Below are 144,179 nucleotides of genomic sequence, written 5' to 3'. Positions count from 1 at the left end.
AGCTACAAACCTCCATCACACTCCAGTCTTCAACCTTGCTTTCCTACCTGACTCTGTACACTTGTTCGGTAATTTCCTGGCTCACCACTAAAATTTAAACTGTTTGAAGGCAGGGGCCCAAACTATCTTATTTTTATACCTCCAATGCTCCAAACCGTAAACGTCATATAGTCAGCGCTCAATGAACATACGTCAATTCAGTTCCATGCCATGATGAAGGCAAGGGAAGTGTGCTGTGCTCCTCTGTACAACAGACACACCATTTCTTCCTAGTTGTTTTTTAAGGATTTCCAGTCAATCAATACACTGTGGTAGGCAGTATTCTAAGTGTGGCCCCAATGACACTCATCTATGCATAATCTCCTCCCCTTTGAGAATGGGTGAAATCTCAGAGTACGATGACATATCACTCTGGTGATTATGTCATGTTTTGGCAAAAGGGAGATTATCTGGGTGGGCAGTCCTGCTCTAATCATATGAGACCCTTAAAGCTGAGAGTTTTATCTTGCTGGTGGTAGAGAGGTTCATTGGTGGTTTGAAGTTACAGGGGTCACGGGCATACTGGCAGCCCTAAGGAGCTAAGAGAGCCCCTGGTTGACAGCCGGCAAGGAAATGGGGCCTTCAGCTTTACAATGGCAGGGAATGGAATTCAGTCAACAACTTGAAGGAACTGGAAGTGGATTCTTCCCCAGAATCTCCAGAGAAGAGCCCAGAATGGTGTCAAAGAAATAATTATTCAATGACACTTGTTAAAGCATGGTAAAGAAGACTTTATTCAGGACCCTCGAGATATAGGGAGTGCTGCAATGGGATTTTGCAGTAGGAAAGAGAGATTGGACCCAACTCCAAATACAGCAAGTGGGAATCTACAGCTGTCTTAGTCTGTTTTCTGCTAAAACAGAATACCTGGCCAGGCATGGTGGCTCACACCTATAATCCCAGCACTTTGGGAGGCCAAGGCAGGTGGACCACGAAGTCGGGAGTTCGAGACCAGCCTGGCCAACATGGTGAAACCCTGTCTCTACTAAAAATACAAAAATTAGCCAGGCGTGGTGGTGTGCATCTGTAATCCCAGATACTCAGAAAGCTGAGGTAGGAGAATTGCTTGAACCTGGGAGGCAGAGGTTGCAGTGAGCTGAGATCATGCCACTGTACTCCAGCCTGGGGAACAGAGCAAGATTCCATCTCAGGAAAAAAAAAAAAAAAAAAAAAAAGAATACCACAGCTGGGTGATTCATAAAGAAAAGAGATTTCTTTAGCTCATGATACTGAGGGCTGGGAAGTCCAAGACTGAGGGCACATCTGGTGAGGGCTTTCTTGCTGCAACATAACATAGCCAAAGGCAATCACATGGTAGTGATTGGACATGAAAGACAGAAAGAAGTGGACCAAACTTCATTCTTTTATCAGGAGCCCATACCCACAAGAACTCACTTACTCCTGCAATAATGGCATTAATTCATTCACAACTAATCACCTCTTAAAGTTCCCAGCCTCTTGGCTGGGCACAGTGACTCATGCCTGTAATCCCAGCACTTTGGGAGGTTGAGGTGGGCAGACCACAAGGTGAAGATATCGAGACCATCTTGGCCAGCATGGTGAAACCCCATCTCTACTAAAAATACAAAGAGTAGCTGGGCGTGGTGTCGCACACCTGTGGTCCCAACTACTTGAGAGGCTAAGCAGGAGAATCACTTGAACCCGGGAGGTGGAGGTTGCAGTGAGCCGAGATCGTGCCACTGCGCTCCAGCCTGGAGACAGAGCAAGACTCCGTCTCACAAAAAAAAAAAAAAAAAAAAAATCCCAACCTCTTAATATCCTCAAAATAGCAATTAAATTTCAACATGAGTTTTGGAGGGGACATTCAAATGTTAGCAATAACCAAAAAGCAGGGTGGGGGAGAGTGGATAAAAAATTACTAGGATGAAATGTCAGGAGTAAGGGGGATTCTGGCTAAACGTACCTAACAGGAATTTTGCTGAAGATAGTCTAGGTTATTGGACATCATCTAGAAGATGGGGGAGGATGAGGAACCCGATCAGATAGATCAGCAATCGAGGGTGATCAGATATGGAGAATGAGGGGTTCTTGCCAAACTGACTTAGCAGTTCTTACTAAAACTGGATTTTACAAGGAAATGCACAAATGGGCCTAACAGAAGTTTCAGAAGCCGGACTAAAATTTTAGAATCTTTGTCACAGGCCAGTCTGTTGATTTCAGCCTGTGAGGTCGTAATCAGAAAGCCCAGTTGCATTCATCTGAACTTCTCACCCACAGAACTGAGATAATAGATAGGTGGGTCTTTTTTTTTTAAATATACTTTAAGTTCTGGGGTACATGTGCAAATCGTGCAGGATTGTTACATAGGTATACACAGGTCACGTCACTGGAAGAACCTTTGGAGCTGCATTTCCCCGTCATGCGTCCCACCTCTCAAAGCCCCAGGGAGCTCTGGACCACCCTGATCCGTGGGCCCCACCAGTTCCCCTCCCCAGACACTGGGCACATGTCCTCTCAGTCTCAGACAAGTGCCCCAACCATTTGAAAAGTAAAACTCTGATATGGTTTGGCTGAGATGGTTCCCACCAACTCATATTGAATTGTAGTTCCCATAATCCCTGCATGTTGTGGGAGGGAGCAGGTAGAGATAATTGAAAATCATGGGGGCAGTTCTCGTGATAGTGAGTTAATTCTCATGAGATCTGATTTTTAAAAAAATTCTATTCTTGATCTGATGGTTTTATAAGGGACTTCCCCCTTTGCTGGGTACTCATACTTCTCCTCAATGCTGCCGTATGAAGGACGTGTTTACTTCCCCTTCCGCCACAATCGTAACTTTTCTGAGGCCTCCCCAGCCACACTGAACTGTGAGTCAATTAGACTTCTTTCCTTTATAAATTACCCAGGCTCAAGTATGTCTTTATTAACAGCGTGAGGACAGGCTAATACAAACTCAGATTTGGATTGGCATTGTGCTCTTCTAGGAGCAATCCTGAGGTTGATAATGAGCTCTTTATATTTTGCACAGTATTTGACATTGGAACAGAAACTGCCACCTGCTTATTATAATCTATATTCTCCTCTTCATTTTGGGCACATCACTAATCACATTTCCCAGACTCCCTTGAAGTTGGCTGTGGCCATGTGACTGAGTTCCAACCAATAAAATGTAAGCATCTCAATTCCTGTGAAACCAGGAACCACTTTTAGGCCCAGCCAATAAATACTTCTCACTGTGTTCTTCTACACTCTTTCTCCTAAAATGGCCCTGGAAGCCATGTGTTAAGTTAGCAGAATGTCCTTCAGCCTGAGTCCCTGAATGATTATTTGGAGGACATGTTCACCTACCCAGGGCTATTATGTGAACAAGAAATAAACCAATACTGTGTTTAAGCCACCACATATATATATATATAATAGAAATATAGGCCAAAATATATATATATGGTGGCTTAAACACAATATATATATATTTTGGCCTATATTTCTATTATTGATGGAGATTTGGGTTGTTTCCAGGTTTGGAGTAATACAGATGGGACTATGAGAGTGAGAGAGAGAGAGAGAGAGAGAGAGAGAGAGAGAGAGAGATTGAGTTTCACTCTTGCTGCTCAGGCTAGAGGACAGTGGTGCAATCTCAGCTCACTGCAACCTTCGCCTTCTGGGCTCAAGTAATTCCCCTGCCTCAGCCTCCCAAGTAGCTGGTATTATAGGCGCCCGCCCCCACGTCTGGCTAATTTTTTGTGTTTTTAGTAGAAATGGGGTTTCACCATATTGGCCAGGCTGGTCTCGAACTCCTGACCTTAGGTGATCTGCCCTCCTTGGCCTCCCAAAATCCTGGGATTCCAGGTACGAGCTACCGCACCTGGCCTATATTTCTATTATTGATGGAGATTTGGGTTGTTTCCAGGTTTGGAGTAATACAGATGGGACTATGATTATTCATGTGTCCTGAGGCACATATGCATGAGTTTTCTTGGGTAAATGCCTAGAAATATGATCGCCCCATCTCAAGAAGAGTGCATTTTCGACTTGTCTTTGTAACGCAAAACCAGTTTCCAAATGGGTTGTCCCACTTTACCTTCCCACCAACATGTCTGCAGGTTGCACTTGCTCCATAACCTCGCCACAACTGCTACTGTCAGACTTTTTACTTTTTGCCAATCTGGTAGGTTTATGGTAGGCATCTTGTTTGGGGTCTTTAATCCACCTGAAATTGATTTTTTTGTTCATTGAATGAGGTATTTCCTCACTTCGTTCAGTCTCTGCTCAAATGTCATTTTCTCAGAGAGACTTCCCTGGATATTCTGTAAAATAAATTCCCCAGAGCCCTTATCTCTCACTCTCTATTCCCTTACCTGGTTTTATTTTTCATTAACTTCTGACATTGTATCTATATTTACTTCTCTTATGTCATGATATTTGTGTAGTTATTTTTATTTTCTTGACAGATAGCAGCTGAGGTCTAAAGGCTTTGCACATATTCATTCTTTCAACTCACATTATAACCCTATGAGGAACAGTCCTATGTGGTAGATCCTATTATTAGCTTGATATTATCGATGAAGAAACCAAAGCCAGAGAGATTAAGTAACATGCTCAAGGTCACATAGCTGTTAAGTGGCAGAGCCAGGCAATGGCACAGGGTCCACTATTTATTTATTAGCTTGTTCTCCATTAGAATATGAGCTCCAGAAGGATGAAAGCTTTGTCTGTTTTGCTTACCTCGGTGCCCAGAGCAGTGCCTGGCACACTGGAGGTGTTCAGTATGTACTTGTTGAATAACCTGGGAAAAGCCCAAGTCTTGGTTGTCTCTTAGAGCTGAATGCTGTGTCTGACACTGATCTGCAGAGTTGTAATAGGAGATTATTAAACCTAGTTGCTTATCCTTCCCTTGCAAATCATATTGCCTGAGAGTGCTTCCTCAATGAAGGCTAAGCCCAGGTCACCCAACCTCACATGATTAACATTTTAGGCAGCATAATTCTTGGCTATGGGACACTGTCTTAGTTGTGCACTGGAGGATGTTTAGTAGCATCCATGACCGCTACCCACCAGACACCAGTAACAAAACCCTTTGCTGTGACAGGCAAAAATGTCTCCAGACATTGCCAGGTGACCCCTGGGGGACAACATCACCCCCAGCTGAGGACCACTGAGCTAAACCTTGAAGTTTGTCCTGGAGGTGGAGTGTAGGGGTGCCCTATGCTCCAAAATGCCACAGAGAGGCCAGGTGTGGTGGCTCATGCCTATAATCCCAGCACTTTGGGAGGCCGAGGCAGGCAGATCACCTGAGGTCAGGAGTTCTAGACCAGCCTGGCCAACATGGTGAAACCCTGTCCCTACTAAAAATATAAAAATTAGCTGGGTGTGGCAGCATGCACCTATAATTCCTGCTACTCTGGAGACTGAGGCAGGAGAATTGCTTGAACCCAGGAGGCAGAGGTTGCAGTGAGCTGAGATCATGCCACTGTCCTCCAGCTAGACTCCGTCTCAAAAAAAAAAAAAAAAATTGCCACAGAGGAGGGAAAGAGGAGAACATGATCTGGGTATGCTGGCATTCAGCAAGAGAAAGCTTCTTCATCTCTCTGTGTCGAGATAGTGGGTGGGAAGGAGAGGTCAAACTGCAAGGTCCTCCTTTCCTCCTCTCTACCCCAAGGTTCAGCTGTGAAAGGAGGGGTTCCTAGGCTGTGGATAGGTTCTTAGAGAAGTCCTAATACATAGGATTTTCTCTCCACTTCTCAGCACATGGGCCAGGAATCTGCAAGTCCCCCACAGCACAGGCCCACATTCAGGGTGTAGTTAAGAAATGGCTGAGGAATGTGCCTAGGCAGGTGTGCAGGTGTGCTGGCGGGCAGCCGAGAGACATCTACACACACCAGAGTAGTTTGGAGAAGGAGCTGAGGGTTTCTGGACCCTTGCAAAGCCCAAAAGTTCAGAACAAATCTGCCACAGCAGCATGGTGCCAGCAGCAAGTCCCAGTTTAGCACCTTGAAAACCTAAGTGGGACCAGCTAAGCAAGCACCAGGGCCCAGGAACTAGCAGGCAAGTCTCAAGACATCAGAGACCAGTAAACCTTGAAGGAGAGCATGTAAGAAAGGGTCTCCTTCCACTGCCATGAGGCTACAAAAGCCCACCTTGCCTCCAGATGCCATCTTGGAAAAGAGAAGCAGGAACAGTAAGTGTATTAGTCAGAATGCAGAGTCAGCTACCATGACAGAGACTAAAGTGACAGTGACATAAACAAGACAGAAGGTTTCTCTCTTGTGAAGTATCCAAGTTTTAGCCATTCAGAGCTAACAGAGAAGCTCTTTGATGTTGGAGACCCAGGTTCCCTCTCCTTGGAGCTCTTCCATTCCTAGTCTAAGATGGCTCCACACCATGTCACTTTCCAGGCAGCAACATATTATCCTGTTGGCCAGAACTGAGTCACATGGCTGTACCTGGCTTCAAGTGAGGCTGGGAAATGGAGTCTTCAATTGGGCAGCCGTGGGCCTGGCTAAAGCTCAGGAGTTCTATCACTAAAGAAAGAAAGGGGACTGCCAGGAAGACAGCCTAAAAGACGAATCCACTTTTCCAAAGAAATCTGAAGGAAAGTGATTTTAAACCAGTGGACTCTGAGATTCCTCTAAGTGACAGCTTCAAGTCGTCTCCTCCCCATGCCCTGCTCTTTCTCCCTACAACATGGGGGCTCCAGATACAGATAGAAATTAAAGGAAATAGTGAAACACAAAATCTTTTGCACACTGAGGGTTGCTGCATATATATTTAACCCTTTAAAGAGAAAACAAAACCAGAGAACTGGATAAAGTTTGAATTCTAGCTCCTCTGTTTCAGAGCACACAGGCAGGCTGGTGGCTTATTCTTGGAAGAAAGGGAGGGGACAAGCCTCTGTCGCCAGCATTAATGGTCATCCCAAAGTGGGTCTAAGGAGAGGCATATCAGCCTTCTAAGGAAGTCTTATGAGTATTCAACAAATATCACATGATGATAGAATAAGAGGAAGTTTAGGGTAAGTAGGAGACAGACCTGAAGCCAAAGACCCTATGAGTCCAATATTAAAATTACTTTCCCCCTTTGGTATTACAGGAATAATAGGTGCTCTTGCTCTTGTTTCATTCTCCTTCTCTTGTCCAGGCTGGAGTGCAGACACAATCTCAGCTCACGGCAACCTCCAACTCCCGGGTTCATGTGATTCTCCTGCCTCAGCCTCATAAGTAACTGGGACTACAGGCACGTGCCATCAAGCCCAGCTAATTTTTGTATTTTTAGTAGAGACAGGGTTTCATCATATTGGCCAGGCTGCTTTTGAACTCCTGACCTCACGATCTGCCCACCTCAGCCTCCCAAATTGCTGGGATTACAGGCATGAGCCACCGCGCCTGGCCCTTGTTTCGTTCTTAATACTAGCTCAGAACCTACTAGCAAAGTGTTATTTTATCAGTTAATCTTCTTGAAAAATCTGTGAAGTAGGGACTATTATTCTTATTTTACAGATGAGAAAACAGAATCTCAGAAAAATTAAACCAGTGGCCCAACATCTATAAGGGAGGTGAGCCTGAGAGCAGAGGAATTGAGCTAGGCTGAGGCTTTTCTCCCCTAAGGATCCTATCGAACATGTTGCACCACCATCAAACATGGTGGAGTATGTTTTTTAGGAGGAGGGGGGAAGAAATTCCTGGCAGGCCATGGTGGCTCACGGCTGTAATCCCAGCACTTTGAGAAGCCAAGGCAGGAGGATTGCTTGAGCCAGGAGTTTGAGACCACCTGAGCAACACAGCGAGACCCTGTCTGTATAAAAATACAAAAAAATTAGTAGGGTATGGTGGCACATGCCTGTGGTCCCAGCTACTTGGGAGGCTGAGGCCAGGGGATCATTTGAGCCCAGGAGGTCAAAGCTGCTGTGAGCCACAATTGAGCCACTGCACTCCAGCCTAAACAGCACAGCAAGGTCCTGTCTCAAGAAAAAAGAAAAAGAAAAGAGGAAGACATTTCTGACTGGTCTGAATACAATTATTTCCCAGATGGGAGGCAATGAATTTATAAATGATCGTGTGTTTGTGTGTGTGTGTGTGAGTGTGTGCGCGCGCGTGTGTGTGTGGTGATAAATAGAAGGCTTATTGCAAATTCTGTGACCCACCCAAGGGAAATGCACAGTTTTCAGACTCACTTCTGGCCACATGGTATGTCACCAACTCCGTTCCATCTTCTACTCCCACTTTCCCTCCCTAAATCACTCTTAATACAAAAACTTGTTCTTGGGAGGAAAAGACTTGACCGTGGAGTCAGGATCAAGTGCGATGAGGTGTGTGCAGCTTTTAGCTGCACAAATGGAGACAAAAATTAACTTTGTTTGTTTGTTTGTGTCAAGCAACACTGTGGACACTGAATTGCATATCTTTGCTAAGCTGAACTTCCATAGAAGATCTCGCAAGACAAATCAGGATATATTTGTCTAGGAAGACAGCAACAGGCCATTGGAACTGTCAGAGGCCACTTCCCTAGAGACACAGCCTGAGACGTGTCACTAGTGAGTTACAGAGAGCATGGTCTCAGGAGAAACCTAGAGGGGAGGGAGGGAAATAGGAGAGGGCAAAGGAAGATGCTCTGCAAGACAAAGCTTCAGGAGATGGTGGGCCTCAGCCTGATCTTATGGGGAGCTCTCGATCATGAATGGTACCATAGAGATAGATCCTTCCACCCAGACGCAAGAAAGCTGAGCTGTTACAACCCCCGTATCAGTCAGTCATTGGCCTATAAGGCAGGTGTAACTTCCCAATCATATCCTGTGGAGGGTTGAAGGACAGCTTCCCACAACCAAGGGCAGAATGGGAATCAACCTGAGAGGGGTGTGGAGTGAGCTCATAGCAGCCAGCACCACAGCAGGGAAGATGCAGTGCTTGGGCCCGGTACGGGGAGCCTGGGCAGGGCACCAAGAGCATCCTCTACTCTTGGAGCCATCACAACAGATGCATGATACTAAAGTCACGGATCTATGAGAGTTTTTGGTTGCACTAACTGTGCTATGTATTCATTTTGTAATGGACTTTATTTTCTAAAGCTGTTTGAGGTTCACAGCAAAACTGAGTGGAAAGTTCCATTTTTCTTAAACTCTGTGTTTAACACAGAGTTCCCATATTCCTCCCCCGGGCCCAGCATGTTCACAGTCAACATCTCACATCTGAGTGGTACATTTACTGCAGTCAATGAACCCACACTGACACTTCATTATCCAACGTCAGCAGTATATACGAAGGTTCACTCTTGGCGATGTATGTTTTATGGTTTTTGACAAACGCCTCATGACATGTACCCACCATTGCAGTATCATACAGAATAGTTTCACTGCCCCAGAATCCTCTGTGGTCTGCCTTTTCATCTCTCCAAACTCCTGGCAACGGCTGATTTTTTTAGTTTTGCCTTTTCCAGAATGTCACATAGTTAGAGTCTTGCAGTTCGTAGCCTTTCAGATTGGCTTCTTTCATTTATAACATGCATTTAAGGTTTCCCCATGACTGTTCTTGGCTTGATAGCTCATGTCTTTTTAGCACTAAATAATATAATATTCCATTGTCTGGGTGTACTATATCTAATAAAGAACATCTGGTTTTTGTTTTGTTTTGTTTTGTTTTTGAGATGGAGTGTTGCTCTGTTGCCCAGGCTGGAGTGCAGTGGCACAATCTCAGCTCTCTGCAAACTCCACCTCTCGGGTCCAAACAATTCTCCTGCCTCAGCCTCCCAAGTAGCTGGCATTACAGGTGCCCGCCACCAGGCCTGGCTAATTTTTGTATTTTTAATAGAGATGAGGTTTCACCATGTTGGCCAGGCTGGTCTCAAACTCTTGACTTCAAGTAATCCGCCCACTTGGCGTCCCCATGTGCTGGGATGATAGGCATGAGCCACAGCACATGGCCTCAATAAGAGTTGTTATATATATAAACAATTTTGGACCATACAGCTAACAGATATAAAAATTTTAGTTGAATATTCTCTATAGACATTTTTAACAAAAACTTGGGCTTCAAGTCAGGAACATGTCTTCCATTTCTACAAATTTAGTATCACATTCTCTTTTAATTTATACTTTTTATTGTATGCATCCTTGAAGCTGCCTTCAATCCTTTCTGGAAGAAGACTGGGTGTAAATAAATAGATAAAGACACAAACACCTGATTCTTCCTTGTATTCCCCAAGTGCCTTCAGCCTTGAGAGTCTGGGCAGTTCCATTAGGGCCTTTGTGGTGTGTTTACAGCAGCAAGCGTGAAACTGAGATTGTGGTACCAGGATGCAGCCCCAGAGGTTACAAGTCACGTGTTTCACTCTGCTGAGCCTTGGGGAAGTACCCGTAGATACCAAGATAAATAAATAATCAACATCTTTTCCTTTGGGCCTGTAAGCACTTTTTGGTCACATGGTAAGTGTATTTCATGGACTTTGGCTGACACATGATGGCGTAGGCTGGTCTAGGCCAAGTGATTTATCCCGATTAGTTCAGTTCAGCTGAGTCAAGCATTTCCCTGAGATCTGTGACTTGGCACAGGGTTTCTTAACATTCTGAACTCTCCAGAATGTCATTCCCTATAGTGTGCTCATAGGCAGGTTACTAAAGAGTTCTTAGATTCCCGAACTCAGAAGGCACCTTGGGGACAACAGTGACAGTGGAAACAACATGAACTCCCCAGAGACTGGCTGGGTAACCTTGGACAGGTGGCAACAGTATGGTTGGCCTCGGCCGCTTTCTCATCTTGAAGGTGAAAAGGTTGAACTCAAGGATTTGTAGGATCTCATTCAGTTTTTGCTGATCAGCTGGTCAGGCACTTCCCAAACTCTTGGAATTTACAGATCGATATAGTTTCATGAATCTTTAATGTTTGAAATAGATGCTTGGTGCTGCAAAGAAAAATTATCCACCCAAGTAGTGGTAATTTGTTTCAGCAGTCACAGGAAACTATTCGCCTGGGTCATGCAGTAACCTCAGCTTTATTTTTACGTCACTAACAGACTCATTTAGGAAAGCATCATTGGTTGAGATTAAGGGCACAGTCTGTCAGTATATAGATTCAAATTCCAGCTCCAGTACCTACTGTATGGAAGTACTTGAGTAAGTTACTTAACTTTTCTGTGCCTCAGTTTCCCCATATGTAAAATGGGGCTAATAATACCTCCCTCACACCCTTGTGAGGATTCGTGAGTTGGTATGTGCTGAGTGGGACTTAGAATAGTATCTGGCATAAGGGCAGCCCTATACAGAGTCATGTGTGTGATCACTATTCACACAGTCTTCCAAGAGTGAAGGGACAGCAACAGCCTCCCCACAGATGAAACCAAAACTCTGCTTCAACCTTTCCAAAGAGGTTTTCTTCCATCAACTCCATTCAAATCTCTAAGATATTAAAACCAGATTTCCCCTAGTGCTTAAGCTACAGGTTTCAAGAAAGTCCCCTCCCTGAAAAATTATCTGTGAGAGCACTTTGCCCGGGCTCCTAGCTGAGGAAGACTCAGCTCTGTCCAAATCTTTTTTCTTCCTTTCTTTTTTTTAATAGAGACTGTTGCTTAGGCTGGTCTTGAACTCCTGGTTTTAAGAGATCCTCCTGTGTAGCTGGGATCACAGGCACACACCACCATACCTGGCTAATTTGTTTTTCTTGTTTGTTTTTTTTGTTTGTTTGTTTTGTAGAGACAGGCTCTCACTATGCTGCCCCAGGCTGGTCTGCCACTCAAGTGAAGTGATTCTTCTGCCTTGGCCTTTAAAAGTGCTGGGATTACAGGCATGAGCTACCCCACCTGGCCAAAATCCTCTTGACAGACTGTTTTGGTTCCCTCAACCACAACTTGCCCAGAAATCACTGCTTAGCCCACGAGCAAGAATCTGGCATGTGTTTTATCTTGTCCCTCAAATACCGTAAGCCAGCAGTCCCCAACATTTTTGGCACCAGGGACAGGTTTCATGGAAGACAATTTTCTCACAGACCCGTGGTGGGGAGGAGGACAAGCACATTACCTTTATTGTGCACTTTATTTCTATTATTATTACATTGTAACATATAATGAAATAATTATACAACTCACCGTAATGTAGACTCAGTGGGAGTCCTAACCTTGTTTCCCTGCAACTAGACAGACCCATCTGGGGGTGATGGGAAACAGTTACAGATCATCAGGCATTAGATTCTGTTTGTTTTATTTTATTTTTCGAGATGGAGTCTCACTCTGTCATCCATGCTGGAGTGCAGTGGCGCAATCTCGGCTCACTGCAACCTCCACCTCCTGGGTTCAAGCAATTCTCTGCCTCAGCCTCCCAAGTAGCTAGAACCACAGGCGTGTGCCACCACACCCAGCTAATTTTTTGTATCTTTAGTAGAGATGGGGTTTCACCATCCTCGGCCTCCCAAAGTGCTGGGATTACAGGCATGAGCTACTGCACCCAGTCAGGCTTTAGGTTCTCATAAGGAGCGTGCAACCTGGCTCGCTTGCAAGTGCAGTTCAGAACAGGGTTTGCGCTCCTGTGAGTCTATCATGCCCCTGGTGATCTGACAGAAGGTGGAGCTCAGGTGGTGATGCCAGTGATGGAGAGCAGCTGTAAATACAGAGGAAGCTTTGCTTGCTCACACACCAGTCACCTCCTGCTGTATGGCTGGGTTACTAACAGGCCACAGTACTGGTCCATACAGACACTGGTACTAGTCTGTGGCCGGGTGGTGGGAGACCCCTGCTGTAAGCACTTGGTGCATATTGGTCAAATATTCAATGAATAAGTGAGAGTTGGTCAGAAGCGCCATTTTGCTCCAACTTTGCTCTTTGCTCCAACTTCGGGTGACTTTCTAGAAGAAATGAAGTCCCTTTCTAACTTTTGGCTGTAGAATTTTGGAACTGAAAAAACCCTGGAGATGATATATCCAGGACTCTGGTTTTGCAAATGAAGAAACTGAGACACTGAAGGAAGTACAACACCTAACATCACACAGCAAATTAGCCACAAAGCAGGGCTTCTGGTTTCCAGCCCAGCTACCTCTCTAGATGTTGCTTTGGGCAAGAGTCTAAGACTCCGGGATGAATCTGCGCTGACCTTCAGATATGCCCTGAAAGTTACTGGTTATTTGTAGAGACAAGGAATACTCATTTTCCTGTATTTTCTCTCCCAAATAAAACTTGTTTTTTGAATTGAGAGTTCAGCAAACCAAATAAATACTATCAATACTATCTATTGTCTTATCTTCTATCTTCAGGCCCTAATAAGCACAAAAAGACATTGGTAAAAGTCACTATTGTTTGTGCCTCGTTTCTGGAACCCATGACTTCCCAAACCAGGGCTGACTTGCATAAAGAGTGAGACTAATTTGTCATGTTCAGCAAAACACTTACACAAGAATTCATATTAAATCAAAAATAAAAATAGTTATACATAACAGCGTTCCTCTTTTTTCTTCTCTCTCTACAGTAAGTCATTTGGTTAAAAGTGAGATTGCTGACTGAGGAAATTAAAAAAGTCAAAACAGGAAGCAGTAAATGACTAGCAACCTGAATCAACAAAAAAGTTCTGTAGGGTGGATGAATGGATTCAACAGCCATCCTCTTAGGGATGCTTTATGCCAACAAACTGCCAGAGTCCCTTATCTTCCCTTATATCCTTCAGGGAAGGAGCTCCTGTCTTCATCCTATTCTTACTGCTGAACAAATGCTCTCATGATACCAAAAAAAGAAAAAAATTCTCTTTACCCAAGTCCCCTAAAAGGTCTCTTGTTTCAAGTACTGCAGCAGTATGCAGACAATTTCCCACATTTAAAATGTTTTATTTCTTTTTTGTTTGTTTATTACATTGGCTGAGATTTCTAGTATACTGCTGCATGGCAATGGGTGTCCTGGCTTTTTTAGAAAAAAATTACCTTGTTATCATAAAATATTTCAAACATAAGATAAAACTATAGGGCTGGGCATGGCTCATGCCCTAATCCCAGCACTTTGGGACACAAGGCAGGTGGATCACTTGAGGTCAAGAGTTCAAGACCAGCCTGGCCAACATGGTGAAACCCTGTGTCTACTAAAACTACAAGAAATTAGCTGGGTATGGTGGCTGGAGCCTGTAATCCCAGCTACTCAGGAGGCTGAGGCATGAGAATCGCTAGAACCTGGGAGGCAAAGGTTGCAGGGAGCAGAGATCATGCCACTGCACTTCAGCCTGGGCAACAGAGTGAGACTCCATCTCAAAAAAAAAGAGACAAAGCTGTAAAATAACACCCACTTACCTACCACCAACTTTATCAAGTGATGACATTATGCCATATTTGTTTCTGACCCTTAAAAAATTATAAACATATTTCTAAAGGCCTCTGTCCCTGCTTTCTCCATCCAGAAGTAACTACTATCATTAATTAATGTTTATTATTCCTGCAAATTTTTATATCCTTAATATGCATTTCCATAGGTATAAAAATTATATAGTATTATTTTATAGATTTGAAAGTTTTAAATAAATGCTATTATTTAAAGATATGTATTATCATACATATCTTTCTGCAACTTATTTTTTTTTATTTTATTTTTTTATTTTTTATTTTTTTTGAGACGGAGTTTCACTCTTGTTACCCAGGCTGGAGTGCAATGGCGCGATCTCGGCTCACCGCAACCTCCGCCTCCTGGGTTCAGGCAATTCTCCTGCCTCAGCCTCCTGAGTAGCTGGGATTACAGGCACACGCCACCATGCCCAGCTAATTTTTTGTATTTTTAGTAGAGACGGGGTTTCACCATGTTGACCAGGATGGTCTTGATTTCTTGACCTCGTGATCCACCCGCCTCGGCCTCCCAAAGTGCTGGGATTACAGGCGTGAGCCACCGCGCCCGGCAACTTATCTTTTTTAATAGTTATGTTCACTTCCAGCTAATTCTGACCAACTAGACAAGTGTGTATCAGGTACTCTATAAGGTCTGGTGAAAAGGTGAACTTGGGTTTGGGAATAGCAGTTGCCCCACTCTGGCTGAGCAGGTGAACTCCCACCCTATATACGTTGTCTTTTCTGTTTTTAACTTTTTATTATAAAAAAAATCTCAAATATGGCTGGGTACGGTGGCTCACGCCTGTAATCCCAGCACTTTGGCAGGCCAAGGTGAGTGGATCACCTGAAGTCGGGAGTTTGAAACCAGCCTGACCAACATGGAGAAACCTCATCTCTACTAAAAATACAAAAATTAGCCAGGCGTGGTGGTGTGTACCTGTAATCCCAGCTACTTGGAAGTCTGAGGCAGGAGAATCACTTGAACCTGAGAGGCGGAGGTTGTGGTGAGCCAAGATCGCACCATTGCACTCCAGCCTGGGCAACAAGAGCGAAACTCCACCTCAAAAATAAATAAATAAATCTCAAATATGTAGTAGCATAGGCAGCACAGTGTAAAGGACTGTATGTAATGATCAGCCGGACTCAATGTTGATCAATGATGATCAGTCTTGTCTGATCTGTGCCCCTTGCCAAGCTCCCCCAGTCCAGATCATCTTCCAGCAAATCGCAGGCATTACTTGTTTCTTATCCATAATAGTGGGCCCCAAGATGGCCCCTACAGATCCTGGCCTCCTGGTATACATGCCCTCCTGTATTCTCCTCCCCCACTGAATTGGGGATGGTCTATGAAACTAGCACAATATGGTGGAAACATTGGTTTCTGACTTCCAAGCCTGAATTATAAAAGATATTGTGGTTTCCTTATGGGTCCCTTGGATTGCTCCCTGTGGGAGATAAGACTGGGGTTGGGATACGAGGTAAGTGAGGGACCAAGGGTGCAAAATTTAGGGCGGCATTTACTCTCAGGTGCTGACCCTGCACTTGGATGACCCTGAGCATGAAGAGGCCAGGGTGTCCTAGTGCCATTCTGTGAGGAAACTAAGATGTTCCTGTAGAGAGATCCAGGTGGCAAGGAACAGAGGCCATTCGCCAACAAACAGCACCAAATTGCTAGTCACGTAAGACAGCCACCTTCAAGGCAGATCTTCCAGTCTTGTCACAAGATTGAGATGTCTGTTCTCTCCCCATTTTGTCCTCCAGGAACAGGGATTTCCCACTCTCCATTCCTCCTTCCCAATACTCTCAGCTCCTTTAGGCTCCTGGCTTCTGAGGAAGGGAAGCTGGTCTGGCCCTGCAGCCTGGCCACCCCTCTTGTCCACCAAGGTTTCATAAACTGCGAAGATGACACCTCTACTGAGGGGTGATGAAGGTCCTTCCTTTCAGAGATTAGCAACTCCACCAGGCTTTATTATGCTTGCTTGCTGGGCGTGCCTCCAGCATTTCAGCAGAATATTCCCGGGGTCCTTGAAGGCTAAGCAGGGAGCTACTCAAGATGAGTTTTGGAGGAAAGAGGCAGATTGGCCTTGTGAGATGGACTGGTGGATGGGAGGGGCCAGGGAGGCCAATGGTAAATCCCAAGCATTCGTTTAGGATGGACTTTGGCTAGAGAAGAACAAGCAAAAGGATATGCAGGGGAAAACTCAGAGGGCCAAAAAAAAAATCATACCTAGATTTACCAAGCATCTGCTGTGTGCCAGGCCTCGTGCTGGATGCTCACATATGCAATAGATTCTTTTTGAGGTGTCTACCAATTTCATGGACTAGCACTAAAACAGGTCAGGGTCACTGGTCTTGTTGTCTAAGGTGTTATCCAAGCTCATTGTCTCATGACCAAAAGAATTAAGGAGTACGGACACAATGGGTGAGGTTAGAGGGGAAGTTTAATAAGTAAAAAGAGAGCCCTCCGCAATGGAGAGGGGAGCCCGAGTGGGTTGCCGTTTTTACAGTTGAATCCAAAAGCTTTTATAAGAAACTCCCCAGGGAGCATCACACACTGGGGTCTGTTGGGGGGGAATAGGGGGAGGGACAGCAGGGGGTAGGGAGTTTGGGGAGGGATAACAGGGGGAGAAATGCCAGATATAGGTGACAGGGGGATGGAGGCAGCAAACCACATTGCCGCGTATTTACCTATGCAACAATCCTGCATGTTTTGCACACGAACTCCAGAACCTAAAGTGCAATAAATAAATAAATATAGATAGCTAAAGAAAGAAACTCCTCTCATTTCAGTAGCTGTCTGAGTAACTCCTCTTATCTGAAAGGCTGTCTGCACAACTCCCCGTTATCTATGTAGTTGTGAGTGTGTCTCCAGGCAAGCACAAAATGCTGCTTCTCTTGCTTGTACAACTGTAGGTTTGTTTTAGGTAAACCCCCCTCCACCCTGCGCAAGTTCCCATAAAGCCCACTGTGTATATGCCTGAAAAAGGAGAAAACTTTTTCCTGGGAGCTTGCTCATCACACAAAGAACAAAAGGCTTCTGTGCTGCACCCTGCCTGCTTATCTGCGCATGTGCAGCCTGCGCTTTTCCCAGGCAGCTCTAGTTTTGCCTGTAGCTGCAATTTTTCAAGCAGGCTGTTTCCTCCAAGGACCATCCTTAACTGTTTACCTAACTGATTTTGCACCTCTAATCCTCAGAGTTGGTCCATTGCATTTACTCACAAATGTAAGCACCCATCATGCGGCGGGCTCTGTCTTAGGTGCTAGGAACACAGCCCCTGACAAAGACAGACAAGGTCTATGCTCTCATGGAGGGAAAATGGACGCTAAATAAATACACAATTAAAATGTATACACATACTACAAATTATAAGCTTGCATAATTATAATTGTGCTAATTACAATTATACAAAATAAAATTGTATTGTTATAACTATTACGAAGGAAAATGAGGTGCTGTACAGAGAACAGGGTTGGAGGTTTACTGAAGGTGGCCTGGGAAGGTTTCCAGAGTGGGAGAGCTTTACAGACCTCAGGATGGGAAAGGATCACCCATAAGCAGTGGGGGAGAAGGAGAAAGCAGGTGAAGGGGTGCAGAGAGTAAATTTCCAGGCAGTGAGAATAGCAAGGCCAATGTTCCCGAGGGCTGCATGGCTGGTGCATGTGGGTAAGGAGAGCAGTTTAAGATGGAGCTGGAGAGAGAGGCCTTATTTGGACACGGTCTGATCAGTTGTGCACCTGTAACTGACTGAAGCTCTGCTGCTATGATTGGCTGAGACTTTGATTACAAAAGTATACTCCTAAGTTAGGCTTTCAATTAGTTTATGTGCCAAGTTAGGTTGCAGTAGGTTGCAGTTCCTCGTGTAAGAACTCAAGTATAGAGGCATCCTCAGGCCAAATTTAGCTCAATTTAGCACTTTAAAGAAATAATTCTGGCCAGGCGCGGTGGCTCATGCCTGTAATCCCAGCACTTTGGGAGGCTGAGGCAGATGGATCACCTGAGGTTGGGAGTTCGAGACCAGCGTGGCCAATATGGTGAAACCCGTCTCTACCAAAAGTAAAAAATTAGCCAGGCGTGGTGGTGGGCGCCTGTAGTCCCAGCTACTTGGGGGCGCTGAGGCAGGAGAATTGCTTGAACCCAGGAGATGGAGGTTGCAATGAGTTGAGATCATGCCACTGCACTCCAGCCTGGGCAACAGAGTGAGACTCCATCTCAAAAAAAAAAAAAAAAAGAAACAATTTTCTGGCATAAGAGGCAGTTACTCACATACACCTTATAAACCACCAACTGGAGCCCTGAGAGAGTTGTCCATGACACCACAGCAAGGCACAACATAGTTTTTTTACTCCCAGGTTTGTGCTGTTTCCAGGACAACATAAAGCCCTTTCTCCACCTAGCCTCACTACCAACATGGGGTCATGTGGTTGGAGAGCTCTTGACAAAGGCATAGACGGCTGAGGATAGGGAGAGGGGGGTCTAAGAGGTTCATCAGGGGCTCAGGAGTCAAGGAATTCATCCCTGGAAGCAGTTTAGCAGTCTAGAAAACATGGAAAACACCAGAACTGGCCTGTCACATCTGGGGAACTTCCAAAAAGGTGTGGGAAAATGAAATCCCCTTGGGTCATCCAAGGTCAATTCATGAAAATACCACACTCTGCACTCTATAAAAGAAAGGATACAGTAATACTCATGTTACTTGTCAATCTAGATATACAACATACATGCAAACATAAGGTACACATTTTTAAGTACTAAGTGCCCTCTGCTGCTGAAAGATAAAAATGCACAAAAAGGCTCACGATTTCATTCTCCAGATCTGTGCAAAGTAGCATGACAGCACCAAGGAGCTGAAAGACACAGGAATCTTCTAGTGAGAGTCACAGAGTCCCTAGGGGAAGCCTGCAGGGGCTGGACAGATACTTTAAATGTGGAGTATAGGGATTCAGAGAGCCAGGGCTGTGAAGATATAAAGAGTGCATTCTATCTCCTGGGATATTCAAAGTTTAAATTAATTTTGAATGTTATTTACTTTCAAAAAGAAGATTCTCATGGTACAGAGTTCAAAGGGTACATGCAAAAAATGATACATTAAAAAAACCCTCCTCTCACCCCTGTTACCTAGCTAAGTTCTCCTCTCTGGATGCAAACAAGGTGTCCTTCAAGACACAGACTCTACCCATAAAAAGTATGTTTACACAAATAGTAGTGAAACCACCTTTGCAAAATTATGACAGTAAGAGAAATCTGACATAGCTGATTCCATCCTGCTTCTAACTTCCAAGCCATCCTTGTTCATTCTTGAGCATAGGCCAAGCTGACTCTGAGATAAATTTAGTTTATAGTTTAACCTTAAAGCAAGGATGATAGTGTCCCTTCCGTAAACTACTCCCTCCTCGTCTGAGGACTAAAACCACCTTTTAAAAAACAACAAAAGGCTGGCCAAGTGCAGTGGCTCACATCTATAATCCCAGCACTTTGGGAGGCCAAAGTGGGTATATCACTTGAGGCAAGAGTTCAAGACCACCCTGGGCCACATGGCGAGAACCCATCTCTATTAAAAATACAATAATTAGCTAGGTGTGGCAGCGGGCACCTGTAGTCCCAGGTATTCAGGAGGCTGATGCAGGAGAATTGCTTAAACCCAGGAGGCAGAGGTTGCAGTGAGCCGAGATCACACCACTGCACTCACCTGAGCAACAGAGTGAGACCCTGTCTCAAACAAGCAAAACGAAACAAAAATAATTTTTTTAAAAAGCAAAAAATCCCCAAAACAACAAAAACTAATGAAAGGCCATAAGATTAGTATTATGGGAGGGGTCTACATCTGCTAAAATGTAAGTGTAATTAAACTGTAACAGCCATCATCTGGAAGTCACAAGATTCATAACCTCCCCATTTGCTCATATAAACACCACCACTATTGTTAAAACCTAAGATTGGTGTTGATGGTATTTTTCAGACCCTGTATTCTGATGGACCAGTTGGTGGTGGTGTAGTCTTGCCAAAGCATCACAGTGTAGCAATCTCTCTTGTGAGGTATCACCAGAGTGCTTTATCTCACATCCAAGATGATTAAGGAGCCCCGACACAAGGGTAGGTGGGAGTGAAAGTTTATTAAGCGAAAGACGAAAGCTCTCCAGCAGCAGAGAGGGAGGCCCAAATGAATTGCCCACTGTGAGGCTGGGGTCCAGGGTTTTTACAGACTGGGAAGTGAAGGAATGTGCTTAGTCTGTGGGCTGTGTTGGAGAAAGTGATTCAGCTTGGCCCTAGGACCTTGGCCTGGGACCAATCAGGGGCTGAAGTGATGATTCATAGAGGCCAGCCTCACAATCCAAAAATGAAAGGAATGTGCCCACCAGAACCCACTGGAGCCCACTGTGTTCAAGTCCAAATAAAGAAGAAACTTTTTCCTAGGAGCCCGCTGATTATAAAAAGGACAAAGCCATTTCTATGTAAGTCCTTGTTCCCTTCTCTGAGTGAGCCAGGGGTTTGTGCAAGTTTGTATCTGAATGGGCTGGAGGTTCTCCTATCTGTGCAGCCGCGGGCATGTCTCCAGGTACAAACCCTGTGCTAGTTCCCTTACTGGTGCTTACAGTTTGATTTTTTTCCCCAGGCTGCTTTTTATGTTATGTGGGGATGAGGCAATGACCTGTGGGTTGGGGGCTCTTTGGGGACCCTTCCCTTGCTGCCTACCTAAGGCAAGCTAGCTAACTCCTCTCAGTGCCACCTGGACCTGTAACCCATACCAAGAAACTGGCTCAACTGGTCTTATGATCTCACCCAGGAGATGACTCAGCACAAAGACAGCTTTGACCCTCTATGATTTCATCCCCAACCCAACCAATCAACATCCTCCATTCCCTAGTCCCCAGCTCACCAAGCTATTCTTAAGAAACCCTTGCCTCCAAATTTTCAGGGACACTGATTTTGAATAATAAACTCCCATCTTCCACTTGGCTAGCCTTGTGTTAATTAAACTCTTTCTCTACTGCAATACTGCTGTCTCAGCAAATCTGTGCAGTAGGCAAAAAGAATCCATCACACAATTACAAAATCACACTATATATGCCATTATTTTCATGTTTTTCTAATTTAACATACATTCTTAAGAATATATGCTTTTCTCATGTCCCTGCATAAGAGATTCTGTTTCTTTTTAAAAACAGCCACATAATTATTCCATTGGATGAATGTATCAAGAATTTTAAATCAATGAACATTTAACTTGTTATTTGCTGTTATAAGCAACACTGTAATTAATAAATGTGTGTGTCATTTTGCATAAATATAAGCCTATCTGTAAGATAATTTCCTAAAAGTGGAACTGCCTTCTTATATGTATTTTTTTAATTGTTTTAAGTATAACATGATATATGTAAACAACTGTTAAGTATAGAGTTTGATGGATTTTTCACATGTATCTACACCTATAATCAATACCAATGTTAAGATGAAGAACACTACGAGCACCTCCATCTTGACCACTCCCAGTCAACATCTGCCCTGCCAAAAGATAACTGATACTATAACCTCTTCTTTTCTTTTCTTTTTTAATTTTTTTTGAGAGAGGGTCTCACTCCATCACCCAAGCTGGAATGTAGCGTCACAATCATGGCTCACTGCAACCTCAAACTCCTGGGCTCAAGCAATCCTCCTACTTCAACCTCCTGAGTAGCTGGGACTACAGGCACACAGCAGCATGCTTGGTTAATTTAATTTAATTTAATTTTTTTTTTTGGTAGAGATGGGGTCTTCCTACATTGCCCAGGCTGGTCTCAAACTCCTGAGCTCAAGTGATCCTCCTGCCTCTACCTCCCAAAGTGTTGGGATTACAGGCATGAGCCGCCATGACTGGCCTTATGATAACTTTTATAATCATAGATTGACTTTGCCTGTTCTTGACTTGCATAGAAATAGAATTATAGTCTTTTTAGACTGGCTTTATTTAAGTCAAAATTATGCCTATGAATTCCATCTATGGTGTTGTGGTTTCTTGTTTTGCATTAGTATGAAGTATAGTGTTGTGCAGATATAACAGAATTTTGTAATCCATTCACCAGTTTATTACCATTTGGTTTGTTTCCAGTTTGTGTCATTATGAATAAAGCTGCTTTGAACATCCTTGTAAACAAATGTCTTTGGGCGGATACTTGCATTCATTTCTCCCAAGAAGAACTACTGACTCATGGGGTAAATCTATGGTAGGTCATACAGCAGGCCTCTGTTTAACTTTAGCAGATATAGCCAATAGTTTCCAAAGTGGTCCTATTACTTACACTCCTCTCAGAGATGTAAGCCTGTTCCAGTGGCCCTATGTCCTCATCAGTACCTGGAATTTTCCATCTTTTTATGTTTCAGCCATTCTGGTGGGAAGGCAAATGTCTCTCATTATAATTTTAATTCACATTTCTCTGATGACTAATAATGTTGAACATCTTTTCATGTGCTTTCAGCCAACTGGATATTTTCTCTTGCGAAATGTTTACTTATTACTTCATTCTTATTAGGTGGCTTTTTAAAAAAAATTTTATTTGTAGGCGTGCATTATATTCTAGATGTAAGTCCTTTCTCAGATATATGTACTATAAATGCCTTCTCCCAATCTGTGGCTTTCCTTTCATTCTTTTAATTTTCATGAACAGAAATTCTTGATTTTGGCCAGGCACTGTGGCATACAACTACAGTCCCAGCATTTTGAGAGGCCAAGGTGAGTGGATTGCTTGAGATCAGGAGTTCAAGACCAGCCTGGTTAATATGGTGAAACCCCAACTCTACAAAAAACTATAAAAATTAGCCAGGCATGGTAGCATGTGCCTATAGTCCCAGCTACTTGGGGAGTTAAGATGGGAGGACCACTTGAGCCCAGGAGGTTGAGGCTGTAGTGAGCCAAGATTGTCCTGGTGCACTACAGCCTGAGAAACAGAGTGAAATTAAACATTGTGCTGTGACCAAAACAAAACAAACAAAAGCAATTAATTGAGGCTGCAGACTTATGATTCCTAATTCTAGCTCAACGTCTTCATTTAATAAATGATGCCTGGGAAGAGAAGTAGTTTGTTCAAGTTCACACAGCTAGAAACTAGAGAATCATGATTAGAACCAAGGTTTTCCTACTTTCTAGCCTAGATATATTCTAGCTGAGTACAGTCTTTTTTCCTCATAATAAAATTGAAGGTCAGAAAGATTAAGTTACTTGAGGGTAATTAACAGCCAAATAAGAACCAGTTCATCTGACTTCTGCCTCTTTTTCACACTATTTCAATTTACTGAACATTATTATTCATTATTCAATATGTAGGAGTATCTTCTTGTGCCATGTCCTTTCCTGGGTTCTGTTGAAACAGCCACAGACAAGACAGACACTGTCCCTGCCCTCCCTCATAAAATTACAATTGTATAAATGTTATAAAGAAGTATAGGTTGAAAGAAAGAGTTTAATAGTTGTGATACCAGTTAAGTGGGAGACTCAGAATGGGAGTCACTCCCAAAAAGAAGCTTATGTTTCCACTGCTGGGGAGGAGAACACTCTGAGATATTAGTTTAATCAGCTTATCAGGTAGCCTCAACTCACTGGGGGCACTGACAGGAAATGGTGTAATTTCTTCCAATAATTCTCAAAGATATTTATATCAGTTCCCATTTTTTCCTCTGAGCCATAGTTTCTTTGATAACATCTTGCCTGCCTCCATAATTTTCAGCTACTTTTAGTAATTAGAACAGACTTGTCTCAGTATTTAACACTCTGCTCTGTTTATTTATGCAGATTTGAGATACTACCTGGTGTCATTTCCTTTCAGGTTGAATAATTTTCTTTGTTATTTCTTATAGGGCAAGTCTAATAGGACTAGCCACAACTTCTCTCCATCACCGTATACCTGGGAATGTCTCTATCTAGCCTTCATTTTTGAAGAATAGTTTTGCTGGAAATAGAATTCTTGGTTGACAGTTATTTTTTCTCCTTCAGCATTTTACATGTGTTATCCCACTGCCTTCTTCCTTCAGTGTTTCTGATATGAAGTCAGCTGTTATTCTTGTTCTCCTATTTTTGATGAGTCATTTTTTCTTACAGGTTTTAAGATTTTCTTTGTCTTTCAACAGCTTGACTGTTATGTGCCAGGTTTAATGTTTTTGTGTTTGTCCTATTTGAAGACAAGTGAGCTTCCTAGATGTACATATTAATGTTTTCATCAAACTTGGAAAGTTTTTGGCCTTTTTTTCCTGAAATATACCCCCTCCTCCTGATTCTTCTCTCCTTCTGAAATTACCATTACATACATGTTGGTATATTTGATGATGTCACACAGATCTCTGAGAATCACATCATTTTTTATTCTTTTTTCTTTATATGGATTGGATACATTCTATTGATCTATCTTCAAGTTTTCTGATTCTTTCTTTTGCCCACTCAAATTTGCATTGAGCTCCTCTGGTAAAATTTTTATTTACTTACTGTACTTTTCAACTTTATAATTCCATTGATTTTTAAAATAATCCCTATCTCTTTACTGATATTCCCTATTTTATGAAGAACCGTTGTAATTTTTTTGTTTTTATTTTTGGTTTGTTAGAGCCTGGGTCTGACTATGTTTCCTAGGCTGGTCTTAAACTCCTGAGCTCAAGCAATCCTCCTGCCTCAGCTTCCCAAAGTTCTGGGATTATAGGTGTGAGCTGCCACACCTGGCTGTCATATTTTCACTTAGTTCTTTGAACATTCTTTTTCTTTCTTTTTTTTTAATAGAGTAGATGCGCTGCGTGACTTGATCTCATGTTTGAGTAAGTTTCTTGAAGTCCTTATATGCTAAGTCTAACATCTCACAACATTTATATTGATTTTCACCTCCTCTTCTGTTCATTTGCATGTCTGCTTTTTTTTTAAATTGAAAACTGGACAATTTAGATAATACAGTGTAGCAACACTTGTGTTTTAATGTGCCCCTCAGAGGGTGTTTTTGTTGTTTTTCTTAGTTTATACATTCGTTTTGTGACTTGCCTGGACTAATTCTGCAGGTTCTCTCCCATAGTGTGTTGACATTGATGTTTCTGCTCAGTTTTTTTTCCCCTCTTTTATGTTTATTTCTAAGGCTGGTTTTCTAAGGTTTTCACCAAGGTCAATGATGCTTAGCATTTAATCAATGATTGATCAAAGGTGGTAATTAGACACTTCAAGTCAGTAAGACTTCTACCCTTTCTTGATGGACCTGTGTCATCTAAATTGGTTGAAGAACATTCAAAATTCAGGCAATTTACAAGACTGCTCTGGCTTTTGTTTTCCTGAGTTTTCTTGTGTCTCCTCTGCATCTCTACAAGGCTTCCCTGGCTTTTGTTTTCCTGTGTCTCCTCTGCCTCTGTGCAAAGTGCCAGGGTTGAGTAGATGCCTGGGCTTTTGTCAGACTCCTGAACTGACACAGCCTTCCAGACCACAAGTGCATCCCAAAGCCCTATCTGATTCCCTAGATCTCACTGCTAAACTTCTAGCAGGCTTTCTAATCAGTTGTTTGCTCATCCAATCTTGCAGCCCAGGTAACTGTGATGTTGGCATTCCCAATCAATCTTTCTCCTTGGCCACGGGGTTTTTTCTGGCACCATTCCTCAAAAAGTCAGCCTCCTCTGGCAGCAAAGCCACTGGTTTTTACATACACTCAACCCTGCCAGAACTATTCCCACGGAACTGGAGGAGAGGGACTGGGCATTTCCCCATGCTAACGTGTCAGACTCTCACTGCTGTTACCTGAGGTTTAACGGTTTTTCTTGCAAAAAAAAATGCTTTTTAATTTGTGTTATATCAATGGTAGATTTCCAGGAATTTGCAATGGTTATTTTCCACAATTTTGTCCAATTTCATCATTTTTTGGAGGGGAGAGAATTTGTTGAACTCCTGACTCTGCCATTCCAGAAGTCACAATATAGGCTCATTTGTTTAAAACTTCATCCTTAAGCTCTATTCAAAGTTCTTCTCCCTGATCTCTAGAGCAGACTAGCTTGGCTGCACTAGAGCACTAGAGGATTCCTTCTCCCCATTTGTTCTCTATGTGTTAGCTCCTCTGGTGGCATCAGGGCAGGGAGAAGGTGGGAAGAAAAGGGAAAAATTTCTGCCCCACTGGGCAAGGTTGTAGCCTCTCTCTGTTGTGCTGTTTCTGTGGTTAATTCACCCCAGCCCCAATAATGTATGCATGACAGGCATCTATATGCTGACCCTCTTAGGGGTATATGTGGGGATTCTTGAAACACTCTTTTTGGGGACCTGCCCATTGCCATTTTATGGAATATCTGAAATAAGTCTAAAGTCCAAATTCAATAATTCAAAAACTTAGGACCCACTGTGTGCACAGGATCAGGCCCTAATAACAAGCCTACAACATGGTCCCTAGTCTTCATCTTCAAGTTGAGGAAAGTAAGCCTTGAACAGGTTAAGGGCTGGGCACAGCCTGTAATCTCAGCACTTTGGGAGGCTGTGGCAGGCAGATCGCCTGAGGTCAGGAGTTCAAGACCAGCCTAGTCAACATGGTGAAACCCCATCTCTACTAAAAATACAAAAAATTAGCCGGGTGTGGTGGTGGGCGCCTGTAGTTCCAGCTATGGGGAGGCTGAGGCAGGAGAAACACTTGAACCTGGAAGGCAGAGGTTGCAGTCAGCCAAGATTGCGCCACTGCACTCCAGGCTAGGCAACAGAGCAAGACTGTTTCAAAAAAAAACAAAACAAAAAATCAGGTTAAGTAATTTGTCTAAGATCATCAGTCCTAATAAGGAGTCCACATTACTCCAAAGCCTATGCCCCTTAGACTCAGTTTTATTGTCTGTAAATTAAATATTTGGAGTAATTTCAGCTCCTGCTTTTCTTTCTCTCAGGTCAGGTTTAGTCCAATACAGTGGAAGACTGGTTACCACTCAACTTCTTTCATTCTCATCCCCCTTCAACAGTTAAAACATTGTTTCTGGATTCACACTGACCTAAGTCTGAATCCCAGTTGTTCTATTTTTGCTTCTATGTGACCATGGGCAAGTAACTAAACCTCACTGAATCTCAGTGTCTTCATCTGTAAAACGGGATAATATATTAATATTAGTCTGATTTCATTAGGTAGGACTGTGTAAGAAACAATCCTAATCTCAGTGGCTTATAAACACAAAAGTTTATATTTCACTCATGTCAGCTCAAATGTGGGCTGCTTCACATCCCTTTCCCTCCAGGACCAAGGCTGAAAGAGCAGCCCCATCTGAGATAGACCATTTTCATGAAAGGAAAAATTTCTCTCGATGAAATACATAACAGCTCTTAAAGCTTCTGCTCAGATGTGGTGAGAGACATTTCTGCTTAAATTTCATTGGCTAAAAAAAAGATCATAGGATCAAGCCTGACATCAGTGAGGCTGGAAAGAATGCTACTTCTACAGGGCGCACTGCAGTTGCATGGCAACAGATGATGATGTATACTCCTTAACTGGAAGAGCAACTTAAGAGGAGTAACAATACTGCCTACCAGAGAATAATAGTACCTTCCTTACTGATGTGAGATTTAAATGAGGTGAGGCACATGCAATGTTTAACACAGTATTCTACACTTAATAAAAGGTTTGATAAATGTTAGATGCCATTATGATTATTACCTCCTAGTGCTGCTGAAAATTTTTCTCTTCACTGTACTGAGCTGAACCTGATCTGAGAGGAAGAAAAGCAGGAGTTGTAATTATTCCCAATATTTAATTTGGAGACAAAAACTTTGAGTCTAAGGGGCACAGGTTTTGGAGTAATGTGGACTTCTTATGAGAACCGATGATCTTAGACAAATTAAACTGTTGAGCCTTACTTTCCTCAACTCAAAGACTGAGACTTGGAACTGTGTTGTAGGCTTGTCATCAGGGCCAAATTAGCCCAATCCTGGGCACGTAGTAGGTGCTGAGTATTTGAATTATTGAATATGGATTTTTGACTTATTTCAGATAGTCAATGAACTGTATGCATAACATAACCACATACCGCCTTTTCCATACTTTTGAGTCTCAGCTCAAATATCACTTCCTCAGAGATACTTCCCTGACCACCTGATTAAAAGTACCTCCCCTGCCTCCAGTCACTTTTCCCTGTTTCTTGGCGTTACAGCTCTTGCAACGCTCTGAAATTGTCTTGTCCACTCACTGTTATGCAATATCTGTCTCTGCCACTAGAAAGTAAGTGCAACGCAATCAGGATCATGTTTTCTTATTTCCACCTTCTGCCGTGGGCCTCTGGCATTCTCATCCGTAAAACTAGGGGGAGATGGTGAGGGAAAGCGAGAAACATGAAGTCTAGCCATTTCACCGGAGTCTGACGCACCTTCCAACTCAGGACTCGCATTCCTTCCAAGCTGGGCACAGCCTTCCGTCTCCCACTCGGCCAGCAGTGAGGCCCCGCCCTTTGTGGGTGTGGCCTTCAATGTTGTGCCGGCCGCCTGCGGGCCGCCCAACGCGGAAGGTGAGTCACGTCACACGCACGCAGGCCCAGCGCAGCGCCAGATCTCGCTACGGGCGGAAAAGGGGCGTGGCCATGCGCGAGGACCCCGTAGTCGCCGGCGCCACCGCCTGAGTTGCCTGCAGGTGGCTGTTCTCGGCTCCCTGCCATTCAGGCAGCTCGAAAGCCACTCTGTTTTGGGGGCCTCGCGCCCCTTCCACGTCTCCCGGAAGCGGTAGCAGGGCCCGGGCAGGTAGGGTAGGTTTACTTAGTTTGGGCCCCTTCTGGGCCCGCTATTGAGGGGGCGCGGCCCAGGACGGCGATTAAGCCGTGGGTACAGCTTCTCCGGAGTCCTCAGGTGAGGCGGAGGTGGGGGCCCACTGAACGAGACGGGGGTGTTAACGATCCTAGGAGAGGGGGCGCCGTCCCTTTAGCGGAGACCCAGGTCTGTCCGCCTTCTTTCGGGTCGCGCTCGTCTTCGCTCTGTTGGGGGCTGAGGAGGGTAGCTGGAGAGACCCATTGGGCTTCAGCCGACGTTGTTTACTACCCTCCCCTGTCTTCCTTCCACCCGACCCCTGCCTGGCCTCGCCGTGCTCGCACGGAACGAGATGGGTGGGGAGCGTAGTGGGGGTCCCTACTCTCTTAACTGAGATCCACAGACTGACAGACCCCAGGGCTCTGCCGACTAAGCCTGACCGACCGACCTCCAGTCTCCTTCCCTCTGTGCTGACCCCTGGCCTTTGAAGCAGGCCCTGCCACCGCCCTCTGCACACCCATCCCCATCCCAAGCACTCTCTTTGCCCCTGGGCAGTGCCGGGGGAATTGACGGCTTTGTGCCTCTGAAGTCCTTTGTGCGTGTGAGATGTTTTTGTCAGAGGGGCAAGTGCCCAGGTCCCATCTAAGTATTTATTTAATTAGGTAATCAACATTCATTGCAACATTAACAGCAATTGCATGCTGTTTTAAAGCCCAATTAATTTTAAAATGGGAGGCAAGATATAAAGAATTAATGAGTGTGTGTTGATTTTTTATTACTATTTTTGTAGAGGCAGGGTCTTGCTACGTTGCCCAGGCTAGTCTCAAACTCCTGGCCTCAAATGGGCCTCCCCACTTGGCCTCCCAATGTGTTGGGATTACAGGCATGAGCCACAGTGCCTGGCCGGTATGGTGTTCTCTATGTTACAGAGATTTCATCTCCATTTTCATTTGATTTTTTATAAACTTTGAAATACATAGGCATGTAATAGTTACATGTGTAAAGAATGAGTTTTTTGAGTGTGAAGGATGAGTTTCTTGAGGTTTTTTAAGATTTTGAGCGGTATGGTATAGGGAGGCAAGGGTTAAAACGTGGGTTTGGCTCTAGGCTGACTTAGACTTGAGTGAGCTGCTATCTAAACTCGGTGATCTTTCTAAACGCTTTCCACATTTGCTTTGAAAAAAGGATGTTGCTGTTTACCACATAATGTGGCTGTGAAAATGACATATGATAAAAGATACATGGGTACCTGTGCACAGCCTCTGTCATATGAAAATTCCATTCAGCAGTATTTATGAGTGCTTACTGTGTGCTAGACTTTGGAATTCATTGGTGAGCAAAATAGACATAGTCACTATATAGCCGCTGCGCCCCTTGCCTGAAGAACAAGAGACATGTTAAAAAAAAATACGTAATTATAAAATATGAAGGGCTGTGAGGCAAAAGAATAGGGTATGTACAGATAATGATTGACCTAACTTAGGTGGAAAGGAGAACTCTGATGCAGATGACATTTGAGTGAAGACCAAGAACAAGAAAGTTAACCATGAAAGAGTTCTTGGCAAAAGGAACAATGTGCATAGTCTAGAAATGGTTGTGGACTTTATTATAGAGCTCTTCTGTATCTGTATGTTCATCATTACATTGATTTATTGCGGCACACAGTAAGTACTCAAATATATGTGTGGAATTAGTGGTTATGCAATGTTGTTTTTTATTCTGAACTTAGCTTAATGTGCACATGGTGTTGAGTATTTGAATTATTGAACATGTGCCTTAGACAAATTATATGCACATCTAAATTATATTTAATAGTGCCACAGTTTAACATTAAGATAGCTTTTGTATTTAATGGAAAAGTTTTTTCAAGTTTTAGCACTTTTAAACAAACTTCAGTGAATTTTACTTTTATTTGGTTGTACTGGAGTTTTGCCATATGAGTTATTTGCTATTTGGATGCTGTATTAATTTTGCTTTAACCAGGTACCACAGACTGACTGGCTGGGCCGACAGAAATTTATTTTCCCTCAATTCTGAAGGCTTCAAGTCCAAGATCAAGGTATTGGCAGAGTTGGTTTCTCCTGAGGCCTACTTCTTTTGCTTGTAGATGTCTGCCTTGTCCCTGTGTCTTTTCTGTATGCCTGTTTATGTTGAAATTTCCTCCTCTTTGGAGGACATGCGAGTTATATTTGATTAGGGCTCACCCTAATGATTCATTTCAGTTATCCCTTTGGAGACCCCATCTTTAAAAACAGTCACATTTTGAGGCCTGGGGGTTAGGACTTAAATAAAGGAATTTGGAGGGATGCAATTCAGCCCATAACAGATGCTTTTGTTACATTAAGATTTGCCTTTCATGAAATAGTAATAATAAAAACAGAAGGGCTAGTTGTAATAATGGTAATAGCAGCCACTAAAATGAGTGCTTATTATGTGCCAAGCATTTTGCAAAGTGTTTTTTATATATTATTTCATCATAAAACCATCCCGTAAGGTACGTACATTCCCTCCCTCCCCCCCCCCCATTTTCTAGATAAGATTTCTCAGCCTCATTAGTTAGCTCAAGGTTACTCAGGTAGGATTAGAAGGGTTAGGATTTCAACCCGGGACTACCTCACTCCAGAGTCTGGTCTTAACATTTATTATACTCTGCCATTATGCCACACTGATCATTTTATGTCCTTTTTACAGGTTTGTCAATAGGATTATTCTGCTGCCATCATGTCTTGGTTTGTTGATCTTGCTGGAAAGGCAGAAGATCTTTTAAACCGAGTCGATCAAGGAGCCGCAACAGCTCTTAGTAGGAAGGACAATACCAGCAACATCATACATAGCAAAAATACTGATTATACTGAACTTCACCAGCAAAATACAGATTTGACATATGAGACTGGACCCAAAGCTACCTACATTTCATCAGCAGCTGATAACATTCGAAATCAAAAAGCCACCATCTTAGCTGGCACTGCAAATGTGAAAGTTGGATCTCGGACACCAGTGGAGGCCTCTCACCCTGTTGAAAATGCATCCGTTCCTAGGCCTTCATCCCAGTTTGTGCGAAGAAAAAAGTCAGAACCTGATGATGAGCTGCTGTTTGATTTTCTTAATAGTTCACAGAAGGAGCCTACCGGGAGGGTGGAAATCAAAAAGGAAAAAGGCAAGACACCTGTCTTTCAGAGTTCTCGGACATCAAGTGTCAGTTCTGTGAACCCCAGTGTAACCACCATCAAAACCGCTGAAGAAAATTCTTTTGGGAGCCAAACCCACGGTAGTTCATCAGTCCTCTGTTTGTTTTAGAGTTAAGCAAATTGAATGTGTCATCATATGATCTTATGGTGTTTCTCATTCACTGTTATGGGATCTGTCTCCACTGCTATAAGGGCAGACAGTGCAAATGTGTGGGGTCAACAAGGGAGACATCATTGAGTACTATTAGTCAGTAGACAGTTGTAGCAGGGACTTTTGAATGTTGTCTGCAGGGTAACTTTACCCATTCAGCATCTAACAAAGTATTTCAAATTTGATTCTCTAAGACATTTTAAGTTTAAAAAAAATAAAATTTTGTAATCTGAAAGAAAGCATGTAAGTTAGGATCGGGGACAATCCCAGTTGATATCTTTTTGTTACTAGGATTATAAATATGACAGCAGACTGTACTTCACATATTTTCTGGGTTGTGTTTTTTTGTGTGTGTGTTTTTCCCCTACATCCTCCACAAATAAAGCTGAGAGACTGAACTTTGATCCAAGTTGAAGAGTGGAAGGCATTGACCTAGTAGTGAAGCAAGAGCTTAGAATTCTTGTTTTCAGTTGTTTAATTCCCTGTGAGATTACCTCTACAGGTACACCTTAGCTGTGAAATGAGATTAACATGGTAAATGTGGCTAATTCAAGTACCTACTAAGTGTTTTAAAATAGCAATAGGCTGGGCATGGTGGCTCACACCTCTAATCCCAGCACTTTGGAACCCCGAGGCAGGCAGATCACTTGTGCCCAGGAGTTTGAGACCAGCCTGGACGACATAGTAAAACCCCATCTCTACAAAAAATACAAAAATTAGCCAGGCGCAGTGGTGCATGCCTGAAGTCTCAGCTACTTGGGAGGCTGAGGCGGGAGAATTGCTTGAGCCCAGGAGGTCAAGGTTGCAGTGAGCCAAGATCATACCACTACACTCCAGCCTGGGCGACAGAATGAGACCCTGTCTCTAAAAATAAAAATTAGAAAAGGCAAGAAACATGATAGTAGGTTCTTGTAGGGCTTCTTTCGTTGTTTTGAAACAGGATCTCACTCTGTTGCCCAGGCTGGAGTGCCGTGGAGCTATCACAGCTCGCAGTAGCCTTGACCTGGGCTCAAGTGATCCTACTGCTTCAGCCTCCCGAGTAGCTGAAACTATAGGTGCACACCACTGTGCCCAGCTAATTTTTAAAACTTATTTTTAATAGAGACAGTGTCTGATTGTATTGCTCTGGCTGGTCTTGAGCTCAAATGATTCTCCCACAGCATTGAGATAACAGGCATGAGCTACCATGGCCCTAACTACAGGGATTCTTTTTTTTTTTTTTGAGACGGTCTTACTGTCACCCAGGCTGAAGTACCCTGGCACAATCTCAGCTCACTGCAACCTCTACCTCCTGGGTTCAGGCTATTCTACCTCAGTCTCCTGAGTAACTGGGACTGTAAGAGTGTACCACCACGCTTTGCTAATTTTTGTATTTTGTCTGGGAAGGCACTCAATTCATTTTTAAATTAATGGCACAAGTGATTCTAAAGCCAGTTGTTCAGGGATCAATCTTTAACAGCGATCTGTAGGAGTGATGGGTTTAATTGCATAAACAGTGTGATACAAGGGCCTTCACAAACAGGTCCCAACTTTGTTTGCTAGCTGCATTTTCTTCATCATCGTCCAATTCACACTCATGTTTCCAAAACTTTCTTACAACATTTTCTGCTCACCCAACCCCTTAAAGAGTTTGTTTTCTCTGCATGGAATGCTGTTTCTAACTTATTTTTTTTACCTGGCAAATTCCTGTTCATTCTTTAAGACCCAGCTAAAAATACAGACCCTCTGTGAATCTTTTCTGAATACCTTATGCATTTAGTTACCTCCTCTTCATGCTTCCACAGCTCTCCGACCATACTTCAACTGCTGCATTTACTAGACCGCATGTAAAATTATCTGTTTACATGTCTACCTCACCCACTTCAGTCTATCTTTCAGTCTGAATCACATTTTCTGGGGATGGAGCCAGGGCATCTGATTTTGTTCTGTAGGTGGTTGTTAGCCAGTAGTTGAAAGTGACTGCCATAGGCAGTGTGATGCTAGTAGAGGTCTTTAAGTCAAGTAGGCATGGCTTATTTTTGCACTTTCAAAGAAAACAACCTGAATTTAACTATAAAGAATGGACCTAAAGGGAACCTAGTTGTCAGGGAAATGAATTAGAACTGGTTATAATACACAGGAGTTATAAAAATTGTTTTTCTTGGGTAGGACCTCTCAACCTTGAGATTATTGGCGTTTTGGGCCAAATAATTCATTAGCGTGGGAAGCTCTCCTGTTCTTTGTAGGATGTTTAGCAGCATCTCTGGCGTCTTAACCCTTTAGATGCTAGTAGCACCCTCAATTGTGACAACCAACAATGTCTCCACAAATTGCCAAATGTCCCTTGCAGGGCAAAATCACCCCAGGTTGAGAACCAATGTCCTGAGATGCCTAGAAATGTGTAGAAATATAATTGCTGCCGGGCGCGGTGGCTCAAGCCTGTAATCCCAGCACTTTGGGAGGCCGAGGCGGGTGGATCACCAGGTCAAGAGATCGAGACCATCCTGGTCAACATGGTGAAACCCCGTCTCTACTAAAAATACAAAAAATTAGCTGGCCATGGTGGTGCATGCCTGTAATCCCAGCTACTCAGGAGGCTGAGGCAGGAGAATTGCCTGAACCCGGGGGGCGGAGGTTGCGGTGAGCCGAGATCGCGCCATTGCACTCCAGCCTGGGTAACATGAGTGAAACTCCATCTCAAAAAAAAAAAAAAAAAAAAAAAAAAGAAATATAATTGCCGAGCTGTAGGGTTTGACAGTGTTCAGCTACACTAGTAATGCTGAAGTGGCTTTCTGCAGAGGTTATACCAATTTATATTCTAACCAGCTGTGGTTAAGAACTTCTTTTGCTCCACATTCTCACCATTTTTTATTTTCAATTTGACTTTTTATTTTTTGCTGATCAGGTTTGTTGTTGATACTCTTTATTTCCTTTATTACTAGTATGGTTGAAGATCTTTTCAGATATTTGACTATTCAGGTTTCATTTTCTGGGAAGCATCTACTCAAGTCTTTTTTAATAAATTTTATTTCTGTTAGATTATTTGTCTTTTTTCTTCTTGATTCATAGACATTGTTTACATATTCTAAATTCCAATTCTTTCTTTTCCTCCTCCAATTTTACCCTGGTTTTCCCTTCCTCCCCTCTCTCTGTAGTATCTCAGTGAATAGAAGTTCTTAATATAGATGACTGATGGCTTGTGTTTGTTGTGTCTTGGAAAATCTTTCCTTACACTGAGGTCATGAAGATATTTTTTGTATTGTTTTCTATAGTGTGAGACAGGCATTCTATTCCATTTTTTTGCCATAGGGAAACTGGCTATTCTAGCATCATTTATTGAAAAGAGTCTCTTGTCCTTACCAATTTGCAGTACCACCTCTCTTATATATCAAGTACTCATTAGTGTGTTTCTGGACACCTAATTCTGTTTCACTGGTTTATTTGTGTATCCTTGTGCCAGTGCCGCCCTGTTTTAATTAATGTAAAATTAATTAATTTTATATGTCTTGATAACTGACAGGGCAGCTTCTTTCACCTCGTGGTCTTTCTTCAGAAATGCTTTGTCTGTTCTTGGACTTTCCACTCCCACATGCATTTTAGGATTTGCTTATCAAGTTTCACAAAATTTCTTTTTTATCGGTAATTCATTGCTTCTATATAGATAGTTTGGTGAGAATCAGCACTTTTGCTCTATTGAATTTTCTTATCCACTAATGGGGTATAATTTCAACATATTTTGTAATGTCTTTCATTAAGATTTTATTTTCTTCTCCGTAAAGATCTTATATACTTTATGTTAGTTTTATCCCTAAGTGGTTTGTATTTTTTGAAACAATTATATGTGGTATTTCTTAAAAATTTTTGCTGTGTTAAAATTTTTGCTGTGTAAAAATTTTTGCTGTATTAAAATTTTTGCTGTGTAAAAATTTTTGTTGTTTTTTTGTGTATACATACACAGCAATCTAGATAGCTCTTAATCTTCATGTTTTTCTGGACATAAATTTAGGTTTTCAACAACACAGTTATCTGTGTATAAGGATAGTTTGTATCTTCCTAGCCCTTTTATCTTTTAAAAAATCTTTTTCTTCATTGGCTAGGACTCAACAACCAAATTTGTATCTTGTTCTTTCTTTGTCTTTGTTTCATTAAGTATGATTTTACATTAGGCTTTTCATAGATATTTTTTATTAGGTTAAGGAAATTTCTATAAATATCTAGTTTGAATTTTTATTATGTTGAATTTTAGCAATGTTTTTTTCTCTACCACTGGAGATAATAATATAGTTTTTCTTCTTTAATATTAATATAGTATACAAATCAATTGATTTTTTGAATTAATTTTTATTTTCATTTATATATTTATTTGAGATGGGAGTCTCACACTGTCACCCAGGCTGGAGTGCAATGGCACGATCTTGGCTCACTATAACGTCTGCCTCCTGGGATCACATGATTCTCCTGCCTCAGCCTCCCTATTAGCTGGGATTACAGGTGCACACCACTGCACACAGCTAATTTTTCATATTTTTAGTAGAGATGGGGTTTCATTATGTTGGCCAGACTGGTCTTGAACCTCTGACTTCGTGATCCACCTGCCTTGGCCTCCCAGAGTGTTGGGATTACAGGCGTGAGCCACCGTGCCTGGCCAACAGTCCCATTTTAAAATCATGGGTTAGGTACCCACCCATTCTCTACCCCACTTGATTATTAGCTTTTTGTGGTTATTTTTTCTTTTAGGTAAAATGTACATATATTAAGATGCACAAAAATCTTATTTATATGACGAATGGCTATGCCTGTGTAACCGACACCTTTACCATGATACAGATTTCCTTTGCCCCAGGAAGTTCCTCATGTTCCTTTTCAGTTAATCTCCCAACCCCATCTCTAGAAGCACTCATTGCTCTGATTTTTCTCTCCTTAGTTTTGCTTGTTCTAAAACTTCATATAAATTGAATTATATAGTATGTATACTTTCTAATGTGCTTCTTTTACTGATCTGTTAGATTCATCCTTGTTACTGTTCTTTTTTTAATTCTGTTTTATTGTTATATAGTACTATATGGCCGTACCACAGTTTATCCATTCTCTTTTATGGACATTGAGTTTGTTTCCAGTTTTGGGTTACTGTGAATAAAACTGTTATACACATTTTTGTACTTGCTTTTTTGTGGCAAATGTTTTCATTTCTCTTGGAGAAATACTTAGGAGTGGAATTGCTGGGTGAAACGATAGCTGCATTATAAAACCTTTTTCCACAGTGGTTGTACCATGTTATAGTCCCACCAACAGTGAGAGGCCTCGTTGCTCTGCAGTCTCACCAGCATTTGGTGTTTTTCATTTTAGCCATTCTAGGGGGTGTCTGTTGGTTCTCATTGTGATTTTAATTTGTGTTTCCTTGATGACTAAAGATGTTCAGAACTTTTTCATTTGATTATTGATATTTGTTTATATAACCTTATAAAGTATCTTTTACCCATGTATTTATTGTTTTAGTCAGTTTTGTTATTTAGATAGTTCATTTTCATCACATAATATTTAGAGTAATTTAAAAGTATACTTGCATTATGTTTAGTAACAAAAACAAGATTAATCTGAATTCATGAGCCTCTGTCTCTTTGGGTAAGACATTTTAGATTCCAGTTTGTTAAAACAAAAGAAAAAAAACATTGCAGTGACCTGTTGCTACTCTTCTTGCCTTGAAACCTGCAGCTGTTCTGTTGTGCCTTCTCAATTTTTCAATGTTTGAGACTTCTCCTGGTTACTTTTCCAAAAACATTTTGGAGACAAAAGGAAATCCAAAACTATTTACCTGAACCCAACCACTCAAGTGATCTCTGGTGTTCTCCCCAGAACTGTGTTGTATTCTCTGTTGCCATTCATTCAGTGTATCCAGACTTGAGGATCCTCAGAGGTCCATATGCTCCATTTATGAGAATGAAATGTCATCAGAGGGAAGCTATTAAGAATTTACTTTTTTTTTGGCACCATGTCTTGCTCTGTCGCCCAAGCTGGAGTGCTGTGGCGCAGTCTTGGCTCACTGCAACAACTTTGGCCTCCCAGGTTCAAGCAATTCTCCTGCCTCAGCCTCCTAAGTAGCTGGCACTACAGGTGCATGCCACCATGCCTGGCTAATTTTTATATTTTTGGTAGAGATGGGGTTTCACCATGTTGCCTAGGCTGGTCTCAAACTCCTGACCTCAGATGATCTGCCTGCCTCGGCTTCCCAAAGTGCTGGGATGACAGGCATGAGCCACCACGCTGAGCTGAGAATTTGTTTACTTTTTATGGTATTTTAGCTATAGCAGTCAACTTGAGCATCCTACCAAAGCAAGTTATTAATGCATATGTGGTGAACATGTCAATGTAACAAAAACATGTTCTTTTTTAACAGAAGCTGCCAATAACTCAGATTCTAGCCATGAAGGTCAAGAGGAACCTTCAAAGGAAAATGCATCATCAAATGCTACCTGCACTGAGCACACCCCAGCACCTAATGATGATGGTGGCAAATCACATGAACTATCTAACCTTCGACTGGAGAATCAGCTGCTGAGGAATGAAGTTCAGTCTTTAAATCAGGAAATGGCCTTGTTACTTCAAAGATCCAAAGAAACTCAAGAAGGTAGAGGCTTATTTAAATTGTGCAGGATTAGGAGTTTAACTTTTAAAAAACTTTAAACTGTTAACAGTATTTACTTTTAAACTGTGAGAAATTAGATGAGACTTGTAAAATGATATTTTCATAGAAATACAGGGCCCAGATTTGGAAATGGGATCAGTCATCCTCCCACCAACCCAAAATGTAAAAAGTATTGGCTTCTTTGGTTATTCTTTAAGAACCATGACGTTTAAGAACTGAGAGGAACAAATAGTAGTAGTAGTCTAGTTGATTCATTTATTCTGAACTTTCAAGGGAAACTGTTCCATTAAACAAAATAGTAGGCACTAATAGGGTTGCAGTATTGCTGCTCTAGGGTGCATAAAACGTAGATGGAATTCAGTACAGTGCTCTTGAGAAATGTGCAGTGAGGTGGCCCTGGAGTAGAAAACCTCAGGTTCCTCAGAAATAGATAATTAAGAAGGAAATAATCTCATGACTGAGGTGGCGACTGAGAAAAGTGTGAATGTTATTGTGACTGTGGCTGAGAAGAAAATCAGAGTGACAGAATTGCTGCTTTGGTTTCTGGGGCTAATTAGAAAGGAGTTGGGGGATGGTGGGAAAAGCTTTGCCAAGCTGTGGATAGAAACTCAGAAGAGAGGAATAGGTAGATAGTTTAAGACTCACTAGTCAGGCTGACTTTAGAAAAAGCTTTGCTTTACCCAGACTAATTTAGACATAGAAATAGAGCTGTTTGGCCAGCCACAGTGTCTCATGCCTGTAATCCCCGCACTTTGGAAGGCTGAGATTGGAAAGCTGGTTGAGGTCAGGAGTTTATTAACAGCATGGGCAACAGAGTGAGACCCCCTTGCTGCAAAAAAAATTTTTTTTTTTTTAATTAGCTGGGTGGTGGTATGCACCTGTAGTCTGAGCTACTTTGGGGACTGTGGTGGGCAGATTGCTTGAACCCAGGAGTTGGAGGTTGTAGTGAGTCATGGGTCATGATCATGCCATTGCACTCCAGCCTAGGCAACAGAGTGAGGCTCACTCTCTCTCTCTCTCTTTTTTCTTTAAAAAAGATCTGTCTCACTGAAGAAAAAAAAAAAAGCTTTGAGATCCTATAAAGTTTGATTCAGTATTTTAAAAAATTTGTTGGTGGCTAATTGCAATTACATATGGTATGTGAAGGTGCGGAAATGCCATTGGATTCTGAAATAGAGTACTACTTTGCTCTTTTTGCATTGATTTCTTAGGTCAAAAGAATAACAACTTTTTGCAACATAATTGAAAGAAATAGATTCTTTTCTGTGTTTATCTTTAGGTTTTGTTTTGTTTGTTTTGTTCTTACTGGGGTATACCGTTGATTTGGATTTGCATTCCTTCCCTTGTTACTAGTGGAACTTTCCAAAATATACTCTGCTATCTATTAATACTAGTTTTGGCTCCCAGATGCTTTATGATATACAAACAGCATTGTAGAAGAGCAGCCAGCTTGATGCCCCTTTATAATCTATTAACTGTAATCTAGGTGGGAATATTGGCCTTGAAAAATGGATGACCCACTGGGGCAAAGAAAATTGAAGATAGTGTAAGCTCCTAATTTTGGCAATAAGGAAAGTACTAATGGCACTCATAGTAGAAACTATATGTGCTTCAAGAAAAATGTGTTTGGTTTTGCTTGTATAGAGAAATTTAAATTTTTTATAGAATTAAACAAAGCAAGAGCAAGAGTTGAAAAGTGGAATGCCGACCATTCAAAGAGTGATCGAATAACTCGAGAACTTCGAGCCCAAGTCGATGACCTGACTGAAGCTGTGGCTGCAAAGGATTCCCAGCTGGCTGTACTGAAAGTGAGACTCCAGGAAGCTGACCAGCTGCTGAGTACTCGCACAGAAGCATTAGAAGCCTTACAGAGTGAAAAATCACGGTACGTGATTCTGTGAATAATGAAAAAAACGAGATAGAATGATTCTCTTTTTCCAGTGCAAGTAATGGTAGGCATTGTAGTGTATCTATTGTCTTATGAAACTTAGCTTTCTTGGAAATTTGCAAGAGGGACTATTTCTTTTGGTAGTGTCAGAAATGTATATGATCAAAATGGATTCATTGTTGAACCTTGAGATGCATTGTTAACAAATTCTGAATTTAAATGCATTTATATTGTCATTAATCTTATTTTATTTTTATTTATTTATTTTTTTTAAATTTTTTTGTTTTAGAGACGGGGTTTCACCATGTTGGCCAGGCTGGTCTTGAGCTCCTGACTTCAGGTGATCTGCCCGTCTTGGCCTCCTAAAGTGCTGGGAATACAGGCATGAGCCACCGTGCCTGGCCATTTTTTATTATACAGTGTGTACTTATATTTGGATGCCTAAAAATATAGATTACGTTCCATTAGAAAGGAAAGATTTGTCTAAGAATGTTTCAGTCACATCATCTTTTTTGTGCTTGACTAACAAGGTGATGCTCCAAAAATTATTCTGCCTTATCACTTGTACACTGTAGACATGAGTTTTTTCACATGATGCATTTTCCTTTAGAATAATACAGGATCAGAGTGAAGGTAATAGCCTGCAGAATCAAGCTCTGCAAACTCTTCAGGAAAGACTGCATGAAGCTGATGCCACTCTGAAGAGAGAGCAGGAGAGTTATAAACAGATGCAGGTTAGAATGGGTGATAATGGATTCCTATTGTTATTTGGACAAGGAAGAAATGACTTTATGCTGTTTCATAGCACATTAACTCTTTCATACAATTCTGTAGTACATTTCAGAAAATTCTGTTTCTGTGACAAAAATCAGATATTTGAAAATTTACCTTGATCCTTACTAAGTTTATTTAATTTTTTGTGTTGAGAGACAAAATAGTTAATATGCATTAGAGATATACACCTTTCACTTAATTTTTGCAACAATCATTGCCATTATTTGATTAAATGCTGATGGTTGGGAGATCATATTTGGTTTTTATTAATTTAAGCTTTTTCTGATTCCAGATTAATCTGGCTCATTTATTTCAAGAGAAAATTATATGTAATTTGTAGAGTTTTACTTTTAGATGAATTTTTGCATCTAGTTGAGTCCCAGCCCTGTCTACACATGGAAATCACCTGTGTGGTACTGCCTGGTCTCCATACGCAGCCACCTTCCATTGTGTGAGGTAGGGCCTAGGTGTTGGCACTTTGGTTTTACAAGATTCACAGGTGTATTTAATGAGCAGTCAGGGTTGCAAACCACTGGTCTGGGCTAGCTTTTCAACAGGTGAAAGTAGTTCAGTCCTGAAAGTAAGTATCAGGTAGTGTGTGTTTCTTAATTTTAATGATATAGTTTATCTAACACAGTATATCCAAATTAGTAATCATTTCAACATATAGTCAAATTAAAAGCTATTAATGAGATATTTTACATTATTGTTTGGATATTGATTATTTAAAATGTGGTATAATTTACACTTATTTATCTGCTTATTAAATTGGAAGCAGTTGATCAGCTAGTATCAGAGCAGACCGAGTATCCAAGTGACCATATTAACCTGGGAAATTTCTTAAAAAACAGATTCCCAAGTCCATCTTGAAAATTCCAATTTAGTAAGCTTGGGAAAGGCCTTGGATGGCTGTATTTTTAACAAACTTCCTAGTTGATTTTGATGCATTGCCATGTTTGGGAGCCACAACCTTAGATTTCCTATTCTTTAGTTCCTAACAAATTAAGAATTTTTTCCCCGCCCTGTTACGTTGTTGGGCTTAGCTAATACATCCCATAAGATATCTGAATGGATGGTTGTGAAAGTGTTTCAAAGCTCAATGAAATAATAATTATGATATAAAAATTTGTCACAGAGTGAGTTTGCTGCACGCCTTAATAAAGTGGAAGTGGAACGTCAGAATTTAGCAGAAGCAATTACTCTGGCAGAAAGAAAATATTCAGATGAGAAGAAGAGAGTTGAAGAACTGCAGCAGCAAGTCAAGCTATATAAGTTGAACTTGGAGTCTTCTAAGCAGGAATTAATTGACTACAAGCAAAAAGCTACTAGAATACTCCAAGTAAGCATAAAATGGACACTTTTGGATGTTAAGATGTGCGAGTTAACTGAAAGACACTTTGAGACCTGTAGATACTGTGTGAGATGCTTTGTGTTTGGCTGGTTGGCTAGCTTTAGGTGTCTTGCTCTACTTGAGAAATTTGATTAAAAGGATACAGTGTCTGTTTTTCCTACCAATTATTTTTTAAAAAATTCCTTCTCCCACTGTCTAGTTCAAGTCTTCAACCTGTCACCTTACTCACCGTGATGATATTAGTGCTTGTTGTTGAGCAGCTGTTTATTCTTTCTTGTTAATCTCCTATTGAATTTTTACAGCAACTGCTTTAGGACCCATCCAGTTCTCAGAATTGCCTCATCCAGCTTTTCTTTCCCTCCTTCAGATCTAAGGCGACCTTACCCTCTACTTAGAAAGACTGCAGTCATCTAATGTCGTTTTCAAGTTCTCTTTCCTTTGCCCCTCATTTCAGAGGGAAAACATGTCCTTTCATTTTGTTTCTAGGATCATTTCCCTACTGTGCACTGACTCCCTCTCCTCCCACCTCATGTAAGCCCTTTCTCTGTGTATCTATTCCCTTGCTTCCTGTGTGTGCCTCTCTCTGCTGCTGCCACCTTCTGGCTCAGCTTATTCAAGAGCACATGGTTACTTAGTGGAAAAATGAAGACTAGATCCCAGACTCCTAAGAGAAAAACAGTCTCTTTTAGCTTTGCACCCACTTTGCACGGACTTACCAGAATTATTGTATATATGCCATCTTCATTTCTGTAGACCTTGTTAACTTTATCTCCTTCTTTTCCTACTACATGTCTGAAATTTCTTCTCAAAAGTATTCAATGACCAAAATAAATATTCTCTGCCCTTTTCTTAGTCTCCATACCTTTTATTTTGGTAAAACATTTGGCCCCGTTAACCCTCCCACTTTCTTGGAACTCCTGCCTTCTATGCTGTTCACATCTTCTTGGCGCTCTTGTCCTCTTCTACTGCTGTTTCTGTCTCTCTTAGGCCCTCTTCCCAATTTCCAAAGAGTCAAGTCCCCCTAAGCTCTGTCGTGAACCCTCTTTCATTGCCTTGTCTTACCTTGCATTGCCATATGCTCACTCTGCTTCCCATAGCCACCTGCATAGGACTTCAAGCATGTTTCCAACCCTGACCTCCTGACTTCAGCATTCTACTGTGGAGGTATGGGGTATTCAGCTCCCAGACCAGCTTCTCCCTCATTCTCCTGTTTTGGTCAGTGTTACTACCATCTGTCAGGAAAGCTTGAAACCTCATTTTTGACTTTACCTTTTTCCTTTAGTCACAAACTCCTAATGGCTATGAATACCTTTTTCTAATGCTGCTTCTGTGAATTATCATATTCATCTCCTCCCCAAACCCTTCTTCCTAAGTACTTTTTATATCACCCTAATTTGTTAATTTGTTGAAAAGTTACTTACTGAGCACCTAACTACTCACTAGGCACTGAGGACACAAAGCTCAAGAGATGTGTCCTCTTCCTTTAAGAAAACATTCATTTTAATGGAAAGAAGCTGAGATAATTGATAAAGTTATTGATGCAGTACAATGGGAGCTGGAGAGAAGAATCTCTTAAAACTTTCCTGGGGCTGTCACTGCACTGAGGAGATGTGGCATAAAGAGAAACTTGAAAGATGAATAGGAAGACTCATGATAGGGAAGAGATTTCCTGTGCCAGAGCAAGGGGGCTGGAGAGAACATGGTGTCTCTAAGGGACTGCAGCTAGTTCTCTGCTGCTGGAGCATAAGTTTTCAGAGATGGGAGGCAAAAGACTCATAAAGCTCAATGACAGGCAGAAGCCATGATCAGGTTTGAGTGTTGGAACTGTGGCAGCCTGATGAAAAGGTTCGGGGAGATTTGGACCTCTGTCTTGTTCATTGTTGTACCCCAGCACAGTGCCTGGTACTCAGTAAATTATTGAATACATGGAAGTGATAAGGGGTGGCATAGTGACATCAGTGGTATGTAGATGGTGAAGAGGTGATTATAAGAAATAATGAGGACCTGATCAAAGTTTGTGGCAGTGAGGATGGCAGGCAGGGGACAGCTAAGAGATATGTCGGAGGTAGAATATATATGATACGTGGAGTTTTAATTGGAAGGATGGGAAAAAGGCAAATGGAATCTAGGATGACTCCAGGTTTTTGGTTTGAGTGTATGAATGATGTTTCCTTGTGTTAATAAAAGGAGAAACAGGAAAGAGCAGGTTAGGGTTAAAAGAGAGTATGAGAAATTATGATGAGTATGCAAAATTGATGCGACATTGAGGTGAAAATGTTAGAAAGGTAATTAGAAGTAAGTTGGGAGAGTAGGTAAGGTTAGCCAAGAGCGATGTGTAGCCTAAGTGGGAGAAAGGCTGAGGTCTAAAAACAGTCTTAAATATCAGCAGTTACAAATTTAGCAAAGGGAGATCACCTGCAAAAGAAAAATACTGAGAAGGTGAGTGGTCAGAAATTGGAGAGAACCAGGAGGAGACTGATGCCATCCACTAAGCCAAGCAGGGGGAGAGTTTCAAGTGGGGCGTGATTGCCAGCCATGGCAGGTGGCTCTGATGTGACGAGTACCAAGCTGAGTTCTCAGATTTGGCAACTAGGGTGGGGGACCTCTCAACGGGGAGTTCCAGGGTGGCTGGGAGCTGGTGACATGAAGGCAGTGTGTTTGACCATGGTCATAAGGACAATAGCTAGGTGGGGGAATGAGGTTGGGAGGTTTCTGGTTTTTTTATTTTAAAAAATCTTAAAATGTTATAAATGATCGTGTTTATCACAGAAAATTTGAAGACTACAAAAAAAGTTTGAAGAAGGATATGGAAATAACCTATAATCCTACTATCCAGAAAAGGAAAAATTATTTTTGATGGAGGAGAATGACCTTATAATATTTGAATTTAAGGTGAAAGCTGTTGGTCCTTATTGTTCCTAGTCTAGAATTAGGACTTTATAAACTGATCTTTGCACATCAAATCTCTTCTTCCATATCCTCTTTTATCCTAGGGGTCAGAAAACGTTTAGAGGGTCAAATAGTAAATATTGTAGGCTATGTGGGCTACCTGTAGTCTCCATCACATAGTCTTTGTTTTTATTTTTTATGATCCTTTTAAAATGTAAAAAAAAATTTTAGCTTACAGGCTGTGCAAAAACAGGCCCATGGACCACCGTTTGTGAGCACCTTCTTCATAGCCCTGCAAGGTTAGCCTCCTAAAACGCTTCTCTGGTTATGTCACTCCTCTATCTACTTTTCTGTAATTTGTTTTAGCTTGTCAAATAATATTAAAACAGTTAGCCTGGGATCTGGAGCCCCTCCAAATTGGTCTTAAAATACTATCTGAGCTGCATCTCACAATATTTTACTATAGACTTTCTCTTTTGCATTTTTATGCTTTGCCCTCTGTTTTTCTCTGCACTTAAAAAAAGCCTACCCATATTTCAAGGCTCTCTTAGAGTTAAAGCCTCCTTTTATCCAGAAGTGGCTTTTCCTCTCAGAACTCTGCAAGTAATCTGACCATATCCCTTTTTCCACTTGTGTTTATTGCCTTCTGCTGAATACTTGTAACTTCTCTTTTAATTTGTAAGGCAGAGGGTACTGTCTGAGAGAGAGACATTATCTTTATTGCACAGAACACCTAGCACCATGCCAAATAAATACTTGTTGAGTAGAATGTGATGGAAAATAAAAAGTATGAGAAGAAAATGTGAGAAAAATCTTGTTTGGCCGGGTGTGGTGGCTCACTCCTATGATCCCAGCACTTTGGGAGGCTGAGATAGGAGGATTGCTGGAGGCCAGGAGTGAAAGACCAGCCTGGGAAATATAGCAAGATCTTGTCTCAAATAAATAAATAAAAATTTAAAAAAATTTTTTTTCTTTTGAGACAGAGTCTCGCTCTGTTGCCCAGGCTGGAGTGCAGTGGCACTATTTCAGTTTACTGCAACCTCTGTCCCCCAGGTTCAGGCAGTTCTCCTGCCTCAGCCTCCCGAATCGCTGGGATTACAGGCATGCGCCACCATGCCCAGCTAGCTTTTGTAATTTTAGTAGAGACGGGGATTCACCATCTTGGGCAGGCTGGTCTCAAACTCATGACCTTAGGTGATCCGCCCGCCTCAGCCTCCCAAAGTGCTGGGATGACAGGTGTGAGTCACCACGACGAACTGGAAAAAAAAAAAAAAAATCTTATTTATAGCAAGTTTTCAACTTTACCATGATTGTGGGGGCTAAAGTCCAAGGACATCATACAACAAGGCTGTATTGTATTTTTTTATCCTTATGAATTTAAGAAAACCTGTGGATTTTTTTGATGGAGATAATGGAATGTTTCTGTAGTAGGTTATTTTCTGAATGGTGGATATTCAGTATACAAACTAATTTCTACTTTGCTTAAGCATATTTCTTTTTTTTATAATAGTCTAAGGAAAAATTGATTAACAGCTTGAAGGAAGGCTCTGGTTTTGAAGGCCTAGATAGCAGCACTGCCAATAACATGGAGCTGGAAGAACTTCGGCATGAGAAAGAGATGCAGAGGGAGGAAATACAGAAGCTGATGGGTCAGATACATCAGCTCAGATCCGAATTACAGGTAAGATTCATCATGGTTCAGCTTAGTAGACAACATTTACCCTCAGATGTTACCAGTTCGAGAGGTGATGGATTCTGTATTTTAGGGAAACAGCATTACTAAAGCAATAGGTTTTGCTTGTTTGTTTGTTTTTGTTTTTTAAGGAGACAGGATCTTGCTCTGTCTCCCAGCCTAGAGTGGTATGATCATAGCTCACTGCAGCCTCAAACTCCTGGGCTCAAGCAATCTTCCCTCCTCAGGCTCCCAAGTATCTGGGACTACAGGCACACTCCATCATGCCCAGCTATTTTTTTTTATTTTTAGAGACAGGGTATCCCTATGTTGTCCAAGCTGGTCCCAAACTTCTGGCCTCAGGTGATCCTCCCTCCTCAGCCTCCCAGAGTGCTGGAATTGTAGGGCTATTGCAGCCCATGCTGGGCTAAAGCAGTAGGTTTTTATTTTTTATTTTTGAGATGGAGTCTCACTTTGTCGCCCAGGCTAGAGTGCAGTGGCACGATCTTGGCTGACTGCAGCCCCTGTTCCACCTCCCAGGTTCTAGCGATTCTCCTGCCTCAGCCTCCTGAGTAGCTGGGATTACAGGCAAGTGCCACCATGCCCAGCTACTTTTTGTATTCTTAGTAGGGACAGGGTTTCACCATGTTGGCCAGACAGGTCTTGAACTCCTGACCTGAAGTGATCCACCCGCCTCAGCCTCCCAAGTGCTAGGATTACAGGCATGAGCCACCATGCCTGACCAGGTTTCTAATCCATAAGTTGACCACAAAATTATGGGGATAAGAAACAGATTCATTCATTCTTGTCTAGAGCACAGGCTTGAATAGCAGACAGGCCTGGATAGGCTCCGTCTTTGGTACTCAGCAGATGCTCTTTGCATAAGACACTTCGTCTTGTGGAGCTTTAGTTTTCTCATCTATAGAATGTAGGTAAACAAAGGTTCTATTGACAATAAAGGAAAATATGTAAAGGACGTAGCATTGTTTCTGACATGTAATAGACCCTCAATAAATAATAGCTACTATTATTTCTGGGTTTATTGTTATTCATTAAGGTAGGATTTTTTTTTTTTTTATCTGTGAATTTGAATTCCAAAGATTTTGGTCCTGTGAACTTAGAAATTGGGTAGATGCCAAACTTACTCATATCTGTTCCATGTCTTTTTGTTGAGATGATGAAAAATATTTGTTTTATTTAATTGCTCAGCATCATTAATAACATTGACCCATTTTCTTACTCTTGTAAAAATTTATGCAATGTATCATAAGTATTAGGTCTAACAAAATGGAAGAATTGTAAATAATTACAGTAGCTATTGTCCATTGAGCACTATAAACAATAATTGTAAATAATTACAGTAATTGTAATTGTAAATAATTACAGTAGCTATTGTTTACTGCAGCAGCTGTAGCCCCCAGTTCATTCCGCTCACTGTTAGCCACAGTAGACAATGAAGGTGTCAGGTTGTATACTCCCTATAGGCTACAAGCATGTCTTACTCATCTTTATTCCTCAGTGCCTCCTGAGCCCACTTCACAGCACATAGTAATTGCTCTGTAGACAGATTGCGGTGGCTCACACCTGTAATCCCAGCACTGTAGGAGGATTGTTTGAGGCCAGGAGTTTGTGACCAGCCTAGGCAATAAAGCAATACCCCATCTCTAAAAACAAAATTAAATAAAATTAAGCCAGGCCTGGTGGCATGTGCTTATAGTCCCACTACTCGGGAGGCTGAGGTGGGAGGATCTCTTGAGCCCAGGAGTTTGAGGCTACCATGAACTATGACTGTGCCACTGCACTCCAGCCTGGGTGATGGTGAGACTCTGACTCTTTAAAAAAATAATAATAATTGCTCAATAAATGTTGAACTGAATGTTAATCATTGCTTTTACATGCAAGCTTTTTCTCTTTAGGATATGGAGGCACAGCAAGTTAATGAAGCAGAGTCAGCAAGAGAACAGTTACGGGAACTGCATGACCAAATAGCTGGGCAGAAAGCATCTAAACAAGAACTAGAGACAGAACTGGAGCGACTGAAGCAGGTCAGGATTTTAGATTGATGGCTACTGAAACTGTGTCCTCTAGTGGTCATATGAGGAGACCTCCCAGGAAAGCAGCTTAGTGAAATCTTAGCGTATAGGCTCAGGGTTACCCCGCAGGTTCCTCCTGCTTTCCCATCCCATCCTCCTTGATTTTTGTTTTTTATTTTTTTTAATCTCATTTTATTTTTTTGTTATATTTTAAGTTCTGGGGTACATGTACATATCATGCAGGATTGTTACATAGGTATACACATGCCATGGTGGTTTGCTGCATCCATCCCCCCGTCATCTACATTAGAATCTATGTTAGATATTTCTCCTAATGTTATCCCTTCCCAATCCCCCCACCCCGTGACAGGCCCTGGTGTGTGATGTTCCCCTCCTTGTGTCCATGTGTTCTCATTGTTCAACACCCACTTATGAGTGAGAACATGTAATGTTGGTTTTCTGTTCTTGTGTCAGTTTGCTGAGAATGATGGTTTCCAGCCTCATCCATTTCCCTGCAAAGGGCATGAACTCATCCTTTTTTATGGTTGCATAGTATTCCATGGTATATATGTGCCACATTTTCTTTTTCCAGTCTATCATTGATGGGCATTTGGGTTGGTTCCAAGTCTTTGCTATTGTAAACTGTGCCACAATGAACATGCGTGTGCTTGTGTCTTTCTTTTTTCTTTTTTTTAAAGACAGGGTTTCACCATGTTGGTCAGGCTGGTCTTGAACTCCCGACCTCAGGTGATCCGCCGCCTTGGCCTCCAAAGTGCTTGGATTACAGGTGTGAGCCACCACGCCCGGCCGTGCATGTGTCTTTATAATAGAATGATTTATAATTCTTTGGGTATATACCCAGTACTATAATGGGATTGCTGGGTCAAATGGAATTTCTGTTCCTAAATCCTTCAGGAATTGCCACACTGTCTTCCACAACAGTTGAACTAATTTACACTCCCACCAACAGTATAAAAGCATTTCTATTTCTCCACATCCTCTCCAACATCTGTTGTCTCCAGATTTTTTAATGACTGCCATTCTAACTGTATGTGTTCTACATTCTAAATGTATGTGTGAGTTGGTATCTCAGTGTGGTTTTGATTTGCATTTCTCCAATGACCATGAGCTTTTTTTCATATGTTTGTTGGCTGCGTGTCTTCTTTTAAAAAGTGTCTATTCATATCCTTTGCCCACTTTTTGATGGGGTTGTTTTTTTCTTGTAAATTTGTTTAAGTTCTTTGTAGACTCTGAATATTAGCCCTTTGTCAGCTGCGTAGATTGCAAAATTTTTTTCCCATTCTGTTGGTTGCCGGTTCACTTTCATGATAGTGTCTTTTGCTGTGCTGAAGCTCTTAAGTGTGATTAGATCTCATTTGTCTATTTTGGCTTTCGTTGCCTTTGCTTTTGGTGTTTTAGTCATGAAGACCTTGCCTATGCCTATGTTCTGAATGGTTTTGCCTGGGTTTTCTTCTAGGGTTTTTATGGTGTTAGGTCTTATGTTTAAATCTTTAATTCATCTGGAGTTAATTTTTGTATAAGGTATAAGGAAGAGGTCCAGTTTCAGCTTTCTGCATATGGCTAGCCAGTTTTCCTAACACCATTTATTAAATAGGGCATCCTTTCCCCATTGCTTGTTTTTGTTAGGTTTGTCAAAGATCACATGGTTGTAGATGTGTGGTATTACTTCTGAGGCCTCTGCTCTGTTCCTTTGGTCCATATCTCTGTTTTGATATCCATACTTGCTGTTTTGATGACTGTAGTCTTGTTTTTTAACAGATGAAAAATGGAGACACAGAATGGTGATTCGACTTGCCTAATATTGTACAACTGATTAAAGGTGGAATAGAACCAAGGTTTCCTGTTTCTGAGCCCAGAATGCTTTCTATTACCTTGTCTGTATTTTACGTCTCCTAGTATAGAAAACTTAAAAACAAATATTCATCAGTTGGTTTTCATAGTTTATTGCATTTTTGCTTTCTAGGAACGACAGTAAATATTAATAAAAATACAGATACAATATTAGTACCATGTTAACGACTCTTCTTGAGAAAAAAGGCTTATTACAGACTCTTCTTACAAATCATGTTTAAAATTAGATTTCATTGTTCAGCTAGCAGTTGTATTCTCCCAAGCCAAATTATTTTGCTTTAATGTACTCATATAATAATTTCAATATTAACACAAACATAGCCACATTTTCAGAATAAGATTCTATATCTAACGTTAATAACATCACCAATTTACTGACAACATTGTTATAGGCATATAGTACATACTATTTCATACTCACAAGTAAATCACTATTATTCTCTTTTATTTTACAAAAGAGAAAACTATTCTTATAATTTACTGTTAGCGTTTCCATCTTTGTGTATTTAAATTCTTTAAATCATTAGGATTTATGATGTCTGAAACTGGTTCTCTTCTCAGAGAAATTTTTTTTTAATTATGAAAGTTGTACTTCCAATTTGTTTCCTGAGTACTCAGAGAAAAACTCACCAAGTAGCCACCTGCAGGATATGTCATGGGCTGTTTTAGATAATTTAGTTATGAGGTTAACTGTCCTTTCAGAAATTGCATTTTAACTTATTCAAGGCACTATTATATATTAAAAGGCAACAATTTAATGTTCTTGATGGTTAATGAGATAATTTTCATTTTATTATGGCAGATGGGTTTACCAAACCTCTTCCCAGTGCCCTTTTCAAAATGAGGGAATTAAGTAGAAGAAAATGGAGCTTAATGTACCTATGGCTATTTATTTAGTAATCAGATGTTCCAGATGGAAAGTATTTAATCTTGCAATTGAAGAGTCCTTTAGTGCTTATTAATTTACGTAATATCAACCTTCAGTTTTGTACTAGCCTAGAGCTTAAAAGAAATCAGACAAACCTTGTAAAGTATGATTCTCCTACCCTAATTGCCTTTCTCATGATCTCTCTTCTCACCTATCTTGATTTTTTTCCATTTGTGAGATGAACAAGTTGAGCTAAATACCTAACAGAGTCTCTAGCAGTGTGCTGCCATGTCACCTTTACTTTTTCAGACAGGTCCGGAACTGCTGCTTTTACTGTCTTACTCTTTTACTGTCTTCACAGTTAAGCATAAAGCTTCTGGAAGCACTTAATCACTCCATCTTCTCTGTTCTACATTGTATTTCAGTGATTTGGACACATTTTTGGATTGGCATGTGCTTTACTCTTAGATTCTAAGCTGATTCTGAGTGATCCATTGCACAAACGAACAATGCATTAGTACAGTTGTTAATCAGTTTGGAAGTATTAACCTTTTTGAGGAGATTAGCCTTTTGTCTGTAATATAAATTACAAATAATTTTTCCCAGTTTGTCATTTATCTTTTAGTTTGAAGGGTTTTCATTTTGTTTTGTTGCTATGCAGAAGTTGATTTTATTTTTTATTTTTTATTTTTTTGAGACGGAGTCTCACTCTGTTGCCCAGACTGGAGTACAGTGGTGTAATCTTGGCCCACTGCAACCTCTGCCTCTTGAATTCAAGTGATTCTCTTGCCTCAGCCTCCCAAGTAGCTAGGATTACAGACGTTCACCACTACGCCCAGCTAATTTTTGTATTTTTAGTGGAGACCAGGTTTCACCATTGTTGGCCAGGCTAGTCTTGAACTCCTGACCTCAGGTGATCTGCCCATCTCAGCCTCCCAAAGTGCTGGGTAATGCGTGAGTGACCTTGCTTGGCCAGAAGTTGATTTTTATGTAGTCAGCTTTATCGTTCTTTTCTGCCAAGGCTTCTGGATTTTCAGTCATAGTGTTCCTCTTTCTGAAATTATAAAGAAATTTGCCCTGTAGTTTTCTTCTAGCACTTTTTTGGATTCATTTTTGTATATAAATCTTTACTTTATTAGGAATTTACTCTGATGTGTAAGGTGAGCTACAGGTCCAATTTAATTTTCTTCCATATGGCTACTTAGTGTCCTAGTATCATTTTTAAAAAATAGTTTATCTTTTCTTTATTGATTTGACATGCCACCTTTGTCATGTCCTAAAATTTTCAAGGTATCTAAATCTGTTTCTGGACTTTTGTTCTCTCCCATTAGTCAGTTTGTCTGTTTATTCGTCAGTACTACATTGCTTTTGATTTCTGAGATTTTATATGTTTTAATGTCTTTATGACCCATTCTCCTTTTCAGAGTTTCTGCATTTTCTTCTTTTTCCTTTTTTTTTTTTTTTTTTTTTTCCGAGCCAAGATCTCACTCTGTCATCCAGGCTGGAATGCAGTGGTGTAATCACAGTTCACTGCAGCTGCCTCGACCTCCTCAGGCTCAGGTAATCCTCCCACCTCAACCTCCTGAGTAGCTGGAATTACAGGCACACACCACCAAGCCTGGATAATTATTTTATATTTTGTAGAGATGAGGTCTCACTATGTTGCTGAGGCTGGTCTTGAACTCCTGGGCTCAAGCAATTCACCTACTTCAGCCTCCCCAAGTTCTAGAATTACAGATGTGAGCTACCGTGCCTAGCCTGGCTTTTCTTTTTTTTTTTTTTTTTTTTTTTTTTTTGAGACTGAGTTTCGCTCTTGTTACCCAGGCTGGAGTGCAATGGCGCAATCTCGGCTCAATGCAACCTCCACCTCCTGGGTTCAGGCAATTCTCCTGCCCTAGCCTCCTGAGTCGCTGGGATTACAGGCACGCACCACCATGCCCAGCTAATTTTTTGTATTTTTAGTAGAGACGGGGTTTTACCATGTTGACCAGGATGGTCTCGATCTCTTGACCTGGTGATCCACCCGCCTCGGCCTCCCACAGTGCTGGGATTACAGGCTTGAGCCACCGCACCCGGCCAAGCCTGGCTTTCCTTTCTTACACTTTTCCATATGAATAGTAGAATAACCTTATGTAATTTTTAAAAACCAGCTTTTGTTTTTATTGAGATCATGTCCAACTTATGAGTTAATTAGAGGAGAATTGACATCTTTATGATGTTGTTTTCGTGTCTAAGAATATGGTATGACATTTTATATGTTCCAGTATTTTTTGTACCCTTTGGAAATGTTTTAAACTATTCTTTATATGTGTTGTACACATCTGTTGTTAAATTTATTTGTTTTTGTTGCTATTATTTATTGGGGCCTTTTTCTCATATCTCTAACTGCTTTATATAAAACTATTGATTTTTGGCTGGGCGCAGTGGCCCATGCCTGTAATCCCTGCACTTTGGGAGGCCGAGGCGGGCGGATCACGAGGTCAGGAGATGGAGACCATCCTGGCCAACATGGTGAAACCCCGTCTCTACTAAAAATACAAAAAAAATTAGTTGGGTGTGGTGGTGCATGCCTGTAGTCCCAGCTACTCAGGAGGCTGAGGCAGGAGAATTGCTTAAACCCAGGAGGTAGACATTGCAGTGAGCTGAGATCATGCCACTGCACTACTGCCTGGGCGACAGTGCAAAACTCCATTTCAAAAATTTATATGTTTATAAAATAATATATAAAAATCAATATGTTGATTTTTATATATTATTTTATATTCTGCCACCTTACTGAATTATTGTCTTTCTTTGTCTCATATGCTTTGCCTATTTTTTAAATGTTCCTGGTTTGTGGTTTTAGTCTATTTTATGAACATTATATTGTTATTAATCTTTATCACATATTTTATGTTTTTTCCAGTTTGTTGTCATTATTATTAATGTTATATATTGGAGATTCTTGAAGAGATGACCCATTCTTCCTCATTACTATAAGATAAACTTTTTTTGTTTTCTGATTATTTACACTGCTAATAATTATTTATTATGTTTATTTACAATATATGCTGAAGTGCTAACTTTTCATCAGACCCATCCAAGTCTGTTCATCTATTCACTCAGTTATATACTCATTATATAATACACTCAGTTAAACACTCAGTTATATACTCAACACATACTGATTGTCTGCTATGTGCCTGGCATGGTTTTTGTTACTGAGGATGGATAGGGGACACTTATTTAGCTTTTGTTTTATTTGTGCCTTACTTTGTAGGAGTTCCACTATATAGAAGAAGATCTTTATCGAACAAAGAATACATTGCAAAGCAGAATTAAAGATCGAGAAGAAGAAATTCAAAAACTCAGGAATCAGGTATGAATCACTATTCACAACTTGTGAGAAGATGCCACTGAAAAGCTACATTTAAAAAAAAAAAAGTTGCAGTAAGACCTTTCCCATGTTTTCACCTGAGTTCTGTTGTAACAGTAGTGACATAAGTTACTTTCAACCTGGTGTAGAAATTTCATCTAATGCCATTTGAGTCTACATTTCCTCTGTTCTATAATTTGCTTCTTATAGAAGTATCTTGTAGCCAAAGTCACCAAGTAGATGAGAATTACCCTGAAATTTCAGACCTTTTGACATCAGTGTGGTTGCACTGATTGCCAGTTTTATAATTGTGATTTCATTTTCCTAAGAAAAATCTTATGACAAGTCTTCCTATTAATGATGAGTCTTTCATAAAGTCACCCAGATCTTTTTTTAACCTTGAAAATGTAAAACATACAGAAAATAATGACACTCATGTGCCTACCGCCCAGATTTACCAAAGCCGTTATCATTAACTGATAGACTCATGCATTCACGTTCCCTGTAATTGTAGTTGTCCTTTCCTCCCGCATACTTAGATGATTGACTTAATAGACTACTAATCATTTAAATAATTTACATAAAGATTTATTCTTTATTTTTTAGTTAATGACTTAGTTTGAACTATGAAAAGTCAAATAATTTTGGTTTTTTAAGTTTCCAGACTTGGAAAGCAGTACAGTAGTCCATAATTTTAAATGTTTTGAAATATTTCGTCTTAACTTTTGTGAAGAATTGAGAACAGCTCACTGATTTGAGCATTCCCTTCCCCTTCCCTTGCCTGTTTGTGAAATACTTACAAATGGTGATGTGATGTGCTAACAGAAAGTCAAAAGAAGGAGCAAAAAACCACCAATTGGTTTAATCCTTAAACATTTCTATACTTACTAATTATTATTGGGTACCTACTGTGTCTGAAGTATTGCACTATTTTTGTTAATCAAAACTTAGGCCAGGTGAGGTAGTTCATGCTTAAAATCCCAGCACTTTGGGAGATTGAGGCAGGAAGACCTCTTGAACTCAGAAGTTTGAGACCAGCCTGGGCAACATAGTGAGACCTTACAAACAATTAGTCCGGCATGGTGGCACACACCTGCAGTCCCAGCTACTCAGAGGCTGATGTGGGAAGGATCACTTGAGCCTGGGAGGTCAAGGCTGCAGTGAGCCATGAGTGCACCACTGTACTCCAGCTTGAGCGACAGAGTAAGACCCTGTCTTAAAAAAAAAAAAAAAAATTAACCATAGGGTGGCTCTTGACTGTAGTCCTAACTACTTGGGAAGCTGAGGCAGGGAGGGAAATCATTTGTGATCAGGAGCTCAAGACCAGACTGGGCAACATAGCGAGACCCTCATCTCTAAAAAAAATTTTTTTAATTAGTTGGACATGGTGGCACGTACCTGTAAGTACCAGCCACTTTGGAGGCTAAGACATGAGAATCACTTGAGCCCAGGAGTTAAGGCTGCAGTGAGCTATAATCACCTCACTGTACTGTAGCCTGGGCAACAGAGAGAGACACTGTTTCTTGAAAAGAAAGAATTAACCATAGGAGGAATTCTCTTCAAGGTTTTTTGTCACGTTAGAAGAGAGCAAAACTTTTGTCCCATAGAATTAAGTTGACTTGTACAATTTGAAAAGAGATCATCATCTTAATAAATTGCCAAAAAAAAAAAAATCACACAATTAGAGTTAAGATTTATTCTGAATGGACAATAAATAATTATGTTTATCTTATTACTTTTGGATTTTCTGCATGTAGGTTAAAAGAAATAGGTTACCAGTTTGAATATTTTTTTATTTTTCACACCTGTAATCCCAGCACTTTGGAAGGCCAAGGTGGGCAGATCACTTGAGGCCAGGAATTCAAGACCAGCCAGGCCAACATAGCAAAACCCTGTTTTTATTGAAAATACAAAAAAATGAGCTGGGCATGGTGGTGCATACCTGTAATCCCAGCTACTTGTGAGGCTGAGGCAGGAGAATCACTTAAACCCAGAAGGCAGAGGTTGCAGTGAGCCAAGATTGTGCCACTGCACTCCAGCCTGGGTCACAGAGCCAAACTCTGTCTCAAAAAAAAAAAAAAAGAAAGAAAATTGTTGCATGGGAGTAGATGAAAACATACAGAGAAAAAAATGAACCTTTATTCTTATCCCCTAATTAGACTTGTAAAGTTAGCAAAAATTAATTTGGGATGAAGCTAAGCCTAAGCTATAAAACTTCTATGAGAAAGTATTGGAGAATCTTTTTGCGATTTTGAGGATGACAGATTTCTTAGAAAAGACACAAAAAGCACTAACTGTACAGGAAAATGATAAATTGCTATTCATCGAAATTAAAATTTCCTTCTCATCAAAAGATATCATTTCAAAAGTGAAAACAGGTAAGCTACAGACTGGGAGATAATATTTACTTGTCTCTCTCTATATATATCTGGTAAAGGGTTTATAACCAGGATAAGAACTCTTAATAATAAGGTGCATAGCCATTTCTTTTAAATAGGTAAAGACTTGAATAGACCTTTCCAAAAGTGAGATAAAAGCACACCTTATTTTATTGCACTTCTTTTTTTTTTTTGAGACGGAGTTTCACTCTTGTTACCCAGGCTGGAGTGCATTGGCGCGATCTCAGCTCACCGCAACCTCCGCCTCCCGGGTTCAGGCAATTCTCCTGCCTCAGCCTCCTGAGTAGTTGGGATTACAGGCATGCGCCACCATGCCCAGCTAATTTTTTGTATTTTTAGTAGAGACGGGGTTTCACCATGTTGACCAGGATGGTCTCGATCTCTTGACCTCGTGATCCACCCGCCTCGGTCTCCCAGAGTGCTGGGATTACAGGCGTGAGCCACCGCGCCCGGCTGCACTTCTCTTTATTGCAGTTCACACATATTGCATTTTTAACAAATTGAAAGTGTGTGGCAACCCTGCATCAGTCAAGTCTATCCACACCATTTTTCCAACAGCATGTGCTCACTTCATGTCTGTGTCACATTTTGGTAATTCTCACAATATTTCAGATTTCTTATTATATCTGTTGTGGTGATCTATGATCAGTGACTTTTTATGTAACTATTGTAATTGTTTTTGGGGCACCATGAACTGCACCATGTAAGACAGTGAACTTAATCCATAAATGTGTGTGTTGTGATAGCTCCATCAACTGGCCATTCCCACATCTCTCTCCCTCTCCTCAGGCCTTCCTATTCTTTGAGACACAGCAATGTTGAATTAGGCAACTAATAAGCCTACAGTGACCTCTAAGTGTTCAAGTAAAAGGAAGAATCACATGGCTCTCACATTAAGTCAAAAGCTAGAAATGATTAAGCTTAGTGAGGAAGGCATGTCTAAAGGCAAGATAGGCTGAAAACTAGGCCCGTTACGCCAGTCAGCCAAGTTTTAAATGCAAAGGAAAAGTTCTTGAAGGAAATTAAAAGTGCTGCTCTAGTGAACACACGAATGATAAGAAAGCCAAACAGCCTTATTGCTGACAAGGAGAAACTTTGTGGTATGGAAAGATCAAACCAGCTACAACATTCCTTTAAGCCAAAGCCTAATCTGGATCAAGGCCCTAACTCTCTTCAATTCTGTGAAGTCTGAGAGAGTTGAGGAAGCTGCAAAAGAGAAGTTTGAAGCTAGCAGAGGTTGGGTTTATGAAGTATAAGGAAAGAAGCCATCTCCCAAATGTAAAAATGCAAAGTGAAGCAGCAGTGAAGAAACTGCTGCAAGTTATCTGGAAGATCTAGCTAAGATCATTAATGAAAATGGCTCCACCAGCCAGGCGTGGTGGCTCATGCCTGTAATCCCAACACTTTGGGAGGACAAGGCAGACAGATCACGAGGTCCAGAGATTGAGACCATCCTAGCCACATGGTGAAACTCTGTCTCTACTAAAAATACAAAAATTAGCTGGGTGTGGTGGCGTGCGCCTGTAATCCCAGCTACTCAGGAGGCTGAGGCAGGAGAATTGCTTGAACCAGGGAAGCAGAGGTTGCAGTGAGCCAAGATCATGCCATTGCATTCTAGCCTGGCAACAGAGTGAGACTTGGTATAAAAAAAAAAAAAAAAAAAAAAAGAAAGAAAGAAAATGGCTGCACTAAGTAACAGGGTTTTTTTTTTTTTTTTTTTTTTTTGAGACGGGGTTTCACTCATGTTACCCAGGCTGGAGTGCAATGGCGCGATCTCGGCTCACCGTAACCTCCGCCTCCTGGGTTCAGGCAGTTCTCCTGCCTCAGCCTCCTGAGTAGCTGGGATTACAGGCACGCACCACCATGCCCAGCTAATTTTTTGTATTTTTAGTAGAGACGGGGTTTCACCATGTTGACCAGGATGGTCTCGATCTCTTGACCTCGTGATCCACCTGCCTCGGCCTCCCAAAGTGCTGGGATTACAGGCTTGAGCCACCGGCTCAAGGTTTTTAATGCCCGGCAGTAACAGGTTTTTAATGTAGATGAAACAGCCTTCTATTAGAAGAAAATGTTATCTAGGACTTTCATACCTGGTGAGGAGAAGTCAGTGCCTGGATTCAAGCTTCAAAGGACAGACTGACTCTCTTGTTAGGGGCTAATGCTGCTGGTGACTTTAAGTTAAAGCCAGTGCTCGTTTACAATTCTGAAAATCCTAAGACCCTTAAGAATGATGCTAAATCTGTGCTGCCTGTGCTCTGTAAAGGGAACAGCAAAGCCTGGATGACAGCACATCTGTTCATAGCGTGGTTTACTGAGTATTTTAAGCTCACTGTTGAGACCTGCTGCTCAAAATAAAAGATTCCTTTTAAAATGTTACTACTTATTGACAATACTCCTGGTCACCCAAGAGCTCTAATAGAGCTATACAAGGAGATTAATATTGTTTTCATACCTGCTAATACAATATCCATTTGACAGCCCAAGGTATAATTTTGACTTTCAAATCTCAATTAAATTAATTATTTTTATTTTTTGAGACAGAGTCTCATTCTGTTGCCCAGGCTGAAGTATAGTGGCCTGATCTCAGCTCACTGCAACTGGGTTGTCTGTCTCCTGGGTTCACGCAATTTAATATCACTAAATGCCATGTGCAACAGGTGCTGTTACCTTCACTTACAGATGAGGAAACAGATTCAGAGAAGTGTAGCAATTTATCTAAAGTCAAATAGCTTGAAAATTACAGAGCAGAGATGAAAACCTCAGGGTGTGATCTTTGCACTGCAGTGTAACTGTTAAATTATGGAGGCTTTTGAATCCTGTTGAAAAGCATGGACTGTGTCCTCTAAATGCATGCTTTGAAATATTTTCACCATGATGCCTCAGTGAGAAATACAGTTTACATCATGTCTCAATACTCACATGTACTTACATGTACAAAACCAAAACAGGAGTTTCAAAAAATTGTACCCTCACATACTATGTGTTATATAAATATCAGAATGTGTCCCATTCTATTCTATCTTTTTCAGTGCTGATTTTGACCTACCAAATTGATTTCGTGACCCCACTGTTTTTAAAAATCACTTCTGTAGACATTGAGTCAGTATATTTTGAGAAATCAATTAATGCCACAATTTACCTATGAAAATATAGTAGTATGATTTCTGTATTATATGACTTTCATTTTACGTAATAATTTTGTGAACACTTTTCTTTCAGCTTACCAATAAAGCTTTAAGCAATAGCAGTCAGTCTGAGTTAGAAAATCGACTTCATCAGCTAACAGAGACTCTCATCCAGAAGCAGACCATGCTGGAGAGCCTCAGCACAGAAAAGAACTCGCTAGTCTTTCAACTGGAGCGCCTTGAGCAGCAGATGAACTCTGCCTCTGGAAGTAGTAGTAATGGATCTTCGATCAATATGTCTGGAATTGACAATGGTGAAGGTAACTGACCAAAAAAAGGAATCTCAAAAGAACATTTCATTCAAACATAGTTTTGAAAAATTACAGAAAGGTCATTTTTATTTGAAAGAGACTTCATCCAATGAAGGACTCAATTTTTTGATATGAGACCTGGGCCATGTACTATTTAGTATTGTCGTTAGTGAACCAGATAATGGTATTCCTCACTGGTATTAGACTTGGGGAAAATAGTCTGAGGACTGATAATCATATTGAAATGTGTAAGATACTTAACAAGATAATGCTGGCAAGGTGAGAAGTTCAGCATAGAGGAGTTTTCAGGACACTTGAAGCAATATTTGCTTTAATAATCTTCCAGCAAATAGGAGTATTAGAGCTAATACATAGTTCACATAACTGTAACTGTGCGCTATAATTTTAATAAAGAAATCTATAGATTCCCAATGTACATAATAAAAAATAATTGTAAGATAATATAAACATCAACAGGTCAGATTTTTAATCTTAGAACTTCATAAAGTCTACAGATTGTCACTCAGCAAATTTCTCAGTTCTTTGGCTTTAAATTATTTCTTTTAATAAAAAAAAGTTTAAGACATACTGGGTACCAGGTATGGGGATGGCATTGTAATTTAAATAGGGTGGTCAAGGAAGACCTCATTGAAAAGTATAACCTATATTGAAAAGTCCCAGAGAAGGTTATATAGCGAACAATGAGGAGGCATAGAAGAAAAGTGTTCCAGGCAGAAAGATGAGCAGGCACAAAGGCCCTGAGGCAGGCATGTTCCTGGCGTGTTTCAGGAACAGCAAGAAGGCCAGGGCCTGCGGAGTAGACTGAGTGAAGAAGACACTTATGTAAGATGAATCCAGAGAGCTTGGAGTAGGTTGTTGAGGCCTGTATGGGGACTTTTACCCTGAATGAGGTAGGAAGCCGTTGAAGGATCTTGAGACAGGGGACTGATCTGACTTGCATTTTACTAGGCTGCCTGTAACTGCTGTATCAAGAATAGACTGCAAAGGGCTAAAAGTGGAAGCAGGGAGACAGGGTAAGAGGGGGCCAGAGATGGGTGGGTAACCATTACAGTAAACATGTGAGAGATGGTGGTCTAGAACTGAGTGGGATTGTGAGAGTGGACTGAGAATTTATTTTAAAGGTGAGCTGACAGAATATGCTGGCAGATTGAATATGGAGTTTGAGAGAAAGGAGTCAAGGGTTTTGGCCTGAGCAGATGGAAAGATTGGAATTGTGATGTCCTGGAGACAAGGAAATGGCAGCTGACACAGGTTGACAGCGAGGGCAAGAACTCAGAATCATAGTGTTAGACAGGCTTTGGGGTGCCCATTAGACATCCAGATGGAAGCAAATAGGCAGTTGGATGAGTCTGGCAGGGGATGAAGCCTCTGGGCTGGAGTACAAATTTGGGAGTCCTCAGCTTCATAGAAAGGCCACCTGCCTCACTCCTCCTCACACAGGAACAGAGCGCTCATTAATATCGACTCTTGTCAATGCTCACTATTTGTAAACTTCTTAATTATTGCTAAAATCATTTTCTTAGGTTAAAATTTTTTCTTGTTGTGGATATGGACGTTTGAACATTTATGTAATCAAATTTACCTGTCCTTTTTTTAATGGTTTTATCTACTTTGGGGTGATGCTGAGAAAGTTGGCCTTGAAAATTGCTTCCACATGTAATACAATGTATTTCCAATTATAATTGTCTTAGAAAGTTAATTTTTGTGTCACGACATTAATTTATTTTCTTATTTAAACAGGCACTCGTCTGCGAAATGTTCCTGTTCTTTTTAATGACACAGAAACTAATCTGGCAGGAATGTACGGAAAAGTTCGCAAAGCTGCTAGTTCAATTGATCAGTTTAGGTAAGCAGCGCCAGTAGGGCTAAGTGATGGGCCGTCAGCTGTTTTCACATTTGCCAGGGTTTCAATCATAGTGAGTCCCATCAGACAGAGTCTGTATTGAAAGTGACTTACTTCTTCCATGATACTTTACACTTATATACACTTTTCTTTATTTTACAGTTATCTTACACTTTCATAAAGGGACTTACTCTTTTCATGGTATTTCAATGTCATGAAATTACTTCAAGAAATCTACCATTGCCTACATTTTATTGAAGATGATTAACCCTGACTGTATCTCTTCTTTCTATAATACATTCTGTTTTTAGAAACTTCATTAAATTTTGTTAAGAAAGCTTCTACTTCAGATAAAAGTATCCATTTGAATGTTTATCCCAGATCTTTATCATGTGATTAGAATAAAAGATGCTACTATATATAACTGAACAGTACTCATTTTGTTGTATATTTTATATGCATATTACATAAATAACATAAAATTTGTTATGTTTATATGTAAATTTTTTATATTAGCAGACATCTGCCTTATCAAGAAAATATTTTGATAGTTATGTATAGCCTTGGTAAGGCTCTTGTCTAGATAACCTATACCCTTTTTCTTTGTAGTGTTTATAATGAAAAGTTTTAATGAACTGTGACATAATAATCTTTGTACCTTTTGTGTCAGAATTGAGCCATTGTGTTAAAAGTAAGAAGAAAAAGCCTCAGAACTAGGATGCCATAGGCTAAATTATCTCCAAATTAAGCACATCTAGTTCAACTATTCATTTATTCAACATTCATAGTTGTTAGAGAACCTATGTGTAAGACATGGTGCTAGTGGCAATGAAAGAAGCAGAAAGGCATATTTGCTTCTACAGGTATCTGTCTTGATAGGAAAAAAACATTGCAGAGGCATAGTAGGTCTGGACATCATAATGCTTCCACACTATTTATTCAAATGCATGAGTTTTTATAGCCTTGTACCTTTTAGAAGCACGTATCTATACAAAAGCTTCCAGATTTGCTATTTGCAGGTTAATACCAACCAGAATCTTTTCTCCCCCATTCACATAGTTGACAACCACCTTATCTTTTGTAACTTCTTTAATTTTGTTAAAAAAAATATTTAGACCACTGGCTCATGCCTGTAATCCCAGCACTTTGGGAGGCTGAGGCAAGCAGACTGCCTGAGGTCAGGAGTTTGAGAGCAGCCTGGCTAACATGGTGAAATCCTGTCTCTACTAAAAATACAAAACAATTAGCCGGGTGTGGTGGTGGCATGCCTGTAATCCCAGCTACTTGAGAGGCTGAGGCTGGAGAATCTCTTGAACCCAGGAGGCAGAGGTTGCAGTCAGTGGAGATTGCGCCATTGCACTCGAGCCTGGGCAACAAGAGCAAAACTTCCATCTCAAATAAAAAATAAAAATTAAAAAAATAAAAAAGATTTACAGAGGGATCAAGTTTGCCTCCTACACTGTGGTGATAGAATGAAGAGAAATACCTCTGCTGAAGCTTAGTAGCCAAGCCCCAAATAATGATAAAAGCATTTGTTTACCTCTGTGACATTTCTATATTATTATTTCAAGTAATTGTTTAGCAGTCTACTATAAAAATCATTCTTCTGTGGTAACCACATAAATAGTTTAAGTGAGTGGAATTTATCAGCATCGTTAGATATTACCACAGGAAGATTTGTTTTGAATGTGACTCTCTTCTCCTCTCTTCCCTACACCTATGTCTGCACAGTATTCGTCTGGGAATTTTCCTCCGAAGATACCCCGTAGCACGAGTTTTTGTAATTATATACATGGTAAGTAAACTTGTTTGAAAAAACAGTGCTGCACTTGATTTTTAACTAGGTTTGTTTTTGCTGCTGATCTTATCGATGTTTTAGCAATAATTTTTTTTTTTTTAAACAAGGTCTGGCTCTTTTGCCCAGGCTGGAGTGCGGTGGTGTGATCTTGGCTCACTGCAAACTCTACCTTCCGGGCTTAAGCCATTCTTCCACCTTTGCCTCCCAGTAAGCTGGGACTACAGGCACATGGCACCATGCCCAGCTATTTGTATTTTTTGTAGAGATGGGCTTTCACCATGTTGCCCAGGCTGGTCTCAAACTCCTGGGCTCAAGTGATCCTCCTACCTTAGCCTCCCAAGATACTGGGATTACAGGTGTGCACCATTGCACCCAGCCAGCAGTCAATTTTGAAAGAGAGAACTCATTTTTAGTAATTAAGTCGGTAGATTATAAATTTATAATTCATTATGTCTAGAATATAAATTCCTCAAACGCTTTTCCTACAAATAAAATTAACTTAAATTCAGTCTAATAATTACCTCCATTTTAAAACCCTTCTAATGATAAAACAATTTCAATACAAAACAATTTTTTATCTTGATGTTGTAAAGTTGCTTTAATTATTTTTATGTGTTTTTCTTTATTTTCTAGAAGAGTCTCAAGGTTGATTTACTTTCTCCCAGATTTCTTAGCTCTAGTAAAATGGTTACAGTAGTTTGGGATGCTATTTTGCATGTACTGTGTGCCTAAGAAGGCTACTAATTATTTGGAGTAGGTATGTCTAAAAGTAGTTGGGTTGAATTAAGATGGGCTGTTTTCTTTAAAAAGAAATTTCTCTATGATCCACTAGAGGGAAGAGTTATTACTTTAAATAACAAGGTTTTGTGCTTTTTTTTTTTTTTTTTTTTTTTGTCCTGAGACTGAGTCTCACTCTGTCACCCAGGCTGGAGTGCAGTGGCACAATCTTGGCTCACTATAATCTCTGTCTCACGGGTTCGAGCAGTTCTCCCACCTCAGCCTCCCAAGTAGCTGGGGCTACAGGCATGCGCCACTGCACCCAACGAATTTTTGTATTTTTAGTAGAGATTTGAATTTTTAGTAGGGTTTTCACTATGTTGGCCAAGCTGGTCTCGGAACTCCTGACCTCAAGTGATCTGCCCACCTCGGCCTCCCAAAGTGCTGGTATTACAGGCCTGAGCCACTGTGCCTGGCTTAATAACAAGTTTTTAAGAAGGAAAGAGTAGGGAGAACAACAGCAAAAAAAATTGATTGGCATCAGAAAGCATTCAGAATATGCCCTGGAGGGGTTGATTTCCCAGGTGTTAGTGATTATGAGTAACATGGGCACTGTCTGTCATGAGATAGTGCCCATGAGATGTGATTTCTGGCACACTACAAAGTGGTGAGGCACTTAGTGATGGAATCTCATATCATTTCAGTACTACCATGAGGGAATTAAATTTGTCACTGGGGATTGTGTTCTGGGCCCTGCGTCAGCCTCTGAAAGCTGACACATTATTCTTGTCTAGAATATTTTCCCATCTCTTCTTCATCGAACGTTGGTTAAACTCCCTTTCAAAATACTAACCATAACTCTGTTCTAAAAATGTTTTCTAACCAACTTCATGTATACCTAACAGTTTTAATCACTTTGCATTGTAATCACCTGACTGGTTATTTTGCTTACATGTGCATATTATGAATCTGTTGAAGTGGAGGGCTTACTCCTCTCAACTGAATTCTGTAGGAGTAGCGACTCTGTATTACCCTCCATTGCACTAAGCTCATCTAGATGTTTCTTTCATTCCTTCCTTCATGTGCCCCATAAGGGATATAGAGGCAGATAAGACACAGTGCCTGCCCTTAGTGTGCAGTGGGCCTTTGATGAAGATTGGTTTATTGGCTAATCCACAAATTACTTTTTCTTTGTCTAGGCTTTGCTTCACCTCTGGGTCATGATTGTTCTATTGACTTATACACCAGAAATGCACCACGACCAACCGTACGGCAAATGAACCAAGCCTGTTGTTGCAGTGATTGGTTATCTTTTTCTAGACTTGGGATCTGCGAGAAGGCCAATTGCCTAACATTTCTGAGAACAGTGCACAGGATTACTTTATCACTACAGCTTTTAACTTTTTAAGTTATTATACAACTGTTCTGCTACCTAAATCTTCCTATTTCCTTTAAATGGTAAGAGTTCCCAAAACAGTAATTTCACAAGCTCAGCTCTGCTTTTCCTGAGTTCAGTGGTCCTAATATATATGTAGAGAAAGATGCTGGATTGTTCACCCCTGTACAGACCATCTGTATATTAGGTGACATTGATTATGGATTATAATCAGGGAAATTAATTGTATTTAGTGACAAAAATAAAACGTTTTCTTTTTTGATAATTCAGTCTGCTTTTGGATTTTCATATATTTAACTTTGCAAAGAAGATTTGCTTTGTACATGTTATAGGCCTGATTGATGTAAATCTTTTTATAAGTACCTAAATAAAAGAAAAATGTGCATTTTTCTTTTCTAAAATAATGGTTTTTCATCCCCATTAAACAAGACTTTTCCAGATGGACTTTAGTGAATAGAGCCAGACAGAAAGCAGCTGAAGTCGCTTGTGAGTAATTCTTAGTGTTTGCCACTTCTTCCCAATGGATGCTCCAGTCTTCCCCTTTCCATCCCCCTGTGCTGTCTTCCTTGGATTCTTATACACTCACTCATTGCCTTCCTCCTCCCGTTTTCCTTTTCTCCAGCCTATACATTGGATTAGCTCATGATACCCATATCTCCTGCTTGTAGCATTTAGGAATCAAATCTGCCTTAGCAACCTATGCTTTTATGAGGTACTCTTGTGTAGAGATATTCTTCGAAATGAGACATTTTCTTTGAAAATGTATTGTCTGTTTTACATTTGGTCCAATGTATTGTCTGGTTTGACTTTCATTTCATCTACATCTCTGAATCCCTTTTTTTCTTTTTTAAAGAGACAGGGTCTTACTCTGTCACCCAGGCTGGAGGTCAGTGGCACAATCATAGCTAGCTGCAGCCTTGAACTCTTGGGCTCAAGTGACCCTCCTGCTTTAGCCTTCCAAGTTGCTGGGATGACAGGCATGAGCTACCATACCCAGAACAGAGCAGTTTTAAATTTTGAGGTGTCCAGTTTGTCAGTTTTTAAATTATCTTGTTGATACTTTGTGTTTCTATCAAAGAAACCTTTGCCTAACCCAAGGTTACAAAGATTTTCTCCTGTCATTTCATCTAGAAATTTCATACTTTTAGGTTTTCTATTTAAGTCTACGATCCATGTTGAGTTAAATTTTATATCTATACATCCATGTTGATTTAAACTTTCTCTTTTTTTTTAATTTTTAGAGATGGGGTCTTACTTTGGCACCCAGGCCAGAGTGCAGGGGTATCGTCATCGCTCACTGCAGCCGCAAACTCCTGGGCTTAGGCAGCCCTTCCACCTCAGCCTCACAAGGAGCTGTGACCATAGGCATGCACCATCACGCCTGGCTAATCTATCTTTCTTTCTTTCTTTTTCTCTCTCTTTCTTTCTTTTTCTTTCTTTCTCGGTCTCTCTCTTTCTTTCTTTTTTCTCTTTTTCTCTTTCTTTTTCTTCTTTTCTTTCTTTCCTTCTCTCTCTCTCTTTTTTTTTTGAGACAGAGTCTCAGTATGTTGCCCAGATTGGTCTCAAACTCCTGGCCTCAAGAAGTCCTCCCACCTCGGCCTCCTAAAGTGTGATGATTACAAGCATAAGCCACTGCACCTGGCCCTACATGTCTGAATTCTTAGGTTGTTCTGTCACCCAGCTACTCTCTTCGTATATATGGGGAGCTTGGGCTGTGCAAGGGTGTAGTCCTTCCTTTCAGGAGGAGCATCTTGGAAGCAGTCTGCGTGGTGCCTCACTGAAAGCCTGACTGAAGTTTCTGTTCTTTAAATGTGTCTCCATCATGACTTTAATTCTCACAGAAGCCCTATAAATCCTTCAGAAGTTCTGGCACATTATTAGATGTGTATGTTTATTATTTTTCATCAGAAAATGAAGTTTTAAAGGTCATCTTAGGTGTGTGTGAGCTTTTTTTTTCAACTTGGCATGGGTGAAAAAGGCAGAAATCTCCCCATCCTATGAAAGCAGATGTTGGAGTTGGAGGTAGAGGCACAGGACTAAGTCTGTCTAGGACTTACGGCACAGTCTTACTCAGCTGTGTTAGCCCATCGCTATATAAGCTGTCAAGTTCATGGCTGCTCTCAAACAGAGTAAAGTAATAGTCTTGTGAATACATCTTATTTTATTTTTGAGACAGAGTCTCACACTGTCATCTAGGCTGGAGTGCAGTGGCGTCATCTCAGCTCACTGCACCTTCCGCCTCCTGGGTTCAAGCGATTCTCATGCCTCAGCTTCCCGAGTAGCTGGGATTACAGGCATGTGCCACCACACCCAGCTAATTTTTGTATTTCTAGTAGAGCTGGGGTTTCACCATGTTGGCCAGGCTGGTCTCGAACTCCTGGCCTCAGGTGATCTGCCCACCTCGGCCTCCAAAAGCGTTGGGATTGCAGAAGAGAGTCACCACGCCTGGCCTTGTTAATATATCTTAAAGTTGTTCCCCACCGCCTTCTAATTTGGAAATACTTCTGGAAAATGATTAAAACCAGGTTACAAACTTAAAACAGAAACCAGCACGTGCTCCATCCTCATGTATTGCCAGACTTCCCGTCTCTGTGGATGTCCTCCTGGCTTTTGTTGAGATGTCTCTAGGTCCTTTGTTCAGTCTTTACACATTCTTGGCTTTGAAAATAGTTTGACAACGGGCTTCCGGGATTGTTTTCCTGCAGTTACTTAAATATTTAATTGGGTTTCAGTTTCAGGAAATCTTGACTGCTAACAAACTAGGCTGTTTTTTAAACTGCTACCATTCACTTATCCTCAGATGACACAAAACTTTCTTGACCTAATTAAAGGGGTTGCATGAGAGCAGAGTTTTTTCCTTCTCAAATCAATGTATTTATTAAAGACATTGTAAATATGCATGCATGTATTTACACATATATTATCAGAGCTATTGTACTGCTTTTTATTTATAGGTGTCAATTGCAAAATAAGATTATTTTAAAATTTCCCTTTCTCTAGACTTTGTGCTTACTGAAAAATACCATTTTTGGTCAGGCGTGCTAGCTCACACCTATAATCCTAGCACTTTGGGAGGCTGAGGCGGGAGGATCACTTGAGATCAGGAATTTTAAACCAGCTTGAGTAACAGAGTAAGACCTTGTCTATATTTTTTAAAAAAGAAAAAGAAAATGCCATATTTATTGCTATGGAACAGAAACTTCAAAGAAATAGCATGGATTGTATTAAGATATGGTGGAAGTAGGCTTTCCCTGTTAGCTCTGTAAATGAGGGAGTAGAATGGGTGGGGCAGTTCAGCTTTATCTGAAGACGAAGAGCCATCTCACCCTGTGGGGCAGGAGGTGGGAGCCACTTCAGTATGTCTTGCTGGACACCTGTTGCCTGCTGCAAGTGGCCAGCCGAGTGTTGGAAAAGGCCAGTATGGGCATCTTGGTCTGGTAGCAAGAAGGAAAGAACTGGTAAAGCCTAAAGACCTGAGGGACTTTAGGCTCTAATTGGCCAGAAAAAAGGAATACCTGAGAATGGTGTCCTAGTGGCTGTTCTGCACACATGGAGACTGATACTTTATTCCATTTCTTCCCTGAATGAGAAGAATATGAATGAAATGATTCTGAACTTCTATACTTTTTTCGTGGGGGTGGGGAGGAGGGAGGAAGGAGTCTCATTCTGTTACCCGGGCTGGAGTGCAGTGGCGGGATCTCAGCTCACTACAACCTCTGCCTCCCAGGTTCAAGCAATTCCCCCTGCCTCAGCCTCCCAAGTAGCTGGGATTATAGGTGTCCACCACCACACCCAGCTAATTTTTGTATTTTTTTAGTAGAGACAGGGTTTCACCATGTTGGCCAGGCTAGTCTCAAAATCCTGACCTCAGGTGATCCGCCCACCTCCCAAAGTGCTGGGATTACAGGCGTGAGCCACTGCACCCAACCCTGAACTTCCATACTTTAATCAGCGATCTGCTTTCCAGACACAATAAAAATACCTCAAAATAAGTAAAACTCTTTCGTAAGCACACTTGAGCATCAAACGTGCTACATATAGAAGGCTTATTTATAGATGTCTCAAGGAAAATGGATAGTGAAATAATTTTGTTTTAAACCACTCTAAGGCTGCAAAGTAATTTGCATTATGAGGACCCTTTGTACTGGCCACTTCTAGGAACTGGGGATAGAGTAGTCAACAAAGTCCGTGCCCCTGCAGAGCTTTCACTGAAGTGGGAAAGACGGACTCTAGACATCCACATAACACATCACTCAGTGTTAAGTGAGTGAAGAAAAATAAAATGGGGTTAAGGTATAGAGTAAGTTGGGGAGTAGCCAGCGAGCTTCTCTCTGTGGAGGTGGCAGGGCCCAAGTGAGGTCCTGGGCCATGCGAAATACAGGGTGGGCTTTCTAGGGAGTAGGTTCCGCGAGACACAAAGCCTCTGAATGGGCGTGTGCTTAGTGTGTTTGAGAACGGGACTGGCAGTGAGGCCAGAATGGCTGCAAGGGGACAAGTGGAGGGAGGAGGAGGGTAGAGCCAATCCTGTAGGGACTAGTAGGCCAACGTTAGGACTTTGTATAAAAATCGCTTTTTCTTTCTGTTTGGTAACCCCCTCTGCCCCTGAACCACTACCTTCTTTAAACAGGGAAAACCTTTAAAAAGCTATGTTTGGGTTCGGACACGGTGGCTCACGCCTGTAATCCCAGCACTTTGGGAGGCTGAGGTGGGCGGATCACGAGGTCAGGCGTTCAAGACCAGCCTGGCCACTATGGTGAAAACCTATCTCTACTAAAAATACAAAAAACAGCTGGGTGTGGTGATGGGCACCTGCAATCCCAGCTACTCAGGAGGTTGAGGCAGGAGAATCATTTGAACCTGGGAGGCAGAGATTGCAATGAGCCGAGATCATGCCATTGCACTCCAGCTTGGGCAACAGGGCGAGACTCGTCTAAAAAAAAAAAAAAAAATCTACGTTTGGGCATCTACAGACTATAGTTGCTCCACATGCAAATGCTGAAGAGCAATAATTCATTTTGTGGAGGTGAGAACAGGGTATACCTGAGGAGGTACTTTGCTACATACTAAGAACACTAAATCAGTGAAGTTATAGACTCCCCAAAAACTTTTGGTCTCCACCTTCACAGTCAACTCATCTTTGTTCAAGTCATGGACAAACCAAAAAATGAAGTCAAGAGTAGAGCCCTTCACGTCTGAAGGCAAACATCTTCCATCCTTCCACCAGCCTTAGCGTGACTCACTGCCTGGCATCACCACTTTCATGCTGCCAGAGCTCATCAGCTGAAATGTCTTTTGATCCCTTGAGGGGAATGGCGTTACTTTTTTAGCCACTGTTGTATCCCCACTGCCTAGAACAGTGTCTGGCACATAATTGGCCTGCTTTTGACGTTCACTGAACTTCACCGACTGAATCAGGCAAAGCATGAAGCTCAGGCATGAGCCTTTACAGCTTCCTAGACCTTCACTCTGCATCTATTATACAGCTCATCTGGTTTCTGAAACCAGAGCAAAGCAGAGAAATTGTAAGTGGCCAGGTATGTTGACAATTGTGTGGATTTAGATTGAGCAGTGCGGCAGGGCTTCCCCGCAAATTGGGAAAGCCATAAGAATTAACAGCAAAATATGACCTGAAGATATTGCTGGCCATAGATGTTCATAGTTGTGTTCGTCTGTTTTGGCTGCTATAACAAAATAACGTAGACTGAGTGGCTTATAAACAACACAGGTTTACTTCTCACAGTTCTGGAGACTGGGAAGTCCAAGATGAAGGCATCAGCAGATTTGGGGTCTACTGAGGGTCCCCTTCCTCCCAGGCAGTCTTCTTACTATAACCCTACATGGCAGAAGGGGTGAGAGATCTCCCTGGGGCCTCTTTTATGGGCACTTATACCATTCATAATCCATCCTCAGGAGCTAATCATTTCCAAAGGCACCACCTCCAAATAAACTTAACTACTAGCAATTTGCTTTAATTCATAAATATGGCATAAGTCGCGAATCAAAGAATTAATTACAACTTACGTAATCAGGACTAGAACACGTATTCTCAACATAGGTAGTGTTACCCCCAAGGGGGTTAAATTTCCTAGGAGGGCAAAGATACCTTACTGTTTTTATATATAAAGACCCCAGATGTGCATGTAGTATGTAACAGTATATCTGTGGTATTAGGATTGTATGCCTGGGTGGGGCACAGTGGCTCATGCCTATAATCCCACCGCTTTGGGAGGCCAGGACTGGCAGATTGATTGAGCTCAGGAGTTCACAACCAGCCTGTGCAGCATGGTGAAACCTCATCTTTAGAGAAAATATAAAAGTAAGCCGGTGGTGGTGGCATGCATCTGTAGTCCCAGCTACTCAGTAGGCTGAGGTGGGAGGATTACTTGAGCCTAGGAAGTTGAGGCTGTAGTGAGCTATGATCATGCCACTGCACTCCAGCCTGGACAACAGAGCAAAGCCACCCTGTCTCAAAAAAATAAAAAAAAGATTGTATAGGGGTGGTAATAAGGAAAAAAATGTTGAGAAACACTGGGCTAGAATGATAAGGCAGGGAGACTTATTTCCTGCCCTAATGGAGCTTGCATTCTAATAAATGAAACTGGTTTTTTATTAAATTTTTAAATTGGGGCCGGGCGCGGTGGCTCAAGCCTGTAATCCCAGCACTTTGGGAGGCCGAGGCGGGTGGATCACGAGGTCAAGAGATCGAGACCATCCTGGTCAACATGGTGAAACCCCGTCTCTACGAAAAAATACAAAAAATTAGCTGGGCATGTTGGCACGTGCCTGTAATCCCGGCTACTCAGGAGGCTGAGGCAGGAGAATTGCCTGAACCCAGGAGGCGGAGGTTGTGGTGAGCCGAGATCGCGCCATTGCACTCCAGCCTGGGTAACAAGAGCGAAACTCTGTCTCAAAAAAAAAAAAAAAAAAAAAAAAAATTTTTAAATTGACACAGAACAGACATATTTTTGGGGTACATGTGATAATACATTTATATAATTTGTAAAGATTAAATTAGTGTCATTGGGATATCCATCACCTTAATTATTTGTCTTTATGCTAGAAATATTCTAAATATTTTCTTCTAGCCATTTTAAAATGTAAAATAGATTATTGTGAACTATAGTCGCCCTATGGATTTATCAAACAGTGGGTCTTATTCCGTCAACTGTGTATTTGCACCCATTAATTGGCCTCTCTTTATTCCTTCCTCCCCACCACCTTTACTGGTCTCTGGAAACTACCATTCCACTCTCTATCTTCATGAGATCCAAGGGTTTTTTTTTGTTGTTGTTGTTGTTGTTGTTTTTGAGACAGAGTCTTGCTCTTTGCTCTTTCGCCAGGTGCCAGGCTGGAGTGCAGTGGTGTGATCTGGGCTCACTGCAACCTCCACCTCCCGGCTTCAAGCAATTCTCCTGCCTCAGCCTCCCGAATAGCTGGGACTACAGGTGAGCGCCATCATGCCCAGCTAATTTTTGTATTTTAGTAGAGACAGGGTTTCACTATGTTGGCCCGGGTGGTCTTGATCTCTTGACCTCGTGATCCACCCGCCTTGGCCTCCCAAACTGCTGGGATTACAGGCATGAGCCACCACGCCCAGCCACGACATCCAAGGTTTTTACCTCCCACATGAGTCAGTACATGCAACATTTATCTTTCTGTACTTGGTTTATCTCACTTAACATAATGACCTCCAGTTTCATCCATGTTGCTACAAATGACAGGATTTCATTCTTTTTATGGCTGAGTAATATTCCATTGTATGTATATGCCACATTTTCTTTATCCTTTCATCCATAAATAATAGGCATTTAGGTTGATTCTATATTTTGGCTATTGTGAAGAAGAAACTGGTTTTAAAGTCATGCATGACCTGGCCTTCACTGTCCCATGAGTTTCAAGCCACTCCCCACATCTCATTCCACCCACAGCTCTTGACCCCTGTGCTAGTCTGTTACTGTTCTGATTATTCACTGCCTCTTCCTATGGGAGGATTTGACTTCCTGTCCCACTGATGTCAGCCTTGGCCACATGACCTGACTTGCTTTGACTCATCAGCCAGATACTAGTAGTGAAATATTAGTGGAAGAGACATGTTCCCTTCCTCAGCAGAAGCTTTAAGAGTCATCTGTGGCTTTGACACCTAACTCATTCCTCCTTCATGAGTTTAGCATGTCCCAGATAGGGGCTGTCCTTCAGCCTAGGCCCTGCAACGAAGCGTCATGGAGTGGAGCAAAACATAAAACATGTCCACAGTGGACATGTGGCTTGAATGAAAAGTAAATCTTTGCTTTTGTGGGTTCCTGAAATTTAGGAGGAATAGCTAGCAATAGCTGACTAGTGTGTCCACCAGTGCATTAGCCAAGCTTTCTCCCTACTTCCAGACCTACCCTTCTTGGCTCTTGTCCCCTCCTGATGTCAGCATAGATGCAACTTTGTGAAATCAGAACTCCTTCTTTCCCTGCAAAAAGAAAAAAATACTAGCCTAGGTGCTAGTAGGCAGAATAATGCTCCCCACAAAGACGACTGTGCCCTCATCACTGAAACCTGTAAATATGTCATCTTAGAGGGCAAAGTTGGTGTTGCAGATACGGTTAAGGGTCACAAAATATGGAGATTATCCTGAATTACCCCACAGGGATCCTTAAAAGATGGAAAAGGAAGCAGAAGAATCAGAGAAGATGAGGCAGTGGAAGCAGAGGTTACAGCAATGCCGTTCTTGGCTTTGAAGGCAGAGGAAGGAAGGGGCTCTGAGCCACAGACTACAGGAAGCCTCTAGAAGCTGAAAAAGGTGAGGAAACAGATTCTCCCCTAAAGCCTTTGAAAAGAAATGCAGTCCTGCTGACACCTTGATTTTAGCCCAGTGAGACCCGCTCCAGACTTCTGATCTCTAGAAATGCAGGAGAATACATTTGTGTTGTTTTAAGCCTCTAAGCTTGTGGTAATTTGTTACAGCAGCCATAGAATATGGGCGTGGCATCCCTCCCTGGCGAGGAGCTCCCAGAGCACCCTCATCACAGTCCTTGTGCTTCACAGGGTTGTGTCTTCACTTCTCCCCGGCCAGCTGGACTCCAAGCTTGACCTTTCTACACTTCCACGGTTGTCTCTTCAGAGCCCAGAATAGTGCAAGGAACTTAGTAAGTACTCAGTGCAGGTTTGTGGAATGAACAAAATTCAAAACCACAACTAACTTAGAGCTGAATGCTACTATTTTCTGACTTGATGGCTTAAGTAGCTGTGGTCCTGGGGAGCCACTTAACATCTCTGACCTTCAATTTCCTTGTTGTTAAAAATGGAGAAATGGCCACCATCACAAAGAATTCCGCCATAGGTAAAAAGAGCATTTTCTAAGTTGTAAAGTGCATTCAAATTTGAGTTTGTTGGGTAGATGTTTATAAAGTCGAATGAAGCTGAGATGGTGAAAAAACAGCCCTGCTAGACAATCAACCTTGTTTCCAGCACAGTATAAACAATACTCAGAACAAGACATTGACAAGGCCAGTCTTGGAGCACAAAAATTACAAAACACTCCCTTCTTCTAACAAGCATTATTCCTTTCTGAACAGTTGCTGCTGCTTTGTCAATACCAACTCAAGCCTCCATTTTAACCCTCCGAGATAACAATGAGTGAGCTACTCAGTCACCAAATGCCCCTGCTTCTTGACAACATCCATCCCAGAACTGGCCCCCATTACTTAATCTCCCACACAACGTTCCAACACAAGCCAAAACCCTTTAAGAAGCCCCTGTCAGCAGGGCTCAGCAGTTCACACCTATATCCCAGCTCTTTGGGAGGCAGAGGTAGGAGGATCACTTGAGTCCAGGAGTTCAAGACCAGCCTAGGCAATATGGTGAGACCATGTCTCTACAAAAAATTTAAAAATTAGCGAAGTGTGGTGGTGCATACCTGTAGTCTTAGCTACTTGGGAGGCTGAGTTGGGAGGACTGCTAGAGCCCAGGAGTTCGAGATTACAGTGACCTGTGGTCGCACCACTGCACTCCAACCCGGGCAACAGAGGAAGACCCTATCTCTTAAAAAAAAAAAAAAAAAAAAAAGCCCCTATCATCTCCTGCTACCGACATGTGCTTGAGTACACAGTCTCCCTTGCTGCAGCAAGTCTAATAAAACCTACTTTTGGTAGTTTTGTTTTGTTTATTTGACTACAAGTGTGGTCTTTAGTCAGCTCTGATAGAAGCTCCTCATATTCAGTTCTATATTTTACAGACAGACAGATCCAAAGACCCATCAAGGTCCTCCGATTAGCAGTAGAAATGAGATCAAGCATACGTTTTGTTTGTTTTCACACAGCCTCGGGTTTGGCCTATTTGGTTACTGAATATGCTAGTGTATCAAATTTGTCTGGCACAGAATCTTCTACTTTTCATCTTGACTAGGACCTTCCAGTAGCTTTTGGGCCAGGAGAAAACCTGCCATATTTTTTCAGATAATGCTTAGTTCTGGGACGAAGCCAGACACATTCTGATGAGAGTTAATCGTTCTTTATCAGTATGAGAGGAAGCAGGTGTGGGTTCCCCACTGACATCTGATTTATTTCTTTGAGCTCTTGGAACAGACACTTCATCAGCCACCCAAGCAGGAAACTGCCTTTCTGCAGAAGGTAAACAAGAGGGTTTTCTTTATTCTTAGCCATAAAATTGGACCTAAAAAGCATTTCAAATCACTTGGAGTTTTTTTTCTTCTGATTATCTGAATTACATTCCTCAATTGTGGGAAATACAGAAAAGAAGAAAATATTCACCCATAGACCCAACACTCCAGACTAATACGTTGTCCCATTTGGCCTGTTTCCTTCCAGCCTTTTTTTTTTTTTTTTTTTTTTTCCCAATTTTGAATGTGTATGTAGGTAGGAAAGTCTGGAAGTAGAAGGAGAGCAGCTTTTAATAGAGGTCATACTGTATATACGATTTTCATTTTCAATTGCGTTTTAAAATTACATAACACATGAATACGTGCTCACCATAAAGATCCCAAACAATGCCATACGCAGAGCAGAAAGTTCTAGTGCTCTTCAGCACTGCACCTTCTTCCCATTTTCCAGTGATAACTTCTGTTAAATTTGGAAGAACTGGAATAAATAGACACAGTACTTTAGGGTTACTTAGTACTCATAAGTATTCAGTAAGTAAGTGCTTAGCACTGGGTAAGGGCAGGTGTGGCAGTTGGTAAATTGATTCTTCCCATCCCAGCAGTGGCAAACAGACCCTTACCTGACCTCAGTGATCTCCTACCTCCTAGGCGTGCTTTCATATAATTCCTTCCTTGTGAGTGCAGGTGGGACCTGTGACTTGCTTCTAACCAATACAGGTATTGATCGACTTACGACCTATGCAACTTACGACCATTCGACTTTACGACCACAATCGCTAGCCACGACTGCCCTGTGTCTGGCAGCGCAAACGTTGCCCAGCTGGGCGTACGACAGTGCGGACCAGCTTCCAGCAGCACTACCATCTCCGCGTGCATATAGCCTACTCAACTTACGACCAAATCGTGTTACGACCGGTCTGTCGGAACCAATCATGGTTGTAAGTCGAGCACTAGCTGTAGAATATGGCAAATGTGAGGGAATGTCACTCCTAAGATTGGGTTACGTTCTATGAAAAAGTGATAGGCTGTCAGGCTTATGGTTATATTATTTTATAGAGAATTCCATCTTAGCTGGTGGGATCCTCCTGTTGGCTTGATGAAGCGAGCAACCCTGAGGGGAGCCCATGTGGCAAGAGACTACACGCAGCGTCTAGGGCCTTAGGCAGCCTCCAGCTGACAGCCAGCAAAAAGCCAGGCCCTCAGTAAAACAAGTGCAAGGAAAGGAATTCTGTCAGCCACCTGAATGAACTTGGAAGCACATGCTTCCCCAGCAGAGACTCCGGACCAGACCACAGGCTTGGCTGACATCTTGGTTGTGGCCTTGTGAAACCAAGAACAAAGGACTTTACTGAACTATGCCCAGATGCCTCACCCACAGCAATAGTGAGATAATAAGTGTGTGTTGTTTTAAGCAAAGATGCCACAATTGTGGTAATTTGTTTTGCAGGGGGAGGAACTACTCTAGCTTTTCTGTGCATTTCCATCCTGGAGTGCTCAGGACTTCTCAGGTTTTAAGCAGGAAATACACAATTGACACTGGCAGGGAAATCCAGTTCCACCTAATTTCAGGTGTGTTCACATTCAGTGGCTCAAACACTGTAAGCTTTCTCCTCTTAGCTCTTTGTTGTGTCAGCTTAACTCACAGGCAGCTAGTCCTCAAAGATGACCACATCATTTAATTCACATCCAGTCAGCTTGGCAGCCTCACGGAAAAAGAATGCTGCCTTTTCCCAGTACATCCAGCAAAAAGCCCCGGGCTTGGTGTATGTTGGCTCTGGTTGGACTAACTAAGACATGTGCCCACTAGTCCCTGGGAACAGGTGGATGTGGTTCATATGCCTCATCCAGACCTCATGAGCCGAAAGGAGGAGAGCTGAGCACTAAAAGGAAATAAGGTTGGTCCCAGGTGGAGAAGATGGAACAGAAGCTGAATTAAAACAGCAACCATCCAGACCATGGATATGTATATTCATATTGCAGACAATGGAATATGGAATTGCATATTCATTTGGATCCATATCCATGTATCTATTGTTGACATAACAATGTAACAGTATTACAGTAAATACCTCCCATAAACTTTGCAACATGTTTATGAAAATAAACATGATGGCCAGGTGGGGCGACTCAGGCCTACAATCCCAGCACTTTGGGAGACCAAGGCAGGTGGATCACTTGAGCTCAGGGGTTCAAGACCAGTCTGGGCAACATGACGAAACGCTGTCTCTAGAAAAAAAAGTGGTGGCACTCACCTGCAGTACCAGCTACTCAGGAGGCTCAGGTGGGAGGATTGTTTGAGCCTGGGGGGCAGAAGTTGCCATGAGCTGGAATTGTGCCACTGCACTCCATCTTGGGTGGAGCAAAATTCTTTTCAAAAGAAAAAAAAAATGGCAGACAAGTTGAAAAGATAACACAATGAATATCCATACGCCCCTCACTTAGACGTCACTGTTAACATTTTGCCCCAGCTGTTCTTTTTTTTTTTTTCTGACTAACTTAAGTTGAATTATAGACACCGTGACACTTTATCCCAGGATATTCCAGCTTGGACCTAAGAATAAAAGTAGCCTCCTATATAACAATAAAATCACTAACACATCCAGTAAATCTAACATTGTGCAATGATATTATATATGGTCCATAGCTAAATTTTTCTAACAATTCAAAAAATGTTTTTGTAAGCTATTTTTAATTTCTGTTCTGATCCAGGATCCAACCCACAATTGAATTGGATTATCATTCTCTTCAGTCTCCTTTATCTAGAACAGCTTTATTCCCTTTTTTGGTACTTCATATGTTGATATTTTGAAGACTATGAGCCAGTCATAACATAAGAATTTATTTCTTTGTGATTATATTCAAGTTCAACACTTTGGAAAGAATACTATATAGGTGATGTTGAATCACTACATCACTTCAAGAAGCAGACAATGTCAGTAATGCTAACTTTGATCACTTGGTTAAAATGGTTTCTTCTAGTTCTCTCCATTATAAAAGTGTATTCTTTGTCAACAAATGTGTGAAACCTTGAGACCTTGCAAATTTCCTATTCCCTAACAAACTTTCAGCAACTTGAGAATGCATTGGTGATCCTTGTCTAAATTATATTTAGATGCAAAATGGTGATTTTCTAATTCTATCATCAGTTCTTCTATTGTTGGCTGTTTTCTGTCTCTCTACCCCCCCTTTTAAAAAATACTATCAATCTCTACTTATAGATTGTTTTTTAAAAATTAAATATGTTAAAATCATTATCCTCATTATATATATATATATATATATATATATATATATATGTAATTTTTTTTGGCATGGGGGGCAGGGTCTTCTTGCTCTGTTGCCCAGGCTGGAGTGCAGTGGTGTGATAATGGCTCACTGCAGCCTCAACCTCCTGGGCCCAAGCAATCCTCCCACCCCAACTGAGCTGGGACCACAGGTGCACTGCACCCTACACCCAACTAATATTTCTGTAGAGATGGGGTCTCCCTATGTTGCCCAGGCTGGTCTTGAGCTCCTGGGCTCAAATAATCCTTCCACTCCAGCCTCCCAAAGTATTGGGGTTATAGATGTAAGCCACCATGCCGGCCACTGTTGATATTTCAATTGTCCCAGATTTGGCCCATGGGAGTCCCTTCAACCTGTGGCCTGACCTCTTCCCATTAATTTCAAGCACTTCTTTGCTTTCTTCACTTTGCTTCTTTGCATGCCAAGATGTTCCAGTCTAATCTAGTTCTTCCCTGCCCTGGACCTGGAATCAGCCATTTCTGCAGAAAGCTGCGGTTCCTTTTAGCAGAGAATGGTATTTAGAATCCAAGGGCCTCACTTTAGGATCTTCCATACAATTTTTAAGGCTGCTAACCACCATTTTACTTATTTATTATTAGTATTATTTTGAGACAGAGTCTCCTTCTATCACCCAGGCTGGAATACAATGCTGCGATCTTGGCTCACTGTAACCTCCACCTCCTGGGTTCAAATGATTCTCCTGCCTCAGCCTCCCAAGTAGCTGGGACTAAGGGCACGTACCACCACACTCAGCTAATTTTTGTATTTTTAATAGAGACAGGGTTTCACCATGTTGGCCAGGCTGGTCTCGAACTTCTGACCTCAAGTGATCCGCTCACCTCAGCCTCCCAAAGTGCTGGGATTACAGGTATGAGCCACTGTACCCAGTCAAGAATGGCATTTAGAATCCAAGGACCTCACTTTAGGTCCCTCCCACAACAGGTGGGAATTGTGGGAGTTACATTTCAAGCCTGGCTGGCTACTCTTAATTTGCTTTTATAACATTAAACAGTGGTTTTGACTCTCTTCCTTTCCATGTGCTGATCAGTAAGCAATCATTGATAGAGAATATTGGACACAGCAGAGGACTAGCTCACCAATGTGAGAGCACGCAATGCCACCATTTTTGGATGAATGATTGATGAGTATCAAGTTGCCCAGTAATGGGCCAGCTAATTTGACCAAGCGTCCGTGGAAAGTCTTTGAATACATGCAATCCCATTGTAGGTTTAATACTACAATAGTTTCAAAGTAGCAAATAAATGTAAACAATCATTAAAGATATTCGCAATAGCTGAAATATGACATAAAAATATCTGTGACTTCCATTGATAACAAATTCACAGGCATCAAATTGTGGTTTGTTGTCTACATTCACAATTACATAAAATGCTAAATTTTATTTTATTTTTATTTTTTAAGGAGGAGTCTCATTCTTTCACCTAGGCTGGAGTGAAGTGGTGCAATCTCGGCTCACTGCAACTCCGTGCCCCCGTGGTTCAAGCGCTTCACTTGCCTCAGCCTCCAGAGTAGCTGGGATTGCAGGTTCCCGCCACCACACCTGGCTAATTTTTGCATTTCTGGTAGAGACAGGGTTTCACCATGTTGGCCATAGTGGCCTCGAACTCCTGATCTCAGATGATCCACCCACCTTGGCCTCCCAAAGTGCTAGGATTACAGGCGTGAGCCACCAGGCCTGGCCAATGCTAAGATGCAACAGCAAACCCTAGGTTGAAAATCCCTGCATTAGATGGAAGACGCCTAGGTCCCTCGGCGCCCCCCACCACCGCCCCTCGCTCGAAAGACAGTTTCGTAGTTGGCCACCTGGTGATCACACAATGAAATTTTATTCTACTAAGCCATTGGAAGTTGTTTGTTATAGTAGCTAGGATTACTTATATTAACCAACACAGAAATCAAGCTTTAGATTTAAGAAGTCCAATACATAAAAAGAAATCCACACATAGACAAATCATAATGAAATTGCACAAAAACAGAATTAGTTCTGATTTGTTTGTTTGTTTTAGTGAGAGGGTCTTTCTCTGTCACCCAGGCTAGAGTGTAGTGCTACAATCATAGCTCACTGCAGCCTCATACTCCTGGGCTCAAGCAATCCTCCCACACCAGCCTCCCAAGTAGCTAGGACTATGGGCGTGTGCTACCATGCTGGCTAATTTTTTTTAATTTTATTTTTGTGGATATGGAGTCTTGCTTTGCTGCCCAGGCTGCTATTAAACTTCTGACCTCAAGCGATTCTTCCCCCTTGGCCTCCCAAAGCTCTGAGATTACAGGTGTGAGCCACCACACCTGGAAGAGAAAATCTTTAAAGCAGCCAAGGAGAAAAACAAGATTGCTTTCAATGAGACTAACAGCTGACTTCTCATGAGCAATAATGGAAGCCAAAGGACAGGGCATGATTACCTTCGATGTCTGAGCAAACATAAACTGTCAGCTTAGAATTCTATATTCAGCAGAAGTTCTTTTAAGAATAAGAATGAAATAAAGACATTTTCAGACCAAAAAAAAAAAAAAAAAAATGGGCTGTTTGAAGTTAGTTACACCAGATTCTGGGAGAATAAGAAGGATGATTCCCATGACCCAGGTTGCTCTGGGCTGTCTACTTTTGCCCCAGCCTGAGCAGTAGCGAATGTGAAATGTGAACCATACTGTGCCCCATCACTATTCTTGGCTGAGAATAAGTTACATAAACAGTGATATAGTTAGCTACTGCTATGTAACAAAATCCCTCCAAACTCAGCGATGTAAAACAACGGTATTGCTCATGAGTCAATAGGACAGTCTATTCATCTGGACTAGGCTCGGCTGATCTTAGCTGAGCTTACTCATGGTCTACAGTTAGCTAGCAGGTCTGCTGGACACTGACTGGTCTAAGTGGCCTTACTCATATATCTGAGTAGGCTGGCCATTGGCTGGAGTGATGGGGGCAACTGGGCTATGTGTCTTCCGCCATCCAGCAGGCTAGCTTGAGCTTATTCACATGGGTGTGGCAGGGCTCCAAGGGAGTGAGGAAAATTGCAAGACCAGGCTTGGAACGGGCACATTGTCACTTCCATTTTATTCTGTCGGTCAAAGAATAAGGCCAGCCCAGCTTCAAGAGGTCAGGAAACAGACTCTACCTCTGAGTGGAAGAAGCCAAAAAGTCATCTTACAAAAAGGCGGGGAGGGGAATCATGAATCAGTGGGGCCATTTTCCCCCCACATTTATCAAAGTGACTTTGAAATAAAGGCCACAAGCTAGTGTGTTGTGGCTCTAGAGGAAGAAATCTTGGGGAAATTATAAAAAGTCCCAGGTGCCACACCCTATAAATATATCATTTCATCTTTGTAACCACCCAAACAGTTAGGTGCCATTGGTGGGGAGAGCAGGTAACCTGACTGAGGTCTCCTTGATAAAGCAAGGTCAATGATAAAGCCAGGACTTGAACCGGGTAGTCTAACATCAGGGCCAATCTCTCACCCACCTACTCTGTTGCCTTCCTGACAATGACACTGAGAGTGTGAATCTGGGTGTGTGGCTGTTTGTACGTCACAATCTTTCTAGGCTTCAGATACTTCAGTGTTTTGTTTTCTTAACAAACACATGTGAGACTAAGATGTACTAATTCTTGTTAGTGCTTTGGTTGGGCCTGCAGCTCTGCCAATTATCACTGGGTCTCTGAGTTTTCCTCATCGGTAAAGCGGGGACACATCTCCCACAGTGGTTGCAAGGATCTGATGAAATGATGTATTTGACAATGCCTCGTTCTTCCCAGCGTACAGCAGGCACTGGTGTCTGTTTCCTTCTCTGGTATCTTCTTCTATTCACTGGGAAAATCCCAGGGGCTGGAGCAGCTTTGTCAGGCCACCTGATGAGAAGAGGGCATCTTTGCAAGCTGTTTCCTCAGTCATCCTACGCGGAATGCTATTTCTGCCAAAGTGTAATTAAATCCTGGAGCAGCGAGCACAGATAATGAATGGTGAGCCTCGGTTAATGTCTACAACTGTGGAAGAGCCTAGTCACGGGAAATTAGTATTTATTGTGTAATTAGGATGCTCAGTTGGCAGGAAGAGGGTGAGTAGCTTGCCTGTCTGCAGCGGCAGATGGAGGGCTGGGTCTCCCCTGGGCACAGCGGGCCACACGTGGGCAGGACAGGGGCAGGAGTCCCAGGGTTGGGGGTGTAGCCCAACTCCCTGTGTGCATGGAGGCTACACCCACAGCCCCATTGTTTCTGCCAGCAGGTTTTCAGCTCAGGGGTCAACATCAGAAACCGGAGTGGGCTTATCTGAACTTTGAGTTACAGTGAAATGGAAAGATGAATTATTTAAACTTTTTTTTTTGGTGGGGAAGGGGATGGAGTTTTGCTCTTGTCACCTAGGCTGGAGTGCAGTGGTGTGATCTTAGCTCCTTGCAACCTCCAACTCCTGAGTTTAAGCGTTTCTCCTACTTCAGCCTCCCGAGAAGCTGAGATTACAGGTGCCTGCCACCATGCCCACCTAATTTTTTTGTATTTTTAGTAGAGACAGGGTTTCACCATGTTGGGCAGGCTGGTCTCAAACTCCTGACTTCAGGTGATCAACCCACCTCGGCCTCCCAAAGTGCTGGGATTACAGGCGTGAGCCACCGAGCCTGGCCAAATTATTTAAACTTTTACATCGTATTTATTTATTTATGTATGTTCTGAATAAGTAATGCATTCACATGATTCTAACATCAAAGTGTATGAAAAGACAGGCCAGGTGCAGTGGCTCATGCCTGTAATCCCAGCACTTTGGGAGGCAGGTGGATTACTTGAGGCCAGGAGTTTGAGACCAGCCTGGACAGCATGGTAAAACCCCATCTCTAGTAAAAATATAAAAATTAGCCAGGGATAGTGACACATGTCTGTAGTCCCAGTTGCTCAGGAGGCTAAGGCAGGAGAATCACTTGAACCCAGAGACGGAGGTTGAAGTGAGCCGAGATTGCACCACTGCACTCTAGCCTGGGCAATAGAGTGAGACTCAGTTTCAAAAAACAAAAAGTTTAAAAAGACAAACCGAAAATCTTCCTCCCACCCTGACTTCCATTAGGCTTATACAAGCAAATCCAAATATATATTCTCTCTCCAGGTTTTTAAAAAATACAAATGTCAACAAACACATGTTTTGAGCTTTTTTTTTCTTTAACCAAAAAGCTTCCCTTTAGGGTAGTGACACTACTCTATATGATACTGTAATGGTGGATACACATTTGTCTAAACCCACAGAAAATGCAACACCAAGAGTAAACCCTAATGTAAACGATGGACTTTGGGGTCAGGTGCAGTGGCTCACACCTGTAATTCTAGCATTTCGGGAGGTCAAGGCAGGAGAATCACTTGAGCCCAGGAGTTCGAGACCACTCTAGCCAACATTTCTGTCTCTAGAAAAAATTTTATTAAAACCCTCTTAACAATTGGAAACCAATAATAAAAAAAAGAAAAGAAAAAATTTAAAAAATTAGCTGGGTGTGGTGGCACATACCTACACATACCTGAGTAGTCATAGCTTCTTAGGAGGCTGAGACAGGAGGATCCCTTGAGCCCAGGAGATAGAGGCTGTAGTGAGCTGTGAACTATGGACTCTGGGTGATTATGATGCATCAGTGGCGGTTCATCCGTTGTCATAAATGCACCACTCCGGCAGGGGATGTGGATGGTGGGGGAGGCTGGGCATGGGTCAGGGCAGGGGCTAGACAGGAACTCTTTGTACCTTTCTCTCAGTTTTGCTCTGAACCTAAAACTGCACTAAAAAATAGAGTCTATTTTTTAAGATTTGTTTCCTTATTTTAAACAAATAGCTGCATGGAATTCCACCGGACAGATGTGTCCCCTTTTCTTTAAGCAGTCACCTACTAGCAGACATTAAGGTTGTTTCCAGTCTTCAGCTATTACAAGCAATATCCAAGGAATAATGCTGAATGAACGATGAATGACACGGGTCCTTTTGCGTGGGTGTGTGTGGTCCTTTATGCTTGTGTTAGTCAGGGAACAGGCCACATTCTGTAACAAAAAGACCATGTAGCAGCACAGCAAGCCAAGGCTGGCAGGACAGGCCACTATCCTGAATTCTGCTTACAGGAAGGAGAGAGAAAGTCCAGGGCAAGTAAGACTTTTATTTTATTTTATTTTCAAGATGGAGTTTTGCTCTTGTTGCCCAGGCTGGAGTACAATGGCACGATCTCAGCTCACTGGGACCTCCACCTCCCTGGTTCAAGAGATTCTACTGCCTCAGTCTCCCAAGTAGCTGGAATTACAGGCATCCACCACCATGCCCAGCTAATGTTTTGTATTTTTAGTAGAGATGGAGTTTCACTATGTTGGTCAGGCTGGTTTTGAACTCCTGACCCCAGGTGATCCACCCACCTTGGTATCCCAGAGTGCTGGGATTACAAGTGTGAGCCACTGTGCCCAGCCCAAACAAGACCTTTAAATAGCCAAGGGCAGAGCTGGTGTAGATCACTTCTGTCCCCGTTCTGCTGGTGAGAACACAGTGTCATGGCCATAGCTGGCTTTTGGGAAAGGCCCTCACTATCTGGGAACATGCCCAGGAAGAAGGAAAGAACAAGGCCAGGAACAGTGGCTCACACCTGCCATCCCAATACTTTGGGAGGTCAAGGCAGGAGGATTGCTCGAGGCCAGGAGTTTGAGACCAGCCTGGCCAATACGGCAAACCCCATCTCTACTAAAAATACAAATATAGCTGGGTATGGTGGTAGGCGCCTATAATTTCAACTACTGAGGCCGAGAATCACTTGAACCCCAGAGTCGGAGGTTGCAATGAGCTGAGATCACACCACTGCACTCCAGCCTGGGCAACAGAGGAAGACTCTGTCTCAAAAAATAAAAAAAGAAAGAAAGAAAAAAAAAGAATGAATCTTGGTAAAATTTGTTTGATAGGCAAAACTGTCTTGAAATATGGGTCCAAAGTCAAAAAGTCATAACGGTTGGGAATCACTGACCAGATGATCCCTTCTAGCTCTGAAAAAAATCCTCCCACCCCCATGCAAAAAAGAACATGAAAATAACAAGTGTTAGGGAAAATGTGGAGAAATTGGCACCCTTGTGCACTGTTAGTGGGATTGCAAAATGGTGCAATCCTATGGAAAATAGTATAAAGTTTCTTTTTTAAAAATAGAATCACCATGTGATCCAGCTGCTATAGTGTGAATGTAAATTTCATGTTGAAATGCAGTCCCCACTGTGTTGGTATTAAGAGATGAGGCCTTCTGGGGAATTATAAAGTTATGGGGGCAGAGCACTCATGAATGGGGTTAATGCCCTTATAAAAAAGCCTCCAGGGAACTGTTGGGCCCTTCCATGCGAGAAAGCAGCATTTGTGCTTTTTTGTTCTCTTCCACATGTGATAATGCAGCAACAATGCACCATCTTGGAAGCAGAGAGTAGTCCTCACTGGACACCAAACCTGCTGGCACCTTGCATTTGGACTTCCCAGCCTCCAGAGCTGTGAGTAAATAAATGTCTGTCGTTTATAAATTATTTAGTCTAGCCGGGCGCGGTGGCTCAAGCCTGTAATCCCAGCACTTTGGGAGGCCGAGGCGGGTGGATCACGAGGTCAAGAGATCGAGACCATCCTGGTCAACATGGTGAAACCCCGTCTCTACTAAAAATACAAAAATTAGCTGGGCATGATGGTGCATGCCTGTAGTCCCAGCTACTCGGGAGGCTGAGGCCGGAGAATTGCTTGAACCCAGGAGGCGGAGGTTGCGGTGAGCCGAGATCGCGCCATTGCACTCCAGCCTGGGCAACAACAGCAAAACTCCGTCTCAAAAAAAAAAAAAACAAACAAAAATAAATAAATAAATAAATTATTTAGTCTTAGGTATTTTGTTACAGCAGTGCAAATGGACTACCACATCAGCAATCTCAATTCTGGGTATATATTTAAAAAAATTGAAAGCAGGGACTCTAGCAGATAGTGTACACCCTTGTGCATAGCAGCATTATTTACAATAATCAAGAGGTAGATGGCTGGGCACGATCGCTCATGCCTGTAATCCCGGCATTTTGGGAGGCCAAGGCAGGTGGATCACTTGAGGCCAGGAGTTCAAGACCAGCCTGGCCATCCTGGTGAAACCCCATCTCTACTAAAAATACAAAAATCAGCTGCATGTCGTGGCGTGCCTGTAATCCCAGCTACTTGGGAGGCTGAGGCAGGAGAATCGCTTGATCCCAGGAGGCAGAGGTTGCGGTGAGCCGAGATCGCGCCATTGCACTCCAGCCTGGGTAACAAGAGCGAAACTCCGTCTCAAAAAAAAAGGATAAAAAATAGTGTGGTGCACTAGCTGTTCACCACAATGCACAGCTAATTTTGTGTTTTTAGTAGAGACAGAGTTTCTCCATGTTGGTCAGGCTGGTCTCAAACTCCCAATCCCAGGTGATCTGCCCACCTCAGCCTCCCAAAGTGCTGGGATTACAGGTGTGAGCCACCACACCTAGCCAACATAATTCTTTATCATGAAAAGTTTCTCATTTTTGAATAAACAAACTGTGGTGTATCCAGATGACAAAATATTATTGAATGCTAAAAAGAAATTGTATTAGTTCATTCTCATGCTGCTAATAAAGACATAAATGAGACTGGCTAATTTATAAAGGAAAGAGGTTTAATGAACTCACAGTTCCACATGGCTGAGGAGGCCTCACAATCATGGCAAAAGACGAAGGAAAAGCAAAGGGACTTCTTGCATGGTGGCAGGCAAAAGAGCGTGTGCAGGGGAACTACCCTTTATAAAACCATCAGCTCTTGTGAGGCTTATTCTTTACCGCAAGAACAGCATGGAAAAACCCATCCCATTATTCAATTACCTCCACCTGGACCCACCCTTGACATGTGGGGGTTATTACAATTCAAGGTGAGATTTGTGTGGAGACACAGCTAAACCATATCAGAAATGTTCCTATCAAGCCATAAAACAACATGAAGGAGTCTTAAGTGCATATTGCTAAGTGAAAGAAACCAAACTGAGGCCTGGTGCAGTGGCTCACTCCTGTAATCCCAGCACTTTGGGAGGCTGAAGTGGGTGGATCACCTGAGGTCGGGAGTTCAAGACCAGCCTGACCAACATGGTGAAACCCCATTTCTACTAAATACAAAAAATTAGCTGAGTGTGGTGGTGCAGGCCTGTCATCCCAGCTCCTCAGGAGGCTGAGGCAGGAGAATCTCTTGAATCCAGGAGGCAGAGGTTGCAGTGAGCCAAGATCACACCACTGCAGTCCAGCCTGGGTGACAGAGCGAGACTCTGTCTCAAAATAATAATAATAATAATAATAATAATAATAATAAAGCCAATCTAGACAGGCTGCAGATTGTATGATTCCAACTCTCTGACATTCTGGAAAGGGCAAAGCCATGGAGACAACAAAAAGACTAGGTTGCCAGAGGTTTGAGCAGAGGGAAGGAGGAATAAATAGGATTTTTAAGACAGTGAAACTACTCTGTATGACACTGTAATGGTGGCTACCAGTCATTACACGTGTGCCCAAACTCGCAGAATGTACTCCTAGAGTGAAGCCTGTGGGAACTTACGGTTTAATGGGTACGGAGTTTCAATTTGGGAGCTGGTGATGGTTGCACAACAGTACAAATGCACTTAATGTCACTGAATGGTACAATTAAAAATGGTTAAAATGGCAAAAACCTATGTTGTGTATATTTTACCATGATTAAAAGAAGAGCAATAAATCGGTAAACTATGGGCTTTAAGTAATAATTATGTACCAATACTGGCTGGTCAACTGTAGCATCATATAACACAAATGCGAGATGTTAACAAGGGAAGTGGGTGGTTAGTGGGCATCTGGGAACTCAGCACTTTCCACTCAACGTTTATGGAAACCTAAAAATTGCCCCAAACATAAAGTCTATTTTTTAAAATATTTATTTTGCTTTTCATTCAAAGCAAGCCCTGGCTTGTGTCTACAGCCGTCCTTTGATGAGCATTCCATAGGCTGTCTGTCTTCCCGGAGGATCTGGCCCTGCTCTTGCACTGGATCATTCCCTGGGTCAGAGAAGTGACAGGTCTGGGCCAGGACTGGAGAGCAGCTGTTTACCATCCTGGCAGGAAACCTCACTCTCCAGGAGCACTCACAGGACAGGGACACTTGTGAGTCTCACCTCCTGGGCAGGTAGGTTCTCAGGTGGTTGGGATCAGGCAGTGTCACAGCAGGGTGGGGGAGGGGTTCTTGGCTATCCGGCATGGTAATGGGGACAGAGATATAAGGAAAACCTACCACGGCACCCCACAACCGTGCAGCCCCACTGGGGTTTCAGTCTCATGACATTAGCCACCACGTCTGTCAAATGGAAACAATAATAATTTCCTCTCTATCCCTGCCACATCCATGTCTGCTTGGAGGGGCAGGGCTGATGGCACAGGCCCTGTCCTGGGTGCTCCAGGGGAGAAAGCAGAGGCCAAGGAGAGAGCCAATGACTTGCTTAAGGTAACTGTCCCCTTTGGCCCCAGGGTGACTGGGCTTTTGGAATACTGATGCACTTGGAGAATTGGCTGGAGTAATTTCCAGTTGTCTATGGTGACCTTGAATCCTATGCCAGAGAAATCTTGTACCCAAGGGCGCTGAGATTAAGGCTACTTTCCTGCTTTGTATTTATTGTTTTAAATAATTTACAATTGTTTTAAGTAATTGCATTTATTGCTTTAAATAATTCATGATTGCCTTAAATGATTTCATTTGTTGTTTTAAATAATTCACTGCAAAATGGATCAGTGTTCCGTGTCGGGCAGTTAGAGCTTAGATACAGACACAAGAAAATTAAGATTACCTGAATTTACACCATTCAGAAATACAGCTGTGAACCTTTTGAAGTATGTTCTCTGGTCCTATTTTCAATGGCTCTTTGCTCATTGATTAAACAGCACTTATTAGCATCCCCTGGGTATCAGGCACCGTCCTAGGCACTGGGAATATGATAACGAATAAGACTTGGAGCTTACAATAGACCCCACCACCACCACACACACACACACATGCATACACACACACATTCACTCACTCACTCACAGAGTTGGTTTGGTTTTGACTGTTACAGAACATAATGTCTTGGAACCTTCTTTTTCCCCCCGTTGAATGTATTATGAACACTTTCCCATGTGATTAAATATTCTTTCACAGTACCGTTTAAATGGTTACACAGTGTTTCATTCTCTGAACCTACCATTTATTTCACTTTCTATTCTGGAACAGTCAGTGCTTTGGTGAAAATCTTTGTGGCTGGATCTGTGTACACATCTATGGTTTGTTCTCGCCCTCTTCCCCCTTCCCAATTTTGTAATTGTGGTAAAATACACATAACATAAAATTTACCGTCTTAACCATTTTAACTGTAAACATTTCACTGGTATTAAATACATTTATAATGTTGTAATTCATCACCAGAACTCTTTGTCTTGTAAAACTGAAACTCCATACCCATGAAACAGGAACTCCCATTCCCCTCTCCCCAGCCCCTAGCAGCCACATTCTACTTTCCATCGCTATGAATTTGACCACTTTGGATATCTCGTGTAAGTGGAATGAATTGTACTGCATTTGTCCTTCTGCAACAGGCAATGAGTGATGTCCTCAAGCTTCATCCATGTTGTACCAAGTCAGAATTTCCTTCCAAGACTGAACAATATTCTACTGTATGTATAGACCACATTTTTTTTCTCCACTGTAAACTTATTTCTCCAGGCTGAATATCTGGAAGCGGAATTAGTCAAAAGCTTTGCTGTTCATTGCCTAAGTCTCTTCCAGCACACAGGTGCCAATTTCCTCTGCTTCTACTCCAAAGACAAGAGTTTTCATTTCCCTACACTTCTGCCAGCACTGAGCACTATAAGCTTTTTAAAAACATTTTGATATAATTTCAAATTTACAGAAAGATTGCAGGAGGAGAACAAAGACCACCCCTGTTACCTAGATTCTCCAAGTGCTAACATTTGCCCCATTTGCTTTCCTCCTTCTCCCTCCCTCTCAACCCCATCCATCCTCCTTTTTCTTTCTGGACCATTTAAGGTGAGCTGCAAACATCACAATGCTTTATCCCTAGTTATTTCTGTGTGCATTTCCCAACAACTTCTTACATAACCACTGTACATTATAAAAGTCAGTAAATGTAACATTGATGTGATGATGTGATTATTGCTATTTTCTTTTATTTTATTTTCTTTTTTTTTTTTGAGACAGAGTCTCACTCTGTCTCCCAGGCTGGGGTGCAGTGGCACAATCTTGGCTCACTGCAACCTCTGCCTCCCAGGTTCAAGCGATTCTTCTGCCTCCACCTCCTGAGTAAATGGGATTACAGGAACCCACCAACTCACCCACCTAAATTTGTATTTTTAGTAGAGATGGGGTTTTCACCATGTTAATACCAGCACTTTGGGAGGCCTAGATGCGCTGATCATTTGAGGTCAGGAGTTACTACTATTTTCTAATCCACAATCTATATTCAAATTTTACCAAATTTCCAATAATGCCCTCTCTGCTTACCCTAGACCCAATCTGAATGCAGCATCCCACATTGAATTTAGGTGTTATATCTTCTCAGACCCTTTTCATCTGGAGCATTATGCATTTTTAATACGTTTGTCAATTTTAAAGGCACAAACATGTACTGTTGTTTTCATTTATTTTATTTCTGGCAAAGCTGAATATTTCTTCTGGTGTGAATTGCTCACTTGTATATTTCATTTAGTGCATTTCCCAGTGGTGTCCTTTGACCCTGCTTCTCTCCTGGGTTTGTACCAGCACCAGCACTTTGGTCACCAGACATGACCTTCAGCAAGCAGCCCTTGTCCTGGAGAAAGCGATGATCTGCTGTCCCCGGATCCTCCCGGTCCTGTCCCTCTGGATCAGCCACTTGGCTGGGGTTTTGAAATAGTACAGTTGTCTGGTCTGAGCAAGGACGCCCCATCTGTCCTTCCAAACTCCAGGGAGCACAGAGAGTTATTCCTGTTTGGGTTCGACATTTCCTGTGGGATCTGACCTGCCGCCAACCCCGGTTTTGTTTCCAAGAGGCCACCTGCTGAGTGTCAGCAGCGGTCAGCGGCCTCCTAGGTTGCCATTGATCACCGTCTGCTCCAGCGGGTTCCTGGCATCAGAGGCCTGGTCTGTGTCCCTGGAGAAGGGATTGTGGTGGAATGGAAAGCTCCCAGGGCACACTGTGCCCCCCACCCCCAGCTCAGGATGCAGACGGGCTTCACCTGCTGAACCTGGATAAGCTCCTGCCTCGAGCAGAGCTTGTTTCCTCTGCAAAGATGGAAAATGCCAAGGTTCACAGACACTAAGACAACAACAGGGGAAGAGCCCTGCCAAGGCCACCAGGACACCGTGCTGTCTTGTTGCTTGCCATTGTTATTTGGTATGTAAATTTTTATTAAATCAGTTATCATTCTTTTGTGCAGTCATATAAAAAATATAAGCAAAATTAATGTCAATATTCTGGGTTTAGCTCTTCTGCATCACATTTTTCCATGTCTTAACTTTTTTTAATGAAGGAAAATATAAATACATAAAATGAGAGAGAAAATAGGATGATGAGCCCCCAGGTGATCCTTATCGTGTGTGGTCTCATCCAATCCCCCATTACTATACTCCCTCCGGATTATTATGGGACAAACTTCAGGCATCATTGACTTTCCTCTGTAGACACCTCAGTTTGTGTGTTATCTGCAGAAGATAACAATCCCTTTGTTTTGAACATCATCTTAATATTGAATTGCACCTAAAAAATAACAATGACTTGATAGTAGCATGGAAATATCTAGTCAATGTATCTATACACCTAGTCAATATCTAGTCAGTGTCTGCATTTTTCTATAGTTGCTGTGTTCAAATCATCCCAACAAGGCTTATATTTGCATTTGGTTGGCATGTACTATGGTGGAAATATGCCCTCCAAATTCGTATGTTGAAGTCATAATTTCCAGTGTGATAGTATTTATTTATATTTATTTTCTGTATGTATTTACTTATTGCTCTGTCACCCAGGCTAGAGTATAGTAGTGCAATCATGGCTCACTGCAACCTCAACTTCCTGAGCTCAAGCGATCCTCCCATCTCAGCCCCCAAGTAGCTGGGATCACAGGCAAGCATCACCATACCTAGCTAACTTTTTAAATTTTATTTTTATTTTTGTACAGACAGAAGTCTCGCTGTGTTGCCCAGGCCAGTCTTGAGCTCCTGGTCTTAAGCCATTCACCTGCCTCAGCCTCCCAAAGTGCTGGGATTGTGGTCGTGAGCCACCATGCCCAGCCCCAGTGTTATAGTATTTGAAAGTGGAGCCCTTAGGAGGCGGTTAAGTCATGAGGGCTCTGCTTTCATGAATAGGATTAATGACCTCATTAAAAGGCTGGAGGGAACTGATGTTCATTCTTTTTACTCTTCCAACATCTGCCTGTGAGGACATAGTCTTCATCCTCTCTGCAGGAAGAGGCAAGAAGGTGCCGTTTGGAAGCAGACAGCAGCCCTCACCAGACATTAAACCTGCCAGTGCCTGGATCTTGGACTTCCCAGCCTCCAGAACTGCAGAAAATAAATTTCGGTTGTTTACAATGTACCTAGTCTCAGGTATTTTGTTATTGCAATTCACATGGTCTGAGACAGCATGTCTCTTAATCTCTGTTAATCTATTTGTTATCTTTCCCTCATTTCTTCTCTTGCAATACATTTGTGGATGAAACTGGGCCATTTGTCCTGCAGAGTTCTTTGCATTTTGCTGTTTGCATTTGTTTTATAGTGTCCTTTAGTCTTTAGTCTTCCTTGTCCCTTGTATTTCCTGCAAACTGCTAGTCAGACTGAGAGCTGTTTTGACAACCCAAAGAGAAAGCGTGCCGGGGAGAAGGTCAGTAAGTGTGAATTTCCTTTAAAGAGGGTTTGGAAAAGAATTAGGAACACTAAGGATGGGAATCAACAGACCAGCTCTGTTACTGGCCCATAAACATGCCATTTGGGGTGGAACAGTGGTTTTTTTTTTTGTTTTGTTTTTAGAGATGAAGTTTCGCTCTTGTCACCCAGGCTGGAGTGCAATGGCACGATCTCAGCTCACTGCAACCTCCACCTCCCAGCTTCAAGTGATTCTCCTGCCCAAGTAGCTGGGATTATAGGCACCTGCCACCACACTCAGCTAATTAAAAAAATACTTTTAGTAGAGACAGGGTTTCGCCATGTTGGCGAGGTTGGTCTCGAACTCCTGATCTCAGGCGATCCACCCGCCTCAGCCTCCCAAAGTGCTGGGATTACAGGCATGAGCCACCATGCCCGGCCTGAACAGTGTTTTTGTCTGTTACATGGTGAAGGGAGTAAGGGAGATGGACCATGAGGTCTCCAGGCTCTTCTATGGGGCTGCTTTCTGGAATCAGTGAGTAATATGGCCTCCAGGGGAGTCTCTGCTTAGCAGCAATAAACTCAGCTCAGTCTCTCCAACCCAATAACCGAAAACAACTGGTCTACCCAGTACAAGGGAGCCCCAGCTCCCTGCACAGCCACTGTTGGACCCTTAACAGGGCACTCAGGAATGGGGCTTGGGAAGCCCACGTGGGTTGCAGATTTCCCAATAAGGTTTAGAGCCACCTGCTTCCTGGTCACATGGACTGGAACATTTGTTCCCAGGGCCCCAGTGAATGCTGGTTCCCTTCTTTGATAACTCCAGAGATGGCAGTAGCAGAGCTCCCTGTAAGCAATTCACAGCTTTTCTTTTTTCTTCTTTCCTTTTCTTCATTCCTTCTCGCCCTCACATCTTTGCTTCTCTCTCCACTCTTTTCCCCTCTTGAGTAATCAATTCCGTCATTTTTCAGTGCACTAGGGGGAGCTGCTATTTAACAAACCTGCAGGGACGCTTCAGCAGTTTGATGAGCCACCTTCTGGTTTTGCCCCATGGGGAAGAATTGGGTCACAGCACAGTTGCATAAAGCGGGGGCCACCTCCATTGAATTGGCTCAATTACCCCCAACACAAATACGGGGGTCGGGAGACCTGGATTCGAGTAGTCTCTGCCCTCACCAGCTGCGGGAGACTCCTTTCCCTCCTCTGGCCTGGTATCCTCAGGGGCTGTTTGTCCAGTGGTTAGGTGCGTGGTTCTAAATCCTGACCCTGCCACTCGTCTGCTGTGTAAACATGGACAAATAGCCCAACTTCTCTGAGTCTTCCCATAAGTAAAATAAGGCAGACAGCCCTCACCTCACTCTGCACAGATGGCTAAGAGAAGGTCGGCCTTATTTTAAGATGAAGGGTGGGGCTGGCACAGGGTGGTGAAGAAGAACAGCAAAGAGGCAAACACGCCTGGAGCCTGGCCCTGACTTTGGAGCCAGCAGAGGGGAACCAGGCTGTGTGGCTGTGGTCTGTGCATCACTCTGGGCCATGGCAAAGGGGCCCTGGAGCTTTCCCTGGTGTAGGAGGGAAGGGGACCCAGGTGGCCTCCATCAAGGCTCCAGGGAAGCATCTCCCCGCTTCAGGCTTCCAATGTGGCTGGATCCTTCTGTCCCTTCTGCTCATGCCTATGGGCCCAGGGTTGAGGCAGCCTGGAAGAAGGAGGACTCATCTCCTGCTTCCGAGTCTTCCCACAGTTCTCACCAGCTCAACATCAGCGTCTGGAGCCTTGGGAGCCACTGGTTTCTGGGGCTGGGCTTGGGAGATCCTCGCCCTGCATCAGGGGTGACTCAGAAAAGCAGTTGGTGGGCAGGGAGGGTGCTCACCTCTGTACAATAGGAATAGAAACTTCACATAAAGAGAAGCTGAAACATGAACAAGTTAAAGAGATGGAGAATATGAAGGAAAAATTCAGAGACCTGGGGGCTAAAATGAGAAGAACAAAATACAGTAATAAAAGAAAGTTAATATTGGAAGAAGTAACAGCTGGGAATTTTCCTTGTACTAGGGAAAATTCCCAGCCATGATTTATAGAGGAAGGATATAAAACCCGAAGTTGAAGAAGCACAATGAGCCTTGAACAGGATAAAAATAAATGATTCCAGAATTAGACATGGTTTAGAGAAACTTTACAACGCTAAAGTAGAAGAGATCTTAAAGACTCAGAAATGACAAATTTTTTACAAAGGAACAACAAACTCTCAACCTACAGCAATGGAATCCAGAGGATAATGGAATAATATTCTAATAAGATTTTGAAGTGCTGGGGGACATAGCTACCAGCCAACATATGCATCAATTCAAAAATGAGGGTGACTTTGGGAGGCCAAGGAGGGTGGATCACCTGAGGTCAGGAGTTCGAGACCAGCCTGGCCAACATGGTGAAACCCCATCTCCACTAAAAATACAAAAATTAGCCGGGCGTGGTGGTGGGCACCTGTAATCCCAGCTACTTGGGTGAATGAGGCAGGAGAATCATTTGAGCCTGGAAGGCGGAGGTTGCAGTGAACTGAGATCTCACCATTGCACTCCAGCGTGGACACTAGAGCAAGACCCCATCTCAAAAAAATAAATGAGGGTGATATAAAGGCTGAGAGAGTCACCATCACTAACCCATGTTAAGCACTGCTAAAGAATGCACTAGAGAAAAAAAGAAAACTCGATCACAAGGAAGGAATTCGTTATTCAAAGAAATCTTGATCAAATAAACTGGTAAACATGGATAAATTTAAATAAATATTCACGATGGGAAACCACAATCATAAACATGATTAATTTGAAGAAGTTTAAGCATAAAAACTCTTTGACAATAACATGTAAGACAAAAGGATAGAATTGAAGTCAAAACACTTTATTTTTGGCATTTTTTTCTTTTCTTCTTCTTCTTTTTTTTTTTTTTTTTTTTTTTTTTTACTGTACTTTAGGTTCTGGGTACATGTGCAGATCATGCAGGATTGTTGCATTGATACATACATGGCAAGGTGGTTTGCTGCCTCCATTCCTCCGTCACCTATATCTGGCATTTCTCCCCGTGTTATCCCTTCCCAAAACACTTTAAGGTCTTTTCATTATTTAAGACGAAAAAGAAATCTTGGTTAACCTAGGGTTTATTAAATCAAATGTGTTAAAATTTTAAGAGTAACCACTAATGAAGAAAATTAGAATGTATAACTTTATATTGGTAGAGCAACAAAGAGGAATTAAGAAAACCTGATCAATTCAATATACAACATTAAAGAAGGAAAAAGATGAAATAGCCAGGTAAATGGAAAACCTAAAATGGAGTTAGATATAAATCCAAACTATGACTAATCACAATAAAAGTAAATGAACTTTATAAGAAATGTAAAAGGTAAGGATTTTCAGTTGGGTTTCAGAAAAGTCTACTGTCAGCCAGGCATGGTGGCTCACATATGTAATCCCAGCACTTTGGGAAGCTGAGGCTGATGGACAGCTTGAGGCCAGGAGTTCAAGACCAGCCTGGACAATATAGCAAGACCTTGTCTCTACAAAAAATTTAAAAATTAGCCCAGTGTGGTGGTTCACACCCATAGTCCCAGCTACATGGGATGCTGAGTGGGGAGGATCGCTTCAGCTCAGGAGGTCAAGGCTACAGTAAGCCATGGTTGTGCCACAGCACTCCAGTCTGGGTGACAGAGCAAGACCCTGCGCTCCCACCAAAAAAAAGGAATGAATGAATGAAAAGAAAAATCTACTGTCTGCTGATAGTAAGAAGTTTGGTTTTTCTTAACCTCACAAATTCAGACCCTTACTCCAAAATACTTGTCATTTGTCACGAGTATTATTTTTTGTTTTTTACTATTAAAAGTGCTTTTGCCATCTTCCAACAGTCAGGCATGAGTTTCCCTGTTATACAGAGGGGAAAATCAAGGCTCAGACACATTACATCATGTTGTGCCATGTCGTAATGTAATGTACTTGTCATGTGCATGATGTAATGTACATGTCCTGTGCATAAAATGTACATATCACGTACATGACATCTAAGGATCCTCAGCTGGTGTGTGGTACAGCTAGGATTTCAGCCCAAGTCTCCTGACTCTGAGTATAGTGCTCTTGAAAGCCCTACATCTGAATGTATTTTTTTTTTTTTTTTGCTTTGCCTCTGTTCAAGTATCTCCGTAGGGTCCCTTACAGCTGCAAACCATCCATTAGAGTCTGCTTCAGTGATGCCACTGTGGCTATTTACCTGTTTAATCCCACACACTACTACCACGTCATCCTAATTATTGTCTTTTGATATTTTCATATTAGGTAATGCTCATTTCTTTTTTTCAACTTTTTTTTTTTTTTTAAGGCAGGATCTCACTGTGTCACCCAGGCTGGAGTGCAGTGGTGCAATCACGGCTCACTGCAGCCTCAAACTCCTGGGCTGAAACGATCCTCCCACCTCGGCCTCCTGAGTAGCTGGGACTTCAGGAATGTGCCACCATGCCCAGTTTTTCCAATTTATAAAAACTATATATTTTTTCTTTATTTAAAAGATAAAATTAAAATAAAGGTAAATATTTTACATTTAAAGGCAAAGAACTTTACAGCTATTTCATTTGCTCAGTATTCACCTTTTCTCTTGTCTCCTTCAGTCAACATTTTCCAATCATCTGTTCCCCAGAGATTCTACAGCATCTTTCTAAAGAGGTCTCTCCCCTCAGAGATTCATTGGACTTATAAATTCCACTATCTTCAGATAAGGTTACTGTGTCTACTCCCTTCTGAGAGCTATAACTTTTCTGATTGTTTTATGTCTTTTTTAGTGACCAGAACCTCTGAAACACAATCTAATGATTGTGACTGTGGCAGACCCTGTGAACTGCCTAACCTAAACTCCATCTCCCTTTCGTAATTACAGAGCCCCCGTTTTCAGCGGAGACACTGTGACTCAGCACTCTGCAGGTCTTCTCCAGGGAGGCGTGTAGCCACTCACTGACTGGTGCAGGAATATGAATGCCCAATAGGTCCCTTGCTTGGAGTCCAGAAAAAGTATGAACTGGGTGCAATGGCTAACACCTGTAATCCCAGCACTTTGGGAGGCCAAGGCAGGCAGATTGCTTGAGCCCAGGAGTTTGAACCCAGCCTGGGCAACATGATCAAAACCCATCACTACAAAAATTAGCTGAGTGTAATGGCAGGTGCCTGTAGTCAGCTACTAAGAAGGCTGAGGTGGGAGAATAGCAGGAGTCCGGAGGTTGCGGCTGCAGTGAGCCGTGATCACACCACCACACCCCAGCCCCAGTGATAGGGTGAGGCTCTGTCTCCAGGAAAACAAACCAAACCTGAGATCTAATTTCCTCCCCACAGCTCTCCATGGGGTCAGGCTGAGTCTGGGACTTGGGCTGAGATCCCAGGCTTGCTCGGCCTCTACCCTTTGCCTGCCCTGTTTTCCCCAGCCCCTTCCCGACATCTCCACTGGCACAGCACTTCTTAATCAATCACTCACCCGGGAATCACCAGGTCAGGGTTTGGTGCAAATGAGCCTGACCTAAGAAAACCTTCGTGAGGAGATGAGTCTGAAACTGAGAACTAAAGTGTGAGAAGTGGCCAGTCATGGCGTGAGCCACCAAGGGGCAGGCTGAGGAGTTGGATTCTGGAGAAGAGTATGAAGAATGGGGATCTGGCAGAGGAAAGGGCATGCGCAAAGGCCCTGTGGTAGAAAGGAGCGTGCTAAGTCTGAGGCTGAAAGGGCGTATTTTGTTTTGGAAATGGTGAGGGCTTTTGAGTGGGAGGGAAGGCAGATTGAGGGTTGAAGTATGAAGGGCTTCGAATGCAGCCCTAACGTGCTTAGATTTTACCCGCAGGTAGTGGGAAGCTGTGGGAAGATTCTGAGCCAAGGAGAAACAGAACACAGCAGCAGCAATGATGGTGTCCTGTTCCGTGCACCCAGGGAGCTGAGTTCTAGAGTAAATCTCACAGAAAGGCAGCGCTGGAGCCTGCCTGGTCACTTTGCCATTCCTTGGGGCTCTCGGGAGCACTCTGCTGCCCCGGGGGGTGATGGGAGCCATTGGGGTTTTCAGCAGGGGAGAGGCTTGGCCAGATCAGCTCTTTAGAAAGACCTGTAGGCGGAAACGCAGCCTGCAGGTAGAGGACATCAAGATAGGGACAGCGAGATGGTAGGGGCAGGATAGGGGTGGCAATCGTTTTGGCAGAAAGTCATATGGGCCTGACCTTGGTGGCCGCGGGTGGAGAGGGTAGCAAATTGCTGAGCAATTCGGAGAGAAAATGGAAGACTCAGGGGGCTGGGTAGTATAATGAAAAGAATTTTAATTACAAAAGTAATAAGCGAAAATGAGGTAATTAAAAAATGATACCATTGACTCGAAGGCGAAGGCTTAGGAATAAGACATTCTTGGAATGGCAAGGAAGTCCACCTCTCTGAGAGGCCGTTTCAGCATCTGCGAGCTGAAGGTGTGCCTACACCCATACAATTGTTGGGAGAAAAAAATGGGGAACATGGAACTCATCACGTTCCCTCTCTCTCAGGTCTTCAAGCTGAAAGGGCTGAGCCAGGAAGGCGTGCTGTCATTTTCATCATTCTGCAAACCGAGTTGCTGGGGGCCCGGAAGCCTTGTGTTTGGAAGAAACCTGCTTTCCAGGTAAGCAGAGAATGGGGAGCCAATCACAGCCAGCGGCATTAAGTGGTTTCTGCACGGCTGCAGTGTGATTAAATTACCCACTTAACCAAAATGCTTTCTATTGCCTTGATCAGATGAAATTGCAAGGAGATAAAGGGGCTTAATGTGTAAAGCATGGCTGGCCTGCAGGACTAATGAATTAACTGTTCCCTCCCCCATACAGCCTCCTGCCTGGTGGTACCCGGCTGGCTCGCAGGTCCCCTCTCCTGCCTGCCTATTCCCTGGGCCGAAAGCACTCGTGTCATGGAGATCATGGCACCAGGAGGATGGCCAGCATGGGCTCCTTGTTGCACGCAGCTCTGGCCTGGCATTTCTCCTCCTTAACATCTCCCCACAGCTGACGGTGGTCAGGGGATTCTCTCGGGGAAAAGGCAGCATGGTGGGGGGCGGGGAGAAGAATATCACACAAAGCTTAGGCTCTGGGGCCAGCTCCCACTCTAGTTAGTCCTGGTCCTTCCTAGTGTGGGGCCTCAGGCAAGCAACTTAGTCACAAACAGAGCTCCAGGATCTGCGCACTTGTGCGCACCAAGAGCCTCGCTGGGTACTTTCCCACGTTATCTCTTTGCACTTGTTCAAGCTCCCCTCAGCCCTGGGAGAGTGATATCTTATTGACCTCTGTGTTACCAGCTGTGAGTCCAGGGCCTGGCACACAACAGGCTCTCAGGAAATGAGCTGTGCAAGGTGATGGGTACATGGGAAAATGAATAGTTGGGAAAATGATTAGGTGGAAAAAAATGGATAAATGAAGAAATGCAGGATTGATAGGTGAGTGGAAGGATGAAGTGATGAATGCACAGAGGAACTGACAGAGGAAGGGATGAATGAGTGGAGAACAAAAGGATGAACAGACCGTGGACAGAAGGATGAATGGTGGAAAGACGGATGGCAGGAGGAACAAAAGGATAGATGAATGGATAAGTAGATGGATGGAAGGAAGGGTAGACAGATGCATAGGAGGATGAATGATGTTTGGATGGATGGATGGGTGGAAAGATGGATACCTACAGATTCTGCTCCCCATACAGAAGTAGCGGTCTGAGAGGTTAGCCCAGCTTTTTTTGTCTAAAGCCATCCAGCACATGCCTGAAAGTGACCCAGTTGTCCTGAGCTTAAGTCTCTCTCACGACCATCTTACGATCATGGACTAGACTAGGTGACCTCTAAGGTGTTCATATCAGTTCCTGTCCAGTGAGACATTAATCCTCACTGGAGGGAGAATGATAATAGTTAACATTGTATCCAGTTGCATAGTTTGAGAAAATATACACAAGCATCATTTCACATGAGCCCCAAACAACCTCGTGAGAATTGCAGGAGAGTGGTATTACCATCGTCCCCATTCCACAGACAGTATTGCATGGTATTTAGAACATGTACGCTGGAGTCAGGTGCCTCTGATGAGCTCCCTAAACCTCTCTGGGCTTCTGCTTTGTCATCCAAAACATGGGTATAGCAATACTCGCATGTAGGGCTACATGAGGATTCAGAAGACTGTTCATTCACTCATCCACACAGGAGTCTACCACATGCTGTGCACTGCTCTGGGCACCGAAGGTGCAGCAGGAGGAAAAGCTCATAACGCCAGCCCTCATGGAGCTAATGTTCTAACAGAGGAGACAATGATGTATAAATATGCGGGAAGCTCTAAAGAGTGACAGCTGGTGATGTGTTCTGGAGAACAGTGAGGCAGAGAGGGCCTTACCTGGAAGGTGCCGTTTGAGACCAGACCTGAAGGAGGTGAAGGAATGAGCCAGTTGTGTATCTGGGACATTGTGTTCCAGGAAGAACAAGTTCTGTGATGCAGAAGCACAGCTGGCGTGTTTGAGGAGTGGCGTGGCTGCAGCAGGGGAAGAAGACTGGGTGACAGTGGCAGGGGAAGGAGACCCTGCAGGGCCTTGACGGCCACTGTGAGGCCCTCATTCCACAGTGAGTGAGACAAGGAGCCATGAGACTGTTTTTGTACAGAGAGGAGGCATGATCTGAATTAAGTTTTTAAAGGACCACTCTGGTGGTGGGGTTGAGAAGAGACCATATAGGGGTGGAGGACAACAGCAGAATGAACTGTTAGCAGGCAAGGGCCAGGGTGGCTTGAATCAGAGTGGTTGCCATGGAGGTGGAGAGAAGTGGGTGGATTCTGAATACATTTTGAAGATAGAGCCATGGGGATACTGAGGAGTTGGATGTGGGTGGGAGAGAAAGAAGTCAAGGACGGCTCCATGGTCTTTGGCCTGAGTGCCTGGAAGGATGGAATTGCTGATTCTTCAGATGGGGACAGTTGTGAGAGGATCACATTTTGAGGGGAAGGTAAGGCATTTGCCACAAAATAAATGGAATCATTAAGGGAGTTATAAGAGATAGAGGAGTCCTAGGTGTGAGGTTGGGGAGATTTGGAGGAGCCAGCTATGGAAAGTGAGAGGGAGCTACCGCTGGGGTAGAAGGAAAGCCAAGAGAGTAAGGTTCCTGGAAGCCAGGACAGAATGTGTTTCCAAAAAAAGGGGATGTGTCAAATGTTGCCAAGGTCAAGGAAGCTGACGATTGAGACCGGCCATTAGATTTAGCAATGTAGAGGTCATGGGCAACTTCCTTCAGCACAGTTTTGGTAGAGTAGTGAAAGCCTGATTGGAGGGGGTACAAGAGAGCATGGGAGAAGAGGAAACAGACTGGTATGGTGGACGACTCTTGCAGGGGTCTTCGTTATAAAGAAAGAGAGATGACGTAGAATCAAGGGAGTTTCTTGCTTCATTTTTTTAGGTGGAAGAAATTACATATTCATATATTGAAGGGAACAATGCAATCCATCCATCCATCCATGTATCCAACCACTCATCCATGCATCCATCCATCCATGCATCCATCCATCCATCCATCCATCCATGTATCCAACCATTCATCCATGCATCCATCCATCCATCCATCCATGCATCCAACCATTCATCCATTTATCCACCCATCCGCCCCATCCATTCACTCAACCATTCATCTATCCATCCTACCAGCATTTCCTGGGCACCCCTATGAGCAGGCCCTGTGCTCGGAGCTGGGGTGCATAAGCCATCTGCCTCACAGAATTCATAAGCTGAGAGTAAAGCAAAGACAAATCAACATTAGTAACGGCAAAGTGTGATGAGTGCTGTGGTCAAGGGGTATGCAAAGGATTATGGGAGCACAGAAGATAGAGTGTCTGGAGAAACTAAGAAGGCTTCACCATGGAGGTTGATCTTTGGGTCTTAAAGAAGAGTTTGTTTTGTAGACAGGAGAGGGGTGGCATTGCAAAGAGATAAATGCTTATGAGGAGGCAAAGACGCATGGAACTGGGGAGGGCTTAGCCTGGAACCAGGTTCAGAAGGTCTTCTATTCCTTCCCGCAGGCATGAGGAAGTCCATGGGAGATCTCAGGCAAGAGAGTGATTGGGGGCATCCTGGAGGATGGGCTCAGGCGTGGGCATGGTCAGGCTCTAGGTTGTAGCTGAAGTCATGAGCATGAATGAGACACCCAGAAGGAAGGTGTCGAGTGTGAGGCCGAGAGGGAGCCTGCAGGACACCAGCCTGGAAAGAGACAGGGAGGAGAGGAGCGGTCAAGAGGTGGACCCCTCCACTGCCTCCAACTCTGGCCCACACCCTGCCTCCCCCTCCCTATCAGTGAACTGGCTCAACCTTCCCGCTTACAGAACAGCATGCAGAGTGTGTTGTTGTTTTCATTGAATAAGATGTGCGTATTACTTAAAAACATTCTGCAGGGGTACACACGGCAAAACATAAACAGTGATTTTCACTGGGGAAGGGGGCTGCAAATTTCAATTGTCTTTCTATCTTTCTCTAGCATTTAATTTTTAAAATAAAGCAAGCACGTATTACTTTTTCAGTCTGCAAAAACATTTTCTAGATGGCATCTGGCCCAGCCTCAGCCACTGCAGGACATGCCTCCCCAGCACCCAGCTTCAGCCTGGACACTCCCAGGGACTGGAGAGAAGAACTCCCCAGTTGGAAGCGTTCTGGTTGCCCTTTCAGGGGAAGTCTCATCCCCCTCTTCCTCCTCCTACTCCTCTGCTTAGCCCCAGCCTGGCCCTGGCTGCCTGTGATGGTTTCAACATATGACCTGAAAAGTCATATGTTGAAACCTAATCATCGGTGTGATGGTATCAAGAGGGAGGGCCTGTGGTGGTCATGGGGGCAGAGGGATTAGAGAGGCCCCAGAGAGCTTCCTTGCCCCTTCCAACACGGGAGAACATGGATGGCCACCTGTGAACCAAAAGCAGGTTCTCACAAGACACTGAATCTGCTGGCACCTTGATCTTGGACTTTCCAGCCCCCAGAACTATGAGAAATAAATGTGAGTTGTTTATGCCACCCAGTCTAAGGCATTCTGTTATATCAGCCCAAATGGACTAAGGCACTATCCATGCAGTCTCAGCTTCCACTGGACCCTTGAGAGGCTGTTCCTCTGGCCCTCAGAGTTGGAATTCTCCATTTGAAAAAAAAATGACATTATTGTTTTTGCAGACTGAAAAAGTAACACAAGCTTTCTTTATTTTAAAAATTAAATGGTAGAGAAAGATAGACAATTGAAATTTGCAACCCCCTTCCCCAGTGAAAATCACTGTTTATGTTTTGTCGTGTGTACCCTTGCAGAATGTTTTTAAGTAACACGCACATCTTGTCAAATAAAACAGCAACGCACTCTGCATGCTGTTCTGTAAGCTGCTTGTATCTTTCACTTACATGATGAGAATGTTCCCGTCAGTACACTCAGACCTCTATTGTTATTTTATCAGCTGCAGAATATTCTGTTGTAAGAAAGGGCCTCCCTTTAATCACACCCCTCTGATAGACATTGCAGTTCAGCACCCCCCACAAAAGCTTTTCCTATTATACATAGTGCTCTGTATGCATCCTTGCTCATAAATCTTTGAGCAATAAAATTGGACTGCTTAAACTTGTGGGTTAATGTGGCCCCCCAGCTCACATCATAAAGGAAATTGATTTTTATTTTCAAAGTCAATGGTGAGTAAATGAACAATGGTTGCCAGGCAACCTGTGAGCAGGGTTTGGGCAGAGACTAAAGCAAACAGCAGCCTACACCCGCCACCCCAGGAACCTACAGCCTCTCAGGCCTCGTGCTTCTAGGTAATGAACTTTCCACCACAGCTTCACGGGATGGAGCCGCCCCAGTTTCTTCCAGCCCAAACTCCTGCACCCACCAACCAGAGAAATGGGAGTCAAGGACTCAGCAGTCCAAGGCAGCCCTTCTGAAGCAACTTCAGTGGCTCAGCAAATGTTTGCTGAGAACCTCCTATGTGCTCAGCTGTGTCGGGGTGGGACTGTAGAGCTGCACATCCAGGTCAGCACCGAATCTCAGGCACTCTGGAAGGTTAGGGTGAGGAGTCTGGGGATGATATCCTATAGCATCTGTAGTGTCAATCAGCGGTTTTCAGTGTATTTACTGTTTCTCTTTCTGCCTCTGGTTACCCTGATGGGCAGGACCCACTCCCATCAGTAAGAGGACATCAAAAGGGCAGGTGTGGAGGTGAACAGGAAGATCAGGATCTCTGAAAGGACAGGTGTTTGATAAAAGCCCCTTCCTTGTCCCAACACCCTGGGACTCCTGGTGCCCTGGAGAAGGGCCATGCCTTCAGTGCTGGTCTTAGACCAGGAGGAACTATGGAAGGACTTTCAGGAGAGGAGGAGCAGAGGTATTTCTACAATTCAGCACCTCTCCCTCCACACAGTGGAAGGATTGATGGGAAGTTGATTGGCAGGGGAGGTGCCCTGGTTTCCATTAGGAATCCTATGGTCTTTATGAGCTCCAGGCATTGTGTGGGAAAGAGCAGAGAGGGCTAAGACCTCCCAGGGGGAGTGGACAGCACCTAGTGAAAGGGGGGACACTGAGGAAGGGGACAAGGATGCTCCTGCAGCCCCAGGGGAAGGAAGCCCGTCACCAGAGCCAGGTTTCAATCCTGCCTCAGCTGCTACATCCCTCCCTGCCCTTCCTCTCATGAGCATAAAGCTTAACAATCATAATCATACAAAAGCACCTTCAGTCTCAGGTGTGGGCTGGGACTTTACACGTTTTCTCATTCAACACTGACACCACCTTTGCAAAGATGATAACAGTGAGAGAGTCCAGCATGGCTGATGCCATCTTGCTTCCAGCCTCACAGGCTGGCTGTCCTCGCTCATTCCTGAACATAGGCCATGCAAACCAGGGGAGGAACTTAGTTTGTTGTTTAACTTTGAAGAAAGGATGATAATAGTCCCTCCTTAAAACTAACCTCAAAAACCACCTTTGTAAAACTAATGAAAGGCTACTAGATTATAATTGTGGGAAGGACCTAATTTCTGCTAATATGTAGTCATATTTAGATGATAACCAGTCATTTTTCAACATTACTATTGTGGAACCTCAGACTGGTCTTTTGAGATGTTTTTCAGACTTTTGCATTATGGTCACATACTGACTCCACCTGGACTCATGATTCATGACTCAACCAGTCTACCCAGAAGCTGACTCAGAGCATAAGGACCATTTTCCACACTCCCAGGATTTCGTCTCCAACCAATTGGCATCCCCCATTCCCTAGCCCCTGCCCACCAAACTATCGTTTAAAAACCTTAGCCCCTGAGTTTTTGGGGAGATTTATTTAAGTAATACACTCCTGTATTCCACTTAGCTGGTTCTGCATTTATTAAACCCTTTCTCTACTGCCATACCACTGTCTCAGTAAATTAGCTCTTTCTGTGCAGTGGGCAAGAAGAACCTGTTTGGTGGTTACAACACTAGTGACAGGCATTGTTAAACAAAACAATGGACTAAGCCCCTGCACTAGGCCCAAAAAGATCAGACAAAATAAAAATGGAGTCACTCATGCTAAATGTCACATATTCAAACTTTAAAGAAGCAGATAAATCCTAAGACAGATCTTTCTTTTTCCTGAAAACAGGAAATTTCCATCTACCAGAGTCAGCCTAATAAGAAAGTTCCCTCTTCTTTGACCTTTATGAGAAAGTAATCTGAAGTAACCTGACATTACTGAATCAGCTTCTCTTCTACTATTCTGTTTCCTTATTCCCACCTTACAAAGCCCACTGCTCTGCTTTGCCTAGTTAAAGCACTCATTATGTTTTGTAGAGTACAGGCAGCCTTGATTCATGAATTATGAAAAAAAGACAATTAGATCTATAATGAAATTTGTTGTAATTTAATCTTTTGACAGCACTATTTATATGGTTTGGATATTTGTATCCTCCAAATCTCATATTGAAATGTAATCTCCACTGTTGAAGGTGGAGCCAGTAGGAGGGGTATGGGTCATAGGAGCAGATCTTTCATGAATGGCTTGGTGCCCTCCCCCTACTGGAATGAGTAGTTCTTACTCTATTATTCACGCAAGAGTTGGTTGTTTAGAAGAGCCCTGGCATCTCTCTTGTTCTCTTTCTCACTATGTGACATGCTGGCTCCCCTCCCCTTCTGCCATGATTAGATGCTTCCTGAAGCCCTCACTAGAGGCAGATTCTGACATCATGTTTCTGGTGCCATGCTCATACAGTCTACAGAACCATGAGCCAAATAAACCTCTTTCCTTTAGAAATGTACCCAGCACCAGGAATTCTTTTATAGCAACACAAAATGGACAAACACAACTATTATTGCCTCTATTTTACAGATGTGGAAACTGAGAATCAGGACATTTTGTTGTCTTAGCCAAGGAAAAATAGCAAGAATTGCGGTGGAAATTTGAGGCCATCTGGTCCAGTGTCTGTTCTCTTTCCTACACCACTTTTTAAAAATGAGATTTTAAATAATGGCCCTAGTTCCTGTATACTTGCCACTGGGAGTAGCTGTGTTAGGAAGAGGAGCTTTGGCCCATGTCCTGCCACATATGACTTCAGGCCTGCCTCTCTGGCCCACAGCCTGTCACCCTGTCAGAGAAGGAAACCAGAGTTCACCAAAGTTACAGTAATACCCCCTAGACGGCCAAAGAGAGACGTGGATGACAGCCCGTTTCACAGTGTCTAGCTTAGACTGGTGGGCTGGAGGCTGTTCTGAGGGTCCTATTAGCCTTGCAGCTCTGGGGGAGAAGTTGAGGCAGCTGCCCACAGGGGTGGGAGAGACAGCCAGTTGGGGCTGGCTCATGCAGACAAGGTGGGTGAGCCTTTCTCTCCATGATAACGGGAGTATTAGGAAGCTTCCCAAGTCACCACTACCAGGTAGCCTAGAGTCTGCATCCCCCAAGATGTCCCCAGTCATCCTCACCTCCTGGTATTCATGCCCTGGTTCAGTCCTTACCCACGCTGAATAGGGGTGAACTTTGTGACCAATAGAATGTTATGGAAATGATGGTAAATGACTTCTGAGGCCAGATCATAAGAGACATTACAGTGTTCAGCTGGTACTCTTTTGGATTATTCTCTCGGAGAGAAGCCAGCCACCATGTCAGGAGGATGCTGAAGCAGCCAGTAGAGACACCCATAAAGTAGGGAACTGAAGCCTCCTACAAACAGCCAGCACAAATTAATTTTTGAAGACAGGATCTCACTCTGTCTCCCAGACAGACTGCAGTGGTGCAGTCATGGCTCACTGCATCTTTAACCTCCCAAACTCAAGAGATCCTCCCTCCTCCGCCTCCTAAGTAGCTGGGACCATGCCACCATGACCAGGCGAAATTTAAAAAAAAATTTTATTTGTAGATACAGGGTCTCCCTGTGTTGTCCAGGCTGAAGCATCAATTTTTCATTTGTGTGAGTGAGCTACCCTGCAAGTGGATCCTCCATCCCCAGGTGAACCTTCAGATGACTGCAACCCTGGCCCACACCTTGACTGTGTTAATCTAAATAACAGATATAGAGAAGTTCTCTAAAAGAAAAGACGTTTGTTTGGAGCTACAGCATTGCAATGGGAATATGTGTGCCACAGTAAATTATGTGCATATTCAGGGAGGTAAAGGAAGACAGATTTTTAAAGGAAAAAACGAGGAAGATTACATCATTGTCTTGAAATAATTATCCTTGGCTACAAAAACCAGTAACAAGGGTGATGCCAGTTCAAGCGTGGACAGGCATTTGCTGGGCAGATGTCCTTGCAGAGGTATTTTTTGTGTAAGGTTGTAATGGCCTCTGTGCAGGTTGTGGCTTGTGTAGTCTTTTTCATGATCGGGCATATAAGTGTGAGAAGGCTCTATTCATCGCCTTTCCTGGCTCTGTTTGTCAGGGTTTTCTTAGCATTAGTGACTCCATTTTTATTCTTACAACTTTCACAACTACAACCACTTGACCGCTACCTCATGATTCCCGAGCCAGAACCACCCAGCGAAGCCACTTCTGGAGCCCTAACCCTCAGAAACTGTGTGATCATAAACATTGAGAGCTGTTTGAAGCCACTATGTTTTGAGGTACAGTTGTCCCCCACTATCTGAGGTTTCACTTACTGTGGTTTTAGTTACTTTTGGTCAACTGCAGTCCAAAAATTTTAAATTGAAAATTTTATAAATAAATAAATATGTGTTTTAAATTATTTGCCACTCTGAGTAGCATGATAAAACCTCGTCATTCCATGCGACCTGGGATGTGAATTTTGTCCAGCATATCCACCCATTGGTCACTTAATAGACATCTTGGTTATCAGATTGGAAAACACAGCATATATGGGGTTTGATCCTAGCCGCAGTTTTAGGCATTCACAGGGCAGGGGAGGGTCTTGGCACATATCCCTTACAGGCAAGGGGGCACTGCTGTAATTAGTACACAGTAATAGATGACTAATACTAACAGGATATACCCAGAGAAACTGGCATGGCTTGAGCACTATAAAGGTCTGAGTGATTCTGGAAAAAGAATAGATAGACAGTTAGATAGATAGATAGATAGATAGATAGATAGATAGATAGATAGATCTCTTTCTGTTGTTCAGGCTGAAGTGCAGTGATGCAATCATAGCTCACTGCAGCCTCGAACTCCTGGGCTAAAGTGATCTTCCCACCTCAGTGTTCTGAGTAGCTGGGTGTGCACCATTACGCTCAGCTAATTTTTTTATTTTGTAGAGATGGAGTCTTGCTGTGTTGTCCAGGCCAGTCTTGAACTCCTGAGTTCAAGTGATACTTCTACCTAGACCTTCCAAAGTAGTGGAATTACAGATGAGGACTACCATGCCTGGCTGGAAAAATCTTTAAAATAGTTTTCACATTAGGACTCAAGAGTGACATCCAAGAGACATTAGCCTTGGGACTTATGTTAGTGAGCGTTCTTTGATTTACAAAGGATGGAAACTTACATGAACTTAAACAAATTTTTTAAAATGTAAGGGAGGTCTTATCCTATAAGCAGATGATGTGACTTGAAAGAGGGGTAGAGTTGCCATCAGGCAAGGTGGGTTTTGGGTTTACCCAATTTCAGGCTCCCTGGCGTACAAGGGCATGAGTGAGGGGTGTGGACCCAGGGTAAGGGCTGGGTCAGCAGGGCTCGAGCCTCCAGCAGACTCAGGACTGTGAATAGGAATGTGGGTGTCAGAAACACACCTCAGGGTCAGGAGGGTAGAAGGGCACAAGTCACACCGGTGACTCCTCCAGGGGTCCCTGAAACCACAGTGCCCTTGAGCTTCTGTTCTTCCCCTCCATTCTCCCCAGCCCACCCCCCCCCTTTCTCATTAACGCCTCTCCAGTGCAGCTCCTGCACGCTGGTCACCTCCCCGTCGCCCCTGGTCCCGGACCCTGACCCTCACCATGGCCAATTCTGCTTCCATCTGCTCCAGGCCTGGCACTGCCCTCCGGGACTGCAGCCACAGGCAGCGCCATCCACTTCACCACCTGAGCCTGAATCCAACCTTCACCCCTTCCCCCTCTCTACCCCAAGCCACCCCCCAACAAACCCCCAAATCTGCATTCCACAACCTCCACCCTACTCCCAGCCATTACCCCTCTCCCCTAGATGACAGAAACCGCCCTCAGCTGGTCTCCCTGCTGCCTGTTTTGCCTTCCCCTTTTCTATCCACCCCTGCAATGTTTGCCCAAGTCATCTGCCTAAAACAGATGTCTCTGGGATACTAATCCCGCTCGCCGCCCTGAGCTCCTGAGGCTGCAGGCAGCTCCTTTATGCTGCAGGCTCTGACCCTGAACATGATCCTGCCTTAGGCTGTAGGCTCTGGCTTTGTGCAAGGAACCAGGATGTTGGCAGGGAAGCGGTGGCGGGGGCAGTGCAAATCATTGACTAAACAAAAAAGGTCTGAAGCAAATGGCAAAATGTGAACCTAGATTCTTTTCTGTATTTAGGAACAATTTCATGCTTTTAAAATATGTTCTCTAAACGTATGGGAGGGAGGCACAGTCTTATGTAGTAGGTGCTGGTGTTGTCCTCACTTTACAATGAGGAAGCTGAGGCACAGAGAGGTAAAGTTACTTGACCAGGGTCACACAGCTGATCTAACGCAGAGACAAGATTCAGACTCCAGCAGCCTGGGTCCTCTGTGGACCCTGCGGGTGTGCCCTGCAGTCAGGTGGGTAAGGCAGGCACAGCATGTCAACCAGGAGGGATGCAGGCAGCCTGTGGGTGGGGAGTGGGGCTGCCACGGAGGGGAGGAGGTTAGGGAGGAAACTCACATTTGTGGAGCCCTGACGTGTTCCAGGCACTGAACTGGACTCTATTTCACCTCATTTAATCTTTGCAACAACTCTAGAAAGTGTTATTGGCCACATTTTTACACATGTAGAAAGTGAAAGCTCAGGGAGGTCATGTGACTTGCCTAGTGTCACACAGCTGTGAAGGATGGAGGCAGGATCCAAGCCCCATGTCTGCCAGACCCCACAGCGCTCACTGAGTCCCTGAAGGCTCAGCTGGAGGGTCTTGGGCTCAGGACCAGGTCTCCAGGCCACTGGAGGGGGGGTGGTGAGGACTTAATTAGCCTGATCCATGGTGGACTTTCCCCTCCCTTGTGTTGGGGGATAGACTTCTAGTAATACAACCTGAGATGGCTCCGGCTTTGGGGTTTCATCTTCCCATTTGTAGAATCAATCCAATCCTGGCTCACCTCTAGGCAAAAGCAGGACAGCCCCATGCCAGCCCCACTTCTGTATCACACTTAAAACTAACTTGCGATTGCAGCGAGTCCCGATTCATGCCCTGCCCCCACTGGGCCAACATACAGATTTCTACCACTCAGCAGCTCGCAGCTCCTGGTGCTGGATGATGGGTGTGTGGCGGGGCAGGGGCCCTTTTCCCTTTGTGGGGATAGTTTCCATCTGTTCCTCAGCTCAGCTCAGCAACTACCCACCTCCAGCCTCCCCAGCTAATTAATCACCCACTTTCTGTCAGCTCCATTGCGATTTGCTGGAGCCACCACCCTGAGCAGGAGGAAGTCTCACTCGGACTCCAATTAGCTGAGGAAGTGGCTGACTCCGGGAGGTGGAAGGGGGCATGGGGCAGAGGAGGGGGGGATGAACACAGCTGTTGAGGGGTGCAGAGAAAATTCAGTGACCTCCCTGGAACTTCCATCCTTTGGAAGCCACAGAGGACTAGTTCAGTCATTCAATAAGTATTAAGTGAGCGGCTACTGTACCCATACCCCTATTTTTGCCATATTAGTAATAAGACAGACGAGGTCCCCATCCTGGTCTCAGGGGCAGATGTTCTAGGCAAATAAATAGAAAATACTCTGCTCTTTAGTGATAATTGCTATGATGAAAAGTGATATCTAAGCCACCTTCCCTGTCAGGTCCTCATGGAGGTTTGAAGCCACCTCTCATGTCCCCATCTGATTTTTCTCCTGCAGTCAAAAGCTCCCTACCTCCCCTCCCGACTCCTCATGTGGCACGGCCTTTATGATGGCTCATCGCCTGCTGAGCACAGCACTGGTCTGCCCTCTGATGTTTGGTATTCTTATTCTACAGAAAAGGAAACTGAGTCATATGAGAAGTGAAAGATGGAGCTGGGGTTAGAGAGCAGGCCCTGGTGCCACGTTCTTCATTCTGTTGGGAGCTGCTTTCCTGTCCCAGGAGGGCATAAGATCAGGAGGCCAAGGGGAAGCTGTGCCTCTGGTTGACCCATGAAGAACCATGCAGGTTGCTGGTGGCTCACACACTCTGGACACACAGGCCACGTCCACAGAATATGTGTCCTCCTCCTGCTGTTCCCATCCAGAACGTAAGCATTTATGGGGTAGCTGGGAGTCAGGGATGAGGGCCCCTGCAATTTCACATTTGGACAGAGCTGTCTGGGATTAGAGGAATTCAAGTGCTCAGGCGTCTGGAGGTAAAATGTTCTCATCTTGGCGTCACTAGTCTCCCAGCCCAGCCCTCATCCAACTCCTCTCAGTGCATCCTCTTCTGGGCACGAGTCCCCAGCACAAAGCAGACAAGAGAAGATCTGTTGGCTAAGCAGGACACAGTGGGAACGGCCACACTGCCTCACTTCTAAACACAGGTATATTCGTCTGTTTTCATGCCTGACATACCTGAGACTGGGTAATTTAAAAGGAAAAAGCGGTTTCATGGACTCACAGTTGCAGGTGGCTGGGGAGGCCTCACCATCATGGTGGAAGACAAAAGGCACGTCTTACATGGTGGCAGGTAAGACAGAATGAGAGCCAAGTGAAAGGGGTTTCCCCTTATGAAACCATCAGATCTCGTGAGACTTATTCACTACCACGAGAACAGCACAGAAGAAACCACCCCCATGATTTAGTTATCTCCAACCGGGCCCCTCCCACAACATATGAGAATTATGGGAGCTGTAATTCGAGATGAGATTTGGGTGGGGATACAGCCAAATCTTACCAACAGGGCAACAAACAGAGGCCTCTATCAATGGCCAGGGCCACCTGGGTTGAGAGAAAATGCCCGGGTTCCAGGCGGGCTCCACTGTCAGCTCTTCTGGGACTTTGTTTGTGGATCAGTTAGGTTGAGCGTGGTGATTCTGCAGTAACAAGTAAGACCATCCTTATCTCAGACTCAAAACAGCAAGAGTTTATTTCTCACTCATTTTTTAAAAATACATTGCTGGTGTGGGCAACTCCAGGATCACTGTCCTCTATAAAGTGGCTCAACAATCCAGCTACTTCCGTCTCCTAGCACCTCCATCTCAATGCACTGCTTCAGGGCTGCCAGTGCAGGTGAAGGAGCAGGGAGCACACATAGGGGTTCCTAACTGCATTCATCTGGAAGAGACACGCATCACTTCTGCTCATATTTCATTGGCCAAAGAAAGTCAGGTGGTCAGCCTTAATTCAGGTGAGCAAGCTGGTATCATCAGAGGATGACAATGTATGTCTAAAATTGTTGGTGAGTGACCAGGAATGGTGGCTCACACCTGTAATTTCATCACTTTGGGAGGCCAAGGCTAGAGGATTGAGGCCAGTAGTTTGAGACCTGTCTGGGCAATATAGCAAGACCCCATGTCTACATAAAATTTAAAAATTGCTGGGCATGGTGGCTCATGTCTGTAGTCCCAGCTACTTGGGTGGCTAGGGCAGGAGATCACTTGAGGCTGGGAGGTCAAGGCTACGGTGAACCATGATTGCATGATTGTACCACTGCACTCCAGCCTGGACAACAGGCTCAAACAAAAGCAAAAAAGAAAAAAAAAGGCGAGATGCAGTGGCTCATGCCTGTAACCCCAGCACTTTGGGAGGCTGAAGCAGGTGGATCGCTTGAGATCAGGAGTTCAAGACCAGCCTGGGCAGCATAGTGAGACCCCATCTCTCCAAAAAAAAGAAAATACAAAAATCAGCTGGACATGGTGGTACACACCTGTGTTCCCGGCGACCGAGGAAGCTGAGGCAGGAAGAGCACTTGAGCCTAGGAGGTTGAGGCAGCAGTGAGCCGAGATCATGCCACTGCATTCCAGCCTGGGTGTCAGACCAGGAAAGAGAGAAAGCCCTGTCTCAAAAAAGAAAAAAAAAATAAAACAACAAATTATTGATGAGCTCTAGAAATGCCAACCATTGTTCCTAAATCTGCAGAATAGTCAAGATAATATCCACCACCATTTCTTTTCTTTTTTTTTTTTGAGATAGTCTCACTGGAGTGCAGTGGCGTGATCTCGGTTCACTGCAACCTCTGCCTCCCAGGTTCAAGCCATTCTCCTGCCTCAGTCTTCTGAGTAGCTGGGACTACAGGTGTGTGCCACCACGCCCAGCTAATTTTTGTATTTATAGTAGAGACCGGGTTTTACCATGTTGGCCAGGCTGGTCTCAAACTCCTGACTTCAGGTGATCCGCCTGCCTCAGCCATCCAAAGTGCTGGGATTACAGGCCTGAGCCACCATGCCTGGCCTAATTTCCTCACTCATTCATTCATTTATGCATTCAACCCGTGAATCTTGAGTATGTAAGATGCTGTAGGTTTGGAACTCAGGTCTCCTGACTCCTCAGCCAGAGCTTCCGTCCCCTCCCCCTCCCCCCCCCCCCCCCCCCCCCCCCCTCCCCCCTCCCCCTCCCCTCCCCCCTCCTCCCCTCCCCTCCTCCTCCCCCCTCCTCCTTCTCCCTCCCCTCCCCCTTCCCCTCCCCCACTCCCTTCCCTTCCCTTTTGGAAGCCTGGCTCACATTTTGGTCTTAGCTTGGGCTCCTCATAAAGCAGAGCCTGAGACAAGGGCTCAGGTGCAGGGAGTTGACATGGAATCCATGTCAGGAAGCCAGAGTGAAGGCACAGGAGAGTGAGATCGGGAAGGAGACAGAGCCGCTCAGTGTGCATTATTGAGGGGCAACCGCTGCGGGGAAGTGGGGCTTGACTCCACTGGGGACCCTGTGAGGAAATGTGTAAAACGTACCTCAGAATTGTCTTGAATGATGCCGAGGCTGGGGTGTGTACCCACTGACCACTGTCCCCAATCCCCATGCTTTGCTGGGGAAAGATCTGAAGCAGAGAAGCTGAGAGACACCGTCAGGCTTTAAGTTGGGAAACCACCAGCAAGCATGAGGATGGGCCACCAGGGACACAGCTGATGTCAGCGGGGGTCTGAGGGCACGAGGCTCAGATCAACAGCGTCTGCTACAGATGCCAAAGGACAGGCAACCGTGTCACGAAGCCATGCGGAAACACGACCCAAACTCGGCACTGGCCAATCAAGAGCAGCGCGGACTCAGGACAGCTGCCGCGCTATTTTCTTCCAACCTCCTTTCCCGATTTGGAAGGAGGTAACTCCTCCGCATGAAAACAATAAGAGAAAACAACAGAACTTGGGGACCATTGATTCAGGCGTGGGAACAGGATGGCAGGCAGCCACAGGTGCCCGAGAGGGAGGCTTCTTGCCAGCTCAGGCACAGGCTGTTCAGAAGTGGGGAAAATGTAAATGGGACATTCAAGGACACAGAAATATGTCTATTAGGACACCTTCTGTGATCGGCATGCTAGGAATCCCAGGAGATAGAGGACACCGCCCCTGCCTCTCTGAGAACCTTTTCCACAGCAAGAGGCAGAGGAGTGCAGGCAGAAGAGTCCCAGCACTGGAAGCAGAGATCTCAGGGTCAAGTCTCGATGCCACTCATCACACAGAATATTGTGTGTGAAGCTTACAGCTGGGAGGCGCAGTGACGACGCCCGTCATCTAACCTTCACCAGCCAGCACGAGCTTCCATGTCCCACGGTGCAGACGAGGCACCTGAGATCAGAGGTTGAGTCACCTGCTCCAGGTCTTGCCTCCCAAACCATCAGACCTCAGACTTGAACCAGGCCTCTCTGAGTCTCAGCTCAAAGGTCCTCTGATCTCGTGTTTCTGGAATAAGCCCAAAGACAGCTTTCTGGGTGGGGACACCCGCAGGAAGACCTGTGCCCTCCCTCCCTGACTTCCTGAGCAGGTGAGGAACAAGACACACAGGAAGGAGGGGTGACCATGTGACTGGGCTGCATTTCTGGCAGGTGAAACCACTCCTAGGGTGTCAGAAGGAGGCAGGGAGTAAGGGCCAGGGCACAGGAGTCCCAGGCTGTGGACTCTAGTCCAAATTCCACTCGTCCTCAGGCTGGTCTTGGTTTTCTTATCAAGGTGATTGGTAGGGCACCTTCAGGGTCAAAGATCTGACGGCCACAAGCTCTGAGAGGTCTGTGAGGGCTGAAGGGGCAGCAAGGCCTACCTGGGGAGCTGGCCTTGGGGTGCAGCAGGGAGGGAGAAGGGAAGGCAACCCTGTCCCCAGGGCTCTAGTGACACTGTAACAAGTGAGTACAGACCCCCCAGATTTCAGCGCTGAGGACCCTCTGGTTTGTTCCCTAACTCCCAGCACCTCTGGATGAGAAGTGGGCTTCCATTGTACTCTGTGTGGCTCAGATCCCCGCGACATTCTCGCTGGACTCAGGGCCTGACTTCCACTTGGTCATGTATGAGGGCTGGGGTGTGTTGAAGTGTGGGAAGAGGCCAGAGGGGAGGGGGAGCTACATGTTCCTTCACAACGTTTCTCAGAGACCTCCTCCTGTCCTGAGGCCATTGGGTGTGTGAGGTGCCTGGAAGTGCTCCCCAGGCCCCAACTCTGAGCATTTAGTTTAGGTAGGCCTTGTCACAGAGCCAGCCTGTGGGCCTGGGCCAGTGGACATGTGCTTATTTTCATGGCAGCCTTATATAAAAAGCACAAGGATGTAAAAGCTTGATGCTAGGATCAGAGACCAGCAAGAGGAAGATGGGCTTGGAACCGGAGAAGAAAGTCTTAACTCTGAGATCCAGCTGTATTTGGGTCACCAGAAATCAGATGGTGACAGATACTGTTCCAATATTATTTTCGAGTGGGCAAAATCCTTAACCTTTTACCACCTCAGTTTCCTCGTCCTGTGCAGGAGATAATAACAGTGCCCCCCTCAAAGGGCTGTTGTGTGGTGAATGGTTAATATCTGTGCAGCACTCAGAATAGTGCCTGGCACGTAAGAAATTCTCAATCATTGGGCTGCACACTGTGGCTCACGCCTGTAATCCCAGCAGTTTGGGAGGCTGAGGCAGGCAGATCACTTGAGGTCGGGAGTTTGAGACCAACATGGTGAAACCCCGTCTCTACTAAAAGTACAAAAATTAGCCAGGTGTGGCGGTGGGCACCTGTAGTCCCAGCTGCTCAGGAGGCTGAGACAGGAGAATCGCTTGAACCTGGGAGGCGGAGGTTGCAATGAGCAGAGATCGTGCCACTGCCCTCTAGCATGGGTGACAGAGCAAGACTCCATCTCAAAAACAGAAAAAAAGAAAGCTTCTCAATCATTGTGAGTAATTTTTTGGTTATTATTGTTATGATTATTACTGTTACTTTTTTCATTCAAGTACAAGGCCTTGTAGGTGCTTGGTTAGTGTTGAATGGATGACTGAAATAAATGTAACGGAATAAAAGGTTAGAAGTAGATGACATCAAAGATGGAAATAAACACTCGATTTGGCCTAATTAGTTATGATCTGGTAGCTATGGAAACTGCTAAATACTGAGACTCAAAATAGATAGCTTTTCTGTGCACAGAATGAACTAGGTACATCTGTGGTGTCTGCACTTTGTATCCCACAAAGCGGGTGGGTTCTTCACCGACCTCGTTCATCTCTGTCCACCAGACAGTAAATTCTTTGAGAGCAGGGCCCATGGTTAATGGGCATTCAGAAACCAAGTGTCTGGTTGTTGGTATGCAGCAGGTGCTCATATTTGTTGAATCAGTGAAGGAATGAATGAATGTTGTCTGATTGACTCAGGAAATGGTAGAACTGAGCCTTCAGGTAAAGTTACTTAAGTAGCAAAGAGCCTGAGCTTTGGGGCCAATAAAAGCCAGGAGGAAATACTAGGCTCAGCCACTCCCTAGCTTCGCGAACTTAGTCAAGCTGTTTAGTTTCTTCAAGCCTCGGTTTTAACGTCTATAAACTGGGCCTAATAATGTTTACTTGTTACAGATCAAATGGTCCAATGTGCATCAATGTCCATTTCCCCCTAGGAAGGAAGCCACATCATCTTCACTGTAGACGTATAGATTCATGCTTTCTTTGCAAGGCACCAGGTGTGCTCCCAGGAGCTCCCAGAACCTATCAGCACACCCTGAGCTGAGGAACGGGGTGTCCCTGCCCCCTGAAAATATAATCTCCCCTTCTGTTTTTGTGGGAGAACATAAACTAGAAGGACAAGCAAGGGGAGGGCAAGTCCTCTCTTGTTTCAAGGGATTCGGAACCGCCCAAGGCATAAGTAGTAATGGAAGAGTTCTTAACTGTAGAGTGATCTGCACACATGAGGGATCATAGGGTGGCTTGAGTAACAAGGAGTTGTAGACAGAACTTGGAGTCCTGCTAGGGAAAGCATCCCAACTAGCGGGGATGGGACTCGGAAACGCAGACCCCAGAAAACTGGTGGGGAATTTCAGCCACAAGACAGGGACTTGGGAGTCAGGCCGCCTGGGTTCAAGGCCTCTGTCTGCTTTCTGTGACCTTGGATGAGTGACTTACTCTTGTGAGGCTTCAGTGTTCTTGTTGAGGAAGTTGGGGGACAGTGAATACTTCACGGGGCTGTTGTGGGGATTGACAGAGATGGAGCCTGTGAAGTGCTCTGTCCAGCACGGGGCTACAGGAAGTACTCAGCAAACGTGGCTGCCCCATTTCTCTACATTCTCCCTCTCCCATCCACTTTCTAGGGTCAAGGCCTCCTGCCTCAGCTCATCCCTTCTCTGGTTTGCAGAGTCTAAAGAGAACATAAACTAGAAGGACAAGCAAGGGAAGGGCAAGTGGGGTTGACCGAACCTTACATGGCAGGGTGGCATGGGGCAGGGACCATTGTTACTCCCGTTTCACAGGGGTGGTCACTGAGACCCCACTGGCACCAGGATGCATACCCAGGTCTGTCCACATGTAAAGCCTGTGTTCATTCAGTTCGTCCAGGATCCTACACCAGCTCTGACTCCAAATGCTATGCGGGGCTCTGGAGCTGGGGAGGAACACATGGGCGGGCAGAAACCAAGTGTTTCTGGGGACCCGCATGGCACCCCCACCTCCTACCACTCCATCCCCTCTACCTCCCACTCTGACCCCTTGCCCAGGAGAACTCTTCTGGGCTGGGTGGCCTTGCCCGCCTCTCAAGGACCCTGGGAAAGGGGCAGGAATCCCCAGCTTGGCCTGAGTCCTTCTCTGCCACAGGCAGCAGGTTGTTAGATAATTGTCTTTGTCCCTTATCTCATTCTCACTCTTTATTACTTCCTGGGAGATACTGTAACCACAGCCTCTCTGCAAATGAAACCAGCCTTCTGGCTGCAAACACAGGCGAGGGACCATGACTGGGGGAGGAGTGTGAACTGAAGGGGAGATTATATCTTCAGGTGGCAGGGACACTCTGTTCCTCAGCTCAGGGCATGCTGATAGGTGCTGGGAGGCTCCTGGGAGCACACCCAGTGCCTTGCAAAGAAAGCGCTGGATCCAAAGAAAGCATGAATCTGGCCGTGAGCTCTACCCATGCTAGCACATAACCCCTCTGGGTTGCAGGTTCTGCATGGATCAGGTGAGGACAGTGATGCTCTCCCTCGATGACCAAACCAGCTTGAAACTGGAAGGCATCGGCTGTTTTGCCTCTATTCCCGTGGCGGCCTCTGTTTTAAAAACAGCTTTATTGACATACATTTGTGCATGTTTATAGTGTGCAATTTAGTAAGTTTTAACATATGTATACACCTGTGAAGCCATCACCACAATCAAAAGAGTGAACACACCCCTTGCCTCCCAGAACTTCTTCTTGGGCCTTTGCAATCACTCCCCCTCTCCACGTTCCTCCCTCTCCATCCCCAGGCAACCATGAACCTGCTTTCAGCCACTGCAGATTCATTTGCATGTCCTAGAATTTTATATAAATGGAATTATCCAGAATGTATTCTTTCTGCCTGGCTTCTATTTTGAGATGCATCCATGTCATTGCATATATCAATAGTTCATTTATTTTTATTGCTAAGTAGTATCCCATTATATGGATATACCACAACTTGTTTATTCATTTATCTGTTGATAGATATTTGAGTTGTTTCCATTTTTGGAGTACTACAAATAAAGCTTCCATGAATATTCATGTACAAGTATCCAAGCGCTTTTGTTTCTCTTGGGTAAGTACCTAGGAGTGGAACGGCTGAGTCACTTAGGAGGTATATGTTTCATTTTTAGAGAAACTGACAAATTGTTTTCCAAAGTGATTGTAGCATTTCACATTTCCACCAGCAGTGTGAGAGAGCTCTGCCTGGTGTGGGAGCTCATGCCTGTAATCAGAGCATTTAGGGAGGCCCAGGTGGGAAGATCACTTGAGCCCAGGTCTGAGACCAGCCTGCAAAATATAAGGAGACCCCATCTCTACAAAAACTTTAAAAATTAGCCAGGCATGGTGGCACACGCCTGTGGTCCCAGCTACTCAGGAGGCTGAGGCAGGAAGTTGAGCCCAGGAGGTGGAGGTTGCAGTGAGCCATGATCGTGACACTACACTCCAGCCTGGGCAACAAAGCAAGACCTTGTCTACAAAAAAAAAAAAAAAAAAGTTCACATCTTCACAGACACTTGATACAATCAGTCTTTTAAATTGTAGACATACTAAGAGGTATGTGGTAGCATCTCATTTTCTTTTTCTTCTTTTTTTTTTTTTTTAATAAGATTGGGTTTCACCATGATGGCCAGGCTGGTTTTGAACTCCTGACCTCAGGTGATCCACCCACCTTGGCCTCCCAAAGTGCTAGGATTATAGGCATGAGCCAACATGCCCGGCCGGTAGCGTCTTGTTTTAACACGCATTTCCCAAATAACTAATGATGTTAAACATCTTTTCATGTGCTTATTTGTGTGACAGTTTTTTTTGTTTGTTTTGTTTAAGTTTTAACTCTGTAAGTAATACATACTTGCTTCAGAAAATACCACTAGGGGCTAGGCGCGGTGGCTAAGTCCTGTGATCCTAGCACTTTGGGAGGCCGAGGCGGGCAGATCACCTGAGGTCAGGAGTTCACAGCTTGGCCAACATAGTGAAACCCCATTTCTAATAAAGATACAAAAAATTAGCCAGCATGGTGGTGCATGCCTGTAATCCCAGCTACTCAGGAGGCTAAGGCAGGAGAATCGCTTGAACCAGGGAGGCAGAGGTTGCAGTGAGCCGAGATTGCGCCATTGCACTCCAGCTTGGGCAACGAGAGCAAAACTCTGTCTCAAAAAAAAAAAAAAAAGAAAAGAAAGAAAAGAAAAGAAAAGAAGAAAGAAAGAAAGGAAGAAAGGAAGAAGAAAGGAAGAAAGAAAGAGAAAAAAGAAAAGAAAATACCACTGGGGCTGGGCATGGTGGCTCGCACCTGTAACCCCGCACTTTGGGAGGCTGAGGCAGAAGGACCGCTTGAGCACAGAAGTTCAAGGCCAACCTACACAACACAGAGAGACTTCATCTCTAAAAAAAATATTAATTAATTAAAATAGAAAATACCAGTAGCCATAAAGAATTTTAACACCCATAAACTTACCACTTTAAACAACTATTGCTAACATGATGTATGTCTTCAGACATTTTTCATGTATGTATGTCCATGGGAAGTTGTACCATACATGTTTTCTCCATTTATATATCATGAATATTTTACCATGTTATCACATTTCTTTTTGTTTTGTTTTGATTTTTGAGGTGGAATCTCAAAACTCTGTCACTCAAGCTGGAGTGTAGTGGTGTGATCTTGGCTCACTGAAACCTCTGCCTCCTGGGTTCAAATGATTCTCCTGCCCAGGCCTCCCAAGTAGCTGGGATTACAGGCGCCTGCCACCATGCCTGGCTAATTTTTCTGTATTTTTAGTAGAGACAGGATTTCACCATGTTAGCCAGGCTGGTTTTGAATTCCTGACTTCAGGAGATCTGCCTGCCTTGGCCTTCCAAAGTGCTGGGATTACATGCGTGAGCCATTGTGTCCAGCCATGTTGCTACTTTTCTAAAGCATCAGTCCAGATGTCTCCACTGTGTATGTAAATCAGCTGATCCCCAGTAGATGGGTATCTGGATGTTTTCCATTTGAGGGTTTTCATAAACAATGCCACGAGAAACTTTTATTTTATTATTTTGTGGACAGAATCTCTGTCACCCAAGGCTGGAATGCAGTGGCATGAACTCGGCTCACTGCAACCTCTGCCTCCTGGGTTCAAGTGATTCTCATGCCTCAGCCTCCCAAGTAGCTGAGACCACAGGTGCATGCCACTACACCCAGCTAATTTTTTTGTATTTTTAGTAATTATGGGGTTTTGCCATGTTGCCCACACTGGTCTCGAAATCCTGAACTCAGGCAATCCACCTGGCCTCAGCCTTCCAAAGTGTTAGGATTACAGGTGTGAGCCACCAAGCCCTGCCTGAACACCTTTATATACCTATATTTGCATCCTTGATGAATTTCTTGGTTAGAGGGCATGCACATTTTAAGACTTTTAAATTAATATTGCCAGCATATTTTGTCAGTTTTAAAATCTGAGTGTTTTAGCCTGCATTAGTGATATCAACACATTAACCACTCCCTCTCTTACATCACATGAACAAGCCAAAACTTTTCATTAATTAATTCATTCAGTCAGTCAGTCAATCCACCTTCCATATCATCATTAGCATCCTTTTCATCTTCCTCCTTTCCTCTTTCCCCAAGGCTCTGGCCAAGAGGGAGCCTGCCTTCCTCAGAAGCAGTCTCAGCTGGCTCAGAGCCCACTGAAGTCTCCCCCAGGCACTAGAGAGCAAGTCCTCTGAGGAGAGGACCTGCCTGTGTTGTTTATCACCGCATCTTCAACACCAAACACTGGGCCTGGCACATAGTGAGTGCTCAAATAGTTACATATGAATGAATGAGTGAAATAGCAAATGGTCATTGAACTGAACTGAGTATTCTTCTCCCAAGTTAGTAATGGGGTGAGGTTTCTGCCTGTGAGACCCATTCTTATCACAGAAGGACATCCCAAACACTTGCTCCTCTGCACCCAGTTCCAACTGGCAGATGAGAAAACTGAGGCCCAAAAGGTTTAAGAACTGTGCTAAAGGTTACACAGTGAGCTCTGCTCTGAGAAGCACCTGAGTCCCCAGGCCCATTTCCCGGACCAGGTTTTCTTTCTTAGGAGGTGAGGCTGGTCTTGGAGCTCCCTGGAGTGTTTTGTTTGTTTGCTTGTTCATTTTTTTTTGAGTCGGAGTCTTGCTCTGTTGCCCAGGCTGGAGTGCAGTGGTGCAATCTTGGCTCACTGCAACCTCCACCTCCCAGGTTCAAGCAAGTCTCCTGCCTCAGCCTCCCAGGTAGCTGAAACTGCAGGCATGCCCCATGACACCTGGCTAATTTTTGTATTTTTAGTAGAGACGGGGTTTCACCATGTTGGCCAGGATAGTCTCGAACTCCTAACCTCAAGTAATCCGCCGCCTACAGCATGAGCCACTACATCCAGCCCCTCTGGAGTTTTCTGTATGCATCTTTTGTTCTTCCTTTCTACTATCAGTGAGGCTATGAAGGACACAAGGTGACCTGAGGACCTTTCCACCCAGTGATTCCGGGACAAATGCACTTGAGGCTCAGCACTCTGCTTTTGTAAAAATTCTCTGGCCTCTCAGTATCATTGTTCTGTGCCCACTCTGGCATTTATTATTTATTAGCACTCAATGCCTCAGGAATAAGATCTTTCACTGGGATCTCAGGGTGAGGTAGCTGTGATGCCTGGGGATGTCCAGGCTTAAGCTAGGGCTGCATCTAACCACTGGCCCTGAACCACTTGTTCTGGAGCTGGGAGCCAAGATGGCTGATGGGGAAGGGAGGCTATGCATTCTACTGAGCCCCTTCATCAGGGATATGACAGCAGCTGGAGGCCTCTGAGGTCCTCCTCCCTGGTTTTGAGGCCAATTCAGTAGCCTTTGCTGTCCTCAAAACCTCCTGTTCAGGCACAAACCTACTCCAGAATGTGTAGACACCAACCCATTGCTTACATTTGGGACCAAGTGGTTTTTACCATGTGACTTTCACCAGGAAATCTGGGATATGGGTAAGGTCACTGCTACATGAGAGATGAGGAATGGGTATTTTGGATGTCTGTCTGTGGTGGGAGCGGGTCTCACAGGCTGAAGCCTTCCCCTTATTACTAGCAATTGAAGTAAGGCCATCCATGAGAAACTGCCTTTGAGTTTGATGCAGGGAATGACCTAGATTTTCCTGTTTATTTTAAAGAGCTTGGGAGGAAAGGTTCATAGACATGTGGGAGATAGGGCCATTGAATCAGGAGCTACCATTTCAGCAAGAAAGGGATCTCTGAGATAATCAAGTCCAAATCACTCCCACCATTATACTTTTTTTTTTTTTTTTTTTTTTTTTTTTTGAGATAGAGTCTTGAGTCTTGCTCTGTTGCCCAGGCTGGAGTGCAGTGGTGAGATCACAACTCACTGCAGCCTCCACTTTCTGAGATTAATTGATCCTCCCGCTTCAGCCTTCTGAGTAGCTGGGGCAACAAGCATGTGTCATCATGTCTAGCTATTTTTTTTTTCTATTTTTAATAGAGATCAGAATCTCACTATGTTGCCCAGGCTGGTCTTGAACTACTGGGCTCAAGTGTTCCTCCACGATGGCCTCCCAAAGTTCTGGGATTACAGCCATCAGTCACTGTGCCCAGTCACTGCCATAATTTTAAAAAGAGAAAATTGGGGCCCGTTTAGGTGAATTGGCCTGTCCAAGTTCATCCAGTCAGTAAGATTAGAGCTAATACGATTATCTATGAAATGATGTGAAAAGGTGGGAATGCACTCCTTCATGGAGCAAATTGAGTCTTAAAATCATAGAAATATCACGAGGGACATGATAGAGGAGACACGTGACTCCTCCACCGCCAGTCCTCAGAGGTGAAAAATGTCTGACTATTGGAAATATGATAAAGATCCATGAACTTTTGAGAAACAAAGCCATGACTCTAATTAATCTGTAATTATCTGAAATTTTGAAAAGTTTAAACAGCTAGGGAAGAAAAAAGTAAGATGTTAAAACTATAACCCCCGGGAGTTGTTAGATAAGAGTCCCCAGCCAGTGCCCAGGTTTCCTCCGCAGATGTGGCGGTTCAGGACCACGGACAGCAGCCCGCGAACTTTGCGCACTACGTTCCGCCTACACTGGAGCAAACCCACAGAGCATCGCGTGACCTACTCATCTTTACATGAAGAACCAGCATGAGTACTATTCTCAGGGCAATACACAGACAGGGGATCCAGAAAGGACCCCCCGTCATCCCCATCAAACACTTCCCAACCAGTCTCCTACCTTGTGAAAAATCCCATTGTCCTCATATTTGGGTTAAGCTATTTTTCACTTCCATGAAAAAAAAAATAGGTCATATTCCTATGGATGTAGGGTCCAGGATGGTTTGAAGCAATGTCCTTCCCCTAAAAAGACTTGAAATCTAGTTGGACAGATAAAAGATCTGCCTAAGGGCCAGGCACGGTAGCTCATGCCTGTAATCCTAACACTTTGGGAGGCCGAGACAGGCAGATCACTTGAGCTTAGGAATTTGTGACCAGTCTGGGTAACATGGTGAAACCCTATCTCTACAAAAAACACAAAAATAAACCGAGTGTGGTGGTGCATACCTGTAGCTCCAGCTACTCTGGAGGCTGACGTGGAGGATTGCTTGAGCCCAGAAGGTGGAGGTTGCAGTGAGCCAAGATCACGCCACTGCACTGCAGCTTGGGTGACAGAGCCAGACTCTGTCTCAAAAAAAAAAAAAAAGATTTGCATACAAAGTAATCTACACAAAGAGCAATACAGTATTTGGCAAGAGCCAAGCAGTGGTGCCAATGGTGGTAAGTGCTAAAAGACCTCAGTAGACAGTGATCTCCTGAGGTGGAAGGCATGGAGTGGAATTGAGCTGAGCCTTAATGTTTGGGGAAGATGAATAAGCAAGAGGAGAAGGCATTCCTGGCCAGGCACATGTGGAAAAGGATGGAAGCAGAAACATGCATGTCACACGCATATGCCACAGGGGTAGGGGGACTCCCTTAGACTGGTGCAGCTGAGGCTGCATTGCTGATGAGGGGATGAGAATGGGATAACATGAGAGAAAGCCAAAGAAATATGAGAGGATCATTCTAAGGGTGTAAGTCCCTAGTTTTTCTGGAAGATAAAAGTGGCTTGGTGCCATTGCCCCACCTCCATGGATCCCCCCATATAGCAGAGAAAATGACTGAGAATGCCTGACATGTGGCAACTCCTGTTGGGAGTGAGTTGGGGGAGGTGGGAGGTGCTAAGCTTTGATCACAGGATGAAGTCCTCCTCAGGGAATTCAGACATAGAAGGAAGATAAGTCTTCTTGGGCAGGTGGGTGAAGATGAAGACACCAGGTCAGTGCCTGGACTTAAGTGGGTCCAGGTAAGGACAAAGGTCCAAGATTAAGGCCCATCTGGTCCTGGCTTCTCTGTTGGCCCTTTGCAGGGTTGGGAGGCATGAGGAGAAATGGGTAACCAGACTGCTCAGTCTCTGAGCTGTGGGGCTGAGGGCAGGGTGAGGAACAGCCTGTCCTTTAGGGGAGAAGCTGCTCGGCTAACTGGTTCTGAAACATCATTTGTCAGAAGACAAGGGGCCTCAGTTCTGCCTTGAAGGCCCCACCATTAGGGAGTGCACTGTGTATCCTCTCTCCAGGACAGAGCTCCCCAAAGACCTCTCTGTCTGAGTCCCTGACCCCAAAATGGGCTGGCTCCAGAGGGGTAGGGTCTGAGGGCTGGGGTCATGAGCTCACCCCCCACTCCTCAGCAGAGAACAGGAACAGTACCCTCAGTTCACCAGGGGTCCCCATATCCTTTCTGGTCTCTCCTTCATGGGGCACTAGACACAGCCATGGGAAGCTCAAGCATCCTGAACATCAGAGATCCTCGGCCACCTGGAAAACCACATCTCAAAGCTATGAGAACAGGCAGGTGCTGCCACTGAGTCCATACTGATCTAAGCCAAGCCCTGTGTGACATACCTGATGCACAATAATGCCACAAGTCCTCACAAGAGCTCTAGGAGGTGGGTACTGATGTCAACAGTCCCATTTTCCAGGTGAGAAAACAGGCTCTCCCAGAAGCTGAGCTGCCAAGTGCTGCTGATGCTGAGGCTTACAGGGCATGGCTGACTTAGTCAGCTGCAAATGGAGCCAGGTGAGCCCAGGGCTGCAGCAGAGGACAGACCCTGGGGGGAGAGAGGGAAGGGAAGAGCTATGACAGCCACCTGGTGACATGGGAGAGAGGACAGTCACATGTGTCGAGCACACTCAAGGGCCAGGAACTGTGCTAGGGCTTCCCCTCCTGTTGCCAGCACCACTGAGCCAGCCCCAACAGAGTAGCCACTGATAAATGCCAGTGAGACTGAACCCTTTTAGTGAAATTCATATAAATCTCACAAGGGATTATGTGGGTCATTTTGTAAAAAAGAAAGCAAAGGCTCAGAAAAGTGATGCAATGTTTGCAAGGCCACACAACGAGCATAGGAAGAGCCAGGGTTTAACCCAAGTCTCTCTGGCTCCAAAATGCAGCTCTTCCCACATTCTTAGCTGCTTCTGCCAGCCAGCAAAGACCTCTAGGGACCAAAACCACCTTGAAGTCACTGGAAGGCTCCTCCCTAGGAGGCCCTATAGGTCAGCTATTTCAGAGCCCACAGAGTTGAGAAGTTGGAGCCTGGGCAGGGGGTAATCTCTTGTTCAGAGACAGCTTCCGGGCCCATCTTAGAAGCACCTCTGCTTTGACCTCCCACTCCATCACAATGACTTATCTAAGCAGCCACGCCAGTGCCTCCCACTAACTTCTACCCTGGACCTAACCTGCTGATTTCTATGTTCTAATTTGCCTGGTGTGACTTTGAAGGTTGCACGTCGCTGAGCAATCCCCCCATAGCGCCTTCTTTATGGAACCTCTGCAGTCCTATCTCTCGGGCGATCTCCCCTGGGAAGCAGAAGCTCTGACCCAGCAGTGTCACCCCAGAAGACATCATGTTCAAGAGGCAGATGCCACTGGACCCCGAGGAATATGGCCCTGGGAAGGAGGAGAGGAGGTGGGGCGCAGGGCAGATGTCTCTCGCCTCTGCGTGGGCCAGGCCTCCTCCTTCTTCCCAGCCTTCTGTGCCTCCTCGTGTCCCAGCTAGCCTCTGTGTCCAGGCTCCGTGTACCTGGCACCCTCCCCCACCCATTCTGACACCCTTCTGGGCTGAAGCACACCAAAGCCCTCCTACACCCACTGAGGAGGCCTGCAAACTGTTTTATTAGATTAAAGCAAACATCTGCTGAAGAAGAAAAGCAAAACCTTAATTGGAGGCCCCTGGGGATGTTTGCAGAGACAGATGGGAGGGGATATAATGAAATCACCTCGCTTGGGCCTCTGTGTAGACCTGGCAGATAAGGCAGCATTGCCAGGCAACAGGGATTTTCCACCTGGAAGCCTGATAAGGGGCTTGGGGGAGCTGTGTGGTTGGAAAATATGATTTTGTAAGTGGGAGGAGGGCGTGTTGACTCTGCTGTTTCCCGGCCGTGGCCCCACCATCAGATAAGCAGCTGCCACTTTCCCTGGGGCACAGGCAGGACCCCCTGGCAGGAACCACTCACATGGAGAAGTCCTGAGCCTTAGCCAGGGGAGCAGCCACTCACCCTCTGGGATCTGGTGCTCACCAAAGGGGACACTTCTGGCTACCAGGGGCCGGTGGTGGCAATCGCTTTCTCTTTTCCTCTCCTTGACTCTGGTTGAGGTCTCCTGGGATGGAGCTGGGTGCTGGGCTGCTGGGAGCTTGCTAAATTGGAGGGTTCATCCATAGGCTGCGTCGCCGACCTCAATGCCCCACACCCTCTCCACCCATCTTCTCCCAGTGACTCCCGCCCCTCTCAGAGTAAAAACCAAAGACCCTGCCAAGGCCCATGAAGCCCTGCATGATGCGAGCCCACACCACCGCTCCCCTACCACCCTGGCCTCGCTCTCTCCCAGACACCTTGGCCTTTCTCAGACCTGCCAGGCATGCCCCTGCCCCAGGGCTCCACACTGGCTGTTGATTCTGCCTGGAAAGTTCTCCCTCCGTACACCTACATGGTTCACTCCCTGGGCCCCTTCAAGTCCTCACTCAAGTTACTTTCCCACTATTTCTCATGAGGAGGAAGATGATAGCAATTGCTTACAAGTTACTGTCTTAATGAGGCCCACCCATGCCACTTATTTAGTGAGGCCCACGCCCTCCACCCTGGTGTTTTACAGACATTGCCACCGTCTACCCCTCTCTAGACTGCACTGATTTATTATGGTTTGCTGTTGATGTCTGTCTCCGCCTAGGAACATACGCTCCAACAAGGCAGGGGCCTTGCCTCTTCTCCTTAGTAGCATATTTCAAGAATCCAGAAAAGAGACAGGAACACAGCAGGTGCTCAAGACATGTTGGTTGAATGTCTCCCCTTCCCAGACCCCAAGCAGTTCCCCTTTTGTCAGATGAAATTAGCATCTACCTAAAAGCAATAAACTTCCACATTTATCTAAAAGCAATAAACGTCCACATGACTGTGTGGGGGACCTACAGCTTTGGTAGAACTGGTGAAAAAGAGGCTGGGTCCAGAGAGACCGGAGTATGGCCCGGCCTGGACTGCTTGACTCCAAGGCACCTGAGCAGCCCTGGGAAAAGGCACCCAGCCCCTGGTGGAAGGCACCTGGGGGAAGCCCATTCCCCCTCAGCAGCATCACATGGGACATTCAGGCGAAAGCAACCTTTTCCAGGAAGGAAGACCCAAGGCTGGGCCCCAGGGGAGCTTGGCTCTCAACCCAGCCTTCTATCGATTTGCTGTGTGATTTGGGACAAGACACTGTCTCTGAGACTCAGTTCCCCCTTTTGTCAGATGAAATTAACATCTACCTAAAAGCAATAACCTTTCACATTTATCTAAAAGCAATAAACGTCCACATGACTGTGTTGGGGACCTACTGCCTGAGGTCAGGTTAAATCCTCCCTCTGCTACGTGCTAGCTGTGTGCTGTTAGGCAATTTAGGCAACCTCTCTGGCCCTCTACCTCCTAACCTATAGGTGTAGGTAATGATAGTGACTGCATCACGAGTATGTGAGCCTTTCACCTGTATGGACTGATTTACTCTTCACACACGTGTAAGCAATTGCTGTGATCCTCCTCCTCCTGGGAAATCGTGGAAAACTGGCTGGCAAGGGCCACTCAGTGAGTCGATGGCAGCCCCAGGATAGGTGGTGTGTCATGCTGACCCTAGAACCTTGGGCTCTGCCCACTCCTTCATTCTGTCACTGCACCTTGGCTCATGGAAAGCCCTGTTTGTTTTCCCAATCTTGCGCATTCTGGCCTCAATGCACTCTCACCATTTCGGCCACAACCTTGGTCGGAGGCATCGCCATGACCTACAGCTGATAAGAAACCTCCTAGGTTGGACAGGTGTTTAAAAAGCCACCCTCCACACTAACACCAAAGAACAACCGAGCTCCACAACCTGGAGCTTCTGTCCTCCAGGGAGGCCAGGACACCAGCTCTGCCCCTCCTCTCCATCCTCCAGGCTAGAACCAGCCACCTTCCTGCAGTCAACATCCCCACAAGATACTGAGAGTGATTTTTTATTGTGGTAAAATATCCCTAACATAGCATTTACCATCTTAACCATTCTTAGGGGCACAGTTCAGTGGCATTAGGTCCGGTTATGTTGCTGTGCAGCCATCACCACTATCCATCTCCAGAACTTTTTCATCATCCCAAACTCTGTACCCACGAAATACAAAATCCCTGTTTCCCTGGCCCCTCAGCCCCTGGCAACCAGCATTCTGTTTTCTGTTTTTTGATTGTTTGCTGGTTTTTGTTTTTGAGACGGAGTTTCACTCTTGCTGCCCAGGCTAGAATGCAGTAACGCAATCTCAGCTCACTGCAACCTCCACCTCTTGGGTTCAAGCAACTCTCCTGCCTCAGGCTTCCAAGTAGCTGGAATTACAGGTAAGCACCACCATGCCCAGCTAATTTTGTATTTTTAGTGGAGATGGGGGTTCACCATGTTGGCCAGGTTGGTCTCAAACTCCTGACCTCAGGTGATCCGTCCACCTCGGCCTCCCAGAGTGCTGGGATTACAGGCATGGGCCACCGAGCCTGGCCTCCCATCTTTATAAATTTGACTACAGAGTGATTTTTGTTTTATTTATTTTTATTATACTTTAAGTTCTGGGGTACATGTGCGGAACGTTCAGGTTTGTTATATAGGTATACGTGTGCCATGGTGGTTTGCTGCATCCATCACCCCATCATCTGCATTAGGTATTTCTCCTAATGCCAGCCTCCCCTAGCCCCACCCCCTGCTATCCCTCCCCTAGCCTCCCACCCCTCGACAGGTCTCAGTGTGTGATGTTCCCCTCCGGGTGTCCATGTGTTCTCATTGTTCAGCACCCACTTATGAGTGAGAACATGCAGTGTTTGGTTTTCTGTTCTTGTGTCAGTTTGCTGAGAATGATGGTTTCCAGCTTTATTCATGTCCCTGCAAAGGATATGAACTCATCCTTTTTTATGGCTGCATGGTATTCCATCGTGTATGCCACATTTTCTTTTTCCAGATTATCATTGATGGGCATTGGGGTTGGGAGAGTGATTTTTAAAAAAGCATCTCAATATCTAAATCTGCCTTCTCTCCTCTCCCCTGCCCACCCCAGGCTGGCTCTTAAACCAGTCAGGGAGTAGTATTTTGCCTGCTAGTCTCATATCTCCATCATTCATTTCTGAAATAGAAATCCTACAGAGGTTTGTTTATAAGATTGTTCTTTATGCAGCAAAAGCAAAATGAAAACACTAGAAAACCTCTCTGTAAATTAGTTCTACAAATTGTGGTACACAATACAATCAATTGCGGTGGACCAGCATACTCATGACATGGGTAAATGTTTCTATGATGCTGGGGGGTGGGGGGAAGCGCATTCCACCAGGGCGGGTTTACTATGACCCCATGTCACAAGGGCCTGGGGCACTTATTTTTTCAGTGCTCAGTTGAGTCTTTCGCTGGGAACTTCCCTATACTGAATGGAGCTGCCTCAACAATGATTTCCAGTTGGCCAGTGCTTATCTCTGGGTGGTGTGAGTACATGACATTTTTTTTTTTAATTTTTCAAGTGTTTGAGATGAAATAGATGCTATTCTTCTGCTGTATTCTTTTCACTCTACCTCCTTGCCCTCCTCGAATGTGCCAGACATTCCTCCCTCTGGGCATTTGCCTCTGCCTGGAGTCCTCTTCCCCATGGCACATGCTGGTCCATTCCTTCCTTAACCCCAAATCTCACCTCCCTGGTGAGGCCTCCTCAGATCTATCCTGTTTAAGTGTAACCCCACCCTCTCTCAGCACACCCCTCTCCTTCCTCTTCCCTGACAAATTGTGGATGTTTCTTCTTATTTACTGTCTGTCTTCACCATCTAGAATATAGGGCTTCTGTCTGTTCTGTTTAATGCTGTACCCTCAACTGAGTACTGTTCTAAGATATTCTAAGCAAATAGTAGGTGCTTAACAAACGGTTGTTGAATGAATACGTAAATGCATGAATGTGGCCATTTCAGTATCCCTTGAGCTCCCACCAGGTTCTCACTTAGGGATGGGCATGAGGCACAGGTGTGGGACAGGAAGTATTAATAGAAAACAGCAGCAGCAGTTGGAGGTCGGTGTGCAGGAAGGAGGGGCTCTGGACGATGACAGCCAATGATGAACCGTCACCCAGATCCCAGGTGGAGTCAGGTGACTCCCACTGGAGTCAGGTGGCAAAGAGCTTCAATATGGCCCTCAGGGTGAGAGTAGCAATTTGGCTGGAGCATCAGGGGCACTGGAAATAAGGGAAGCCAACTAGAAACTGACCTTTTACACAAAACATCCAGGTTTCGAGAATGCTCAGGAAGATGTGAGAGCTGTTCTCAAATTCAGATGGGCTGCCGGAGGCAAGAAGGTGATGCTAAGGGGTTGCGCTAGGCTAATGAGTAGGTGTTGCAAGGATTCCTATTTTGGCGGATGTAGTAAGAGCTGGCCCCCATTCCTCCCTCACTGCCCAACAAGAGGTGGCCAACAGTGGCTGAAGCTTCCTGGTGAAATTGAGCACCTGGTTCCCGTGTGCATGCAGAGCCCAGGATTCACTCACCCACGGCTTGAGCCTTCAATGGATACATTCAACAGTTACCTGTCAAGTGCATTTCTTCTGTGCCAGATTGTGTGATGCTCAGTACTGTGAAAGTAATGATGACTAAACATTTTTCAAATAAATACACATTCAACCGCAAAGTGTGAAGGCACAAAACTGGCTTGCCGTAGAGAGAGAAGCCTCACTCACATAGGGGATCGGAGGCCCCTCTAGGTCCTCCTAGATGTTGGAGGGAGCCATGATTGATGGGCATGCCCCCAGCCTGTGAGATCAGAGGGAGCACACCCTGGGCAGGGGGCACTTCGGGAGAATAGCTCGGGGTGCTAGGGCTGCCAGGGACCTCAGGACACATGGAGGAAGGCAAGGCCCAGAGACCGGAGTGACTTGCCCAGGGACACACAGCAAATCGGTGGAACCGTTGAGGGGTGGAGGATCAGTCACAACCTCCTGCCTCCCATGTCACCTCTTGGAAACCAGATACCCGCTTCGCGGCCAGACCCACCAGCTCCAAGCGGAGGCCAAAAGTAGCGAGGGACGAGGCCGGAGGTGGGGCGAGCGGGGGCTGGACCCCCCGGAGTGTGGGGAAAGGGGCAGGGGGCGGCACCGCTGACGTCATTTCCGGGGTCGGGGTATATAAGCTTGGCGCGCGGGCGCTGCTGCTGCTGCTGCCGCTGCTGCCGCTCCTGCCGCTGCTGCCGCTCCTGCCGCTCCTGCTACTGCAGTGCTCGAGCCCCGTGCAGTGAAGCCTGCGGGAGGATCGATCGACAGACGGACGCACGCCGAGACACTGCGCCCCCAGCCCCGCGCCAGTGCCGCAGCAACCCGACCCCGGCCGCCGGTCCAGCCGCCCCTCGCCCGTGCTTCGGTGCCCGGCCTCACACCGCCAGCTGCTGGGCGCCCGGGTCCGCCATGCGCTCCGCCACTGTCCTGGCGCTTCTGCTCTGCGCCGGGCAAGGTGAGAGAGTGCGGGGGGCTGGCGGGAGAGGGTCCCCGGGCACCCCTGCCTTCCTTGAAGTCGGGGCACCGCGCAGTGCCCCGCGACCCTCCACACCTCCCTTCGGGCGCGGCGAGTTTTCAGCACCGCGGACAGCGCCGCTGCCTCCCGCCTGACCCTGCAGCGTGGCCTCCGCCTGGGACCCACAGGACACTTGGGCCTGACTCCCAACCTCGAGGGGCAGAGCCACCTTGTGCCCATCCCTTGCCTGGGCTTGGCGCCTCGGCTGCATCAAAGCCAGTGCCGGCTGGCGCGGTGGCCGGCCAAGGTCATTGGGGGGAGGTGGGAGGATGGCTGCTCGCCCCCCTCCACCCGTCCCCCCCTTTAATCTCACTCTCCCCGTCTTTCTGCCCTTGACTTCTACTTCTCCATATCATCCCTCACAATCCCCCTCCTCCACCTCTTCTCCTCCATCTCTGGGGTCCCTGCCTCCCCCTCATCTGTCTCCCACCCCAGTCCCACTGTGCGGCCCCTGCCCTTGTTTTGATAGCGCTCCCCTCAAGAGCACACTGGCGCCAGAGCAGGAGTTTCCCAAGGGGGAGGGGGAGGGCCTCTCAGTGCAGCCTCTGGGGACCACCCCACTGTGGGCAGCAGCCAGAGAATGGAAACAAAATCAGCCCCAGCCTCTCTTTTTGGTGGTGGCAGTTTTGAGGGGAGGCCTTGGGGGTGAGCCCGGTCAGGAAAGGCTGGGCTCCACCTGGAGCAGACGAGTGACCCCCAGCACTCTCTTCTTCTTCCCAGTCACTGCCCTCCCTGTGAACAGCCCTATGAATAAAGGGGACACCGAGGTAAGAAGGGGTGCTGGGGTTGCTGGGTAGGAGGCTCCAGTGGACACTTTACAGCCAGTTCTTGGGCAGCTGCAGGAGTAGGTTTGGCATAAAGCCAAGAGCCAGCACTGCGGCTGCTGAGCCTGGGGACAGCTTGCAAAATAAGATATCAAAGATTGCTTGCTTTCCCTGCTGTCCTGCTGTGGGGACTTCCCCAGCCTCCTCTGAGCTGCATGTGTGGCCCAAAGACACCTGCTTCTTACCTGCTGGGCTGAGGTGCCTGGCCTCAGGCTGTCTTGAATACTCTGAATCCAGTAGGCCCACCAAGGGCTGGTGGGGGTGGCTTCTCTGTAGTTGTGGTTGTCCACAGACCTGTAATGGTCTCTGCCTGCCTGGCTCTGACCTCCCACTTTGCTCTTTCTCTCCCCCGAAAGGCTCTGCCCACAACAACCCACACCCAGCAGGCTCTCCAGCCCTGGCTCTCCCAAAGGAACACAATGAAAACATCTTGATCATGGCTCCTGCACCTAGGGTCCCAGCCAACAGGGTCTAATTGTGGAGGTCACCCAGGAAAGGGCCTTAGGAGACACTGGTAGGGGTTTCTCTGGCAGTAAGAGTCACTCCACGCTGGGTGTGTACTTGGAATTCATTCATGTCTGAGCTGGGGCTGTTTTTCCAGCCTTTAGTGCTCATCCAAACCTTCACTTGAGGGTCAGAGAAATTTCTACTCCCCACCTTCCCAGAAGCTATTTTCTTCCACTAGAAGCCATAGTTAATATCCAAACCATCCAAGAGATTCCAACCTCAGTTTGCTCAATCATATTTCCTATGTTTTAGTTGCAGATAGGACAGAATTTAAACCTCTACCACTTATTCTAGCTGTGTGACCTTGGGAAAATTCCTTAACTTCTCTGAGCTTTGCCTGTTTTTCCTTTCCCTTGGGGGGAGGTGTAAAGAGCAGGAATCATGGATGTGAATTGCCTAGCACATAGTAGGTCCTCAGTAGATGGACGCTGTTATTCCTAGAGCTGCCTTCTTGATCTCCCCACCCCTCTCCAGATGCCCCCCCCAACCCAATTCCTGCCTGCCAGAAAATGCTCTCATCACAAACAGGTGATTATCTGATATTCCCAGTGCAAGATCTGGGGTTGCAGGGAGATACAGGATACAGGCTGCTGGGCTATCCTTGCCAGATCCCTTATGGGAGACACTCTGGCCACCGTATTATACCCAGCAGTCTGGGGTCAGGGGCACCAGAGCAGCTGGTTAAGACCTGAAGATTCTGTATAAGGTTGTTGTGACTACACACATTATACAGCACTTGCCAGTTTGCCATCTTGGATCCTTGGACTGGTTGCCTTGGCATCCCGTAGACACAGCCTCCCACCTCCTCACTCCCCGCCGGTGTTGCCTGATGCCTGTCTGCCACCTCCTGCTCTCTACTCAGCTCTAGGCTGTGGAAGCAGGGCTGGAGTTGTGAACCCCTCCCTGGGTGTGCTGACACTCCATGCTTGAGAGAGTATTTTTCCATCTGTACCTCATTACCCTGGGAGAGCAGTTGGGAAGGTATTCTCACTCCTATTTTACAAATGAGGAAACTGAGGCTCAGGGAGGTTAAGTCACTTGTCCAAGATCACACAGCTAGGATACCACATTACAGCACCTTTGATCATCAAAGATCATTCATCCATCAGGTGCCTAATTATCCACAGCACCTTTGCAGGCACAGGATAAGACTTTCAGAGACGTGGCTATGGTTGACCTGGGATGTGCTCCCAGATGTAGCCAATGTGTGCTCATATGCCGCCAGGGGATTCATCCATCCCATGGTGAACATGGAGTGAGAATACGAAGCTGTGACTCCTTGCATGTAACAACACCATGGGTGTTAGGAGATAGTAACCTACATCCTGTTTCTAAACAGGGTAGAGCCAGGGAAGGTTTTTGTCTCCTCTGGGCAGTCCAGAAGGACTTCCTGGAGGAACTGACCTTTGCGCATCTTCAGGATCAGAGCACTTTTGTAAGACATCCTTTTAGTGCCCAGAAGCAGCTTTCTCGTGTTTAGGGAAACAGCACTCGGGGATGAGAAGACACCAGGTATCATTCCCCACACCCCATTCTCACCATGATCCGTCTTAGAGGGGAACCTGCTGGTCATGTGATTGGAGTGCCTGACACGTGGTAAGCACTGTATAAGGGGTTTCTGTTACCATTGCTATCACTGTCTTTCTAAGAAAGCAGAGCTGTGCCCCTGAGCCAGGGATCATCGACTCCGAAATACAAAACTAAATCCCATCTGTCCTCACTAGAAATTCACCCTGGAGCCTCCAGGGACTGAGCCCCATGCTCAAACCAGCCCCAACCTGCCCCTGCACTCCATTTCCAGGTGATGAAATGCATCGTTGAGGTCATCTCTGACACACTTTCCAAGCCCAGCCCCGTGCCTGTCAGCAAGGAGTGTTTTGAGACACTCCGAGGAGGTATGAGCTGGAGGCTAGGGGTGAGGGCTGCTGCCTGCTGGGCTGGGAGGCTAGGAGTTGGGTGTGTGGCTTTTGGTGGAATTAATGATTTAACTCAACAGTCACTGACTGCGTGCCTGTCATGGCCAGACACTGCGCTGGGGTCCAAGGTGCATAGGCAGTTGAAGTGGTTGTAGCCCGGGTGCTTACAGACTGGCAGAGGGGATGCATATGAACACAGGTAACTAGAACTCTGGTCAAAATGAAACCAGGGCTGGAACAGCAAGCCACCAGACTGAGCTCCCCATGGACAAAGATTTTGTGTGCCGCATCCCAGTGTCTAGAGCAGCCTCTGGCCCCTGCAGACACCCTCCAGATGGGTGATAAATAAAGGAATGTTATGGGTGGACATGAGAAGGACAGAATCTTTCCAGGCAACCAGTCAAGTTTTTACTAACTGCTGGATAGAGTGAGCAGCATTTCGGTTAGGCTTTAAAAGAAACATAGGGGATCGATGGGTGGAAAATGAAGAAGGGGTTGTCTGGGTGCAGCAGACAGCGTGAGCACAGGCATGGAGATGGGAACCCGTTGTGTTTAAAGAGACCCAACTCATCACCAGGGGCTGCCACCCCTTGGCTGAGGTCTGGGTGCTGGAGTAATGGCTGACTTCTCTGGTGTAGTAGGAAACTGACACACACCTTGGAAAGAAGGTAATTTCAAAAGTGTTATCTCAAGACCCAATCTTGCTCCTGCCGCCCTGGTTTTAAGTTTCCAGAGTAAATTCCTTGTGCTCAGCTGAAAATATTGATGGTAATCTCTTTCTCGGCCATTCTCTGGAAACCACCCATGACGACTCTTCTTCATTGCAGATGAACGGATCCTTTCCATTCTGAGACATCAGAATCTACTGAAGGAGCTCCAAGACCTCGCTCTCCAAGGTATTTTCTAGCCACTGCACAGGATTCTGGGTAAATTCCAGTAACCAAGAGTCAGAAAATCCAGTAGAAGGTTCAGCAAGGTCCTCTCTGGGACTGTCATTCCCTTTCAATTATAAAGCAGAAAAGTAGAATCCGCTGTGCCACCTAGCTCAATCTGTTATTGATATTGTTAAAGAAATCAAGGCCCAGAGAGGTTGAGTGACTTGTCCAAGGTCACACAGTGAATAGGGACATGTCAGATGCAGCTTCCCTAAAACCCACAGCCTCTGCAGTTCAGTCATTTCAGGAAGTAACTTCATGAAGTAGTGAGCTGCTTGTCACTGTTGATATTCAAGCCAAGCCTGGACAGGATCCTAGGGTGGAGGGTTAAGCTGCCATCATCCCACAGTCAGCCTCTATGCCTAGCCCCCTAGATCCTTCCAGCCTTGATGCAAAGCACAGTCCTGCCCTCGCAAATCAGAACACCTGAGTTTGGCCCTGCACCTACCCCAGCTGGCTCCCTGTGGGAAGTGGCCGTTTCCACCAGGACGGGACCACTGGTGGTGGTGTGCCTCTCCCCGAGAACAGGGCATTATAGCCTGAACCCAGCATCTGTCTCCCAAGAAAGCAAGAGCCTTCATTCAGGGGCGGGGTGTGAAGGCTGCTCTGGCTCCAGGATGCGCCCTACTCAGGCCTTTGGGGCAGACCAGGCCATGTGTGAGGACAGAGAGGGCTTTGGGGAAGAGGTGAGTAAACACAGCCTCAGCAATAGGATCGCTATGGCCCTTCCCAAGCTAACACACTGTTCTTCCTCCCATTCACGATCCAGCCTGGGCGGCAAGCACCCACCTCCTGTCATTGTTGGGAGGGGAAGGGAGTGCTGGGCGCAGCTGGGCTGTTATCACCGGGATGGTTATGTCGTCATCAGTGACCCTGGACTTGTGGTTTTTAAAACTAAGCATTAAATATTTTATTACAATATGATAACTTTAAAATTAAATATTGAATGACTGATCACATTAAATAATTAGACTGTCAACAGAGACTATTACAGGAGAGTGAGTCCTGAAATATCTGTATACACATGCCCGTGTGTATCCAATATAAGCAGTGTCCAGTATACGTATATATGACTGTTTTCTATTAACAGAGTCCTGCATGTATTTCTGTCCGTCCATCTATCCGTCCACTCTCTCCTGGGCTCCCATAGCGTCTTCTGTGTGCCTCTGTCTTAGCATTTATCACAGAGCAACCCTGTTTTATAGACAAGCACCCAATTCTTGGAGAGCCAGAGTTGCCCAAGGAGCTAGGAAATAGCCATGAGGGGACCAGAACCCATGTTGTCTGAGGCCAGGGCTGGGCATGCTCCCTGGCCCACAGCTGCCCCGTAAAGCCCATCGTGGGGAAGAAATGAGGACCAGCTGCAGAGCTGGCCTAGCTGAGGGGCCAGCATCAGGAATCAGGCACAGGTGTGGGGACTATCAGAGGAGGCAGCGCAGCGGTGGGTGGCAGCTGGGTGATGCAAGGAGAGGGGTCTCCGGGTCACAATAGCAGGCGCCATCCCTGGGCTCAGAGGTAGGCACAGGGCTTGGCCTTCTCCCAGGGCCTGGACTCACAGCATCCAAGGGTAGCAGGGCTTGCCTGAATCAAGAGCTGTTACGATTGCCACCTGCTGCAGGGTCCCTGGAGCTACCAGCCAGGTCCTGAGAGGTTCCCCATCCCCCCACTCCTGCCCCTGGGACCTTTGCTCCATTTGAGCCTTTCTTGCTGTGTGAGGCCGCAGCAGGGCTTGCTCTGGCTTTCCTGGGCAAAGCTGACTCCGGCGAGGCAGTGTGGCTGCCTGAGGGCCCCAGCTAAGAGGGGTGAGAGGGGTCAACCCTTCACCACTCCCTGAGCTCACGCCCTGTCAACGTCTCACTGGGCAGGCCCAAACATGACGTGCCCAGTTTACAGATGGAGAAATGGAGGCCTCACTCTCACAGACGAATATGCCAGGGCTGGATGCAATGGGACTTTTCCCTCCTTTTCTCATACCAGGCGCCAAGGAGAGAGCACATCAGCAGAAGAAACACAGCGGTTTTGAAGATGAACTCTCGGAAGCTCTTGAGAACCAGAGCAGCCAGGCGGAGCCGAAAGGTCGGTGCCAGCCGGTCTGGCCAGAGGTGGGGAAGGGAGGGTGGCGGTGGGAACAGCAGCTAGGATGGATCCAGGGTTCCTATGTGTCGGGAGCCCCACTCATAATCCCTGATTTCTCTCCCTTTACAAATGAGGAAACTGCGGCCCAGAGAGACGAAGTCCCTTGCCCAAGGTCCATGGCGTGACCAGGGGTTTCAGTCTGGGCCTGCCTCACTCCAAAGCTCTCGCTCAGTCCCATCTGCCC

General features: G+C 44.3%; 2 protein-coding genes and 1 long non-coding RNA gene across 5 annotated transcripts in view; all 3 read left to right on the top strand.

Moving 5' to 3' along the window:
• The first annotated feature begins 28,831 nt into the window (after positions 1-28,831).
• Positions 28,832-67,608, top strand: GOLGA5 (golgin A5). Of its 2 annotated transcripts, none has more exons than XM_032287589.1 (13): positions 28,832-29,050; positions 31,640-32,216; positions 38,658-38,891; positions 40,575-40,794; positions 41,408-41,531; positions 42,707-42,910; positions 47,322-47,492; positions 49,400-49,528; positions 55,516-55,614; positions 61,230-61,455; positions 63,208-63,313; positions 65,042-65,105; positions 67,025-67,608. In XM_032287589.1, exons 2-13 carry the CDS (start codon positions 31,670-31,672, stop codon positions 67,103-67,105), a joined length of 2,205 nt encoding a protein of 734 aa, XP_032143480.1. In that variant the 5' UTR covers positions 28,832-29,050; positions 31,640-31,669; the 3' UTR covers positions 67,106-67,608. The 2 variants fall into 2 exon arrangements, with proteins under 2 accessions (XP_032143480.1, XP_032143481.1); XM_032287590.1 differs by having other exon boundaries at positions 28,905-29,050; positions 38,661-38,891; positions 67,025-67,606.
• Positions 67,609-74,752: 7,144 nt separating this feature from the next.
• Positions 74,753-79,973, top strand: LOC116557856. Of its 2 annotated transcripts, none has more exons than XR_004271732.1 (3): positions 74,753-76,355; positions 77,781-77,837; positions 79,275-79,973. It is a non-coding gene; the product is annotated as an uncharacterized LOC116557856 (long non-coding RNA). The 2 variants fall into 2 exon arrangements; XR_004271733.1 differs by lacking the exon at positions 79,275-79,973 and having other exon boundaries at positions 74,753-76,009; positions 76,255-76,355; positions 77,781-78,535.
• A 57,384-nt stretch (positions 79,974-137,357) lies between these two features.
• Positions 137,358-144,179, top strand: part of CHGA (chromogranin A) — a 12,088-nt gene continuing 5,266 nt past the window's right edge. Inside the window, exons 1-5 of the mRNA XM_032287580.1 lie at positions 137,358-137,617; positions 138,398-138,444; positions 140,810-140,903; positions 141,752-141,820; positions 143,837-143,935. Coding sequence (XP_032143471.1) covers positions 137,572-137,617; positions 138,398-138,444; positions 140,810-140,903; positions 141,752-141,820; positions 143,837-143,935 — 355 coding nt within the window. The 5' untranslated portion in view covers positions 137,358-137,571. The remainder of the gene's footprint in view (positions 137,618-138,397; positions 138,445-140,809; positions 140,904-141,751; positions 141,821-143,836; positions 143,936-144,179) is intronic.

The sequence above is a fragment of the Sapajus apella genome, unplaced genomic scaffold (assembly GCF_009761245.1).
Source record: "Sapajus apella isolate SASKATOON/1434 unplaced genomic scaffold, GSC_monkey_1.0 scaffold20, whole genome shotgun sequence".
Taxonomy (NCBI): Eukaryota; Metazoa; Chordata; class Mammalia; order Primates; family Cebidae; genus Sapajus; species Sapajus apella.
This window is presented reverse-complemented; position numbering and strand designations above follow the sequence as displayed.

Bases quoted from the DNA above. Each gene is read 5' to 3' on its own strand.
- GOLGA5 (XM_032287589.1), top strand. From the start codon at position 31,670: ATGTCTTGGTTTGTTGATCTTGCTGGAAAGGCAGAAGATCTTTTAAAC. The intron at 32,217-38,657 runs GTAGTTCATCAG...GTTCTTTTTTAA, and splicing joins TTTTGGGAGCCAAACCCACG to CAGAAGCTGCCAATAACTCA. The intron at 41,532-42,706 runs GTTAGAATGGGT...AATTTGTCACAG, and splicing joins AGAGTTATAAACAGATGCAG to AGTGAGTTTGCTGCACGCCT.